The sequence below is a fragment of the Schistocerca piceifrons genome, chromosome X, assembly GCF_021461385.2.
Source record: "Schistocerca piceifrons isolate TAMUIC-IGC-003096 chromosome X, iqSchPice1.1, whole genome shotgun sequence".
Classification (NCBI taxonomy): domain Eukaryota; kingdom Metazoa; phylum Arthropoda; class Insecta; order Orthoptera; family Acrididae; genus Schistocerca; species Schistocerca piceifrons.
Window position 1 is genome coordinate 92,550,212 of NC_060149.1, and position 144,179 is coordinate 92,694,390.

The 144,179-nt window shown below is 41.7% G+C and overlaps 1 long non-coding RNA gene across 1 annotated transcript; it reads right to left on the bottom strand.

The window, feature by feature from the left end:
- Positions 1-5,344: 5,344 nt before the first annotated feature.
- Positions 5,345-63,411, bottom strand: LOC124721477. The gene is made up of 3 exons (XR_007006336.1): positions 62,881-63,411; positions 14,687-14,859; positions 5,345-6,560 (listed from the first exon to the last, which is right to left on the bottom strand). It is a non-coding gene; the product is annotated as an uncharacterized LOC124721477 (long non-coding RNA).
- Positions 63,412-144,179: the final 80,768 nt, after the last annotated feature.

The following is a 144,179-nucleotide window of genomic DNA, read 5'->3' on the forward strand; positions in this document are numbered from 1 at the left end:
TATTCCCCCATTACCGTGTGTATACATTATGGAAACCCTTTTGTTCTTTAAATTAAAGGTAATAGGCAAGGACCAGAGGCTACAAAAAAACTGTGATATACATGAGCACTTTACCAGACAAAACAGGAACTTACATATGACTCAAATCAGCACAGCACTGTGCCAAAAAGGTACTTTTCACATGGGAGTTAAGCTTTATAACAAACTTCCTGAAAACATAAAAGCTATCACTGAGGTCAATACATTTGGAAAATCTCTAAAGTCATATTTACAGCATCACTGCTTTTATTCCAGTGAAGAATATTTAAATTTATGAAATGTGTTATATAAATACTTGTGTGTAAAGTGTATTATTGTAAGCTTAAATATGTATGCCTTGAAATTACTTTCAGCCTGTATATTTATAACTTGACTTGTCCAATGTCTTATGCATAAGCTGCTATGTAGACAACAGTACCAATAAAATACAATCTACAATCTACAATCACTGTGTCTGCTGTTGTTGGGTTTCTGCGTATAGTTTTGTCTAGACTGTTGAGTGTATTTTCTTGTTCTTCTTCCATTGTAAACTTTACATTCTAGTGTGTAGTATCCATATTTTCTAGGTCACTTCTCTTAGGGGCAGGCAGGACTTTTGAATGTTGTATTAACTTATCGGAAGCAACTTGTGGTTAAATATTCTTTTATGATGTGGTTTCAGCGATATTTTATATGCTCTATACAGTCCTTCAGCAAGCACATTGACTCTTCATCTAATACTACAGAGGTTTTATTTTTTGGGTTGTGCATGACATTTTTGACTGCCTCCACAGTAGTGGATACAGTAATATTGACATCAGTATGTAGTCTAATGTTTCAAGGAGTTGTGTTACCTTAAACATCTGTTAAAGCTTAGTTGCTGTGTTGCTGAAGTATTGTTTTACAAAATTTGATAGCTTTGTTTTAGTGTGTATTGTGACTTCATTGTACCTAATTTTTGTGTTTACTTTTTTTGCCTCTGCTTTTGTTTTCTGCAACTCCTGTAATCCTGCTATTTTGCTATTATGCTGGACATGTGGTAGAAGTTTAGACATGCAGGAACACTTAAATTGTGAGGATTTCATAACCCTTCCACCAGCCAGTTGCTTTCGTTTTGTGATTTAATGTAAATTAACACATTTAGGAGTAGTTCTTCACATTCAAATACAAGCAGTGGGAAAGAGTTGGAGAACTCATGATTGAAACTAGTTACTTAAGCACACAGCATCTCAATTTTCATTAACAGTTTGGTAAATTCAAAATTTTGTAAGTTGTAGAAAATCTAGCTGTGGTTGAGTATTTTAGTTGTATTTTCTGCAGGTTTGTTTAATTTTAGAATCTGACTGGACTAATCTGAATGATCAAGGTTATCTACAACAACATCATAGTTGTCTTCTTCTGTTTCAGTTGCGAGTGCTGTGCATGTAAAAAGGTGGCTTGTGGGGTGATGTACCAGCCAATAGAGACAATTTCCTATATCTATCTGTAGCCTGCACTGTCCAGTGTGTGTTGATAAGTTAATGATGATTTTTTTTGTTTACATATGGTGCTGACTCTTTTCCCATTAGTGTGTTCATTAAGGCTGACATAAAGGGAATTAAACAAATATTATGTTAACAGAATGTAACAGTTCTGTTCCAATGTACCCTTTATACAGTTTTTTAAAAAGAGTGTCAAAAGTGGGAGCAGTGTATTCCATTTCCTCCAGTCCCACCTATAGCACATACCCCAACATTTAAAGCTGTCAGAAGAGAAAATAGCTGGGTGTTGTGGTGTGGGGCAGAGGCAGAGATACCTCTGGTGACACAGTACAAGTATTCACTTGCTCTGTCTGTATAGAATGTGTCATGCATCTTACACATAGGTGCAAATTTCTCTTCATATGGCCAATGATGCTTGTTCTTCTGGCTGTTCCCATTTCTCTATGGATTTCGCATTTTTTAATGGGTTTTCACAGATGTTAGTGACAGTTGGTGTCCAGATGCCCTACCTGATACCAGTTACATGATCAATAATTTATGCTGAAAAATTGATTATTTTTGTGACAGTAAGTTTTTAGTGATATTCTATAACTGTATAGAATATCAAGAATTTATCTCAGAATCTGCGTGTATTCACTGTGTTGATTTTTAAATTGCCAAAAATGAGTATTTTGCTTGAAGGTTTAGAAATACTATTCAGGGCTTGTATTAATATATTTACCCTTATGTGACTGATAGAGCCAAGCTTCGAGCCTCCCCGACTGGCTAAAGGGGTGAAGGTATTGTGCATGTGACTGGCAGATGGCTGTCTCAACCATACGACCACTGCAGGCTTTGGCCACTGTTGGTTAACCGCATGTTTCAGTATGCATAGAACTACTCTTTGATAATATTCTTTATAAAATCAGTATCACACTGTACAGTCACAATGGTTTGCAGCTTTTGATAACCACAAAAGATAACTTCAAATCTAATCCAAGATTTCTGCTATAAGTTTATCCTGGGCAGAGAAAAAGTCTGTTTAGAAAAATGGTAAGGACTTTTCTACTTGCGATTGGAAAACTCTGTAACGTGTGACTTACACTAGCAATATATGTGCCTGTAACTTAAACAAAAAAACTCATTAAAATCAGATCCATATGTTTCAAGATATAACATTTTAAACATTTTAAAGTTAACAGTTCCTAGCAAAGACACCCATAACTCTGACATTCTTCTGTTCCATGCAGCAGTGAGTGTTGCTGAGAAATTGGAAGTGTTTTGCTGCACTGCTTAGCTTCTGCAACATCTGATAAGTAAGTTGTGTGGGATGATACATCTTCTTTCACATAATATATTTTTGTATCATGTGTACTTTGTAGATCATGAAATGACCAAAAAAGCTAAATGAGGATGGTGGCACAAGTATTTGAATCACCATCTTTCCACCACGGCACCAACTTGCTCATTTTATAGTTATGATACAATTAATCCTGTCTATAACTGTTATTATGCTGTATATATCAGTACTCTATGTAAGGTTATACTTTTAACTTACATAAACAGTAATGAAGTACAATAGGTGGGCAGAATACTCAAGAAGTTATCATTGGCTTCACCAAAATCTATTTTGTTAATAGTCATCATACCATAATTTTGTATGTCACATCACCACAAGCAATTACATAAAATCATATTATGGGAAATGATTTATACATTATTACTGAAAATTATTTTTGTTTCATCAAAACAATATGTTTCATAAATTTAAATAAAACCAGCATTTCTCTCTTAACATAAAATCAACTACAGAAAAATGTTTGCCAATGAATTTAATGATATGTGTAAATGACAGATTCTGCTGCTATGATTTTCACTTTTGTAGGAAAACTAAAGCTATAAGCTGAGTGAAAGTCAAATTATAGTTTAATGTTTTTCTTTTAGTGATTAACATTATCATCAAAATCTGTTCAAGTTCTCTTCACACTATTGTTGGTGTTACATACAAAGGATATGTAAAATTCTGAAAGGTTTGCAACATGTAAATTTCAAACTACCAGAGCCTTTTCATTAGAATGAAAACAAGCTCTAGCCCTATATTTCTATGGATGCAGATATAAGTGAAAGTCAGATACTATCTGATCTGGCTCTTACAACAACCTATACTACAATTTCCTCAAGTTTCCCATTGCCAAAACACCTTTTTGGGCAGGAATAATGCTCTACTGAAACATAATTTTTTTTAAATATACAAGGAATGTCCAAAGTGTACAATTAATGATCTCAGAAAATAAAGGAAACAAGAGTTTCAAACAAAATACCTTTACTGACCTTCAAAGTAATCACCATTAGCTACAACACACTTCTGACATCAGTTTTAATATTGTTGGAAACTGTTACCAAATGTGTCTGCCCACTTAGCTGAGTGGTAATGGCTTGCCTATCATGCAGTGGGCTCAGGTTTGATTCCTGGCCAGACTGGAGATTTTCTCTGCTTGTGGACTGGGTATTGTGGTGTCTTCATCATCACTGATGTGCAAGTCACTCAGTGTGGTGTCACCTCAAATTGCACCCGACTGCCGAACTTTCCCAAATGGGACCTCCCAGCCATCAATCTCACACGCTCATTTCATTTTTTGTTACCAATTGTTAGCTATCTGCGTGCTGACCTATGTCACCCTGGAAGGTAACTATTTTTCAGCACTCTCCTTATTCTCCAGATCTGGTACCAACAGACTTCTTTTAGTTTCCCTGCCTAAAATTAGCCGTGAAAGGTTTATGCTTTAGAGACATTGCACAAGAGCATAAGCGTTTCAGGGCTAGTTTAAGGTAGAGAAGCAAACAGAAGTCTACTGGCATCAAATATAGAGGATAAAGAAAGTGTTGGTGAACAGTCTAACAACACGTGACCATGATGCTTCGAGCAATTCTGCAAGATGCCACTTGTTGACAGTTTCAAACAGCTTTACAACCAATGTCAGAAGTGTGTTGTAGCTAATGGTGATTACTTTGCAAACCAGAGTAGGTATTTTGTTTGTAAATCTTGTTTTGTTTATTTTCTGAGACCATTTGTGAGATTTTCAGATTTGTTTCATATTTTATACTTTTATTTTACCAGATGATGATGAAATAGATAGAAACTGAAAGCTAATAAAAATTTGCTTGCTAGAATCTCATGGTGATATACAAAAACGACTTTCATTAAACATTTTTTCCTTCTATTTCAGTATAGGACTCTTCTTACATATTTACTTTCTGTTGGCTCAGAATACTTTTATATTGTTTGCCAGTGTTTGTTTTATAATTTTTAGGGCATTCAATGAGAGGAATCTCTTTTGAAATCTAGAAAACTATGTCTGTAAATGTTTGCTGCATAATTTTCATTTTCATGTTTTTAGTCCAGGGCCAGCATGTTGCAATTGATACTACTTCACTTTTCACATGAAGTAGAGGATGATCTATATCCATCCATTATAACAAATTAGTGGACAAACCCAGTCACTAAAAAATTCACTTTCCCAATTTCTCTTTGTCAGCATTCTACAAATTCAGCCCATATCTTATGTAATGTAGATAATTTGTCAAGTAAAATCCGCCACATTCTTCCTTCTGTAATGTCTATTCTGTAATGTCTATGACATGAACTATTTCATGTATCTGTAATTGACAATTGTTCAGTACCATATTGGGCATTTTTCTTTCTGTGGTTGTGGACCATCCTCAGGAGAAGTAGACTAGATTCAAATTCAGCTGCTCATTTCTCAACTGTTGAAAATTAAGAACCAGCCTCCTTCTAAATTTTCACCAATTCTGGATGAATTTCCTTTTGTGATACACTTTCCAAAAATGAATTTTTTTTAAAGACATAACAGTATCCATGTTTATTCACACATAACTTGATTACTTAAAGCACTTTAGTAAAAATCTTTACCACAGATTTAAAATATTGAGCAACATGCAAGAAAATAACATAAACAAATTTTAATTGATTTCAGAGCCATGTCTGTGCCGGCTTGAGAAATTTTCTTCCTGCATTCCTGGAATGTTTTCACTTCATAAAAGAAAACGTACTGGCTGTAAATAGTCAAAGTTTTCTTAGAAATGCCCACAATGTTTATTTATATTAACATAATTAAAATTTAAGTGTCCCCTTTCTAAACAGTTGAAAACAATAGAGTCAGCCATTTCTCAATTAAAACCTATTCTTTTGCCCATGATAGAACATCATTCAGAGCACTTTAATGTGTCAGTCATATCTGTAGCAAATAATTCGAGAATACATAGGGTAATTTCTTAATTTATACATACAGGTTTGTTTTCTGTGGCTTTAGTATACATGCACTTGAAAACAGGTTGCAAACAAATTTACAGCATGTTTTAAGGCAATTATTTTACTGATACAATACAAGATATACAATTTTTAAAAGGGGTCACCAATTCCAATGTCAACGCCACAGATATACCGTTCAAGAACTGGTTCATTTCATTATTTCAGAAATGCAGCTAGAAATCATCAGTAACCTCCTTTTTCATTAAAGTACCACAAATTCAAAATCAGCACAGTTAGATTCTGAAAGTATACTCTGTTTATGTATAAGATTCTGCTGTTGGAATTCTGTTGTGCTTTACCACATTTTCATTGATTTCACATAATAATTGCCACATATAGTGGTTATGATACTTTTTATTACAGTAATCTATTTCTAGTTGTAATTTTGGTGTATCTTCATTTTGTTTCACTTTGTTAATAAAATAGGGTACAGAAATTGATGCAATAAATGAAATTGCAGTAATAAAAAAATAAATCAATTGCCCAATCAAATTTTGCTGAATGATAGCTGTACTACTGTTTTGTTCACCAAGAGGAAACTTAAATGAGAAAAGTGGGACAGTAAAGTCTACTGTTGTGCTGAATTTGGAAGCATGTTTCAGGTACTGGCTGACCAGGGAATGCAATGTATGCAGCTTGTAATGAGTACCTGCAGGTTTTGATCTCATAAGTGAAGTCTCTTCTGTTGAGATATAGCCCAAGCAATTTAGAACCAACACTGTAAATATAACAGTGACTGCATAACTCATTGCCTGGAACAAAAGCAAAAAGACTTGGCAAAGCTTTAAACAAACATATGGCATTAATAAATCCATTCATTTAACATTTATTACAACCCACTTACCATTACTGCTCAGGTCAGTTAGTCTAATTAGCCTATAAAATACATGAATTCTCTTCTTGAGCTAATAATTTTGTAATTATTATATTTAGTGAAAGGCATGTTGGAAAATACACCAACAGTTGTGAAGTTGATGTCTTTAGTGTGCTATTAGTTGAGATCTCAAACTCATCATCAGATTATATTACATTGCCTGAGAATATTTATATATAATCCATCATGATATCTATAATGGTCATTATGCCTAAAGTGTAAAACATGTAATGTCATTGGCCTCAGAGTAGAAGTTAACTATTTAATAAAGAATAGTTATCATGAAAGCAAGGAGGAACAGTGGCATAATTCTACAGCAATGTCCGATATTACATGTGGCTATGTACCATTACGAAAACAGGTAATCAGAATGTAATAGACAGCAAAAGAAAAGACATAACATTAATTTAGATGTTGGGAGAGGAAGTTATGTCTATTCTTAAATTAGATATGTTTCATTGTAAAAATTTGTACTCATAGCCAATTTTAAGAGAAAAATAGACTATTATGAGGATCTTTGGACATCGGATGGCCATCTGAGCTACAGTCTAAACAAGTAATACTTGTATCTTAAAATGTGCAAATATCAGAAGGTAAACCAAAAAGAAAAGGAGAGAAAACAGAAATCATGTCAGTTGGAGGCAAAAATGGTAAAGATAATATGAAACTAGATTTATTTACTTCCTTTGTTTTGCTTAGTTCTTCCCCATTATTTCTTGTTTCCTAACTCAATAGCAAAATTTCTGTCTTTTTTGTGAAGCAAAATCTACTAACTGTACGATTAGTTTTTTAAATGAATTTAAAAATGATGATTTCTCAATTAATTGCACAGTTTCTTTGATAATGAGGCCAGTACTACAACATGCCATGTTATGAAGAGAAACAGACTCATTTATGTATTCAGGACAAATTAAACACTTTTGAGTTCATTCTATTTTCAGAGAAGGATCATGTCAGAATAAGGACCAATGCAACCATTAACTTGGCAAATTTTAAATAGTTCCAAAATGATTGCTGTCCTTCCCTGCAAACAGGCTATTCTTAAATATTTTAACTGATCAGCTAATTAATGCAAACTAACGGAAGTGACACAGCACTTGATGTTACAGCCCTGTTAATACCTACTGCTACATCTGTTTCAAAATGCTGCAAGTAAGTCATGAATTACAAAGTGGTACCTTGTTGTTGTTGTGGTCTTCAGTCCAGAGACTGGTTTGATGCAGCTCTCCATGCTACTCTATCCTGTGCAAGTTTCTTCATCTCCCAGTACCTACTGCAATCTACATCCTTCTGAATCTGTTTAGTGTATTCGTCTCTTGGTCTCCCTCTACAATTTTTACCCCCCTCACACTGCCCTCCAATACTAAATTGGTGACCCCTTGATGTCTCAGAATATGTCCTACCAAGCGATCCCTTCTTCTAGTCAACTTGTGCCACAAATTTCTCTTCGCCCCAACTCTATTCAATACCTCCTCATTAGTTATTTGATCTACCCATCTAACCTTCAGCATTCTTCTGTAGCACCACATTTCAAAAGCTTCTATTCTCTTCTTGTCTAAACTATTTATTGTCCATGTTTCACTTCCATACATGGCTACACTCCATACAAATACTTTCAGAAACGACTTCCTGACACTTAAATCTATACTCGATGTTAACAAATTTCTCTTCTTCAGAAACGCTTTCCTTGCCATTGCCAGTCTACATTTTATAGCCTCTCTACTTCGACCATCAGTTATTTTGCTCCCCAAATAGCAAAACTCATTTACTACTTTAAGTGTCTCATTTCCTAATCTAATTTCCTCAGCATCACCGGATTTAATTCAACTACATTCCATTATCCTCGTTTTTGCTTTTGTTGATGTTCATCTTATATCCCCCTTTCAACACACTGTCCATTCCGTTCAGCTGCTCTTCCAGGTCCTTTGCTGTCTCTGACATAATTACAATGTCATCGGTGAACCCCAAAGTTTTTTCTTCTCCATGGATTTTAATTCCTACTCCAAATTTTTCTTTTGTTTCCTTTACTGCTGGCTCAATATACGGATTGAATAACATCGGGGATTCAGAACATGCTTGTGGTTTTTGAATGTGTACGGGCATCGATGAGGAGACATGCTGAAGGGTGTCTTCCAATGAGCAGTGACCATGTGGAACATTTGTACTTTATTTTCCTCAAGTGTATATCTGCAGTTTGGACCATCACTGACTCTGTTATAAGGTGTTCATTTACTCAGTCATAGTGCATCACACTGGCCGCGGTGGCCGACCGGTTCTAGGCACTGCTACGGTCGCAGGTTCAAATCCTGCCTCGGGCATCTGAACCATAATGCAATACACCAAGGAAACCATTGGCTTCCAGTCCATTGTTTATTGGAATTATTTGCTTGTATCATTGTCCTCTACTCATCCTTTTAGTCTGTACCTATAAAAGTCAAACAATATGTATATGCTGAGAACATTTAAGGAATGCCAGGGTAAAAGTGTATGCCAGATGGGAACTTGAAAGTGGGACCTTAGCTTTTCACAGGAAAGTGATCTACGAACTGCACTATCCATCATGACCCAAGACCCACACTTACATCTTGACTTTCACCTTAAGCTCCTCTCCTACCTTCCAACCTTCTCAGGGGTACTCCTGCATACCTTGCAGGACTAGCACTCCTGGAGGAAAGGATATAGTGGAGACTTGGCTTAGCCACAGCCTGATGGACTATTTCCAGAGTGAATTTTCACTCTGCAGTAGAGTGTGCACTGATCTGAAACTTCCTGCCAGATAAAAACTGTTTAACGTACAAGGAAATTTCAAACCAGTGCACACTCCACTGCAAAGTGAAACCTGATTCTGGATTATCAAATAATTTTGTACTGTATTCAAGATGAATAATTTTAAGAATGAGAGTAAATTGTTATGGGATAAGATAAAAATGATTTCAGGAAAGCATACAACAGCATGATTCAGTTACAACAGGAACTGATAGTACCCACTTTGATTAATGAATTTCTTAACATAATGCAGAAAACTGTTTTTAATTCACCTCACAAACACACAATTAATTTTGTGTAATTGGTGCACTTGCCATATTTCCTAGTACAAAAAAAACAACAAATATTTTAATATAAAATTTACATATTGTTAACAGTATTTTAGCCACAATGTGAAAAATATGACACTTATATAATTTTTATAATAATCACATTAACAAGAAATTTTTCCATGCCTGTACTGTTGTTAACCCCTCTATAAAATGAAGTATTAAATGAAAATTGTTGAATGTGAAAACTAAAACCTTTATTGAAAGTTGCAGAAAAAATTGTAGTGTAAAACATGTGAATGTATCTATGAAAAAAGAAAGTCTAGTTCTGCCAAAATCTGGAACCCATCAGGGCTTTTTCACTGAAAATACTTGCTATAAATTAAACATGCAAAATATCATCAAGCATTCATTTTGTGAAACTGAAATTTTACAGCATTTAAAACAGAATTAAATAATTTCCCCTACACCTGACTGATAGGAAATACAGTACTAGACACATGGATGTACCCAAATTTAAATTCTGCTAACATAAATAAATACATAAATGACAAATTTGAAGCTGATTTACATATTTCTTATTCTTATAAATATAACGTAAATGTAATTATGTTAGTGTAAGAGTTAGCGTCATGTGAAATAAGGTAAAAACTGTTAATACGTGTAATTTTTCTTATTGCACTTACAATCATAAATCTATGTCTAATATTATGCATGAGAATTATACAGACAGAATAACATAAATTTATTTTTCATTTGTAAATGCAAAATTTGAATTTTGACACCTAAAAGGGGAAAGAGACACGGGGTGCTGGGAAAAGGTGGCAAGTAATGGGTGAACAGAGGTAAAGTTAATTAGCAAATTTGAAATTGATTTCAGCAGTAGATTTAATCTGCTATCAGAATCAGAGCAGGCAGAGCCTCATACAGATGTAAAGAAATGTAAGGAGCAGCAAAACAGAAACATACTAATAAGTTGGGTGAAAATCAGAGCAGGGAAAGAAGAGCTCTCCTGTTAGGTAGCAGTCATGGAATGGTGTAGGCCAGCAGCTACAGGAAAAATTAGGTGTGGAGTACCAGGTCACAAGTTTTGTGAAACCGAGTTCATGCCTTTAGCCATGTATCTGAAAACCTGGAACAAATATGCAAGGATTTTAACAAAGAAGGTCAGGTTTTGATAATAGGGTGAACTGGAAACAGACTGGCTAAAAATAAAAAATTATGGCATTATGGGTGACATGTACAAAATAGGAGCAGCTACCAAGTTCACAAATTTGGGTTCTGTGAAGGCTCTGTGGCGTCATGAACGGCCATGGATTAACTCTGCTGTAAAGGAAGTAAATCTGACAGGGTTTCTTCTGATGGATGCCAAATATCATACTGGTTCTGTTCCAGTAGTTGCTATTGGAAGATGGCCTACACTTGAATAGGAAATGTAAGGAGAAGGTAGGAGATCTACTAGCAGAAAACATAAGGGAGGCCACCAGCACACAAAGGAAAATTCCTGCAGTTACTGAGGTCAAGTGAGACACCTGCATTAGGTCAAATTCAGAATTCAGAGAGACAGCATTAAAAAAAATTATAATAGAGGGGAAAGTGAAATCAACTTGTTTCATCAGAATATCAGGGGGCAGAGTCATTAATTTATTTACTGGCCTTAGTAGTAGGAAAGAAATTGTAATTTTTCTGTCCTAACACCATATAACCATAGGTATAAAGATTACAAGTAAGGTGCATATTGAAGTATCCAGTCTGAATAAAGTAGGAGTTATCACATTCATAAAAAGGGGATATAAAAACAGAAATGTAGAACTAAGTAAATTCTGCATAGATCAGGATGTGGAAGTGTCCACATACGAGTTGCTAGTGGGAAAAGTAACATTTTTGATTGCTACAGTATATAGGTCTCCACTGGCTGACAGAAATTTTCATGAAAAATTTTGATGAATTATTGTGCTCTCTGTCAGTCAGAAGGGAGGGATTATTAATTTGTTGTGATTTTACTATAAATTTCTGGAAAGAATCTGACAGGAAAAGTGGTCTAGAGATCCTTTTGCCATTTATTTGTATCAAGCTAGATTTCCCTACCCAAGTTGGTCATAGTAGTAGTACCATACAGATATTGTTAGTGGCGACTTCCTATGTCTTATGAGGAAGAGTCCTAGAATTCTCCACCCAGTAATGGAGGATGAAAATCCATATTCAAGTCATTGCAAAATCATCTGTGTCTTTAGTTTGATCACCACCAGGCCTCAAACTGAGGACTGTGATCAATTCCAAAATCTTATCATTTGTTAATTAAGGTTTTCATCAGTGAAACATTAAAAATACAGGTATCAGTATGTCATAAAAGACTTATTGCACTGCTGTAATCTAAGTACACAAAATATTTGAAAATTTTGTATTTCATGTCTTCATGTGTTTGTGAATAACACTGTATCTTCTAATGTAGGTAATACCTTAAGTAAAACATGCTGTGAGATGGCACTTCATGCATGTTGGTTATGACATACAAAATTTTGGCTGTATAACTGTAATTTGCATTTTGTGAACATCAAAAATTCACCCAGGTAAAATGTGATAAGTCATCACCGCCATGCACGAAGTGCCACCTGGTGGTCTGTTTTGCTTGTATCGCAGTTTCATAAGGTTACACTTACAATAAGTTGACAACATACTGTGCCTATATTGGATGGATTCATTCTGCTTTTTGTTATTCATAACATTGTTATGTTTTAGGTGATTGTTAAATTTTATGCATTTTTCTTGGTCTACATATTATTTTGGTTGTTATCAAATGTCTCTCATTGATATAAATTTTTTGTAGAACCTTTGAAAATGGTGTAATGCCAAAATGCATAAGGGATAGTAAAGTGAATTAATACAATGGTCAAGACAAACAGAATTATCAAAGTGCAGATAGATGAGCGTGATATCTCATAGAGCATTTGTGCAATGTATAGCGAACTTCTAAACACTAATTTATCCAAGTAACAAAGTCACAATAAATTTTGTTTCATAAAAAGCTTGTTGTTTGCAGCTTACTGAGAGAAGCACTGACAACTATAGCGCTAGCAATAATAATAATTTCCACTATTCACAATTTAAATACTTAACTGTTTCATCAGTGAATAAAAGTTGCTGATAGACAACAGAAACAATTTTTTTTAAAAAGGTGTCATTTTTGTTTTGTAGATCTGTACAGATATGTATATATGTGTCAACTGCAGTTAATAATTCAAATCCAAGGTTACTTAATATAATTAGGACAGACTGGAGCATGGATGTCACATTTTCTGTTTTAGAATACTCTGTGGTAAAATTAGATGATACTTATGGATTATTTCATGTAATGTAGGAAGCCTAAGCCATCTAGTTTCTATCTCATGTTATATGTTTGTTCTAATAAAAATTTTAGATACAGCAAAATGATGTGAAATTGCCCACTTTAGCCCTATCATGGTGCACAGTGACCACAGGCATGGGGCACAGTGAGTTAAAAAACAGCAATAGAAGACAGACTGTACACATTTATTTTCCTTAGTAAACATTGTGTGATATGTTGAACTGCTAAATAATAAAATCACTAAATATTGTAAAGTACCCGTGTCAATAAGAAGAGACATTGCTACAATTTGTTTTGTGCAGTCGACTGTGGAAATCTTTGGTAGTCTACAAATGACATGTGTGAAGCTAATTTTATGTGCTTCTGCATCTGCAGCAAGCAAAATATGTCAGTCAAATTTACACAACTTCTGGAGATTAGTCACAGTTGAAGTCCTTTAATTTTTATTAATTGAATTGACATGTGCTATGAAATGGTGAAATGGAATTTCTTTTCTTTTGGTTGACACTTTCTCAATAACACAGTCATTCTCTTTGAGCTCAACTTCTATGCTAAATTCTTCCATGTCATGAAGACTCAAATTATCATGACTGTCACTCATCTGAAGACTAGCAGAGCTGCATTAGCTGCTCTCTGGCTGAAGTTGCCTTCTGACATTTTTACAAATGGAGTTATTGGTTGTTTGAATTTTGATAGTTTGGCCAATTTTTTTTCTTCCCATTTCCACATTCTAGAAGCTGCTGCTTTTCCAGGATGTCAGTAAGAATTCTTGTCCTTTCTCTTTTTCTTCCATGCTAAGCTGTTGTCTTACAAATGGATGCTTTTCAAAAAGGTCGAGTTTCCTTTGGTGATACCAAGTGTCTTGAACTGTTTAAAATGGTACTAGTCACAGGGAGGATTACAGCTGGATAGTGCTTATGGTGTTGTTGTCTGTTATATCTGCCGTGTTTGTATCATTATCAGTATTTTCTGGTACACTTCCAACTACTGCACCTTTTTTACCAGTATATTACCAAGATAACTATTCTTTTTAGAGTCTGTCTAGGGATTTTATGTCATTTTACAGCTGCCAGAACTTTCACACCATCTTGAATTACACTGTTCACAGTTTTCTTCATTTCTTCAGCAGATGTTAGACCAAGACTAGTTTTTATTTCTCTATAGCAAACCATCTTTTGTTTTCTGCACGTATGCTGACTCTGTCCAGAAAACATTTTACACTCTGCCCCATACCGCATCAATACAATTAAATATATTTATTCAGTCATACACAGATGTTATAATTCTGTACTTTATATTGTATGAAGAGACAATACCTATGATAAGTACTTACGTTCTCGACATTTGGTTTCTACAAAATTGAGAAGAGATGGCAAAATTTACAGAGGAGCATGGTAAAACATACAAGTCACAATTCATCTAGTTTTCTCAGGCCTCTAAATGATGAGAGAGTATAGGATAAATTTGCAAAACTATGATGACATCCTAGCAGTCCTATATTTTATATTAACAATTTCTCACTATGCCCCATGACCCACTGTGTTCCAGTCTCTCTTACAACCAAAGTCACTGATATAAGTGGTCAGTATGTGCAGTGTTCTATGAAATATGCAAATAACTTACCCTGGAGTGTTACAAAACTTGCGAGATTCAGAAGTCAACTCTTAAATGTTTTTCGTTACTATCCATTACATCTGCATATCACTTGTTATGGTCAGTTCACGAATTTCTAGTGCACATCGCCAACCCATAAAAATATATGATGAAAAACAAATAGCAGTCCAGTTTTTTTGTATCTGAAAAACAGAATGCATTTTTGTTATTATGAAAATGAGACAGCACAGATTGTTTTTAATTCCAAAATTGGAAAACATATATGAAATTACTCCCTCAATTAACACTTTAATGGATAGTTCAAAATTTTTAATACTTACTAATGATATAAACATGCTAAGCAAGGTCTCAGTCACACCTACATCGGCAACAACTCACATACCTCCAACAAGTTCACAGCAAGCCACTAAATTACTAATCTCACAATGATGCTGTGCAGTATCAATTACAAATGACCTGATGATACCAAAATATACACCATTGTTCATGTGGTTCACAGTTGCTTGATAGAGTCACCCCATAGGCAGTAATCAAGAAGTCCGACTTAGCATAATGTGCACTTAGAATTAGCTCCTATTGGACTGACTTGAACACTAGTGTCATTTTGTTTATGCTTGTTACCTCATGGATTAATCTCATGTGGCAATGTAGTAACTTAAAAGAGATATTCATCAAAAATGAGCAAAATGAAGAATGGACAGTCATCAGCAACCTCAAATAATATCCTGACCTAATCATCCTTCCTGCAGACACCACTGTCATGAATCACAGTGACTACTGACAGAAGGATTCTGCCAACTCTCTGACTTCTCCACCTACATAACTGTCATAGTGATCCTATCCCAGAAGTACAATATAGTGTTCAATCCCTACTGAAATCCTTACACCCATCTCAGAAACTCTCCTGTGATACCATCTCCGTCCTCACTCCAATGATACCCTGCACCTCCGCTTTCTACATGCTACACAAAACCCACAGCTCTGGATGCTGCATTGTAGGTGGTTATTGTGCTCCTACAAAAAGAATTTCTACTCTGGTTGACCAATATCTCCAACCAGTTATCTGAAACCCAGCATCTCACATCAAAGTTACTAACCACTTCCTTCATAGACTCTACATCATGCCCACCCCTTTACCTCCTGGATTCCTACTCATCACTGTTGATGCCATCTCCCCATACATGAACATCCCTCATACCCATGGCCTAGCTGCTATTGAACACTACCTCCTTCAACATCCTTCAGATTCCTGCGGCACAGTCACGAACAGCATCTTCCCATGCCAACCATTTTATGGGCCTTCTAGAGGAAACCTTCCTAACTTCCAAAAACCCTAAACCTCTTGTCTGTTTCAGGTTCACTGATGACGCCTTCATCATCCGAACTTGGGGCCAAGACACCATATCCTCATTCCTCCGAAACCTCAACATCTTCTCTCCCATCTTGTCTCTCACCTAGTCCTACTGTGGCATCACCTCTCTGATGACTCCATCCGTATCTCTGTCCATATTAAATCCAATAACTGCCAACAGTACGTACATTTCAACAGCTGTCACCTGTTGCACACCAAAAAATCACTCCCATACAACCCAGCCACCAGTGGATGGATTACCTGCAGACTCCATTGCCCTGTAAGCTGAAGGTTTCACAAGGGCCTTCAGAGACAGGTACTACTCCAAACCTAGTCCAGAAGCAGATTTCTCTTGCCATATCCTCACACACCTCTAATCCTCTCACTACACCCAAGAACCAGCTACACAGGAGCACCTTCGGTATCTCATTACCCAGTACCAACAAGAACTGGAACAGTTGAACCATATCCTTCATTAGGGCTTTGATAATCCATCATCATGGCTGGAAATCGGGGATGTCCTACCCAAGTTCCTTCCCACCCTTCCTAAAGTGCTATACTGTCACCCATACAACCTGCCTGGAAATGAGGCACAGTATACTGGACCTAACCGTTTTCCCTTCCGCTTTCCTGTCATCCCCTCCCAAACCACATCTCTGCATCAGCTTCACTGTTCATCCTGAATGACACTCTGACCAGCTCTGGTCCCTGTGTATCACATACCTGGCCAAAGTTCTTTCCCATCCCTCCTATAGTGACCGAGCGATATGGCGCAGTGGTTAGCACACTGGACTCGCATTCGAGAGGACAACGGTTCAATCCCGCGTCCAGCCATCCTGATTTAGGTTTCCTGTGATTTCCCTAAATCGCTCCAGGCAAATGCTGGGATGGTTCCTTTGAAAGGGCACGACCAATTTCCTTCCCTGTCCTTCCCTAATCCGATGAGACCGATGACCTCGCAGTTTGGTCTCTTCCCCCAAACAACCCAACCCCTCCTATAGTGGTATTCTCTCATCAATGCAACCTACACCTATGCCACTCCTACTCCCTCCCCTTGCCACAGGGTTCACATCCCTGTGGAAGACCTGTCCAGTCCAACCACCCAGTACTTCCTAATCCAGTCCATGAAACTGTGGCCAGGAAGAAAATTGTCCATCCAGTTGCACAACATGCAGCTGAGCACAACATACTTGAGTTAAATGGCTGTCTCACAACTCAGACCATTTGGATACTTCCCTCTGCCACTATCTTTTCTGAAGTGTGCAGATGGGAGGTATCCTTGCAACATATCTGGCACTCCTGAAACCTCCTGGCCTCAAAGTTCACTAACCTACATCCTCTACCCAACCGTTTCTCCTTCCTCTTTCCTGTCATACCCTCCCAATCCACGTCTCTGCACCAGCTTCACTGTTCATCCTGAATGACACTCTGATCGGCTCTAGTCCCTGTGTATCACTTACCTGGCCCATGCACTTGCCACAGCAAACTCCCACATTCCTAACCAGCAAACCTACTGCCACCTTCCAAGATGCCAGCTACCCGTCCTGAACCTCTCATCCTGCCTCCCATATCTCTCTCCCCTGCCCACGACATCAAACACAATCCACACTCTACTCTAGTCCACCTATCGCAATGCAATCCCAGACGTGTGTTCAGCCAGTACAACATAGCAGAGCATTTGTGAGTTGTCTGGAGTGTGTGTACCTGCACGCTCGTGTATGTGTGCAAAAATGCACATGCGTGCGCGGATGTGTGCGTGTATGCTTGCATGTGTGTGTGCACGCGTGCGCGCATGTGTGTGTGTGTGTGTGTGTGTAGTCTAGCTTGATAACTAGCAAATTTTCTTTGTCTTTTGTGTGTGCTGGTTGACAACTCAGTGCTACAGCTATTCTGTGGATGGTCTCACTCCTAAAATATTTTCAAAAATAGTATTAATTTAGCCTTTCTTTTCCACCAGTTAGTTGCAAAACTTTTATGTGATTAATAGTTACTGGCAAGACCAGCTCCATATATAAAATAAAGTAAAACTGAATCAAAATCTATGTATGAGAGGCTTTCAATAAAAGACACAACGCTTTTTTTCTGACAGCAGGTTGTTTTATCCCTATTTTTCAGTGTAATCTCCGTTCAATGCACCAAGCCGGGCAAAAGGAAGTCCGACACAATATTAGAAGATATCCCATGACATTTGTCATCTCAGTGTGTACTGCAGCGGCGATTTGGTGCTACAAAAGAACAGAATGTTGCTGATGGCTTTAACACATTTTGGATTTGTCACGAAAAATTTAGAATCCATCCTGTAATGCATATTATTTTACAATAAGAGCTGTACTTCACGAAATCAGAGAACTTTGCCAGGTTTCCGTGATCATAATCGTTTGACGGGAGGTGGCACATCTGTTTGATGACATGTATTATTTTTCAGGGGTTTATATGACAGATGCGCATGTAAAATTTTCAGGGTTGTTTGACAAATATGCACGATCCTAAATTTATCTCAGATCGGACATTACAATGCGAGAATGTAGCACATCGATTCCGCCGATTACAAGGCAATTCAGAGGCATGTGGACGTTTATTTCGCGGAACATTTATGCTAAATTTTACAGAATCCACAGTTGAGGCAGGTAGGAGAATGATACAGATTTCATGTAAGGACGCCCCTGAAGTACCGTTACTACATGGACTGATGTGTTTTATGCGATGTATAATGAATGACATCAGATTTTTTCTCTGGATTTCTTAGTCAGACGTCGAAATACCGCGAGCAATGCGGTATCGATTCTACAGTAATCAGAAAATATGTGATATTTACTAACAGTCCTTGAAAAATGGGAACGACTGTTGAATAGCACATCGGTATATATTACAGCGTCGATTCTGTGTTACACAAGAAGAGAAAGCCGTCTTCCAGATGTAGTCTTGTGCTTTACAACAAAGAGATGGTCTCTCCCCCTTCTATTTAACGTGGTCCAGGGGAAAATTGTGAGGACATGGGAAAAGGAAATAAAGGGAATTCAACTCAGGTTTAAAGAATAGCAGAGAATCAATGTGAAGTATCTGGCTTTCGCGGACGATCTTGCCATTCTGACCAACAGTAGAGAAGAAGCCAAACCTGCAAGGGAGAATCTTCACGAAATCTCACAGAATACTGGCCTACAAATCTCTAACAAGATTCAATACATCGAAAGCAAGCATGCATATAATCTCCCCATTACAAATCAGAACAGCAAAGTGGCATGAGACGTGCACTTCAGATATCTAGGAGAGCTAATCCAACCATCAGGACTGAACTACAAAGCCAATCAAGAAAGAATTTCCGACTTACAGAAAGCATATAAGCTCACTTGGAATCACTACAATAAAACATCTATTTCTGTCAATGCAAAACTAAAGCATTACAACACAATGGTTCTACCAGAAGCACTCTACGCTGCTGAAACTACAGTGATTCTTGGTCATACCAAAATTAGACAGACTGAAAAGCAAGAAGGAAAAATTCCGAGGAAAATATATGGGCCAGTATTTCGTGAAGGAAATAGGATAAAGAGGCTAACAAAAGAGATCTACGTAGAGATAGAAATAATAATGGGCACCTTTACAACGAGAAGTATGAAATTTTATGGACACATCAGCAGGATGAAAAAGAACAGCCTCACAAGGCGAATCCTTAACATAGCAAACACTAGCAAGAACAGGACAAAGCCAGACGTGTACACACTTCAACTCTGTCCTCCCTGTCAGCTCCCCCAGGTACTGGTATCCCATCCTGCATTACCCTCCTCTCGACGACAACTGCCTCTTCCCTGACAACCTCAGTAAAGCTAACCATTTGATTCCCACCTCTTCAAGGTCTTCTACATTCCTGAGGATACTCATTTTGATTACTATCTCTTCCCCACTGTCACTGAACAAAATGGCTCTGAGCACTATGCGACTTAACTTCTGAGGTCATCAGTCGCCTAGAACTTAGAACTAATTAAACCTAACTAACCTAAGGACATCGCACACATCCATGCCCGAGGCAGGATTCGAACCTGCGACCATAGCGGCCGCTCGGTTCCAGACTATAGTGCCTAGAACCGCACGGCCACTCTGGCTGGCATCACTGAACACACTAATACCTCTGTCACGCCAGTCTCTCCTAGTTTCCCATACTTAGATCAGTTACCCCCCTCAGACATAAACACTCTCATCACCGTGCATGACATCAAACTCGTCCTCCGATCCAGTCGCAACAGCACCCATAGTCACGACGGTGTCACCTACCGCCCTCTCAAGGAACCCCCCCCCCTCCTTCCTGGGTGCCCTTGGTACCTTGTACAACATCCTTCTCTCCACCAGCTTTTACCATGACCTGAGGAAGATTTCCCATGCCCTGCTGTTCCCTAAACCCAACAAACCCCCTCTGACACCTCTCCCTATCATCCCATCTGCCTCACCTCCGTGTTTAGTAAGGTCTTCAAGTCCATCCTCTCCCGCCATATTCATCATCACATTAACCAGCACCATCTCCTTCCCCTTACCCTGTGTGGCTTCTGACCCTCCTTCTCAACTGACGATCAGCTCCTCAACCTTGCCAATTTCCTTTCCCTCCAACTTAACTTCTGTTGCTCTGCTATCTTTGTTTCTCTCTAGACCTCCAGAATGCGTACAACTGTGTCTGGCATTGTGGGATCCTCTTTAAAATCCAGACCTATGCTCTCCTCTTCAATTTCGTTCATCTCGTTGCTGCCTTCCTATCCCATCATACCTCCTATATCATTATACACAATACCAGCTCCTGTACTTTCTATCCCAATGCCGGCATGCCCAAAGGCTCTGTCTTTCCCCTCACCTCTATCTCCTGTATACAGCTGATAGGCCCAAACCTCCCCTGCCTGTTCACCTCCTCCAATTTTCTGATGACACCGTCTTCCCAGCCCTTTATCCTACCCTTTAACATTCCCAATGTACCCTTCAAACCCACCTCAACCAGTCCACCGCCTGGTGCAACCAGTGGCTCCTTCGCGTCAACCCTTCCAACGCCCAGGCAATCTTCATAGGTCATACCCCCTTCTCCTTCTGGCTCCACGGTATTATCTCACCATTTATGGTCATCCTATCCACCTCACTCCTACCTTTAAATACCTGGGTCTCACCTCTGACCATCACCTCACCTGGACTCCCCATCTCCTTATGATCCAACACAAAGCCCAAAATCGACTCCTCCTCCTGAAACTCCTGTCCATCCAGACATGGGGACTGCATCCTTCCACCATCCTTCACACCTACAGATCCTTGATCTGCGCCATCCTTTGTTATGGCAGTGCCACTTGAATTTCTGCTCCTCCCAAATTTTATAAGGCCCTCCAAATCCTTCAACGCCATGCCTTTTGCCTTGCCCTCCATATCTGCCTTCGGTCCACCACGCAGATCCTCTATGACCCATCTCCTTCCCACATCTTCTCCTTTTCCTCGAACACATCCGTACCCTGTACATCGCCTGTCGACTTGAGCTCCCCCACCCCCCTGGTGTCTTCTATCCTCTCTACCCCCAGTCTGTTACCACACCTTTACCGTTGTGCCCCCCCCCCTCCATCACCACACACTGCACCTCCTTTCCCAATGCAACTTCCAGCACCTACCCCTCCCGCATGATGGGCTTCGCCCTGATCTCTACCCCTCCTACCAAGTCTAACTCCACCTTCCCCCTCCTACTCCTCAGAACTCCTTCCCTCTCCTCTTCCCTTCCTCTGAGCTGTTTTCCACCCTCTTACACTCCCCTCCCTTTCCTGTTCCACCTACTGTGTCTCTGTGCTCCCTCCTGACTTGCCTTCCATCTCCTGCCCCAGCAGTCTCCTGCCTCGTGGTGCACCCCTGAAACATCTTTTTTCTTTTCCTCCCACCCCCTCCAGCCCCCACCCCCACTGCACCTTCCTCTCCCCTCTTTTTCCCTCCTCTCAGGCCTCCTGTCCCTCATCATGCCCCTCCTGGCAGTTTTTATTCTTCACATGTGCTCCATGGGTTACAGTGTTTTCTTGTGTCTCTCGTTCTCTGTGTTTTTATACTGTGGACGTTTTTTAGCATGTGTGTGTGACTCCAGTGTATTTTAAGTGCTCCACAAATCGCCAACTGTGTTCTTTTAACTTTATATCGACTTTTTTAACTGTCCCCCAATGAACGTCCCCATGTCAGTGTATATCTTAAGTTCCGTTGTCTCCATTCACTATGTTTTATATCCCCCTGTTTCCGCCATTTTTTATGTGTAAATATCCTCTTTTTCTTTTTTGTAATGCCACTCAGCTGAAGAGCGGCAGGTTGTGCCGCTGCCAGGCTTCCCTGCCCATGTGTAGCAGGGGAATGAAATGACAGTAAAGAAAGAAAAGATGGCTCTGTGACCATCAGCACTAACTGACAGGAAATGTCTAGCACTAGTTCAGTTATTGCTACTGTTGTTGTTGTGTAGACTGCTAGGCGCCACTCTCCTATGCTCCACATCCATATCTGTGTGTCTGTGTTGTTTGCTTGTGTCATTGAGACTTTCTTCTGTGTGTGCATGTGTGTGTTCATTATCATCTCCTTGTGTATCATCATTCTATTGTGGCCGCCTTTGTCTTACTGCACACTGCCATCATCGTCACTGTTGCTGTCGCCACCGTAGCCTACTATCACTTCATCTACAGTCAACAAGCCGCTGTACCAACTCCAGCCCAATGGAAAGATCTGCTCAGCGACATGTCCCCATATCGTCAATCCCAATCCCATCCCACAACGACAAAAAACCACAGAAGTGCCCTAATGCAGACCCCACTACTAGTACTATAATCAAAAAACCACAAACAACTCTCGATCCTAGCAAACACAGGGACACTGCTCCCTCCCCTGCACCTTCTCCTATGGCTGTTTTCACTTTCATTCTCCCCCATACTGACCCCAAATTCATCAATTTCTCATCGCTCAAATCATCCCCACAAAGATTCTGTCCTCATCAAATCCACGAATCCCAACTTCCACTTCGATTTCCTCCTCAAAATCCTTCGTATTACCTTTGGCCCTCATGTCTCCCTCACTTCTTTCAGCATTACCAGCACATCCAAGCAGCACCAGCCTCCTCACCCCCCCCCCCCCTCCCCTCGCAGATTCACTGCTGTGATGACAAAGATTGGCCCTGATATCCGGGCAGAGGAGGTGGTCTCTGAACTCAATTCCTATCTTGCTTTAGAGATCGACACAGTCAGTTGTATCTACAAAAACGCAGATCCTACCTTCCTCGTGCAAGTCTTCAGAGAGTCTGCCCCCACCTCTAATCACCTCCTTAGTGAGGAAGCCCTGATACACAATAGCTGGCATCAAATTGAACCTTCCAAATCTTTCAACAGTCCTACCATTACCAAAAAGCCTCATTTGCAATGACCTCCTCACTCCTGACTTTTAACATCCTCTCACCTGTTCTCACTGTGATGACTACCACTTCCTCCAACAATGTCCCAACCTCACCTCCCCTCCCACCTGCAACACCTGCAATGATTCCCACCATACCTACTTCACCAAGTGCAAAGCTAAACTCCCAACCGTCAAACTGGAATTAACAGAACCCTTCCATCCTACTGATTATCTTATCCATGCCAATAACTCCCTCCACCAAACTCCTACTAACGAAGACATAATCAAATTCTTCACCATCATCCTCAAAAATATTCACCCCTTCCAACAACTCCATGTACTACAACAAATATGCCTCACTGCCCACTCAGTCTTCCACCTCAATTCCCAAGCAACCTACACCTGAAACCAAATCCACTTCTTCTTTACCCATCTCGGCACTCTCATTTAAGCTTCTTCACTCAGTCACCCACCCCCCAGGCTCTCATCAGGGCTTGACAGCAATATAGCGTCCTATACCAAAGCATCCTCTTCCTACCAAAAAACAAGCCCCTCTTAATGCACGCTCTGTCCCAATACGACGTCTGTACCTTATTGTTCCTTCAAACCTATCACACCATCCGAATCTCTCCCTATATTCTCTACCAGACAGATAATCCCCTTCCCCTGGCCTGAGGTGGAATTGCAATTGGTCACCACAACTCTTATTTGATAATCCCACTGAGCCCCTTATCCTTATATTCTTCTACAAAACCCTGATTGTCACCTCTGCTACTATCTGCATATGACCTAATCATCCCCTCAACAGAGATTTTTTCAGGCACATACACCATACCTTTTCCACCAATATTATTGTCACTGACCTCAGCATCCACAGTAGATCATCTGCAGAACTCAATTGGTGGTGTCAGTTTACAGACTCCCTCCAAGGTCACAATGTCCCCACCCCACACCATACCCATCCTGGAAGCACTACCACCCCAGATGTCATCCTAGCATCCTCCATCCTCCTTGGATGCCTCATTGCAGATATCCTCGATCCAATTAGAAGCAAGCACCTACCTGTTCTCCTCACCATCTCCTACACACTACCTCATCCCCATGTACCCCATCCCAGCCTCCTCCAAATGCTGTCCATGATTACTTCCATGTCAACTGGAATGCCTACTGGGAATCCATTAGGTACCCACACTAAAAGCCACACCATCACCTTCCAGAAATCTGACAAAGTCCCCTATGCCATTATCTTCCTGCAGCAGATATCAGCAGACATTGTTGGATGCTATAACACCCACATCCCTACCAAGACCTCAACCTACCTAGTATAGACTGGGATGTCTATGGATTCATTACAGGTGGTAAAGACAAGCCGTTGTGTGAATTACTTTTGAACACATTATCCGAAAACTGTCTTGAGCAGCTAAATCGACAGCCAATGCATAATGGAAATATTTTACATCTGGTAGCCACGAACAGACCAGACCTCATCGACGGTGTCAGTGTTGAGACAGGGATTAGTGATCATAATGTTGTCATTACGACTATGGTTACAAAAGTTCAAAAGTCGATCAAAAAGGTTAGAAGAGTATTCTTACTAGAAAGAGCATATAAGCAGTTGTTAGCATCCCACTTAGTAAATGAATCGACTTCATTTACTTCCGGTACGATGGACGTGGAAGAATTATGGGCACATTTTAAACACATTGTAAATCACGCATTGGAGAAGTATGTGCCGAAAAAGTGGGTTACGGACGGAAAAGACCCACCGTGGTTTAACAGCGCAAATCGGAGAATGCTCAGGAAGCAAAGGCAGTTGCACTCGCGGTACAAGAAAGATCGGGATAATGAGGACAGGCAAAAGTTAGTAGAGATTCGTGCTGCTGTAAAAAGAGCGATGCGCGAAGCATTCAACCACTACCACCGTCATACCTTATCAAAAGATCTTGCTGAAAACCCAAGGAAATTCTCGTCTTACGTAAAAGCGGTTCAGAATGGGTCAAATGGCTCTGAGCACTATGGGACTTTACTTCTGAGGTCATCAGTCCCCTAGAACTTAGAACTACTTAAACCTAACTAACCTAAGGACATCACAAACATCCATGCCCGAGGCAGGATTAGAACCTGCGACCGTAGAGGTCGCGCGGTTCCAGACTGTAGCGCCTAGAACCGCTCGTAAAATCGGTAAGCGGGTCAAAGGCTTCCATCCAGTCACTCACTGATCAGTCTGGCCTGGCAACGGAAGACAGCAAAACGAAAGCTGAAATTTTAAATTTAGCATTTGAGAAATCTTTCACGCAGGAGGATCGTACAAACATGCCGCCGTTTGAGTCTCGTACAGATTCCCGTATGGAGGACATAGTGATAGACATCCTTGGGGTTGTGAAGCAGCTGAATGAGTTGAAAATAAATAAATCGCCGGGTCCTGATGGGATTCCAATTCGGTTTTACAGAGAGTACTCTACTGCATTGGCTCCTTACTTAGCTTGCATTTATCGCAAATCTCTTGCCCAACGTAAAGTCCCGAGGGACTGGAATAAAGCGCAGGTGACGCCTGTATATAAGAAGGGTAGAAGGACGGATCCTCAAAATTACAGACTAATATCCTTAACATCGGTTTGTTGCAGGATTCTCGAACATATTCTCAGTTAGAATATAATGAATTTCCTTGAGACAGAGAAGCTGCTGTCCACGCATCAGCATGGCTTTAGAAAGCATCGCTCCTGCGAAACGCAACTCGCCCTTTTTTCACATGATATCTTGCGAACCATGGATGAAGGGTATCAGGCGGATTCCATATTCCTTGACTTCCGGAAAGTGTTTGACTCGGTGCCCCACTGCAGACTCCTAACTAAGGTACGAGCATATGGGATTGGTTCCCAAGTATGTGAGTGGCTCGAAGACTTCTTAAGTAATAGAACCCAGTACGTTGTCCTCGATGGTGAGTGTTCATCGGAGGTGAGGGTATCATCTGGAATGCCCCAGGGAAGTGTGGTAGGTCCGCTGTTGTTTTCTATCTACATAAATGATCTTTTGGATAGGATGGATAGCAATGTGCGGCTGTTTGCTGATGATGCCGTGGCGTACGGGAAGGTGTCGTCGTTGAGCGACTGTAGGAGGATACAAGATAACTTGGGCAGGATTTATGATCGATGTACAGAATGGCAGCTAACTCTAAATATAGATAAATGAAAATTAATGCAGATGAATAGGTAAAAGAATCCTGTAATGTTTGAATACTCCATTAGTAGTGTAGCGCTTGATACAGTCATGTCGATTAAATATTTTGGCGTTGCAGAGCGATATGAAGTGGGACAAACATGTAATGGAAGTTGTGGGGAAGGCGGATAGTCGTCTTCGGTTCATTGGTAGAATTTTGGGAAGATGTGGTTCATCTGCAAAGGAGACCGCTTATAAAACACTAATATGACCTATTCTTGAGTACTGCTCGAGTGTTTGGGATCCCTATCTGGTCGGATTGAGGGAGGACATAGAAGCAATTGAGAGGCGGGCTGCTAGATTTGTTACTGGTAGGTTTGATCATCACGCGAGTGTTACGGAAATGGTTCAGGAACTCGGGTGGGAGTCTCTAGCTAGAGGAAAGGAGGCGTTCTTTTGGTGAATCGCTACTGAGGAAATTTAGAGAACCAGCATTTGAGGCTGACTGCAGTACAATTTTACTGCCGCCAACTTACATTTCGCAGAAAGATCACAAAGATAAGATAAGAGAGATTAGGGCTCGTACAGAGGCATATAGGCAGTCATTTTTGCCTCGTTTTGTATGGGAGCGGAACAGGGAGAGAAGATGCTAGTTGTGGTACGAGGTACCTTCCACCACGCACCGTATGTTGGATTGCGCATTATGTATGTAGATGTAGATATCCACATAATCCTACTCTCCTCCCACAAGCCCCTGAGCGTCTTGTCGCTTATATCAGGCTTCCTAAGGACTGCAGTCCAGGATACACTTACATGCCACTGGCAAATACAGAGACACATCAGAAATTTACTCAACGCTAAAAAACTCTGAGACTGGCGTCAGGCATGCACCAGACTCAACACTACAATCACCATTAATTCTTCCAAGTACTGGAGAGCATTCCACTGACTCACTGCAACCATTCCATCCCTCATTACCTGCTCCTTCACTACAACCATCCATTACCTGACAACCAGGGCAAAACTGGCCGCTTTACATCCTATCTCTCTGAAATCTTCTCAATCTCGGACGACTCTCATTTTGATTACTCCCTCTTCCCTACCATCCATGTATGCACAAATACCACTGTCCCAGCCCTAAGTCCCTGCTACCAGTACTTGGACAACATACCTCTAATGGAATTAAACAACCCAATTACAGCATATGACATAAAACAAGCACTTCACAGAAAATGCCACACATCCTCTGGTCATGACCACATAACCTATCGACACCTTAACCCCTCTCTCTTTTTAGCCAGCTTCGCAACCCTTTCTTTATACCTCTATCCTCTCCACTATCCTGAACTGTGGAAAACCTCCAAAATCCTACTTTTCCTCAAACTGTATAAGCCCCCTACTGATCCCTCCTCCTACCACCCTATCTCCCTCATCTCAGTATTCAGCAAGGTCTTAAAATCTATTCTCTCCCAAGATATCCATCGACACCTGAACCAACACTGCCTCCTTCGCTTTAACCAGTGTGGCTTCTGCACCAACTTCTCCTCTAATGACCAGCTCCTGCACCACATCCACCTCTTATACCATCATCTCAACACCTGTCTTCCTCGACCTGGAAACAGCCTATAACTGTGTACGGCATTGTGGTCTTCTCTTCAAACTCGAGACCTACGCATTTTCAATTAATTATGTCCCCTTACTGCATCTTTCCTCTCTAATCACTCATTCTTTGTCACAATTAACAAAGCCAGTTCCCATATGCTCCAGTCCACTGCAGGCGTGCCTCAATGAGCTGTCCTCTCTCCTCTCCTTTACACCGTTGATATTCTCAAACCACCTCCACCAGTCCTTCAGTATGCTGATGATTCTGCTTTCCTCGCCCTTTATTCTACACTCCAGAAATCTCAATGAACCCTCCGAAACTACCTCAATCAGTTTACCTCCTGGTGTAACTCCAATGGCTCTTGAAGACCAACCCATCCAAAACTCAGGTAATAAGTTTAGGACACCCCACCCACACCTTACATCTCCATGACTTCTACCTCACCATTTACAACTGCAATACGCAGTTAATTAACACACTAAAATCTTGGACTAACCAATGACTGGCAGCTAATGTGTAACCCTCATCTATTAACCATCCAACAAAAGGTCCACAGTAGACTCAAACTACTAACTGGCCGAACTTGGGTATTACATACCTCCACTATCTTCCACATTTACAAAACCTTGATCCAACCCATCCCTTACTTTGCAAATGCGTAAGTTCTATAAGTCCACCCAAATCCTTTAATGCATGCAGTCCACTTTGCCTTCTGCATCCGACAACCTTCCACCACATGGATCCTTTACCAACTCATCACTTTACCACCTCTCCTCCCTCACACTGAACACCTCTGAACAACCTACATCATCCACAAACTCGACTCCAATAATTCTGTAGCTCCCTCTCTACTTTACGACCCCTGTGAGTTGCTGTGCCTCTACCAACACATCCCACTAGACCTACACCTATGCACCCTCCACACACTCTTCCAAAGGAACTTCAACCTTCTCCCCTCTCAGACCATGAACTGCATCCTGATATTCACCCCTCCTATCAACTTAACACCATCTTCACCTATTCCATCTCATCAAGGCTCCCTATCCCTCCCCTCTCCATATTTTCTTCACCCCCTTTTCCCCTTGCACGCTTCTATCCCTAACTGCTTTTCCTCCTAAAAATTTTAGCCTCACCCTCCGCCACACACCGTCAGGTGGCTTGCGGAGTATGGATGTAGATGTAGATGTAGATGTAGAACCCCTCTTGCATCCCAAAAGCCACTCCTACCCGACTTATACATACACACCAGTCCTACATCCATACAACATTTACCTTCTACCCTCCTCAACGATCAACCTACCCCCTTCAACAGCCTTAGTTTCAGTAAAATGCTTCTTTTTAACATCAGTGTTCTGCATAAAGATTTTTTTAAATGTCCTTTTTTTACCTTTTATTACAACTTTTTTTAACTAAAAATGAAAGAAGTCATATCTCACATATAAAAACTTCTGTTTTATTTCCACTTTTAAAAAGTTTTAAATTCATTGTTAATATCTCTCCTTTCTGTTTATTATTATTTCATCTGATTTAAATTTTCTTGTCAGTTGGCTGAATAACAGGTTGACTGAACCGATGACATCCTCCCCCCACCTCCCTCACCCATTCATATGGGGTGAGGGGGTATGAAATATCAGTAATGGAGAAAAAGAATGGCTCTATCATGTTGAGTATGTTACTGATGGTAAATAGCCACCATCCATTCAACACAAAAATTCTTTTTTGGCAAATTTTACAAGCTTAGCTTCTTAGAATCCATCTTTTTGGCTTCAGAGCCACCACGCAAATGTCTACCATAGCGTTTGAAATCGGACTTTCTATATTCCATTTGCCGTTAGGTTATCGAATTGGTAGTATGTGTAAGGTGTACCTCTCTGAGTGGAGCTGTCACTGACAGACGGTGTGCTAACTGTCAGCAACCAGACTCTTATGTCTTAGTGAGCCCAGTGGTTGACAGTTCTGCCTACCTTCTGGAAGTGTTAGTGCTGCGGAGTGGAGGACTTCTTGACTGTGGAAAGGGAGCTCCCCCTATAAAGGCATTTGTTTAAATAAAGATGAAAGTGCTTCCTCCATATGGTGTACAGTTTGAACTTTAACTTATGGGAATAAGTCAAGAGGTGGTGTACCCAGAAGGTCTGTCGCTCCTGGTGGTCGTTTAGATAAAGGCACTTGTAGAGAGACTCAAACCTAGAGTTATGAGAAGCAGTGACAATACACCTCTGTGTGAACAGTTGGCAAGGAAACAGACGTCGTAGTGCCAGTATTCTGGAACTTGGATTGTGACATCATAGAACCCATTCTAGTATCTCAAGTCTGGGCCAATAGGTCAGAAACCACAATGATAAAAATAGCCCAACAGGTGAGAGCAGGACTGTGATGTCACAGAGCCAGTGTCAGTACTCCAGTTGTGGGGCAGTATACCAGAATTCTACACTGCTGCAAATAGCCCAACAGGTCTCAACTGGATTGTGATGTTGCAGAGCCTATCTCACTAATCCAAGTCACCCAACATGATGATGCATAATACTGAATTTCCCAGCATTACATTCTTAGGACCACAACCTTACTTCCATAGGAAACACACTAACGCAATTGGGGTATTTTTTAATTTCACACCAAAATTTGAATTCCCCGCCGTTTTACCGTTTTATACATAGGGCGATAGGCATTTGTCAGACTGGGGAGGGAAGGGGGGCAGTGGGTGAATCCCACGCTCATCGATTACATTATCCATGACGTCATCAGTGTATTTGTCCATGAACTGGCCCAGCTATGCTACTCCCTGATACTACATCACTCCGTTGTGACCTTTTAGTTCTAATCATTACTCACTGTTGGTGGGATGTAAGGTATAAGAGGAAACATTGTACAGCACTTGAAGACAAATTTTGACTCATGAGTTTAGCAAGTAGAATATAATGTCAAAAGCGCCAAAAGCTTTGCAATCCAAAAAGCACATAATAGTCACATGTTATTTGTCCACAGCTTGTTTCAGTTGGTCAGTCACTTTTATAAGAGCTGTCGTCGTTCTGCGATTTTGCCAGGAACCCGACTTACATGCATGTAAAAGATTATCTGATGTTAAATAATTGGTAAGACGTTCGTAGACTATGTATTCAAAAGCCAAGGATAATGCTGGTAGAATGAAAACGGGCCTGTAGTGGGAAGGTCGTTTGGAAGATTTCTTCTTGGGTAACTGTTTTATGAATTTGATGCTGATTGTGAGTTATTTTGGACCGTAGAGGCTCGACGAGAATATCGATCATTTGCACTGTTGTTTTATTATGTACTGCGGCTGCCGAACGTGTAAGCACAACGGGCTTCCTGACCGTGTTAGGGCTTATGGGTTGCAGAAAATAAATTTCGTTTCTTCCAACCACTGATACTTTGTGGGAGTCGATGATTTGTGGCCATATGAGTTCTTCAATTATAGATATCGGCGTTGCGAAATAGTCATTTCATCCTCAATAGGAACTCTTGGTTCAGCTGTAGATTTAGGTTTGTCTATTCCTAGGCCTCGTAGATTTTACCATGGGACAGTGAGTGGAAATACCTAAGTTTTGCATTGCTCACAGATTGATTAATTCGGTTGCATAGTTGCTTGTAGCTGAGATGCTTACCAAAGGTCGGGTGCCGTTTGAATGTCCTGTGTATTGCGTCTCTGACACACATAAGGTGATTCAGATGTCTGTAAGCCATGGTGCAGGTTTTTCTTCTTACTCTTAATGTTTTTAGATGAGCGTGTTTATCGTATAAATTATTAAGGCTCTCGGTAAAATTAAATACTTCATTATTTATGCCGAAGTTATTTCTTACCATTGTCCGCAAAAAATATCGTAGGCGTCACCTATTAAGTTCAGACATGTTTATGCGTTGAAAATCTCTAAAACTCGCCACTTGTTGTTTGTTCTTCGGGAATCGCAACGAGTATGTTACGAATGTTACGTCATGGGTGGACCAGCCTGGTGGAGAGATCTTATCTGCGCGAATTACTCTATTTTGACATATGCTTATGAAAATACCGACAAACATATGAGAGTCAGCTGTATGGTGAGTAGGCCCAAGTGGACTCAGTGTAAGGTTTGAGCAGGAATGCACGAGTGTGAATTTTGCTACAGAAGATATATTGTTTAGAAAATTTTTATTCATTTCTCAGCCTACAATTATGTGTTCATATGAAGATTCACTATTCGAGAGTGCAGATTTAAAGCTAGAGAGCTGGACTATATTACACAGGTGAGACACTTTCTGTTGAGAGGTTCAATTTCAATGGACATGTATTCGGTCTGTTTGTCTTCGGTCTTGGACATGAGCACGACTTTGTGGAACAAATTTGCGCGTATATACACTCCTGGAAATTGAAATAAGAACACCGTGAATTCATTGTCCCAGGAAGGGGAAACTTTATTGACGCATTCCTGGGGTCAGATACATCACATGATCACACTGACAGAACCACAGGCACATAGACACAGGCAACAGAGCATGCACAATGTCGGCACTAGTACAGTGTATATCCACCTTTCGCAGCAATGCAGGCTGCTATTCTCCCATGGAGACGATCGTAGAGATGCTGGATGTAGTCCTGTGGAACGGCTTGCCATGCCATTTCCACCTGGCGCCTCAGTTGGACCAGCGTTCGTGCTGGACGTGCAGACCGCGTGAGACGACGCTTCATCCAGTCCCAAACATGTTCAATGGGGGACAGATCCGGAGATCTTGCTGGCCAGGGTAGTTGACTTACACCTTCTAGGGCACATTGGGTGGCACGGGATACATGCGGACGTGCATTGTCCTGTTGGAACAGCAAGTTCCCTTGCCGGTCTAGGAATGGTAGAACGATGGGTTCGATGACGGTTTGGATGTACCGTGCACTATTCAGTGTCCCCTCGACGATCACCAGTGGTGTACGGCCAGTGTAGGAGATCGCTCCCCACATCATGATGCCGGGTGTTGGCCCTGTGTGCCTCGGTCGTATGCAGTCCTGATTGTGGCGCTCACCTGCACGGCGCCAAACACGCATACGACCATCATTGGCACCAAGGCAGAAGCGACTCTCATCGCTGAAGACGACACGTCTCCATTCGTCCCTCCATTCACGCCTGTCGCGACACCACTGGAGGCGGGCTGCACGATGTTGGGGTGTGAGCGGAAGACGGCCTAACGGTGTGCGGGACCGTAGCCCAGCTTCATGGAGACGGTTGCGAATGGTCCTCGCCGATACCCCAGGAGCAACAGTGTCCCTAATTTGCTGGGAAGTGGCGGTGCGGTCCCCTACGGCACTGCGTAGGATCCTACGGTCTTGGCGTGCATCCGTGCGTCGCTGCGGTCCGGTCCCAGGTCGACGGGCACGTGCACCTTCCGCCGACCACTGGCGACAACATCGATGTACTTTGGAGACCTCACGCCCCACGTGTTGAGCAATTCGGCGGTACGTCCACCCGGCCTCCCGCATGCCCACTATACGCCCTCGCTCAAAGTCCGTCAACTGCACATACGGTTCACGTCCACGCTGTCGCGGCATGCTACCAGTGTTAAAGACTGCGATGGAGCTCCGTATGCCACGGCAAACTGGCTGACACTGACGGCGGCGGTGCACAAATGCTGCGCAGCTAGCGCCATTCGACGGCCAACACCACGGTTCCTGGTGTGTCCGCTGTGCCGTGCGTGTGATCATTGCTTGTACAGCCCTCTCGCAGTGTCCGGAGCAAGTATGGTGGGTCTGACACACCGGTGTCAATGTGTTCTTTTTTCCATTTCCAGGAGTGTATGTTGCCACACCGTCCCCTCTTCAATTACATCTCTCACGTCTCAGAAAAATGTAACCATCAAGACATACAGAAGTAGAAGGGATATTCAGCTTCAGCTATGTCTCAGACAGGAGTATGACACGAAGACTGAGCTACTGAAATATGCAGCAGATCTGAGTAAGGTGGGGAGGCAAGGACTGAACATTTGCGTGAGCTGCAGGGTGGAGCTGTCACGAGTCATTTCCGCTATAATCTGGCATGACCCAGAACCCAGGTTCTGGTCTTACGTTAAATCAGTAAGTGGCTCGAAACAGCATATCCAGACACTCCGGGATGATGATGGCATTGAAACAGAGGATGACACGCGTAAAGCTGAAATACGAAACACCTTTTTCCAAAGTTGTTTCACAGAGGAAGACCTCACTGCAGTTTCTTCTCTAAATCCTCGCACAAACGAAAAAAATGACTGACATCGAATCAAGTGTCCAAGGAATAGAAAAGCAACTGGAATCACTCAACAGAGGAAAGTCCACTGGACCTGACGGGATACCAATTCGATTCTACACAGAGTACGAGAAAGAACTTGCCCCCCCCCCCCCTTCTAACAGCTGTGTACCGCAAGTCTCTAGAGAAACGGAAGGTTCCAAATGATTGGAAAAGAGCACAGGTACTTCCAGTCTTCAAGAAGGGTCGTTGAGCAGATGCGCAAAACTATAGACCTAAAACTCTGACGTCGATCTGTTGTGGAATTTTAGAACATATTTTTCGCTCGCGTATCATGTCGTTTCTGGAAACCCAGAATCTACTCTGTAGGAATCAACATGGATTCCGGAAACAGCGATCGTGTGAGACCCAACTCGCTTTATTTGTTCATGAGACCCAGAAAATATTAGATACAGGCTCCCAGGTATATGCTATTTTCCTTGACTTCCGGAAGGCGTTCGATACAGTTCCGCACTGTCGCCTGATAAACAAAGTAAGAGCCTACGGAATATCAGACCAGCTCTGTGGCTGGATAGAAGAGTTTTTAGCAAACAGAACACAGCATGTTGTTCTCAATGGAGAGACGTCTACAAACGTTAAAGTAACCTCTGGCGAGCCACATGGGAGTGTTATGGGACCATTGCTTTTCACAATATATATAAATGACCTAGTAGATAGTGTCGGAAGTTCCATGCGGCTTTTCGCGGATGATGCTGTAGTATACAGAGAAGTTGCAGCATTAGAAAATTGTAGCGAAATGCAGGAAGATCTGCAGCGGATAGGCACTTGGTGCAGGGAGTGGCAACTGACCCTTAACATAGACAAATGTAATGTATTGCGAATACATAGAAAGAAGGATCCCTTATTGTATGATTATATGATAGCGGAACAAACAGTGGTAGCAGTTACTTCTGTAAAATATCTGGGAGTATGCGTGCGGAACGATTTGAAGTGGAATGATCATATAAAATTAATTGTTGGTAAGGAGGGTACCAGGTTGAGATGCATTGGAAGAGTCCTTAGAAAATGTAGTCCATCAACAAAGGAGGTGGCTTACAAAACACTCGTTCGACCTATACTTGAGTATTGCTCATCAGAGTGGATCCTTACCAGATCGGGTTGACGGAGGAGATAGAGAAGATCCAAAGAAGAGCGGCGCGTTTCGTCACAGGGTTATTTGGTAAGCGTGATAGCGTTACGGAGATGTTTAACAAACTCAAGTGGCAGACTCTGCAAGACAGGCGCTCTGCATCGCGGTGTAGCTTGCTGTCCAGGTTTCGAGAGGGTGCGTTTCTGGATGAGGTATCGAACATTTTGCTTCCCCCTACTTATACCTCCCGAGGAGATCACGAATGAAAATTAGAGAGATTCGAGCGCGCACGGAGGCTTTCCGGGAGTCGTTCTTCCCGCGAACCATACGCAAGTGGAACAGAAAAGGGAGGTAACGACAGTGGCACGTAAAGTGCCCTCCGCCACACACCGATGGGTAGCTTGCGGAGTATAAATGTAGATGTAGATGTAGGTACACTTTCCCGACACAGTACGTGAAAACCGAAGCTGCTTGAGTTTTCCAGTGATTGATAAAACACAGCGACAAAGTGAGCTGTGTATAAAACTATGAGATAATTTAATAAAAGCGTAATCATACTGAAAATAATAATGTGGAAGGAAACAGTAAGAACAACAGAAAACAAGATTATACTGAAACAGGAATCAAATAATAGTGTAAAAAAGAAAACAGTAAGAGCAGCAGGGAAGCAGTATATCTAAGATTGTGCTACGAAAGAATAAAATGATAATTAGACAGTAAATTAATCGTCTGAATCAAAGCCCCTGTCAGAATAACGAAGTAAGAGTGAAATAAGGAACTATATAGGTATTGAAAGTATGAACATTGAATAGAAAGTCTACAATTGGTACTAAAAGTATACATAAATGAACAAATGATAATAACAGGAAACTGTTCTAAGGAAAATTGAAAGGTGACAGGCACTTCTGGCCCCTACACTCTCGTTATAAGGCCCATCATGTCCTTTCCCATTCATTTGCTTTTTTTCTCTTAATAATGTAAAATGCGAATATGACACAATTTACATGTGTCATTTTATTTCTGTTATGGAATACGAGGCACGAATCGGTGATTGAGCTGACAGTATCTGCATGTCTGGGGAATTTCATCCGTGGGGCTATGGATTTCTTTTTTTTTTTTAATACTACCTTTCGCCCGCTGTAATCGGGGGTTGCATTCGGTCGAGGCAAGGTGGCCATGAGTTGCGTCAGTGTGGCAAACTGGCGATCTTCCCGGAAGGAAGCGAGGGCAACACGTGAAAGCGGTGTAGGGCCTCACAGTCAATCTTTGAAGCTGCATCCAGGTTGCCTCGGCTCTGCGCCGGTCAAATCGCTCTTCTGCTCGCTCTCTGCGTTGCTATAAGCCTTTTTTTGTGGCCATATGGCAGAATGCTGGGCTCCGGCGTTCACAAACGCCCACCGCAGAGGCACCGCATGTACACCAGCAAATTTACATGTCCGGTCATTGCACCCCATGCTTGAGTTGTCCAGCGCGCGGACTTGGCAGGGCCTGTGATTGGTGGGCGTACTGTGTACGTCTGCCGCGTTCAAAGTAGCCTTTTGGGTTTCGCGGGACGCTTTGAGATTGGTGCAAGGGGTTTTTCTGTTGTGGTGGGAGCAGAGAGCGCCTGTTTCGAGGTCATGATTGGTGTCGGTTTCATTGCTATACGAGGATTGGCAGTTTTCGAGTTGTGGTGCAAAAGAGAGAGGTCAAGGGACTTGCTTCTGAATGGTCGAAGAGTAAAGTCGCTTTATCTCTTTCGTATCCACGGAGAGACTCTTGCAGAGTTGTGCTCTTCCGGACACCCGGACGAAAATTAACTTTTCACGTGACCGCAAATTAATCGTGTTCCTCCCCGGAGTACGGCAGACGGGGCGCTGTGTAGCTAACAACTCTTGCAGTTTCGAATCGTCAGTATACACCTGTCGGTCTGTGGTTTTGATACCGTGTCAAATAGAGAATTCGAAGCTACATTACCACCACTTGCTGCCTTGTTGCCATGTGCAGTAGCCGCAGTCAGCGCTTCTCTGTTTGCATGCAAACCCACGTCTTTTCTAAGTGTGGTCAATCACCTTCTGAGTTAGGTAAATTCCACGTTAGTATTAACGGTCCTCCACTCACAGTAGCGTCCACAGCACGCTTTCTGTAGTCAAATTAGGAACACAGGTGTGTATTGTTAGCAAACCAGCAGCAAATCTTATTCATGTTCGTGATTTTTGTACAGCCTGCCACTCTAATATTCTGTGTCAAGATCCAAGTACCATTTTTATCCTTACGGAAATAAATCTACACTACTGGCCATTAAAATTGCAACACCACGAAGATGACGTGCTACAGACGCGAAATTTAACCGACAGGAAGAACATGCTGTAATATGCAAATCATTAGCTTTTCAGAGCATTCACACAAGGTTGGCACCGGTGGCGACACCTACAACGTGCTGACATGAGGAAAGTTTCCAACTGATTCCTCATACACAAACAGCAGTTGACCGGCGTTGCCTGGTGAAACGTTGTTGTGATGCCTCGTGTAAAGAGAAGAAATGCATACCATCACGTTTTCGACTGAGATAAAGGTCGGATTGTAGCCTATCGCGATTACGGTTTATCGTGTCGCGAAATTGCTGCTCGCGTTGGTCGAGAGCCAGTGACTGTTAGCAGAATATGGAATCGGTGGGTTCAGGAGGGTAATACGGAACGCCGTGTTGGATCCCAACGGCCTCGTATCACTGGCAGTCGAGATGACAGGCATCTTATCAGCATGGCTGTAACGGATCGTGCAGCCACGTCTCGATCCCTGAGTCAACAGATGGGGACGTTTGCAAGACAACAACCATCTGCACGAACAGTTCGACGACGTTTGCAGCAGCATGGACTATCAACTCGGAGACTATGGCTGCGGTTACCCTTGACGCTGCATCACAGACAGGAGCGCCTGCGAAGGTGTACTCAAAGACAAACCTGGGTGCCCGAATGGCAAAACGTCATTTTTTCGGATGAATCCAGGTTCTGTTTACAGCATCATGATGGTCGCATCCGTGTTTGGCGACATCGCGGTGAACGCACATTGGAAGCGTGTATTCGTCATCGCCATACTGGCGTATCACCCGGCGTGATGGTATGGGGTGCCATTGGTTACACGTCTCGGTCACCTTTTATTCGCATTGACAGCACTTTGAACAGTGGACGTTACATTTCAAATGTGTTACGACCCGTGGCTCTACCCTACATCCGATCCCTGCAAAACCCTACATTTCAGCAGGATAATGCACGACGGCATGTTGCAGGTCCTGTACGAGCCTTTCTGGATACAGAAAATGTTCGACTGCTGCCCTGGCCAGCATATTCTCCAGATCTCTCACCAATTGATAACGTCTGGTCAATGGTGGACGAGCAACTGGCTCGTCACAATACGCCAGTCACTACTCCTGATGAACTGTGGTATCGTGCTGAAGCTGCATGGACAGCTGTACCTGTACACGCCATCCAAGCTCTGTTTGAGTCAATGCCCAGGCGTATCAATGCCGTTATTACGGCCAGAGGTGGTTATTCTGGGTACTGATTTCTCAAGATCTGTTGTTGTTGTGGTCTTCAGTCCTGAGACTGGTTTGATGCAGCTCTCCATGCTACTCTATCCTGTGCAAGCTTTTTCATCTCCCAGTACCTACTGCAACCTACATCCTTCTGAATCTGCTTAGTGTATTCATCTCTTGGTCTCCCTCTACGATTTTTACCCTCCACTCTGCCCTCCAATACTAAATTGGTGATCCCTTGATGCCTCAGAACATGTCCTACCAACCGATCCCTTCTTCTGGTCAAGTTGTGCCACAAACTTCTCTTCTCCCCAATCCTATTCAATACTTCCTCATTAGTTATGTGATCTACCCATCTAATCTTCAGCATTCTTCTGTAGCACCACATTTCGAAAGCTTCTATTCTCTTCTTGTCCAAACTATTTATCGTCCATGTTTCACTTCCATACATGGCTACACTCCATACGAATACTTTCAGAAATGACTTCCTGACACTTAAATCAATACTGGATGTTAACAAATTTCTCTTCTTCAGAAACGCTTTCCTTGCCATTGCCAGCCTACATTTTATATCCTCTCTACTTCGACCATCATCAGTTATTTTGCTCCCCAAATAGCAAAACTCCTTTACTACTTTAAGTGCCTCATTTCCTAATCTAATTCCCTCAGCATCACCCGACTTAATTAGACTACATTCCATTATCCTTGTTTTGCTTTTGTTGATGTTCATCTTATATCCTCCTTTCAAGACACTGTCCATTCCATTCAACTGCTCTTCCAAGTCCTTTGCTGTCTCTGACAGAATTACAATGTCATCGGCGAACCTCAAAGTTTTTATTTCTTCTCCATGAATTTTAATACCTACTCCGAATTTTTCTTTTGTTTCCTTTACTGCTTGCTCAATATACAGATTGAACAACATCGGGGAGAGGCTACAACCCTGTCTTACTCCCTTCCCAACAACTGCTTCCCTTTCATGTCCCTCGACTCTTATAACTGCCATCTGGTTTCTGTACAAATTGTAAATAGCCTTTCGCTCCCTGTATTTTACCCCTGCCACCTTTAGAATTTGAAAGAGAGTATTCCAGTCAACATTGTCAAAAGCTTTCTCTAAGTCTACAAATGCTAGAAACGTAGGTTTGCCTTTCCTTAATCTTTCTTCTAAGATAAGTCGTAAGGTCAGTATTGCCTCACGTGTTCCAGTGTTTCTACGGAATCCAAACTGATCTTCCCCGAGGTTGGCTTCTACTAGTTTTTCCATTCGTCTGTAAAGAATTCGTGTTAGTATTTTGCAGCTGTGACTTATCAAGCTGATAGTTCGGTAATTTTCACATCTGTCAACACCTGCTTTCTTTGGGATTGGAATTATTATATTCTTCTTGAAGTCTGAGGGTATTTCGCCTGTTTCATACATCTTGCTCACCAGATGGTAGAGTTTTGTCAGGACTGGCTCTCCCACGGCCGTCAGTAGTTCCAATGGAATATTGTCTACTCCGGAGGCCTTGTTTCGACTCAGGTCTTTCAGTGCTCTGTCAAACTCTTCACGCAGTATCGTATCTCCCATTTCATCTTCATCTACATCCTCTTCCATTTCCATAATATTGTCCTCAAGTACATCGCCCTTGTATAGACCCTCTATATACTCCTTCCACCTTTCTGCTTTCTCTTCTTTGCTTAGAACTGGGTTTCCATCTGAGCTCTTGATATTCATACAAGTGTTTCTCCTTTCTCCAAAGGTCTCTTTAATTTTCCTGTAGGCGGTATCTATCTTACCCCTAGTGAGATAGGCCTCTACATCCTTACATTTGTCCTCTAGCCATCGCTGCTTAGCCATTTTGCACTTCCTGTCGATCTCATTTTTGAGACGTTTGTATTCCATTTTGCCTGTTTCACTTACTGCATTTTTATATTTTCTCCTTGCATCAATCAAATTCAATATTTCTTCTGTTACCCAAGGATTTCTACTAGCCCTCGTCTTTTTACCTACTTGATCCTCTGCTGCCTTCACTACTTCATCCCTCAAAGCTACCCATTCTTCTTCTACTGTATTTATTTCCCCCATTCCTGTCAATTGCTCCCTTATGCTCTCCCTGAATCTCTGTACAACCTCTGGTTCTTTTAGTTTATCCAGGTCCCATCTCCTTAAATTCCCACCTTTTTGCAGTTTCTTCAGTTTTAATCTACAGGTCATAACCAATAGATTGTGGTCAGAGTCCACATCTGCCCCTGGAAATGTCTTACAATTTAAAACCTGGTTCCTAAATCTCTGTCTTACCATTATATAATCTATCTGATACCTTTTAGTATCTCCAGGGTTCTTCCATGTATACAACCTTCTTTCATGATTCTTAAACCAAGTGTTAGCTATGATTATGTTGTGCTCTGTGCAAAATTCTACCAGGCGGCTTCCTCTTTCATTTCTGTCCCCCAATCCATATTCACCTACTATGTTTCCTTCTCTCCCTTTTCCTACACTCGAATTCCAGTCACCCATGACTATTAAATTTTCGTCTCCCTTCACAATCTGAATAATTTCTTTTATTTCATCATACATTTCTTCAATTTCTTCGTCATCTGCAGAGCTAGTTGGCATATAAACTTGTACTACTGTAGTAGGTGTGGGCTTCGTATCTATCTTGGCCACAATAATGCGTTCACTATGCTGTTTGTAGTAGCTTACCCGCATTCCTATTTTCCTATTCATTATTAAATCTACTCCTGCATTACCCCTATTTGATTTTGTGTTTATAACCCTGTAGTCACCTGACCAGAAGTCTTGTTCCTCCTGCCACCGAACTTCACTAATTCCCACTATATCTAACTTCAACCTATCCATTTCCCTTTTTAAATTTTCTAACCTACCTGCCCGATTAAGGGATCTGACATTCCACGCTCCGATCCGTAGAACGCCAGCTTTCTTTCTCCTGATAACGACATCCTCTTGAGTAGTCCCCGCCCGGAGATCCGAATGGGGGACTATTTTACCTCCGGAATATTTTACCCAAGAGGACGCCATCATCATGTAATCATACAGTAAAGCTGCATGCCCTCGGGAAAAATTACGGCTGTAGTTTCCCCTTGCTTTCAGCCGTTCGCAGTACCAGCACAGCAAGGCCGTTTTGGTTATTGTTACAAGGCCAGATCAGTCAATCATCCAGACTGTTGCCCTTGCAACTGCTGAAAAGGCTGCTGCTCCTCTTCAGGAACCACACGTTTGTCTGGCCTCTCAACAGATACCCCTCCGTTGTGGTTGCACCTACGGTACGGCAATCTGTATCGCTGAGGCACGCAAGCCTCCCCACCAACGGCAAGGTCCATGGTTCATGGGGGGGGTCTCAAGATCTATGCATCTCGAGATCTATGCACCCAAATTGCGTGAAAATGTAATCACATGTCAGTTCTAGTGTAATATATTTGTCCAATGAATACTCGTTTATCATCTGCACTTCTTCTTGGTGTAGCAATTTTAATGGTCAGTAGTGTACAAAACAGCGTGACTGTTTAATAACAGCTCCAAAATTGTGGTAAACTTGCGAGCCAAACTAACGCGCGTCACTCACTCGTCGCTATCTTGTCTATACGTATACGGTATGCGTATAGGCGTTTAATTTTTGACCAACACAGGTGTCTCAAAATGAACAGTTCAGCAACTACAACGTTGGGAATCCTTTCTCACCTCCTATTACTACCAGATACACCATATATAAATTTTACATAGACCAATTCATATACTGAGGTGTTGGACCTCCTTTTGCCCAGGGTAATGCAGCAACTCGGCGTGGCATGGACTCAACTAGTCACTGGAAGTCCCTGCAGAAATACTGGGCCAGTTATAGCCGTCTATTATTGCAAAATTGTTGCCAGTGAAGGATTTTGTGGAAGATCTGACCTCTCGATTTAGTCCAATAAATGTTCGATAGGATTCATGTTGGGCGATCTGGCTGGCCAAGTCTTTCGCTCGAATTATCCAGAATGTACATCAAACCAATCGTGAATAATTGTGGCCCAGTGAAATGGGGCATTGTCATCCATTTAAAATTTCATCGTTGTCTGGGAACATGAAGTCCATGAGTAGCTGCATATGCCCTCCAAGTAGCTGAGCATAACCGTTTCCAGTCAGGGACCGGTTCAGTCGGACCAGAGGACCCAGTTCATTCCATCTAAACACAGCCCACACATTGTGGAGCCACCACCAGCTCTCATAGTGCCTTGAGGACAACTTGGGTCAATTGCTTTGTGGGGTCTGCGCCACACTCGAACCATACTATCAGCTCTTACCGACTGGACTCATCTGACCACGGTTTTCTAGTTGTCAGTTGCATATCGCTAACCCAAGTCTTTTGTCACCTCAGTGTATATGATTTCCACTCATAGTGCAAGCCATTGTCGAGGTCACGTCATGCAGCCCATTAGTAATAACATTCGCATCATACAAAAGGGATAGAAGTACATTCAAAATGAAATCACCATAGACGCCCTCTTTTCTGAACTATATGTACTATTAATAATAAAAGGGGTTGTTATTATAAGTACATGGGCACGCCAGGTAATTCTCCCAGTTACTAATAATAATAATAATGTCGTGTGACGAGGGCCTCCCGCTGGGTAGACCGTTCGCCTGGTGCAAGTTTTTCAATTTGACGCCACTTCGGCGACTTGCGCGTCGATGGGGATGAAATAATGATGATCAGGACAACACAACACCCTATCCCCGAGAGGAAAAAGTCTCCGACCCAACCGGGATTCGAACCCGGGCCTTTTGGATTGACATGACGTTGCGCCGCGCTGGTCACTCAGCTACCGGGGACGGACTCCATGCTACCAACAAGGAAACCTCCCCATCGCACCCCCTCAGATTTAGTAATAAATTGACACAGTGGATAGGCCTTGAAAAACTGAACACAGATCAATGGAGAAAACAGGAAGAAGTTGTGTGGAACTATGAAAAAATAAGCAAAATATACAAACTGAGTGGTCCATGTGTATGATAGGCAACATAAAGGACACTGTAAGTTGATGAGTGCCGTGGTCTCGTGGCTAGAGTGAGCAACTACGGACCGGAAGGTCCTAGGTTCGAGTCACTCCCTCGAGTGAAAAGTTTGCTTTCTTTATTTTCGCAAAGTTACGATCTGTCCGTTCATTCATTGACGTCTCTGTTCACTGTAATAAGTGTAGTGTCTGTGTTTTGCGACCGCACCGCAAAACCGTGCGATTAGTAGACGAAAGGACGTGCTCTCCAATAGGAACCGAAAACATTTGATCGCAAGGTCATAGGTCAACCGATTCCTCCACAGGAAAACACGTCTGATATATTCTTTACGACACTGGTGACGGCATGTGCGTCACATGACAGGAATATGTTGTCGACCCACCTAACTTGCACACTTGGCGAATGGGTAAAAAGATTATTCTACCTTGTCCGATTTAGGTTTTCTTGTGGATGTGATAATCACTCCAAAAAAAGTGATGAAAACATAAGAGTTTGTCACATAAACTGCATCAAATGAATGCAACAGTTTCAGAGTCGCACAGTTTTCCCTGTGCTCTGTCAAAACATATATTTTTTACGTTTTCAAATGTTTCCGTGCGTAGACCGTCAAATTCTGTATATGTCCAAGCAAATCTGAACATGTCCTGGAATTTTGGAAAGCGAAGTTGATTATGTGTGAGTGCCTGAACTTTGATAATTATCCGAAAATAAAAATTAAAATTTTCATCCGAGAGAAGATTTGAACAAGGACCGGTTGTTCCACAGCTGCTCACGCTAACCACGGGACCACGGCGCTCGTAAGCTCGCACACTCCTTGATGTTGCATACGTTGCGCATGAACTACTCAGTTTGTATATTTTGCTTATTTTTTTCATAGTTCCACACAACTTCTTCCTGTTTTCTCGATTGATCTGTGTTCAGTTTTTCAAGGCCTATCCCTGTGCCAACTTATAACTAAATCTGAGGGGGGTGCGATGGGGAGGTTCCCTTGTAAGATCTCAGGTTCTCCCACTTTTGCACTAGGCGTTCTGGAAAAAAACCAGACAAAATTCTAACTCACTGTCATTTACACTTTCCAGGGTAATCGAGGGCATTTAAAAGATAACACACTCGTGTCAGCTTTGCACTGAAAATCATTCAGTTCTGCACTTAGTTTTTGTCCTTACTACCTACACCAGCACACCAGTGAGAATGACTATATGCACACTATGATGGCCCATAATGGCGTTCATGTATTTACTTATCATCTATCCAATACCTTAAGTTTTATGGCATCAATATAAAGTCTAACATTACTGTCAAAAAGTTAAACAAAATTTTCGCTACGGAAGTATTGTCACATGACTTATTTTGGATAATGGATTTCAATTTTCTTTCACCAGTTTTGAAAGGTTTGTAAACAAAGTAGTGTCTCTTACATCACTTTCATTCTCAAAAGAAGAGGGTGCCAGAGGTTTTGTTCAAATGCCCAAAGCTCAAATGACCAACCTTATTACAGAATTTCATCAGAAACCGGTAAAACTCTGACTTTGTTCCGGAGCACATTCAGAAGCACATTGATGAATAACAGCAGTGTGGCAGACATCCTGCACTATCATCAACTGTGGATGCTTCTGGGCTGAAACTTTTGATGGATCTCACTGTTGGACAGCTAGACTATTCTATTTGTTGGCCATCAGATAAGGCACTTTATCTCACCACCAGAACTGGCTGCACTCTCCGTGGACAGATCCAACATTTTCCACCACTACCACCATAATCACTGCCATTACCCTCGTAAATGCTGCCAACTCCATCATTAACATCGCCGACCTTGCCAGTACTCTTGTGCCCTCGAAGTGCATCATCAACTTCATTATCTTTACCATTGTTGACAGCCATACCATACCTTATTTGACTCTGCTATTTTGAATTACATTTGCAGCTCCTACTACATATGCCCACTGCAACTAGAGTTAACAAATGTCCCGTCAAACTGTTTATGGGTTGATGAGGGTGTTAGATTTCACTGGCCATCGGAGGTCCGATAAACCATCTCATCTCTGAATGTAACCCTGCTGATGGAAACCTGAAACTAGAGTGATTGAGCCAACGGGTTCCCTCCTACTGTGTCAGACCATCTAGGTGAACATGTGCCTCCAGTATCGCTTCCTTCCTCTATTTCTCAGAAGAGAAATCCTCTAAACTGCAGGGTATGCGTGCCTATTTGAGGTGTTAGGGCGGCTATATTTCTGGAAACAGATAAGATCTATAAAGACGAGTCCATGGAAAGTACATAGCTCCAGAGGGTGCAACGTTAGCTTGTTTATCTGTGCTATATTCGTTGCTCTCTTGCTAGGAACTCTATACGACTAATTTCACTCTCCACAGCCTTGGACATTCTTCAGTATCATACTAGCTCTTCTGTTGGCTGCGCATCTATGATGGTCCATTGTAACGTTGATGTATTTAGGCATCATTTATGCAATACCCAAAGTTTTTGTGTTATCAATATAAACTCCAACGTTACTGTCAAAAAGTTACGCAAAATTTTCCTTATCGAAATATTACCACAAGACTTGTTTCAGATAATGAAGTTCAATTTGTTTTCACAGGTTTTGAACGTTTTGTAAACAAAATGAAGTCTCTTACATCACTTTCATTCTCAAAAGAAGAGGGAGCCAGAGTGTTTGGTTCAAATGTTCGAAAGTCAAATAATCAAACTTATTATGGAATTTTATCAGACACTGATACAACTCTGTGTATTCTGGAGCCCATACCGAAGCACATCGATGAATAGCTCTGGAGCACATACAGATGCACATCGAAGAATAACCTCAGTCTGGCAGACATCCCACACTACCACTGGTCATTCGAGGTTCGATAAACCTGGTCACCTCTGAATGCAGCCCTTCTGATGACAACCTCATGCTAGAGAGCGTGAGCCAACAGGTTCCTGCCTACAGTGTCAGTCCAGCTGGATGAACAGGTGCCTCCAGCATTACATCCTACTCCATCTCGTAGAAGGTTCAAATGGCTCTAACCACTATGGGACTTAGCGTCTGAGGTTATCAGCCCCCTAGACTTAGAACTACTGAATCCTAACTAACCTAAGGACATCACACACATCCGTGCCTGAGGCAGAATTCGACCGTAGCAGCCCCGTGGTTCCGGACTGAAGCGCCTAGAACCGCTCGGCCACAGCGGCCGGCCTCGCAGAATGGAAATCCTGTAAACTTCACAGTATGTGTGCCCATTTGAGCGGTCAGGATAGCCACATTTCGGGAGACTGATAAAATCTCTGAAGAGGATCCCCTGGAAACTACATAGTTCCAGAAGGTGTATCATTATCTTGCGCATCTGCGCAAGATTAATTGCTTTGTTGGTTGGAACTCTGTTATCCTCCACAGCCTTTGTGTGTGCTGTTGGTTTTGTATTTATAAAATCAATACAGCACATCAGTCGTTGTTTGGATTCACTTATTGTGCTCTTTACCACTAATTTTAATTGAGAACATGTAAAGATATATGATAATACTAGAAGCATCATAATTTAGTGTTCCAACTTAACAGCAGAAGATACAATAGAAAATAGCTTGGCACTCATTTAAAAATAATAGTGTGAAGTTCCATACAGTAAACAATAACCTGCAAGTGTCTAAAATTTAGATAAATTGACAAAACTTTGATAAATATTCACATGTGAAGCTTCAAGACAGGTATCGAATGTTCAGTTGAGATGGAATGAACGTAGTATAAATAACCTGCTACAGAAATTGAGATTTGTATTTTTTGCCATAGTATATATTTCCATATGTGTTGTTATCATACTATCACAAGATGTACAGATCAGGGTTATTGCTGTGGTCTTCTTACAGGATGGTGTTGCTTGGGTTTAAAAAGTCAGCAAATGATGAAACAATAGCTAACGCTGAAAGTAAAAGCAAAGAAGTCTGGGAAGGCGTAAAACAAGAATCAGGAAAACAGCAACAGAACCACAATAACTTTCAGAAAATGGACAGGGGTAGGTCGATAAACGATACGCAGAAATTAACAAATTTTGTAAATGAATATTTTTGAGGTTCTCTATAGGAGAGAAATTAGAACAAAAATCCTCAAAATCAATGTTGTTCTAGTAAAACCTTATGTAGTAAGTACAATGCTGTCGTTAGAGACCACAGAGTACGGCGCGAGGAAAATAGTACCGGTGCAAAAATTAAAAAAATAAGAAGTCAGCAGATGTAAATGAAATGCCAATCTTTGTGTGTACTTAAGCAACAGAATGACGGTGTATCATAATTGTGATATTATATATGACTCTTTCAGCTGAGGTAACTTTTCAGATAATTTTAAATAGGCAATAGTTGTCTTTCTGCTAATGAAAAGTGACAATCCTATTTCTCTGTTGTCATCATTCTCAAAAATAATACAGTCTGTTATAAAACACAGACTAATAATAATAGTAGAAATACAGAATTAGTCACAGAAGAGTTTACAAAAGTTGCATTTGATGCACTAAACAAGGATGGTAGTGTCACAGTTATATTTTTAGACGTGTCAAAGGCCTTCTTTCTCACTGACCATAAACTTATACTAAAGATCTACAATCACAAGAAGTAAGAGGGAATTGTCAAACACTGGTTCCAATTATACCCAGAGACAGGGTGCAAAGAGTTGAGTAGCACAGGCTTCCGGTAAACCAAAAGTTTTAGTGTAAAATTTATCAGGTTCCAAGTAAATTAACACAGGTGTTGGAATGTCACAGTTCTCGGCTGGAATCCATGGTTACTATCATGAATTACGTCAGGGACAGATAGGGAATTGTTTTCTGGGGGAGTGGGGGGGGGGGGGCGTCACAAGGTTTAGAAGTGTAAACATGCCCTTATAGGCTTTTTGAGTCTAATCACTGCACCAAAAAATGATTAATGTGGAGTAATGAAATTTCGGGAATACATTTGTGTACATAACATATGTATGTGATCCACATTGCAAGACCAGAGGTTAATGTAAGTGCGAGATAAGTCATTGCAAATGTGACATGCTGTGTACATCAGTAACCGGGTTAAGTGTGCCAGAATGCTGAATGTAAGCATGCACGCATGCATGCATTGTGTTGTACAGGTACTGGATGTCATTTTTGGTGCTGGAGCTCCAGGCTGTTTCACTTGGTCGCTCAATACAGGGACATTTAAAGCTGTTTCTGAATAATGATGGAGGTGTCGTCTGATGATGTGCCATATATGATCGACTGGACATAGATCTGGCGATCGAGCAGACGAAGGCAACATGTCGGCACTCTGCATACTGGTTTACAACAGCGGTACGTGGGGAAGTGTTATCGTGTTGGAAAACACCTCCTCATTGCCGTTCACAAATGGCAGCACAACAGGTCGAAACACCAGACTGACGCACAAATTTGCAGTCAGGGTGCGTAGGATAACCAAGACAGTGTTCCTGTTGTCACACGAAATCGCACCCCAAACCCTAACTCTATGTGTAGAGGTAGTGTGTCTAGCACACAGACAGGTTGATTGCAGGCCCTCATTTGGCCTCCTTCTAACCAACACAAGGCCATCATTGGCACCGAGACAGAACCAGCCTTCATTAGAAAACGCAACAAACCTCCAACGAACTACCTCTTGACACCACTGAAGTCGCAAATTGTTTGCGGTCAGTGGAATGTACTCCACAGGGTGCCTGGATCGGGTATGACCTTGACTCCTTAAAGGCGTTCTTGACTATCTGCAAGTCACCACGTCCAATCTCAAAGGTTACTAACGGTCACAACTGCTGCAATGTGTATTTAAAGCAAAACTAATTTGCATTCTCATAGTAACGCTAGTAGCACCACTCTTATGCGACTGGGGCGAAATTGGAGCAGACATCATCTTTCATTTATGTCGCACAGCTCCTTCTTGGTGTTTGTATCTTTTGTCGTCAGTATATATATATATATATATATATATATATATATATATATATATATATATATATATATATATAGGATGGACCATTTTAATCCATAACGGGTACTAGCTCGGGATGGAGATGAGATACAGCAAAATGCTTTGATAAAAGTTGTGGGTAGCAAAGAGGGTGACGCATTGCTACTAATGGCTGTGACCCTGAACATGTTTTTCAATGTTATTTAGTGGGTTAAAGTGAGTTTTTGAAATGGGAACACTAATATTTGATTCAAGATTTGAAAAGAGAGACAAATTTTACTTATAAAATGATACATTATTCAAGATCATGTCTAGCTCAATGGCGGTCAAAAAAGCAAATATATTTTTAGTTCTAGCAGTGATTAACTTAGAATAAAGGAGGAATACAGCACAATACAATGCTGGGTACAAATTGGAAGGAGCATCCCGAGGAATGAGAGGCGAGGCAGCTAATTCAACGACTTGTAAATCAGTGAGCTACCTTTTATTTATGTTTGTTCTGTTTTGCAAATTCCACAATAACATTTATACGCTGTGATGTATTATTTTTGCCAATAAACACGTTAATTTAAACTTAAAGTTCAAATCACTGCTTGCTCCTTCCAAATCCGACGCCACAAATAGAAGTTTTCACGAAACAAATCTCAACCTTCGATAATTATCTTTAAAATCATGGGTAAGCATATGTGACCACTTATACCCCTTCCAATCTGCATCTAACATTATATTTTGCTGTATCCCTCCTATATTTCAAGTTAATCCCTACTGGCACTGAAAATATATTTGATTGTTTGACCTCAACTGAACGTTGCCATGATCTTGAATAATGCACCATTTCATACGCAAAATTTGCCGCTAATTTCAAATATTGAATGAAATATTAGGGTCTCCATTTTTAAAAAATAACTTTAACCTTCAAATCACCTTGTAAGTCATGTTCAAGGTCATGGCCACCGGTAGCAAGGTGTGACCATCTTTGCCACTTACAACTTTTATCGAAAACATATTCCTGTGTTTCATCTCCATCCCGATTTGTTCCCCATTACGGAAATTTGTGGTAAGTCCCTATGGGACCAAACTGCTGAGGTCATCGATCCCTAGGCTTATACACTACTTAACCTAACTCAAACTAACTTACGCTAAGGACAACACACACACCCATGCCCGAGGCAGGACTCGAACCTTCGACGGAGGAGCCGCGCGAACCGTGGCAAGGCGCCTGAGACCGCAAGACTACCCCCCGCAGCTACCCCAGTTTGGATTAAAATGGTCTACAGTGTATATTAGAAATTAATTTTATTACAGTCATTATCATGTATGATACACATATTAAAAAATTAATTTTATTTGAGGCATAATTTTATCACAGTAATGTCATGCAATGAAGGTTTCCTCTTGTGTTTCCTGCAGTAACATCCAACACTTCCTCTGCTTTCATTGTTGATGCAATACCTTTGATGGATATGCTTCAGTGTCAATCCATTTAAACGATCTCATGTCATCCTGATGATTACATGTGACTTCAGACGGCGCAAAGTTAAGAAACATATCTCCATAGCGCTGGTTGTTACAGGAAGTGTGTAAAATTGACACAAGACTCTAATATTTGGCACCACCATTGTCTTTTTTTTTAAATATATCCCTACGGGAGACTTTTCCTTATTTTCATCCATTTGTTGCCAAATTTGTAGCTCTTCCTTTAAAGCTGCAAAACAAGGGATATCGTCTTCGTAGGGTTCAGCAAACACTTCTCTATCACTAAAGTTTTGATACAGCAGTTTTTGTAGATGTCCGATACTTTGCATCTGAGTTGTGGGGAGTTTTAATGACATTTGATTTAACACTTGATCGAGAAAAGATATGAACTGTGACAGACGGTAATAACCCTTTACAGACTGTGTCTGAAAATGAGGTCTGTTCAAAGCATAGCTGTGCACTGCTACGTAAAGAGAGTGCTACCTGTAAGAATTTCCGAAAGCTCTCCATCAGTCAGTAGTAGTGTCTATATATTTATATATTCAGTTAACTTTTACCCCCGGCTTCGTTCGCGTATCAGTAGTATTGACGTACCGGTACTGTTGTGATGAGTAAGTATCGGACCAGCACAGCTGGCGATGTGCCCCGTCCCCTCCGCTTCCATATCGTACGAAGTCAGGTGTTATTAAGTCTTTGTATGTCTATGGCATCACACTTCCGACACGAATGCATCGATTTTAATGCAGATTTTTTATTTATTTGAAGGCTAGCCAGAACTGTGATGATATAGGTTTGATGAAATTTTGTTCAGCCGTTAAAAAGTAATCTGCTATATAAAGTAAAACGTTTGCCGGCAGCAACACGCTGCCTAATCAATATGTTGTACATAATTTGAGGTCATACTTCAACATAGATCTTAAATATCTCTACAAAAAATTCCGCGAGAACATATAATTGTCTTTGAGTTTTCATCCACAGTCACCATTTTTATGTCTTTCGGATTCGCTGCGCCAGTTGCAGTCAAAAATTATTGTGGGTGAACCGAAAACCATAAGCATGTGCTCTCAGAGACTTTTGTGTAGATCTTTTTGAAATCTTCTGTTTCGTACTCTACAATTTGACGTAGCGCTTGTTGCCTGCGCAACTGCTTTCGCATTTATAATATTGGTAACTTGTGGATTACTCACTGTGCCTTTCAACAAGAAGTGAGGTGCTGCATCATGACTGAAACACGCTGGTTCCTGATAGAAACGCCAAACAGGACACAAGGTACTATTTGCCAACACGAGGACTTTGACGAAATGTCAAAGCGCACGGAACAACAAATGTACTGCCAAGAAAAAGCCTGATACTGATGGAAAATCGAAACGTGTAGCTTTAAATAAAGCTGTTTATGGTAGTAACTCGTGGTAGTACTACTTCTTACGAACTAGGAAACGAATCCAGAGAGATCAATTATTTACCAAAAATATCCGAATGTGTGAGCCTGATGGCAGCCCTAGAAATTTAGAAAATTTTCACAAAGATAACTTCACTTGCATAGCGAGTAAAACCTACACAATAGCACATTTATCTGCTACGTAATCATGAAACGATAAACGACGTCATGTTTTGTTGTACTTTTATCTTAAATTATGACAAAGAAACAAGAAGGCATTACATAACAAGTCACACTTCCTCTTATTCCAGGCCGTCTGCATTTTTTAAACTCACAATTATATGCTGCCCGTAAGTGTGATTATGCCGAGATTTTCTCTCTCTCTCTCTGACTGTCCGGGAGGGGGGGGGGGGGATGAGACAATAATGATTTTCAGGACCGAATTCCATATTTTTGTAGTGGGCGCTATTTATGAAATTGGGATTTATACTGTTTGCATTTAACAGTACAGGTAATTTGAGCAAGAAACTTATTTTGAAACACGCTCGACAAATACGCATTTTAAAGTTAGTTATCTTAAAAACATGAGTTTTTCAGTCTTGTTTACTAAAATAACGGTGTAAAAATCTAAATAGAATTCTGGTGTTAGCAAGAATCAAATGCATTTTGAAGTTGTGAATTAAAATGTAAATTACGAAGCAGTTTAAATTTTCCAGATTTCAACAAAACTTCAGTTCAGCAAGTTTGGTAAGGAATGAAATGCATTCTGGATTCTCCATCTCCTAAGCTTCCTGGTGGGCTATATCTTTTGGAAAGGTATTTACTTTTTTCAAATGAGCATATTTGCAGATTGCATATATCATTAATTTATGTTTCTTTGATATCCTGTAGGACCTAAGATGGCTTTTTTGTTTCTCACAAACTTAGCGGTCGTTGTAAAACTAGACTGAGTGATATCCTTATTTAGATTGTTTCATAATATATTGGCTTTGGATTATTGTGTATTCCAAATGTTGTTGTAATTATGACTTGTCAACAAACTTTGTACTCTTTACTAAACATCGGAACATTCGACGAATATTGTGACCTTGAATAACTATAGGTATTTTAAACAGTATTTCGAAGTTTGACATTTCAATTACAAACATATTCGCTGCAAACAGATTGCGAAAACTTAAAATGAAACTTTCAGTACCCAGTAAAATGTGGTGCAAGGTTCGATACCTAACTGCATTAATTAGTGAATTACCCGATACCGTGCCTAAACCGTTACAGCGTCCTTCATGGTAGTATTTTAGGACCAATACTGTGTTTAAATGCATCAGTGACTTTACAGACAATTTTAGACACGGGGAACATTATTTTTCCTGATAATAACATTGTGTTCGTATATAAAGCCAGAACTTCTACTAGAGAAAGCAAAACGTAATCCCAAAGGATGTATATAACTGGCCGTCCTGCAATAAACTTACACTGAACCGTAACGTAACTAAAGAGCATGAATTTCTGTTTAAAGAGGGAAAATAATCCTGTAAAATTAAACATGGATGAGAATGTCATAAATTGTGGAGCAAATTCCAAATTTTTAGGGATTAATATTGAGTATATACCTGAAGCGGAACGAACACGCAAATACAGTAGCAAAGAAAATGTCATTAGCTTGCTATATCCTTAAGAGCCCTATCATCACTATGTTACAAACAATGCCTTAAAGTAACATATTCTTCCTATAAGCATTCCATCGTTAGCTACAAAATCATTTTTGGGGCCCGATACACAAAAGATGGACACAGTCTTCAAAACGTAGAAAGAGCCTTTATAATCACCACTAACAACAGTAGCCCTGTAAAGACATTTTTTTAAAACAGCTGGTGATTCTAATTGTGCGGTACATCTGCCTGTCTGTTATGCACATCAAAAAGAACATCAGTGACTATCTCACAAACAGTTGCCTTCACTATCATGTAACAACAGTCAACATAACAGTTACCAAGAGTAAACAAACGAAAAACACAAAGCAGCATTTTCTATGAAGTGATAAAACTGTACAATAAATTTTTCAAGGAATTTAAAGAGATAACTAAAATCTAAATACACTGCTAGAAAAAAATTAGTACATTTGGAAAGACGAAGTCGATTTTTATCCGGTAACGGTGTATGCCACCTGGGGGATATCAGATGTACTGATTATGCTTTCAATGTCGTCCACCAAGATAGCGTAGTAGCATAGCTACCAGGGCGCCATCTGTGTCTACCTTTTAATAGGGAATGCTCAAGGCCAGAAGGCTATGTGTGGTGCAAACGCGTGAAGCAAGCAGGCAACCACGCCATGAAGATGCACTCGTGCTTGCTGCATCCAAGTGAGTGAGAATGAAAGGTGTCAAATTGTGGCATTCCGGGTCACAGGGGGGTCCTTTAGGAGGATAGTCACACACGTTGGACATGTTGCGTCAGTTCTGCAGTGACGCTTTTATCAGTGGTCTCGTGAACATTCGCACACCTGTAGACGAGGTGCTGGATATCCATGCAACACAGACGCCCGCCAGGATCGTTGTATTTTAAGGCCAGCAGTGGCAAATCGCAGCACCAGCATCGACGTTCACTGCTCGACTGGAGCTGTCGGAGGATCACTTGGAAGATGAAATGGCTTGCCGTGGTCTTCAGCGATGGAAGCAGATTCTGCCTGCATGCAAGTGAAGTTCGTCTGCACACTTAATGTAGACCTGGTGTCCGCTGTCTCGTAGAGTGCACACTAGCCCCAGCCCAGACCGTATGGCCTGGTGTGCAATAAGCTACAACTTTCGTTCACCTATGGTGTTTCTGGAGGGGACGCTAAACAGCTCTCGGTACGTGCAGAATGTTGTTAGACCCGTTATTTTTACGTTCTTGCAAAAGGGAAGCGATGTGTTGTTCCAAGAGGATAACGCTGGCCCACACACTGCCCATGCAACTCAACATGCTGTGCAGATAACATACAGTAGAGAATGATAAAAAGTTAACTATATTTACTAATAAACAGTTGTCATTCTACAGTGAACCGTCATACTTTAATGAATTTTACTGTATAATCCTATACCCATGTGATGGATAATTCTATCCTCTTTCCATATTTGTGAGCTCAACTTGTAATTCATCGTGGTGAGATGTTGAGCAAGCATTTTCAGACAGATATGAAGAATTCAATAGAATGGCAAAAGTATTTTCAGGATCCTAAAGACAGTAGGAAGAGAGGGGAGGGAGAGAGAGAGAGATAGAGAGAGAGGGAGAGGGGGGGGGAGGGGGTGGAGGGAGACAGTGTGTGTGTGTGTGTGTGTGTGTGTGTACAACACCATATGTAGTGTAGTGTAGTGTGTGTTTGTGTGTAGCGTGAGCAGTGAGCAGTGACCAGTGATGTGATACAAATGAACAGTGTAAAAAAGTTGTTTTGATAAATAGTATGTTTGTTTGCAAATATGTATAAAAAGTACCATACACAAGATATCAAAATTAACACCATATGTTAATCCGGGTTTACTTGAGGAATAATTATTCTATGCATGAATTAGTTACTTATTTAAAAAAATCTACTAACAAGACTGAAAGTTACCCATTAAACTTTCGTTGTATTCCTTTCACCTGTTTCAATCAGCGATTGTACAATGCTACCTTTGAAACTTTCAAAAAGGTCTGGTTCTTTCGATTTATTCATTTTCTAACTTTATGGAGTTTTTCTCTCTTTGAACCGCAGTTCGTTACCAATAAATGATGGCCGTCAGAGTCCACGTCTGCCCCTGGAAATGTTTTGCAGTTTAAAATCTGATCTCGAAATATGTCTTACCAATATACACTCATGGAAAAAGTATAGGAACATCAAATATGAGTTGTGCAACATAAATGAAAGTTGGTAGACGTGTTTCTACATCTGAAAGATTGTGTCTATTCGAGTTTTGCTCCAGTCACATACGAGTGGTACTACTAGCGTTACTACGAGAAGGCAGATCAGGCTTGCATAATCGTGAGCATTAGTTAATTTTGAGACTGGACGCGGTGAGTTGGAGTTAGTCAAGAATGCCTTTAAGGCGTCAAAGATGCCATTGTCAGCACCTCACTGAGTTTGAAAGAGTTCATGTAATAGGGCTACTAGGAGCAGGATGTTCCTTCTTAGATATTGCAGAAGGACTGGGTAGGAATGTATCCACTATACGTGACTGCTAGCAGCGGTGGTCACGGGACGGTACGGTAGCAAGGAGACTGGGCTCCAGACGGTCACATGGAGTTACCAAAAGGGAAGACCATCGCTTTCGTCGCATGGCTCTGGCGCATCTTACTGCATCTGCAGCAACAGTTTGAGTACCAATTGACACCACAGTGACAGAATGAACTGCTAGAAATTTGTTACTTTGAGTACAGTCCCGATCCGGACGTTCTGTAGCGTCCATTCCACTGACCGCAAACCATTTGTGAATCCAGTGGTGTCAAGTGAGAGCTCATTGGAGGGCAGCGTGCAGGTCTGTTGTGTTTTTTGATCAAAACTGATTCTGCCTCGGTGCCAGTGATGACCATGTGTTGGGTAGAAGGAGGCCAGTTGAGAGCACTCTCTGGGTGCTAAACACACTGGACCTACACCTGGAGTTACGATCTGGAGTGCGATTTAATATGACAGCAGCAGCACTCTCATGGCTATCCCCCACTCCCTGACTGGAAAATTGTACGCCAGTCTGGTGATTCGATCTGTTGTGGGGTTTTTCCAACAGGACAACACTCGCCCACATACTGCTGTTGTAACCCAGTATGCTCTGCAGAGTGCCAACATGTTGCATTGGACTGCTCGATCACCAGATCCGTCTCCAGTCGATTGCATATGGGACACCATTAGACGACACCTCCAGCATCATCCACAAACAGCATTAACCGTCCCTGTGTTGAGTGACCAAGTGCAACAGCCCTGGAACACCATCTCACACACTAACATCCAGCACCTGTACAACACAATGCATGCACGTTTGCCTACTTACATTCAACATTCTGGCGGCTACACTGGTGATTAATGTACCAGCTCTTCATATTTGCAATGGCTTATCTTGCAACCTGTGGTCTTGCAATGTTAGTTACTTACCTAGACAAATATATTACCGAAATTTCTTTACCGTACACTTATTACATTTTAGTGTTGCCATTTTTTCCAGCAGTGTATAATATATCTGAAACTAGGTCTCTTCCACATATACAAACATCTTTCATGATCCTTAAATCAAGTATTATCAGCGACTGAATTATGCTCTGTCCAAAATTCTATGAGGCAGCTTCACCTTTAATTCCTTTCCCTGATTCATGTTCAAATATTTTCCCTTTTCTTCCCTTTCCTACTATGTAATCCAAGTCTCCCATCACAATTAATTTTTCGTCTCTGTTAGCTATCTCAATAATTTCTTTTATCTTATCACATCTTGTTTCAGTCTCTTCATCATCTGCTCAACTAGTAGTCTCCTGCTGTGGTCAGTGTTGGTTTCATGTTTATCTTGGCTATAACAATACTTCACTATGCTGCTCTTAGTACCTTACCCAAATACCAGTTTTTCTTATTCATTATTAGATCTACTCCTGTATTATCCCTATTTGCTTCTGCATTTGTAACTCTGTATTCACTCTACTAGAATTACTGTTCGCCCTGGTGCCACACTTGACTAATTCCCATTATATCTTAAGTTCAACGTATCCATTTCGCATTTTAAATTTTCTAACCCGTCTACCTAATTACGGTTCTAATATTCCACTTGCCTGTACATAGAAGACCTGTTTTGTTTTCTGGGACAAGGACATCCTCTTGAGTAGTCTCTGCCTAGAGATCAGAATGGGACTATTTTAACTTCAAAATATTTTATTCAAGAGGATGTCATCATCATTAAGCCATATAGTAAAGCTGCACACTCTCAAGAAAAATGACAGCTATAGTTTCCTATTGCTTTCAGCTATTCATAGTGCCCACATAGCAAGGCCATATATTCCACTGTTACAGGGCCAGATCAGGAAATCATCCTGACTGTTGCCCCTGTAGCTACTGAAAAGATTTCTGCACCTCTCCAGGAACCACAGGTCTTGCAGCATCAGAGATACCTCTCTGTTGTGACTGACCCTTGAGTATCGCTATTTGTATCGTTAATGCACTCAAGTCACCCTATGTCAGCAAGGTCCATGCTTCAGGGTGGATACCTTATATTAATAAAAACTGAACTCCGTTTAATCCACGAATGCAATACAGGAAGTACAGAAGCCCATATACTTCTGATCTTACTCTAAGCAGTAATTTTGTCAGTATAAGCTTTGAATATTACACATGGAGATGTTAATATCTCTTCCCATATGCTACATGATACCTTTTGTATTGATTTTACTGTTGTAATTTACTGAGCATCTGCGTAACATTATTGTGTTCATAAATAAACACCTCATAAATAATAATATGGTGTATCTGTTGAATGTGGGGTATTTCTAATGGATCTATATGCAATGAGGTGTTAGTTCTGTGTTGTGTGATAATGAGTGAAGGGAGAGAAAGGGTGAAACTCAGTGTCAACACACAGCCTAGCCTTCTTGAACAGTACCCAGATGGACACTGAGCTTAACATCCCAGCCAGACAGATGTGAGGAAGGAAGTTTAGAGTCTAATTTCCCATCGACATTGAGGTCATAGAAATGGAGCGCAAGTTAGGATTTTTTCAGGAATGGGGAAGGAAATCAGCAGTGTAATTTAAAATGAAGCATTCTGGCATTTGCCTTAGTGATAAAGGGAAGTCATGGTAAACCTAAATCTTGATGGTCGGGCCCACATATAAAGCATCATCCTCTCAAATGTGGGTCAAGTGTGCAAACCACTGCATCAGCTTACTTGGTCCAACTGGTGGTTCACTACCCCTTAGAGTTAATCCAAGACATTCCAAGTTCCACCACCAGGATATGAACTGGCTATGTCCAAGACAAACATGGGCATAAGCATGCATTAGCTATCTCGGCTTAAGAGGTGGATAAAATCAGTTGATAGACATCGTACAGGCCACTACCACTGCTTCAAGAATGGGATGTATCTGTGGTCATATATCTGTGCATTACTCATTCATGATATTTGTTGCTAGCATCAAGAATCTTGTCAAAAAAACCTGAGATATCAACGTACAATATACAAGTCATAAATCTAATTATCATTAAAAATCTGTATAACCAATTTGTTCAAATGCTAGAATCTTCACATAGTTCATTACGACAGGAAAAAGTTTCAGAAAATTAAGGGGAAGAAAACTGGCCAGTTTTAAACAGGCTAGAAAATACTGTTCAAAATATTCGTGCTCAGTTTGAGCTACTACACAAAAAAGCTGTGCCAATGCATATGAAAAAATATACATACGGGTTGAAATAATAAACCAGTCATATAATGTGCCTTGAAAATAAGGGAGGAACTTAAAATATTATGTGAAAGTACTCTAATAAAGTAATGAATAATTAAAGATTGTATTACAGGGAATAGAGGAGAGTGCGCAGCAGACTTATGAGAGAAGCTAAATAGTTTTTAATGAAATGAAACTGTTGCTTTGATTAATATATATATATATATATATATAAGACAGTGTGGTTCCATATAAATTCAAACAGAAATGGCTCAAATTGAGAATAATGTGGAAACAGAATTTTAAAGAACGAAGAAATACTGTTGAGAGGTCAAAATGAAGTCATAACTGTTTGAAATCATCATTATCTTGAGGAAGTAAATAAAATCATTAATCATGTTACTGGCAGTTTAAAAGTGTACTTCTCAAACTCTGTCCCCAGTGCAACAACTGCATATTCTTCTAGGCAACAAATGACTTAGAAATATGAAAAAAAATGTTGTAAAAAGAGTACACACAGAGGAAATATATGATACATATGCTAGAGTAATTAAAAATCATCCTTGTCGGTTGCTGAGTGCAATGGCTATTCCTGTTATTCACTGCCTAAAGAGAGTGGGATAACATCTATAAATAAATAAAGATGGGAGCTGGATATATATTGGGAATTATTCTGTTACAATTATTTCTTCTATCTTAGCTAAAACAACAACAAATGTAACAAAAATGGAAGAATACATTCTACAGAAAAGAGTGGAAACCACAAAAACAGTAACAACAAATCTGAAGCCAGTATGGCAGAGAAATTAGAAGGATAAAGGAAAATTAGTAGTTAATGTTTGGCTATATCTAAGGTATCTCACATGATATGCCGTATACATCTATTCCACAAAATTTGTTGCTAAGGAATAATCAATAAAGTTGCTGATGCTCTAAAACAATGTGTGAAAGCCAGAGATCAGTGCATGTAGGAAAAGCATAATATCAGTAGTAAACATGCTAATGTTTACTCTGATTTCTAAACTAGTAAAGCATGGTGTACCATAAGGATCATTTCTGTGGTTACTTGTACTCACACCGTATGTAAATAATATGCCTTCAACAGTTCGTGACCAATGTAATCATGTGTGCTGATAACTGTAAATGAAACAGACATTTGTGAGCAGTTGGTGGCTGTTGTTGATAGGTACTTTAGACACACACACACACACCCACACGCACACACACACGCAAGTTCCACTGCCACTAATTTGATAAGTCTTCTATGATGATATTATAGCAATACATTTCATTAACTAGGCCGACATGTTGTACAGCAGTACAAAAATATGTTTGTTCAACAAGTTATCAAGTGACAACTCTGCCAGTTTGTACATTTATCAAAAAAACTTACAAAAGATCACAAGATTCAAATATATGGACTCTTAGAAGGTGGAAATATACTAGGATGAAGAAGATGGATCAAATGGGAAATCAACATGAATTCGAAAATTAATTGAACTGCTTTGTTGGACAGAAATAAACCTAAGTAAAATAAACATGTACAATGTAATATGAATCATGGTTCCAGTGCAGTCCTGCATAAGCATTATGAGACAGACATTAGAAATTTCCAGGAAGCGAAATATATTTGTGAATTCATAAACAGTATTAAGCTACTCTACACATTATGTGTAGCTGTTTTGCCTGACAGCATTAATATTTTTCGTCCTTTGAACTGTTCCCAATATGTGAGGAAACTAACATCCTGCTAATGGTGAAAATTCAGATCATGAAATTACAGTTTGAGAAAAAAAGTTACGTTTTAGTGCTATGTATTATGGCTAACCTGTCTAATATATGTGAAATTAGCTTTTGTGTTTCGGTGTTGTGGTTAATCTTTGTAATTTACTTACTTAATGATGTTAATACATTATTGCGTTGTATTTAGGTGAATAATGAAACGAAATGCAAATGAATTGCATAAGTTGCTCATATCGACATGAACAGCAGCAGCTTATGAGACTAGATGTGACAGCTTTTGCATAGACAACATTTTATTTATACAGGAAAGGTACACTACAGTGTGACGATTACTGTTTGCCACTAATCTTGCAAAGATTGAAAGCAACTAGAAGCACTCCAGATTATCGCCATTCTCTTATTACCTTTGAGTATTGACGATGTTTATACTTGCTGCTACATGTCTGTGTGCATGAATCTGTCTTTTCAGTACACTGTAAAACATAATTGGTGCACTAACGTAAAGTTTTGTGCATATTCTCTGGAAGGTACTCAAGAAATTACCAACAGAGCCACCAAATCTGACCACTGATTAAATAACTACCGGTAGTATCTACGGTAGCATTCACTTTCCTGACTGACGAAAAGTTCAACAGCGATTGATTTACTGTATCTAGCTGCTGAGAGTTTATGCTAAACAGAGATAAATATCGTGGACAACTTACAAGCACATGAAGAATTATGGCAGCTTACATCGGTAGGAAATCTCACGAAAAGAACTAGTGCGGTAAGTTTATTTCAGTATTTTTAAAGGTATTGCAGTACTTTAAAAATAAAATATATTTTGTGTTTCGCATGATTAAAATACCAGTACCATGAAGAACTTCGACTACAGTTAATGCAGCTCTTTGTTATGTATACTGGTACATAACTGTACATAACTGTAACAGATTCGTTGACATTTCATAAACAGATTTCAGAATATAGATAAGTTTGTATTCCAAATGAAATACTGACGTATATAAGGAAATTGTAATAAAAATCACTTACACCAGTCCAGAAAGGGAACCAGCGATCCACATGTAGCAGCAAGAAGTTCTCACACTTGTTGTGCACCTTGGGCTTCGTTCGGACTGTGGTCCCGAAAGATCATTGAAATTCTTTTCAACACTGAGACTCAAATACGAAGCACAAAGCGATGCGAAATAGAATATGTATGATGCGCCGCCTTGGCATACTAATGCTGCAGTGAACGTCGCCACAAGACGTTGCGGGTAGCGGAATGTGGCAAACGCCTATTCATAATGCCTTTTACGGCAGCGCCTTCAAATACCACCATGAGTTCTTTCCTTTTAGACATAAATCACGCAAAATGTATTTCTGAAATAAGAACAGCACATATTCGAACTGGTCTTTGAGTGTTGATCTGTACAGCCTACTGTACGCAATCACAACTCCTTGAACGCAATATAACAAACTACAAAGAAGTAAGAATTTTTAGTATTACTATGTCTTCAATGAATTAATTTCCTCGTTGCTTTCACTAATCTCAAGACGCCTTTGTTATTTGTACGTTTGTATTCCTTCTCCGAAAGGGAATCTAAAATTACGCTGACTTTGTAGTGTAGCCTCTTAGCCACCTCCCTCTCTATCGTACACATGGGCGTCTCACAATGGGATACGCTTGCCTCCCCGCCCCACGCCCCCTCCCCCCCCCCCCTCCCCAGGGAACCTGGACTAACGATCAGTTCTCTGCGATATAGTAAGTTTCTTGTGTCACCTTTTAAATTTAAGCCGGCCACTGTGACCGAGCGGTCCTAGGCGCTTCATTCCGGAACCGCTCTGCTGCTACGATCGCAGGTTCGAATGCTGCCTCGGGTGTGGATGTGTGTGATGTCTTTAGATTAGTTAGGTTTAAGTAGTTCTAAGTTTAGGGGACTGATAACCTCAGATGTTAAGTCCCGTAGTGCTTAGAGATATTTGAACTTTTAAATTTACTTCTCGTGACATAAAACGTCTCAAAACTAACCAAATTATTTATGAAAAAACGGCAATTTTAGATTCCCCTCCCCTCTGGATAAATTTCTACGGACACCCACGCTCATACACCCCACCAGAAGGCAGCCTGCTGTTCACATCGCAATGTACATATTTGACTGGACACCGCTATGTGTGCTGACATGTTTTCTTGGGTTCTTAGACTATTGAGGAACATAAGGGACCCATAAAAGAGCAACAACCCTGAGTAACTAATCTGTGTTTTAAAATAATAATTATTATCAGCTCATAGTATCGAAATGTAGAATGGCGATAGGGTTCATCACTCCATTTGTTTCAATAAAAAAAAAAGGTTCAAATGGTTCTGAGCACTATGCGACTTAACTTCTGAGGTCATCAGTTGCCTGGAACTTGGAACTAATTAAACCTAACTAACCTAAGGACATCAACACATCCATGCCCGAGGCAGGATTCGAACCTGCGACCGTAGCGGTCGCTCGGCTCCAGACTGTAGCGCCTAGAACCGCACGGCCACTACGGCCGCCTTCAATCAAATAAAGCTGATATGCACGTTAAAATGAAAGAAGTCAGGAAGGGTAATGTAACCCACAAAACTATAACGCTAGAGAGCGATGGCACTTGATGTGAGAATGAGAGAACTCTGCAGGTATAGACAAATGGTCGAGAGGTGCAGAGACATCAGTTTTCGGATGAATAGGCGTGGAGACCCAATCAGCAAATTTAAGGAAGGTAATGTCAACAGTTGTCACTACATTAAATGTTCTCGCTTTTGTTCATGTTCAGTGGCAAGCAGAATTTATCAAGTTAAACATATTCTACATATTAGACAAATATAAATTAAAAATTACTCTGCAAATGGTGAATGTGAGACTTTTTTTAAATTGGTCAACATATTCAACATCATAGTGAAACATTTAAGATCATAACATATGGACAAGGAATGTAACTAACTACTTTGGCGAAGGCAGCTCTGCCAGTGACCAGTACTAGCTGTTTACCCATTGTGAGGAATATGACTCGCACCCTGTTCTATGCTTTATCCTTGCTGCAATCACAAGAATGCCGATGCCTTTGTGTACAGTAAGTACAAAACTTCATGAAAATATTGTGTATCTGAAATGACCACCTTTCGTGTACTCCTCAATACTCGTAACTGCAGGCAACATTTGCCCTGGGCTCTACAACATGTGTACTAGACTGTAGACCAAAAGATATGCTTTGATTTGGCGAGAAGCCCTTAGCCTCTATCAAACAACGGTGGAAGAGATGTCTCAGGACGAGGCAGTGTATATATTTGGGGCGAACATTTTAGGTGGCTCTACAGATCTCTGCGTGTTATCACGTTGAACTACGACTTCGCATATCTAAATACCATTTATGCCTACATACATCTTACTTCTATCTCAATCGACACTGGTTTCATCCTACAAGGCTGCAAAGCTCAATCACATAGGGCTGGTCTCTCAGATGATTATTTTCAACAACGTACAATCCTGGGAATGGAGTAACTAATTGATCTCTTGGCATGAACCCTATATAGAACGTTACAAGAAAGTAAAGGAAAATTGGGGTTTGATGGCTTGTCCACCATGTGTGCCTCTAAGTGGAGCACGAATTCGGATTGGAGAAGGAAGCTGGCATGCCCTTTGCAAAGCAACTATCCTGGCATTTCTCTTGAGCAATATAGGGAAACCATGAAAAACATGCATGTTCATCGCCAGACCAGTATTTGAATCGTTGTTGTTTCTAATGAGAGTGTATTGTCTTAACGACTCCGCCAGTCCACTAGCAGGGCATGTGTGAAGACCTTCAAGAAGACGTGTTGCCACTGGCACTCATTCCCTGATCGCTTCCATGCCGATAAAAATTTTGCATCCAATTAAAAATGAGATCTAGAAACCTCATCAAAGACTTAAAATTTTGAAATGGTGTCACCATTCTAACTTTGAAATGTTCAACACTCTGTTGTCTCAGGACTTCCATATCATCTTGCAAAGTCCCACTCTCTGTTGAGCCCAGAGTCTAGCACCGTGGAGTGCACAAGAGAAATCATGTGATGTGTTGTCCCGTAGGCTTCCTCTGAAATGTAAGCTAATACTGTGATCTGCCACACTACCTAATACGGGTCATCAGCCTTGCTTTGTCTCGCAAGAGACAAGTGGATACACAGTGGTGTTCTGGGACAAAGTAGGTCACCAATGATGTCATTGATGATGTCATCAACAAGTCATCAGATTTTCCCCACCCCTCGCCCCTCCACACCTCTGATAAAGGCCAATTGTCCTATGTAGAAAATGGTGGGAAATTCGAATTTTGGTTGGAAATTCAAGAATAGCCAGCATTTTTCCCACTCCTATGACACCACTGTGGAAGTAAGACTGTTGTTTAAGTATTGATTAGCGGAAAATTCAAACAACCAAGATGGTGGATTGCCGCACTGGAGGAAGTAAGTTATTTCTGCTATATATAGAATTCAAGATGGCCTCTAGGCTTTCCCCTGACATCATTGTGAAAGTAGGGCAGTTGTCTTAAGTGTAGAAATCCCTTGGGATACTGTCACATTCTCTATGATATCAGAATCCAAGATGCTCGGACATAGAGAAATAGCCAGTCTGCTGACTTACTTAACATGCTTTCCCCAAGCTATTATTCACTCTGACAAATATGGCAATTTATAGAAGTCAGTTCACTTACAGAATTCCTGACAGGTCCCCTCTGATATCAGCATTTAAAGAGTTGTTGAAGTATGGCTAATGCATATAAGTCATACAGTACTGTAAACCCAATTTTTCCAAAGTTTAAACAACTGCATTTCGCCTGTCACAGTTGAAACATGTTCTTTTGGAACAAATTGCATCTTTATTTTAATAAATGTAAGGGAGGCTCTGTGGTCTCTAGATGTGCCACCTCCATGTGCAGTAGCTGACCATGTCAATGTGCACCTGGAGTAGTGGCACAAAGTGGTTTCTGCCGCACATTCCATTGTTGTCAGATACATCCAAGATGATGTCGCCAACGTCATTCAAGATGGCGGCGTGTAGACTTGGTAACAGCGCATGATGTCATCCAAGATAGCAGCCATGACATCATCCAAGATGGCGAATCTTAGCAGGAAGATAGGACAATTGGGCTACCTCCACTAACCTAAACCCCCTCCCCTCCCTTCCCCCAGAAAAGTGGCGGTAAGTTCAAATTCCAACAGGATAATGCATCACACCACGGTTACCTCTACTAAGCTAAGAAAATCGCTGGAAGATAGGCACCCTAGGCTACCCCCACTAACCTTAGTCATCCAACTGCCATGTTTACCTAGGAACTGGAGCCAGGTTTGAATTTTGACGGTAAAGAAAGGTCACTTGGGCTATCTCTACTAACCTAAGAAAATTGTGGGAAACAAAGGACTCTTGGACTATCTCCACTAACCTATGTCATCCGACTGCCACCTCTTCCTAGGGATTGGTGGGAAAAGGACTCAGCCTGCACTGGGCTGCTGGAGAGAGGAAGGAGTGTACTTTATTTATCTTAGAACAATTTATTTAAGGATGGAGTATATTTATTACACTGATGTGCAGACACGAAATCAACTCATAAAATGTCCAAATAACGATAGTGCAGCCTACAGACCTGCTCACAAAATAATGCAAAACACACGCAAACAATGTACGCAGACACAGTCAGCCACCCCCTGTCCAGTAGATTGCACAGCAGGCTACCTGCAGCCCCATGAAGTGACTCAGCCGTCAGCTGTTAAACCACCCACAGATGCCCCCATGCATGAGGCAGTGACATCCCTTTCATACTTGATACCTGAAAAAAATTTCCTCTCGAAATACATGCTCACCTAGGCACTGTAGCTGATGCAATTGGGTTGGAGCGCATACGTTTCAGGGGCATGCGCGCCATCACAGCCGCAAGCCGCCGCCAGACACAGGTGAAAGTTGTTTCTATTTTCGAGTGTACAGTAAGTGTTATACTGATGTCACAGAACTCCAAGGTAACCTCATGCCAGTCTCATATGCGAGACACCACTGGACAGCACATGTCATTACCATTGATGACAGAGTAGCACAGGGTGCATTGTTCCTAGCATGGCATGAGAGATGCGTCTAACCCTGCTTAACTGCCCAGAGTGACTGACGCAACGCCCCATAGCTACAAACCTTCGCAATCCCATTTATCAAGGTTCTCAATCTTATACTGATGTCACATGACTATGTAAAAAATAAGAACTGAGTCTACCTCACAGAAATTGTGTAGCGTTCCAGAAACAATTAATGCTCACTTTCTTGATGTCTCAGCTTGTATGCACGGAAATTCTTGCCCTAACTGAACCTGTTTACGAAAATAGCGCAGAATAACGTCGCATGCAGTCTTCCTCGCAGACCTAATGTGGTACCCAATCCATCACGTGTTACCCTTCCCGCTTTCAACACACACAAACGTTCCCTCCGCTATGTAGAGGCTCCTATATCCCAACACAAAGGATGAGAATGAATCAAGCATTGTTATTGGCTCTTATCGAATTTACCCGCCGAATTACTGTTGCCACTGGTATCGAAGCATCTTCCACCTTTTTTCCTTCTGCAGATGAGACTTTCAGCAGTTATTTTGCACAAATCGGCATATTGCACTGGCAATTAAATCTTACACACTGCCATATATATTGTCAAATATGGAAAGACTTTTATTCAATTTCACTGCTCTCCCACCGAGGAGAGGAGCATGAATATTAGTGTGCAAAACTGATCTCCAATCCAGCAATATATCACCACATTACATGTCGATGTAGTAAACATACAATTCGTATCCTATGCCAAACAAAATCATCCCTCTTACATCATTTGTACACATACCACGAAGACGGACAGTACTGTATATACTCCTCACAGCACTAGACATTTTCCTGCAGCCAATGATCACAAGTCATCCACCCCCAACGCGCGACCAGAACACACTCAGCGGACTGAAGTCGCTCTCAGAACTGTTCTACAAGTTCGGGCTCGTTTCCCCTTGGCACAAACACATTACTGTTTCCGGTTCCAACCTGCTTCCTTATTTACTCACTTTTTTACACACATCTCCAGCTTTGGGATTACAAAAACACTCCTATTTTCACACGGTTCACCATAATATTATACCATTTTCGCTGTAATTCTCGATATCAAGTACTGGGTAGCATCCTACCGATCGCTAGCACAACATAATTCCCAGGATATAAACTGGAAATTATTTCTCTACAAACCCGAAACTTAAGCCAGGTGGGGCACACTGTAAACCACTGACTAACTAGAAACTTGTCACATATATGACGACATTTACTCGGCAACTCGTAACGAATAGAGGAAACTGATATTTCCACTCTCGAATACCGATGTCGGTGATGTAGTAGATTCCATATCATCTCTATAATGTACGAAGTCAACTAAAGTGTTTGTCATGTCTAGAGAACCAGCAAACATGTCTTCCACTCACCACAATCGATCTTCTCTCAACTAAATAAAGGCACGAAATGTGCAGAAGCGGTCAACTGAACAAATTACATGGGAGGGAATAACGATCCAGCGCAAGCACGCCTACATATTCAATCTCAGATTTCCACGCAATCACGAAAGCTATCCCACACATACTAAGTATTAGTTCGCTATTCGGTCGTCTAGAGGACAACACAGTTAATTCATCTACATTCCCACACTCCAACACGGATCTCCAGTCTGACAACTCCTACCGTTAACAGGAAATGTGAATCATCCCTGCACAGGTCACCGGTGCTGCAGGCCGAGCATACACAGATAGAGCGTTTATCCTATGAAATCGGTCACATACACATTTTACCTCTGTACTTACAACTAAATGTTACGATCGCAGTCACAGTTGAACGACATTCGACAATGAGCGAAGTATCGGAAACACACTCTGTTGACGGCTGTGGCTCTGGAAATAGAAATACCAGTACAACTCTTATGACTTGACATACTCTTCCCATGCTATGACAGTACTCCACGTCAAATCCATACATTCCTTACGACAAGACATAGTCATTTCCTTTGCACAAACACATACTTTATAGGCATGATGCTCAATGCGAACGTATCATGCACCCCCTACTACTAAATATAATACCTCGTAAATAACTAATTGCTGGCGATACGAAATAATACTGAGTGAAAATCAACTATGGGTGGACATGTCTCATAAGTTTTTCTTGCGAGTTATACCAGCGTGTCGTATAAAGAGAGACGTAATCGACCAGATGTTAAAAGAACTCGATCCCAATGTTACTGTCACAAGCGGTCATGGCTCTACAGGTGCACACAAGTATCCATGTTAAAAGCTATACTGGCTTTATAAATCGAGGTACGACATTACCTCTGAATGAGGTGATTTTTCTATACGGACAAATACCGAGATGGTGATAGCTGGAGTGTACATTATCAGACCAGCAGCACGCTTACATGTAGCCCACGGCGCAACCTTGTGATAAAAGGACTGAATTTTGGAAGTTATTCAGCTAAGGAACATGGTATGAAACAGGTATTTGCGACGCTCTCACGCTGCTAGATATCTATCCAGTTAGTGTAATAATACCTTGTCAGAAGCTCTGCTATATATCCACTGAGTTATAGGCGATGAATGATTAAGAAGGATCACAAACAGTAGTAAATCATATGCTTATTGAGGTCGTAAGAAATGTACACTAGCTTTTCAGATCTCTGGTGTTACGTTGTCCACTAGAAATGGTGTCTGCGATTTGGAATCAAGTCCTCCCATTCAACCACATACCTGCGCTGGATCACAGCCACAAGTGAATCATATTTATGGCAATCTCGCAACGAGTCACCTTCCTCGAACCTGTCTGCTACAGTGAAATCACAACCTGGTTTTATTCAGTCCCTACGCATCTTGCAACTGCTGCCATTTCTACAGCTTTGCACATGTGATCGTTCCATTTTAAGTCGGAACTGAGCAGAATTCGGAGAAAACCATATGCAACACCTTCTGCAACCTGCGTAGAAACAGAGCGATCTGAGTTAGTGCGACAGGAGAATGTTTTGACCATTCGGTGGAAACGCGCACATTGTGGTGCGTTCCCAAACTAGAGCCGGCCGGGGTGACCGAGTGGTTCTAGGCGTTACAGTCTGGAACCGCTCGACCGTTACGGTCGCGGGTTCGAATCCTGCCTCGGGCATGGATGTGTGTGATGTCCTTAGGTTACTTAAGTTTAATTAGTTCTAAGTTCTAGGGGACTGATGACCTTAGAAGTAGATACAAGTACTGCAGATCTGCGTCCATTCAAATCTATCAGCCCAACATGCTATCATTTCGATGTCGACGTTTTCTCGGATTCCTCTTGTTGCTACATACTTGTTCCCATATACAAATTATTCGGCGCGAACCAGAAGATATGCAAGTACTTTCCCAATTTCCCCGCATTTTGGTGTATATTCGGTCAATTTATGCCTATTCCCTCGTCATTTTTCGCAAGTCTATAGATTCTATGTCAGATCTATCCATGCAATCATGACATAACCTCTCGTTCAGTGTTCTAAAATTGCTTGTAAATGTAGCACAACTGCCAACACCTAGCCCAAGTGAACTGATCAGCAGGTTTAATTTATCACTGTACTCCGCTGTATCCAGTCACCTCCACATTTGGAGAGCTTTTGCTCTGTTTTCTGTATGTCTGTGTATGTGCATGCCTCGCGTATCTGTGGGATACGATCATTCACCTGGATATAGTTGATCAAACTTTAAAGGGGCTTCTGCAGTGCCTGTATATTTAATAGGATCGTGCCACACAGGCAGCAGTAGCAGCAGCAGTTTGAGGTGTAAATTCGGTGAGGGTCGGGGTATACCGTTAGGAATGCTTGGAGGGATGCACGCTGCACTATCCTGTGAAGCATTGTGAAATCTCCCTCTCCGTTCTGGAACCCCACCACAGCTTTGCGTCATCGTGCGAGCAATGGTGCCTAGGTGAGTTCTATATCGGATGAAGTTAGTGGAGCTTCTATTGTTCTTAAATTTTGTCTGTTTGGGGGTAGAGAATAATGATGATAGCATGTTGGGCTGATAGATTTCAATGGACGTGGATTTGTAGTACTTGTATCTAGTTTGGGGACGCACCACAATGCGCACATTTCCATGCTCCTGTCGCACTAACTCAGGTCGCTCTGTTTTCTTTTTGTGGGGTTTTAGGGCGCAAAACATCTAAGGTCACAAGCGTCCAGTATAGAACCATGGAATGCTGGGACCGTGAGAGTAAAAAACCGTTGCGAGGTCCAATACAAAAAGGAAGAAAAAACCAAATCTAAAACATCAAGACATTACAGAAGAGTATCTAAAAGACGTTGACAAGACACCAGAGTCACCAGGTAGAAATCAAATCTCTTTTGTCATATTACTGCTTTTTAAAAAACTTAAAACGCAGCCACAGTTCGCACTTCATCCGCAAAGATGTCTGGCAAACCGGGCGGCAGCCCGACACTGAGATGTAAGTGGCTAAAATAGGGACCGAGGATCATGAAATATCTGACTGTTAATGGCTGGCTACAGAAAGGACAGCTGGGTGCAGGGTCGCCACTCAACAAGTGGCAGTGACTAAAGCAGCAGTGCCCTATTCGCAACCTAGCTAACATTACTTCCTCACGGCGAAACGGCCGGGAGGAAGTCGACCAGGCTGTTGGGAGAGGTTTGACTTCTCTGAGTTTGTTCCCATGAAGGGAGCACCAATGGTCATGCCAAAGTGACGTGATACGCCGATAGAGAAAAGTACAAATATCTTGCGAGGGAACAGAGTAAGAGGCTGGCCGACAAAGATGGACTGCGGCCATGGCTGCAGCATCAGCAGCGTCATTCCCTGGCACACCAACAGGGTCAGGAACCCACATGAACATCACTTGGGCTCTCCCATCTGGGAACAAATGGAGGCGGTCCTGGATCCATTGAACGATGGGGTGGACTGGATCGGGAACATCTAGACTTTGAAGGGCACTGAGGGAGTCAGAGCAGATCACACAGTGAGTGAGCTGGTGCCTCCAGACGTAGTGAACAGCCTGATAGAGGGCAAAAAGCTCTGCTGTAAAAATTGTGCACTGGTCGAGAAGCCAGTATTAAAACTTATCAGCCCGAATGACAAAAACACAGCCAACACCTTGGGCCGACTTGGAACCATCAGTGTACAAAAATATGCTATTGGCAAGTTGTGAGCACGGTTCGAGAAATTTGCAGTGATAGGTTGGCTGGGGAGTCGAATCCTTCGGGAACAAGCTGAGGTCAAATCGAACACAAACCTGTGTCTGAAGGGCTCTCCCTCATTCAGAAAGTGGCAAGAAGTGTGAACTGCACCTGCTGAAGCAGGTGACGAAAACGGACGCCAGGAGGCCACAGAGAAGAAACGTACATCTCGTACTGGCAATCAAGAATGTCATCGAAAAAAGGGTCAAAGGTTGGGTGGCCTGGCATGGAAGAAAGCCAACACACATACCTACTGAGTAGGATGTCGCGCCGGTATGACAGTGGTAGTTCACCGGCTTCTGCATAGAGACTCTCAAAAGGGCTAGTAAGGAAGGCACCAGTGGCGGGACGGATCCCCAAATGGTGTATTGTATTTAGACAGCGTAAGATAGAAGGCCATGCAGAGGAGTAGACACTGCATCCATAACCCAACTTGGAGCGGACAAGAGATCGATATGGGCTGAGGGGAACAGTTCAGTCAGCTCCCCAAGAGGTACCACTCCATACACAAACGACATTTAGGGACCGGGTGCAGCGTGCAGCCAGGTAGGACACATGGGGAGATCAACTGAGTTTCCTAACGAACGTAATCCTAAGAACTTAGTTGCATCCATGAATGGGAGAGTGATTTGGCCCAGTCGCAAGGATGGTGGAAGAAACGCCTTGTACCACCAGACGTTGACGCAAACGGATTTGGTAGCAGAAAAGTGGAAACCATTTGTGACACTCCACGAATAGAGACGATCCAGACAACGCTGAAGACAGCGTTGCAGGAAATACGTCCTTTGCGAGCTGCAATAAATAGCAAAGTCGTCAACGAAAAGAGAGCCGGAAATGCCAACTGGAAGGCAGTCAATAATGGGGTTGATGGCTATGGTGAAGAGGACGACACTCAGTATGGAGCCCTGAGGCACCCCATTCTCCTGTGAAAAGGTGCGGGATGAGGAGGAACCCTCACGTACCCGGAAAACTCGGTCTGTTAAAAATTCCCGGATGAAAGTGGGAAGACGACCGGGAAGGCCCCATGTATTCATAGTACATAGAATGCCTATCCGTCAACAGGTATCATAGGATTTCTCCAAATCAAAGAAAACGGCCACTGTTTGTCGCTTCTGCAGAAAATTATTCATGATGAACATCGACAGAGTGACGAGGTGAACAACCGCTGAGCGACGCTTTCGGAACCCACACTGAACATTAGTGAGAAGATGGTGTGGCTCCAGCCACCACACTAATCGACCACTGATCATGCGTTCCATCACCTTACAAACGCGTCTGGTAAGGGAAATTGGACGACAGCTGGAAGGAAGAGATCCATCTTTACCAGGCTTAGGTAGGGGAACAATAGTAACTTCACGCCAAAGCGTGGGAAATACACCTTCAGTCCAAATACAGTTGTAGGTATCGAGGAGAAAGCGTTTTCCCGCATGAGGAAGATTCTGCAGCATGAGGACGTGGATTGTATCGGACCCAGGAGCAGAAGACCTGGATGAGGAGAGTGCTCACTCGAGCTCCCTCATAGTAAAATGAGTATTGTAGCATTCTCGATTCAAAGAGAGAAAAGAGATTGCACGAGCCTCCTCCGCCTGTTTCCGAGAAAGGAAGGCAGGTTGGTAGTGGGTGGAGCTTGAAACCTCCGCAAAGTACCGGCCCAAAGCTTTGGAAACATCGACAGGGTCGAATATGACGTTTCCCGCCACAGTCAGACCAGGAATCGGGGAGTGGGTGGTAGTCCTGGAAAGGCGGAGCAGGCCACCCCAAACGAGAGAGGACGGAGTAAATCTGTTGAACGAGCTGGTGAAGGGAACCCAGCATGCTTTCTTGCTTTCCTTGATAGTGCAATGGCACTGCATACGTAGTTGCTTGTAGCGGATGCAGTTCGTTAACTTAGGATGATGGTGAAAGACATAAAGCACAAGTCGTCGGGCACGAATTGCATTGCTGCACTCCACAGTCCACCAAGGGACTGGGAGCCGACGGGGAGAGGTAGTAGTACGAGGGATTGAGGATTCGGCAGCCGAGAGAATAACGTCCACTATGTGCTCGACCTGATCATCACAGCTGGGAAACGGCCGTTCGTTAAATACTGCTAAGGAGGAATATAGCTTCCAGTTAGCAGGAGAGAATTTCCAATGAGCGGGCCACTGTAGTGGGGTATGATTGTACAGGCGAGTCACACAAGGGAAGTGGTCACTCGAGTAAGTATCGGAAAGAGCACACCACTCGAGACGTCGAGCGAGCTAGCCAGAGCAGACTGAGAGGACTAAGTGGGAATAAGTGTGCGTGGAATCAGAGAGAAACGTAGCTTCGCCAGTGTTGAGGCACACAAGGTTAAGATGATTAAGAAGATCCGCCAAAAGAGAACCTCTCGGGCAAGCGACAGACGAGCCCCAAAGAGGATGATGGCTATTGGTGCAGAAAGGGTGAAGGAAGCTGAGCTACAAGCTGCATCAGGTCCGCCCTAGTGACAGCAGAAGACGAAGGGATATAAATGCTGCAGAGGGAAAAGGTAAATTCGGGAAGGAAAACACGTGAAGCAACTGCTTGCAGGTGGGTGTGCAAGGGGATAGGACAACGACAAACATCATGTCGTAGAAGCAGCATGACCCCACCATGAGCAGGAATCCCCACCATAAGGGGAAGGTCCATGTGTAGCGAAGTAAAATGGGAAAGAGCAAAATGGTCTTTAGGACATAGCTTGGTTTCTTGGAGATAGACTACAATGGGACATTGCGATCGCAGGAGCAGGTGGAGGTCCACCCTGTTAGACCGAAGGCCATGGATATTCCATTGTAAAAGGGCTATAAAGTTGAGGAACACCGGAGAATGAAGAAGAAACACTCACCTCGACAGCCGCTTAGGGCGAGCCGTCGAGGGAGGACGTTCACTGGAATCCAGAGGTGGAGGATCTTCGTCCATCAACTGAGCGGGATTAACGGAGCTTCCCCGGTGTCGATCAGTTGAAAAGGACCCACGAGTCGAAGAGGACCAACGAGTCGGAAAGAGGGAAGACTGTTTGCCTTTGGATGACTGTTTTGGCTTTTGACGATTGGCAGAAGAGCCAGACGGCTGCGAACTCGAGGTATGCAAGAAATCTTCCCAGGAATAATCCTTTTCGAAAGGACAGTTCGCTGGCTGCTTTGCAACCGTCTTCGCCGGTGAGGGCGAAGAACGGGTAGCAGAATCTACAGCCGGGGAAGCGGGAGACGGAGTGTCAGCTTGAAGGAGAGGCGACTTTGCCACCGTCAAACTGAACTATAAGTCACAAGTTTGCGTAACCATGTTTTTCGTGGGATGAGGAGAGGCTAACACGGTGCTGTAGCTTTCAGACGAAGGGACAGCCGGTTTACAGCTGGCCAACAGTTTCTGGGCAACAGGAAAAGGTACCTTCTCCTTCACGCTTATCTCCTGAACAGCCCACTCATCTCTATAGATGGGACAAGAACGAGAAGAAGCAGCATGTTCTTCATGACAATTAACGCAGCGGGGGGAAGGAGGTGGACAGGTGCCCTCATGTGCATCCCTGATACAAGTGACACATTTGGCTGCGTTTTTACATGACGTGCTGGTATGATTGAACTGGTGGCATTTATTACTCAGCAACGGATTGGGAAAGTAAGGGCGCACAGAGATGAATTCATAGCCTGCCTTTATCTTGGTAGGAAGCGTTAACTGATGGAAAGTCCAGAACAATGTGCGAGTGGGCACCAAATCAGCAGCTTCCTTCTTCATAACTCGATGAACAGCAGTAACGCCCTGATCCGATAGATAATTACTTATTTCGTCCTCCGTCAAACCATCCAACAGCCGGGTGTAGAAAATACAGCAGGACGAGTTAAGTGTCCTGTGAGCCTCCACTTTTATAGGATATTCGGGGAGGATTTGGGCCTTGAGTAGTTTCTGGGCCTGAAGAGCACTATTAATTTCCAAAAGCAGAGTAACGGTATGGAGACGAGAGCATGACTTCACAGGGCCGGCGATGCCATCCACGTCTTTCTGTATAACAAAGGGGTTAACAGTAGCGAAAGTTTGGTTTTCATCTAAACGTGAGACAACTAGATATCGAGGCGCAACAGAAAGAGACATTGAGGCAGGAGCCTCATTCCACTTTCTTTTATGGGAAACACTCGGAGAAAGAGAAGGAAAGTCAGTCATTGGGAAGAAGTCTCCCATGATCGCCAGCATCTCGAATCGCACGTTCCTTCCAGCGAGGGGCCCTCCAAAGGGGAGCCCCGGCCTTAGGTGATTGTCCTCACCTTAGGCCACACCTCCCGAACGACAGACGGAGGGACCAATCGGCAGTGGAGAAAGGTAACAGCTCAGGCAATCACCTCTCTCTGGGCCTGACCTGTACCAGGGGTAAGTGTGGGCCATACATGCCTACCTGGGGCTTGGAATTACCAGTTACCCAGTCTCCAGCTATGAGTCAAATGCGTGGGTGGCCATCAGGCAGACACAGGGAGGGGAAGAAAAGATAAGAAGGAAAGAGGGAAAGAAAGAATAGCCTCAAACGCTGCAGTGGAGGAAAAAGAGAGCAGAACAAGGAAAGAGCAAAGTAAGGAAAGAAATGAACAAGGAAAGAAAGGAACAAGGAAAGTGCAAAACAAGGAAAGAAAGAAACAAGGAAAGAAAAGAACAAGGAAAGAAAGGAACAAGGAAAGAAAGGAACAGGGAAAGAGCTAAACAGGGAAAGAGCTAAACAGGGAAAGAGCAAAATGAGGAAAAAGTGGTGCAGGGAAAGGACAGTGCAGGGTAAGAGCAGTGCAGGGAAAGAGCAGTACAGAGAAAGGGCAGAACAAGGAAAGAGCAGAACAGGGAAAGAGCAAAACAGGGAAAGAGCTAAACATGGAAAGGGCAAAATGAGGAAAAAGTAGTACAGGGAAAGGACAGTACAGGGTAAAAGCAGTGCAGGAAAACAACAGTACAGGGAAAGGGCAGAGCAGGGAAAGAGCAGAACAGGGAGAGAGCAGAACAGGGAAAGAGCAGTATGGGGAAAGAGCAGTACCGGGAAAGAGCAGTACAGGGAAAAAGCAGTATAGGGAAAGAGCCACACAAAAGAGAATATTCCTACAAGCAAACCAACGCAAATGAGCTTCAAGAGTCCATGGAGGCACGAGACATCTCCTGAAGAGAGGGGAAAAGGACAGGAGAAGAGGAGACAAGCAGGACAGAAATATAAGCGGTGCTGCAAGGGCTGGGGCCCCGTGGTTGCCAAGCACGTACTCACCAAAGAGTGGTGAGCCCCCTGGAGGGGGTGGGGGGGTGGGGGGGTCGCTCTTTTCGACACAGGTTGCAGAAGGTGGTGGATATGGTTTTCTCTGACTTATGCTGAGTTCCGACTTAAAATGGAACGATCACATGCGCAAAGCTGTAGAAATGGGAGCAGTTGCAAGATGCGCAGGGACTGACTAAAACCAGGTTGTAATTTTACTGTAGCAGACAGGTTCGAGGAAGGTGACTCGTTGCGAGATATGAGAGCACCCGAAATATGATTCACTTGTGGCTGTGATCCAGCGCAGGTATGTTCTGGTACCGCACGCTGCGGAATTTGAATCCCCGCCATACGTCATGGACGTCGAAGTCCCCTAGAGATCTCTGCACCATCGCACCTCAAGCTGTGGCGGTGCGCGCCTCCTGACCCGCATTTAGTGTGAGGGCGCCACAGTGGAACACGTGGTTCCAGCGGCCGATAGCGGCGCCCCCGATAGAGTATTTAAGCTCCTGCCTCTCGCTCAGCCAGCGAGTCTAATCGTTGCGTGAGTCTCGACACATCGCCTCGACAACAGACAGCGTGTTTATCGTTCTTTGTTTTCATTCCTAGTGGACGTCTTGGATTAGTTTGGTTGTCTCTGTCACTCCGTTGCTGCTTTCGTGTTTTCGTCGTAACGTCTCTCTTCATTGTCCATCGTTGTTTCTTGTCCGTCCTTTCCATTCGTTCGTTTGTTCGTGGGCTGCTCTCTGTTTGGTCCGGCCGCGCTTTCTCGGCCACCCTGCGACCATTCCAGTCGCGGTCAGAACAGGTTAAAACATATGTGGTTGAATGGGAGGACTTGATTCCAAATCGCAGATAGCATTCCTAGCGGATAGCGTAACACTAGAGATCTGAAAAGCTGTTGTACATTTCTTACGACCTCAATAAGCATAGGTTTACTACTGTTTGTGATCCTTCTCAATCAGTCATCGCTTATAACTCAGTGTATATGTAGCAGAACTTCTGACATGGTACCAAGACAGAATACGTTGCACATACTGGATAAATATCTAGCAGTGTGAGGGCGTCGCGAATACCTGTTTCATACAACGTTCCTTAGCCCAATAACTTTCAAAATTCAGTGGTTTTATCACGATGTTGCATTGTGGGCTACGTGTAAGCGCACTGTTGGTCTGATAATGTACACTCCAGCGATCACTATCTCGGTATTTGTCCATATAGAAAAATCACCTCATTCAGAGGTAATGTCTTACCTCGATTTATAAAGCCAATATAACTTTCAACATGGATACTTGTGTTCACCTGTAGAACCATGACCGCTTGTGACAGTAACATACGGTAGTTGTTGGGATCGAGTTTTTTTAACATTTGGCCGATTACGTCTCTCTTTCTACAACACACTGGTATAACTCGCAAGAAAAACTTATGAGACATGTCCATCCATAGTTGATTTTCTCTCAGTATTATTTCGAATCGCTAGCGATCAGTTATTGACGAAGTATTATACTTAGTAGCAGGGGGTGCATGATAGCTTCGCATTGAGCGTCATGCTTATAAAATATGTGTTTGTGCAAAGGAAATGACTATGTTCAGTCTAAGGAATGTATGGATTTGACGTGGAGTCTGTGATAGCATGGGGAGAAGTCATAAGAGTGGTACTGATATTTTTATTTCCAGAGCCACAACCGTCAACAGAGCGTAATTCCAATACTTCGCTCATTGTCGAATGTCATTCAACTGAGACTGCAATCGTAACATTTAGTTGTAAGTACAGGGGCAAAATATATATGTGACCGATTTCTTAGTATAAACATTCTACCTGTGCATGCTTGGTAATTCAGCAGGTAAATTCGATAAGAGACAATAATAATGCTCGATTCATTCACATCCTTTGTGCTGGGATATAGGAGCCCCTACATAGCAGAGGCAATGTTTGTGTGTGTTGAAAGCAGGAAGGGTAAAACTTGATGGACTGGGAACCACGTTAGGTCCACCAGGAAGACTGCATTCGACATTGTTCTGCGCTATTTTCGTAAATAGGTTCCGTTAGGGCAAGAATTTAAGTGCAAACAAGCCGAGACATCAAGAAAGCAAGCATTAACTATTTCTGGGATGCTATACAATTTCTCCAAGGTCGACTCGGTTCTTATTTTTTACATAGTCAGGTGACATCAGTATAAGATTGAGAACCTTGTTACATGGGCTTGTGTATGTTTGTAGCTACGTATGCGTACTTCGCAGCATTGCGTCAGTCACGCTGGGCAGTTAACCATGGTTAGACATGTCTCTCATGTCGCGCTAGGTATAATGCGCCTTGTGCTACTCTGACATCAATAGTAAAGACACGTGCTGCCCAGAGGTGTCCCGCATATGAGACCGGCGTGAGGGTGCCTTGGAGTTCCGTGACGTCAGTATAACACTGACTGTACACTCGAAAATAAAAACAACTTTCACCAGCATCTGGTGGCGGCTCGTGGCTGTGACGTTGCGTGCACCCCTGGAGCATCTGCACTCCTGCCCAGTCGTGTCAGCCTAGGCACCTAGGTGAACACATATTTCGAGAGGAATTTCTCAGGTATCAAGTATGAAAGGGATGTCGCTGCCTCACGAATGGGGGCACCTGTGTGTAGTTTGACAGCTGACGATCATGTCACTTTGCAGGGCTGCAGGTAGCCTCCTGTGCAATCTACTGGACAGGGAGTGGCGGACAGTGTCTGCATATGTGGTTTGTGTGTCTGTTGCATTGTTTTGTGAACAGGTCTGTAGGCTGTGCTATGTGTTATTTGGACATTTTATGAGTTGATTTCTTGTCTGCACATAAGGGTAATAAATATACTCAGTCCTTAAATACATTGTTCCAAAATAAATAAAGTACACTCCCTCCTTACTCTGTCCAGCAGCCCAGTGCAGGCTGAGTCATTTTTGCGCCATTTCCCCCCTCCAGACCACCGTCATGGATTATGTCACAGGAGGGATGACAGCACCCTCTGGTGACTGTATTTTGTACTAGGTCAGTTGGAGTTTAGGATCTCATGGTGGAGACACTGTCTGCAAAATAAAGACTTATGTCCAGCACAGGTACAGTCGTTTTCCCGCCATTTCCCCCGCCATCTTGGATTACATCACGAAACGGACGACAGAGCCCTCTGGTGGTGGTACTGTGTACTAGGTCCATACCTCATGGTGAACACACTGTTTACCACCATCTTGGATAATGGTACTTGCATCATCAGTTGACATCAAGGCTGCCATCTTGGATTACATCACAGTACAGATGAGAGTGCCCTCTGCTGGTGGTATTGTGTACGAGGTCAGTTGGGCCCTGGACCTCATGGGGAACAAACTGGATGGTGGTGCTTCCTCTAATTGTTTAAATAAAGACTGGTGCATGATTTTGACTGTTGACAATTAGCAAGCATGTTTGCATAGTCTTTTAGTTATTATTTTGACAATTGGCGAGTTGTTTGGCTCTCTGGACATAAACAGAAGAAAGAGGAATTTGGATAGAGGGATTGGATTTGTAATACACGGCTATAAAGTGCCACCACACATAGGCTGATACATTTTCCTATTAGTGCTATGGTTATCTGTTACCAGGCACATAACATCATATCCTAGCTCATGCACTAACTTTAATACATCAATTGTCATTTTCAGTAGTGTATCAGAATTAACATTTTTACAGGAAAGAGAGTTATTACTTCTATATAATCAGAATATAAAGAGGATGCCATGAAAACCTGCATTGTACCTGCTGTTGTAGTATCTGAAGTATTCTCAGCAACACCAAGTATCTTTCCTGCCTTATAAGAGAGTTTTGAGTTAACATAAACTTCATCTAGCATCACTGAAATTACCTTGTCACTTTCCTGAAGAATTTTTTTCCCTCAAAAAAGCTACCTGTGATGGGCAAGGTTTATTTGGACCCATTTTGCATAGAAACTGCCTTAAATAGACAGGATGAGGTAATGTTAACACATTTGTTTTTCTCAAGTGAAGGTAGGCACCAGGAAATGAAAAGCAAATGGTTGCTGCCATATCAAAAGCTCAGGAGAATATCTACTTTGCTTTGTTATTGCAAGTTGTAATTGCTCCAAAACAAATTCTATTTTAGGTGCTATTTCAGTGTCAAAATCACTACCAGCTTTCAGTGCTTGTTTGAGAACATTGACTAAAATTATAATCTTGTCAATGGTGCCAATAGAGTTATCTGTGAAACCATTTAGGTGACTCACCAGTTTGTCAAATTTTGTCCACTTGTCGTATTTCAAGTTCCTTTCCTCCCCAGGCTGTAATATCCATTTCAAGGTTTCTGTAGGCAAACACCCATTTTTGTGAAACACTTTTACTTCCAAGAAACTTGATACCTTGAAGCACACTGAAACTAATGGCACATCACTGACTGAATCATTCTTTAATTTAATGAAAGATACGTAGTCATCCTCTACTAAAAGTGTAAATGGACAAACATTCCGTTTTTGCACTTCACTTTTAAAATGCTGAAAGTCAGTTATATTGCCATTTTCGCACCACTTACTGAAACTACATTAATCACGTTCCAATAGCTGTTGAACACATTCTTCAGAATTCTTTCTTTCCTTAGGAACTGGTACTGTGTGAAAAGAAGGTTGATTACGAAAGAAAGTTGGAATTCCATCATTTGTTAGTTTTGGTATTTTTCGTGGCACACATATTGGTTCACTATTTTCCACAGGAAAAATGTCTTCCCTAACCACAAACTTAGGTTCAAAATGCTTCATGCATACCACAGTTTTATCGTTCACTTCAAAATTATCTCTATGAATTAGTTTAATCCATTTGTTCCTCGATGCTGTTTCTTTTGGAAACTTAAATGTTGAGGTATCGTATGTTTTGCCATAATTGGATTTACATCGTGGTACACAACAGCTATGACCCATCGCAAGAACAGTTTACACTTTAAATTATGCCGAACTTACTACAGAATCTAGAAAATAAATACTAGCGTAGCACTTGTGACGACATTCACAGCATATAGCATAAATAACAGATAGTAATAAATGCTTTCGCTTCTCTTGAACGTCATGTATACAATGTTAAACACACACGTTATGGAAACGCAAGCACGCTGGTTTGTTTCCCCCACGATTGCCGCCATATTGTTATGTATCGATATCTGCCTTAAGGTCTGATTTATTGTAGGTGGTATTGCTGTAAGGCTGCCATAGCATAAGCCACCAGGCTATGGACACTGCAGCCACCAGCTGCAGGTAGCACAAAGTGCATCTGATGTTCAGGTGGGGCTTTTCATATTTCAACACGTATTTAATAAAGTACAAATGCATCACTTCTCATAGAAAGGATGCATGCAGTGCAGATGACTCTACCTGTTGTAAAAAAAGCGAATACCACAAGCAGATGTACACGTATGCTGATAGTGTAAATTCGCCCATTCCTATGAAAAGTGTAACCACATGTTGTAGACAGTATATATATATATATATATATATGTATATATATATATATATATATATGACAGGGTAGAACGAATGAAAACGAATGACTAGGGATTAACAGCTGGATTTATTTGTTTCTGAAAATAAACTGCAGATGATGTTTTCTTACCAAAAAAATATGTACCATGTATTACAATATTTCATTTTTCATGTAATGCATGTGTATGTTTCAACACAGAAAAAATAATTTGCCTCACATTTTCGATTTTTCCTTAATATATTGCATTGTTATGTAATTCTGAGCTATGTTGAAAGTTTCAAGTCTCTAAGTCATTCGGAAATGATAGCCATACACCAGACAAGAAAGTGAGTTATTATTGCATGATTATGCACTTCTAAGATATTTTAGAAGTTTCAATTCTCTAGCTCATCAGGAAGTTAGTTTACAATCAACTGCAAAATATATACTGAACAAACAGACAAGAAAGTGACCTAATGAAAACTTGTTAAAAACAAGGTATATGTTCAGTATGCACATAAACAGGTTTTGTTAACTCTACTGAAACCTTAGCCATCTCTAAAACAAAAAAAACATCTTTGTTGAAGATTGTGGCCTATTTAAAATTTGGTCTGACAATATGATCAGCTTCCAATGGGCAGCGAAGTGGGTTTCATGATGTTCTCTGACATTATGCATAGTTTTTCTGGACATCGCATTATTAATATGTTTGTAAAGATCTTTCTCAAATATACATGCCACGAGATACATAGCTTCAGAGTTTAAACCAATATATTCCTTCAATTAGGGATGATGCTTAAAGGAATCTCTCTATCTAATTTCAACCCTATCTGGAGACATAGTTGAAGATTACGATAATGTAGTATGTATCTTGTTTTGCCCTTCAGTGTTGTCATCAGCTTGGGGTGGGAACCATTTTCTGGAACTCAGATCTCTGGACACAGGAGCAAATTACAGTGCACATCACAGAAGCTAATAGGGCACGTTACTTCTATCTCTGAAATATACCCCATTTCAGAATCTGTTGGTAAACGTTTATTTTTTTCTAATTTTTTTCGCTTATCTGGTGCTTTACTTATCAGACAGTCGCTGAAACCCTTCAACAGTTAGAGGTTGTTGCATGGCATACCCACATAAGCTGCTTGCATCCAATTAAATGATGTAACTTAAATCACCAGAAGCACTTAACTGTTCTCCCAATCACTGGTTGTTTGCCTTGGTGTGCCTACGGACACTTTGACGAAGTCCACCGCAAATCGCTCTTTTGGAAAGCAACAATATGTCAACATTAGTCAAAATTTCAATGTTGGCAAGTGACTTTTCAACATAGCATCCCAGGAAAACAATGGCGCAGTGTAGTAGTGGGCAGGATCAAGATCAGTGGCTCCCAACCTTTATGAAACCATACCCCTGACTGTATCCTGATATTAGCGATTCCCACCCCCTCTCCTCTCACCATTATCAACATCAGCGTCTAACTAAACTTTAGAATGAAAAAGAATTTTCTTTGAACATTCCCGTTTTTAAAATTTTAAAATAAAAAAAGACGAATGAAATTTAGTTTCTAGGAGTTTTATGAAACCACGAATTAATGAGTTACTGATATAATTAGTAATACTTGTTTCTAAAATCCATTTTTACAGAGTGATGAAGTAATTTTCAATGCATCACAAGAGCTTCCTACAACTCCTTCTCAGAAAGCAACGTTGACTATCTACATTGAGAGTAGACAATTGTATGTATGTATAGTACGTAAGTATGTATGTATTTAACCGGGGACCTAGAAACGACGAGGAGTCTTCCTCCCACCATGGCCCTCAGTGGTTCACGACCCCACAACAGGCCACAGCAGTCCACCCACCACACCATCGCCCCACACCGAACCCAGGGTGATTGTGTAACCCCAAATGTTTGTGTGGTAGAATAATTACGGTGTGCGTGTGTGTGGAAACGGTGTTTGAGCAGCAATTGTTGATACAGAGTAACTGAGGCAGAATAAGGGGAACCAGCCCACACTCGCCGAGGTAGATGGAAAACCGCCTTAATAACCATCCACAGGCTGGTCGGCACACTAGACTTCGACACTAATCCGCCGGGCAGATTCGTGCTGGAGACCAGCATGCCTTCCTGCTCGGGTAGCAGCACGTTAGACCACACTGCTAGCCGGGTGGGCACAGGGTAGACAGTTGTTATAAAGCGCAGTTCTTTTGCACTGCTCACCTCCCTAGCGGCACTTGCTTCACACACATGCTGCACACTCATTTAAAATCGACAAACTGAGAATATATGCACTGTGCTTAGGCATACTGTGTATAAATCATTTAACTGTTGGACCCTTACTTCTGAGCTAAAAGAAAGTACAACTGGCATTAATATTTAGAGTAACAATATTAATTATACTACTAATAAAAAACAATAATAACAGTAATTCATAGGCGATTCGAAGTTGTAAATTGTAAAGAGTATTAAGTCTAGTGTTATCCTTGAATTTCCAAAATAAGACCAGTTTACTAGCCTGGGATGTTACTGATTCAGACGCCACTGATATCTGGAACAGGCGATATTGGGGTACCGCCACCAACATATGGATACATCATTTCCTCTGTCCACTTTAGCCTTAGACAAGAGGCTGCCTCTTTGGCCAGCTGCACCATACTGAAGGACATTTTCTCCGTCTTCACTGCTGTTGAGATCTTCACGGTAACCATAGCAAGGGTCCCTTACGGGGTACTATCAGCCTGGCCAGCTGAACCAAGGTTTTTATAGAGGTGTTACTCCTCTATCCTCATCCTTTATCGTGGCTTGTGACAGGCAACCTTGAAACTTTTAGGACCCAGGGTGATGGTGTTCTACAAACAAACAACATCAAAGAATCGGAAATACCAGACAGAAATCTTTTTAAGAATACAATACTAACTGTACAATGCTTTCAGTGGAGAAGAAATAATAAATCAGGAACAACATGGACAGAAGAAAAGAAAAGACAACATGGGGAGAAGATGAAGAAATACTGGAAAAATAGAAAATAACAAGGAAAGAAGAGAAACTGAAGTTGTTACGTGAACCTAGTTGGTTAATACGAAAACTAAAAATAAGTGTATGCTCTTTAGCCTTGCAGTCGTCATCGAGTTGTTACTGATGTGTTGTACTGTTAGTTAGTTCCTTTGATGGTACAAAGTGAATAACGAAACAGTTGTGGCAACTAAAGTTCGGAGAGGGCATTTTCATTAGATATTTAAGGACATGTGACGTATATGTCTCATTTTTACTGTCATAGGTGAATGGTGTCAAGGGCAAAGTATGTGTGTATTGCGTTGACTACATGAGGAAGATGTTCATACATCTGTTTCACGAGCTGTAATCTCAACCACATTCTGTCACACATTGAAAAAAATGTAATTATTAGTAAGTTATGTAATCAGTATTTCAGTCTTACGAAATAGTGATAACAGTAAAGATCTTTTAAAAATTTAGATTCTTGATCCAAAGACAATCGAAACCTTTTGTTTTTACTCCTCAGAAAATTTCATTTTACGCCTCAGGGGGTAATTACCTCAGGCTGGGAACCACTGATGTACACTCATGCTCATAAATTAAGGATAACTGCAAAATGTGGTGCCACACAACGTTGCACTACACAAAACTGGCGCTAATAGCATAGGAACATAGGGGACACACAAGACATGCAGCGATACCTCCACTGAGAACATCCCAGACGTGCTCGACGGGCTTTAGGTCTGGAGAACAGACAGACCACTCCAATCGCCCGATATCTTCTGTTAGAAGGTACTCCTCCACGATGGCACCTCGGTGGGGCTGTGTGTTATCATCCATTAAGAGGAAGGTGGGACCCACTGCACCCCTTTAAAGGCGGACATACTGGTGCAAAATGACATCCCGATACACCTGACCTGTTACAGTTCCTCTGTCAAAGACATGCAGGGGTGTGCGTGCACCAATCATTATCCCACCCCACACCATCAAACCACGACCTCCATACAGGTCCCATTCAAGGACATTAAGGGGTTGGTATCTAGTTCCTGGATCACACCAGATGAAAACCCGGCGAGAATCAGTGTTCAGACTATACCTGGACTCGTCTGTGAACATAACCTGGGACTACTGTACCAATGACCATGTACTGTGTTCTTAACACCAGGCTTTACGGGCTCTCCCGTGACCAGGGGTCAGTGGAATGTACCTTGCAGGTCTCTGGGCAAGTAAACCACCACTGATGGTGAGATATCAGTCTTCTTGTGGAGTTTTACTCTGTGGATGTCCCGTACTGTAGCGCCTGTCTGCTGGAATCGTTGCCATAATCTTGAGATCACACTCTATGGCACACGGAGGGCCTGTACTATGACCTGCTGTGTTAGACCAGCCCCCAGTCGCCCTAGTATTCTACCCCTCATAACGTCATCAGTATATGTTCTTTGAGCCATTTTCAACACACAGTCACCATTACCATGTCTGAAAACATCTGCACACTTACTTGCTGCAACGTACACTGACATGCACCAACACACCTCTGTGTATGTGTATTGCTGCCACCGCCACCGTGCGACGACTGCAGGTCAAATGCACTGCATGGTCATACCACGAGGTGATTTAAACCCGCAAACTGCCCACGAGAACGTTGTTTCACCATGTATCAGCATTATCCTTAATTTATGAGCATGAGTGTAGATAGTATACACTCTGGAATCGTTCAGAAATATCTGCAAGTAAGCACACATCTGTGTCCATATAAAGTTTCACACATTCCTTTAAATTATAAATGCCGAACTCCTGCTACAAACTCACTGCATGCCCATCCTCTGCATCTGATATGGCAGTGCCTAAAAGTTTGATGGAGAATGTGGTTATGTTATGCAGTGTTGTTTAGTTTCTCCTTTGAGTCCAGATATTTATATGGGCAAAACATGGTGAAACTTAGCATTATCAGAAAATGCAGCTTGATAGAGATTTAAGTCCTCCTGACGTATTTTTTGATCGATTTCTGTGGTGGTGCCTGCATGGATCTCAGTAAGTCAAGGAACCTCGATATAACTTTCTTGATGATTATCTTCAGAAACGAAATGTATCTGCCAGTGGTATTGGGTAGAACACTAACCTGATCTTCACTCGTTTTGTAATTAGCCAAGGGCTTGACTAGGAACTGAACGGAATATTCACTTAAATTGTGCATGAAAATTGGTTTTTGTCCTGGGAGTTGGTAATTCAAGCTGCACACATTGTACACAGCACCGCGAAATTTGTCGGCTAGATGGCAGTGATCCCTACGTGGAGTTTCAGCTTCTTTACCCAATGGCTCCCACAAATATAACAATCAACTGCATTCATGTAGAGTAATTATTTACACTCCTGCATTTCGGCCATAGGAACGATGTTTAAAATATCATAAACATTCCTTGTAAGGTTTTCATCCTCAAAGAGCAACCAATCCAAAGAATTATCGCCATTGTAGGAATAAAAATGATTAACTTTAATCATGTAAGACTTAAAATGCGGCTGCGAAAAGTACATGCTGTTCTGCGAGAGTGGTATGTGAGGCAGTATGATTGCTCTTACAGCCTGTAACAAGAAAAGAGGAGACATTCGAAGTTGTTGCATACAGCAAAGTGTACTCGCATCTTGCAGAGAAAATTCTTGAACTTCAAGATTTTGTACTCCTCAGAAGGCATCACAACCCATACCAGGTTAGAGTAATCCAAAAAATGCTTCGTTAATAGCTCACTTGTAGGAAATGAGTTCATACAGCCAGGGGAAAAATGTCAGTTATCATGATATTTTGACACTTAAGAGGAGAGAAGGCGAGACATATTTTTGATCCAGTTTCTCACCTCAAGAGATCAACGAAAAATCTGCATATATCACACACCAACTGGAGAGTTCATAAAAGGAAAGGGGTCCAACGACTATGTGTATAACAACAGCATCATCTGATTTGAATTTCCTCTGAAATATATATATATATATATATATATATATATATATATATATATATATATATATATATGAGGGTTCTGCCTCTCAAATTCACCAATGTTCTGAGGGCTCATGAGAAATTTTACCGTCATGTTTATAACCACCACTAATATCTTTCACTCTGTATTGTTCTGGATGTTCAAGATGTGTCTTTTAAATTTTTTACAAGCCTCAAGTTACACAGAAAGCTGTAATGGTCTTCGTTTTGGACAATATCAACGGTGTTTCATCAGCTATATGTGAGGACCCCCCTCCCCATGTAGTGAATCATACACATATACATGAACGTCCAGATATAGGATGCTATGGAGAGCTTTACCATCATCTCTTTGTTGGAATTCAGAGAGCTGTGTTTTTATCAGCTTCAGCATCAAATCTTCAAACCGTATATGAACTGAGGTGTCCCACACTATCTCGCCACTATCACCTTGCTTATGTATGAACACATTCCTTGAGACATCCTCCGTATGTGGAAGTATGAACACACAACATATCGTAGTGCTGAATTAATGGTGGGATACCATGAATCGTTTAAAATCTCGGAAAGTTACTTTTCCAGAATGAACTAACACTTATTGATGAAAAGAATTGGATCTTGTTACCCAACCATATCACAAACTGTATGAGTGTGTGGTGTCTCTTCTTTCGTACATGTCCAGAAGAAAGGACACCTAGCAGAAAACGCAGATGTGATACATTATATGTAATTTGAAGGTGGAGAGGGGGAGAAAGGAAAGGAAAGGGAGGGGATCACTGTTGCCAGCTGCACTGGGATATTACGCAGAATGAGCAGCGATAAGTGAAAATGTATATCAGACCGGTATTCAAAGCCGGGATCTCCTGCTTACTAGGCAGGTGCGGTAGCCACTGCACTATCTGGGACACAGAGTTTTTTCTTTATTTTATTTATTTAGTCCTTCTAATCCTACATGTGTAGATATATACAAGCATATTGGAGATGGTTAAGTCTTTACAACATAAAATACAGTTTGTATTTCATTACTAGGGACAAGATTTAAAGTAATTTAGCAAAGAATCATATATACAATAAACATTAGACAACATACAAAGCAGATTATTCATAATGCATATTTAGTTTTTTGTTTGGTTTCTAGATACCCTGTAGGACTTTGAAAGCAATGGTCAATTAAATATGCCTCTAGTTCAACCTTAAAACTACTGAGTTTACATACTAATTTAATATGGTTAGGCAGATTATTGTAAATTTTATTCCAATATGTAAAGTGCCTTTTTCGCACAGTGATGTTCTCACTGGCTTCATATGAGGATCAAATTTTTGTCTTGTATTGTATGCATCTATTTCTTCATTTTTAATAGCATATCTGGGCGTCTGTCAGTATATTGTTTTATGAAAACTGATGTTTCGTATATAAAAATGCAAGGAAGAGGAAGAACTGGCATTTCTTTGAATATGAGTCTGCATGGTTTCCTATTGTTTACCCTTTCAATAATTCAATTGCCCAGAAGATTATGCCACATTTAATTACAGAATGCACATAGGAGTAGTATATATTTAACAGGCTGGTTTTGCTGCAACAACTTTTTAAGATCCTCATCATGTAGCAGGGTTTGCTTAGTTTTCTTTGCAGATATTCAATGTATACCTCCCATTTTGTGTCATTCTGGAGCCAGAGGCCCAGAAATTTTGTGCTGTCAGCACTTTCAAGAACTCTGTCTCTTAGTTCTATTTGTATGTTTGGGTGGTGCCTTCCTTTTATATTGCAGAAGTTCATTGCTACTGACTTTCCTTTGTTTGTAATGAGCTTGTTATAGCTGAACCACTGTTCTACATTGTTCATTGTTCGGATAGCAGAGTCTTTTAGTTTTGCTTCTGTTTTCCCACTAATAAGGAAGCTTGTATCTTCTGCAAATTGGAGGGTAGTTTGGCAACACTTGTTGTATAGAAGGTCATTGATAGAGGAGAAACAGAATGGATCATAATACTGATCCCTGAGGGACGCCGTATTTCACATTTTCATATCCTGAATAGTAGTAACTGATTTTGTTATGGTCAGTATATTGCACTTTAACCACCTGTTTGTGTCCATACAAGTATGTCCTGAACCACTCATTGGATATACTTCTAATTCCTAATTGATAAAGCTTCTGCAGTAGGGCATTATGGTCAATGACGTCGAAATCTTTGGATAGATGAAGACATATGCCTGTCACAAACTCACTCTCATCCAGTATAGCATAGATTTCACTAAGAAATTCAAATATTGCTCTTCCGTGTTTTGTGAAAAGTTTTTAAAGGTTTCAAATTCTGTAAAACGTCAATAGTAGCGCTCTTCACTGACTGATTCTGTTTGGAAAAATCTACATCGACAATTCGAGGTAACCCTTTAAATTCGATTGGCTGAACAGACATCCCTCGTTCTCTTCACTCTCATAGTACGTAGGACGAAGTCTAGTTCACATATAAAATAGCAGACAGTGTACATTATTAGCCCAATATTACTGTAAGTTGTCATATGGGTCAAATTCGGAATTTAAATAAAGTTTAGCATTTGTTAAATTACAGTTGTCATATTCACTCAAATCACATTCGAGGTTTGCTTTCATATGGGACTGAAATGCGAAGATAATAAAACAATATCTTTCTAATTCAGTGGGCATCTTAGCGGTCCATGACTGTTTAGATCACCTTGGAAGTGGAAGATATTTAAACACCTTTCATGATCTGAAATTTAGAATAGCTGAATCTCAAATACAAGGTTTTTTTTTAAGTTTCCAACGTTCTTCATCGCTTACAGAGAAATAAGACACCTTGCAAATTAATTTCTCATGCACCGTCTTTTTCTCTTGTCTACTGGCACCTTGGTGATATGGATTACCGTCTATTCCACCTATTACCAATATAAGGTCCTGCTTCATGTTAACTAGATGCTCCTCATATCCTCAAAATATTCCTTAAGGATTAGGGAACATACGTATGCACTAATTCACTTGCACACGTTAGCTCATAGTGGTTTATTGATAACTCATACTGCACTTTCTAAACTGTTCAAGTCTCGTTTTGACCATGAAATTTATCTTTTTAAGGTTGACGTGATACCTACTGTCCTCATCTTCGCTATCAGAACAAGGCAGAGGGGCTGCTGCTGGCTGATAGTTGATCGCCACTAATACTACAGCCAAGATCTAGGTGTTGGAGATGGTGGTGCTGCTGCTCATGACGGTAATGATGTTGATGTTAATGGCGCTGCTACTGCTGCTGCTCACAACGTCCAGCCGCATGCTGTGTAACGGCTGCAGTCGCTGCTCACACTCATCCTGGTGTTGGTGACATGGGTGGCAACTCCAATATGTTTTGCATTTCTGAAACACCACAGCGGTCTGTCAGTATCAGAAAATTTGCACACACACACACACACACACACACAAGTACGGAGAGGGGTAGAGAGACACTTACACAGAGCTTGTGCCATGCCTGAATGAGTCATGGTTGTGTATCCTTCATCGAGGCCCTATTCCAGTTTCTTCAAGAGCAGAAGAGTCCCTCAGCAGTGGCATTACAATGGGGCTGATATGGAGGAACCTCTAATACGGTCCATAGTTCTGAAAGAAAGAAAAAAAACACAACAGCCCATGACTATCGAAAAATTTACACATAAACACACACACACACACACACATACACACACACATAAGTAGGACAGATACATAAAAATTCTATGACATTGTCGTCATTATTAGGCTCCTGTGACGGTATGGTGGGCATCTGAATACATGGGGGGATGTTTACCTGCCAACCCTCAGATGCTGATGACACTGGAAACGAAGTAGGAGCCAGGACATTACGCAATTCTGAAACACCATGAACGATACTGGCTAAATAAAAATACAAGAAAAATATAGACACTCGTATATGTGTTGAGAGAGACACACCATGATCATCATCATCATCATCATCATCATCAGAATCTTGGGATGGTATAGCTACACCAGGGATTCATGACATTGTACCCAGACGAGTTTCCCTTTATGTGTACTTATTCATCAACCCTAAAATAACAACATAAAAGTTAGAAAGTGTCGAAAATACGGGCAGACCCATACGTTCATATAGTAAATAAATGGGACTTACATTTTAGTTTCTTGTCCTTCTCAACACACCTCACTAAATCAGCAATCATCTCATCATTGAAGAGTTTCGATGGAACAGTGTTCTCATCGACATCCACCTCAAAGCGAAGACGCTTGGAGTTGCTGCCACCAATGTCACTATTTGATCGCTTCATGATGATGATGGATACTAGGTACAAACGCCACCTGTGAGCAGACTGAGTGGAACTAGGCCTGCTGAGCTGCCGTACATAGGCGTGGCTGTCGTAGTGGGGGGTAGATTTCAGCCAGTACCGTTCCAGCGTCCACCAGTAGTGAGTACATGTCACAGTAGCTCTTAGGGTGGTGTGCTATGGTCACGTTTGTGAAATAAGAAGACATGAGAGTTTTACAATCATTTATTTACAATCCAATTAAAAAGTACTTTCACATTATCTAATGCACATACAAAAGAGTTATTCTTATTTATCTTCAGACTAAGCTGGTGCAGTAGAGGACATCCGTATATTTGTAGATCTGCAACAGAAGTATTCTTGTTAATATCGCGTATCCATAAAGATTTCGCCCTATCTTTCACATAAACAGTAGAGTCTGTAAGAACAAAATTTCAAAGTTAAGCAGTTAGATCTTCAAAAATCATTACGTCTTCTTCCCAGGTGATGCTATGATAATATCAAATCAACCATGTCACACTTCTGCTCGTTTTGTAGCAGTTGATGGCTCTGAAACGCTTGGTTGTAGATATGAGAGTTGAAGATGTTGTGGTAACTCACCCATCGTACGTGAAGGCGAGAAATGCAGAGTCTTTCAATACGAAATGTCCACGTCCATCAAGAAAGCCTTGCACATCGATTATAATGTTAGCAGTTTTCATGTGTCAGCGTAAAATGATTTAGTTGTTATGTTACACGTATTAATCTATATTATTCTGAGTATAATCCCGGTAATTGGGCTGCAGCCGATGTTCACACTTTGCAGTATTAATGCAAATGCTACTGTGTTTTCTGGCAAGTTTTTAGAGGCTTAAAATTCAGTATGAACGTAAATTTGACCACTCTTAACTGACTCCACCTGTTTGGAACAGTCTGTAATAGCAAATGGGGCTAACTCCTTCCCTTGGTTGAGCAGACATCCCTCATTCTCTTCACTCTCATAGTATGCAGGACGAAATTTAGTTTACATATCAAAAAGCAGACTGCATACATTATTAGGCCAATCTTGCTGTACATTGTTATATGTTTCAGATTCGGAATTTAAACAAACTTTAGAATTTGTTAAATTACACACACATCAAAAAAAGTTTTGCGTCACCCCAGTTCCCAGAACTCCTGAAGATAGACGTTGACTGTGGATATTGTGTCACAGACACAGTCCCTTTGTAAGGAAGAGCCCCTAGATAGCATAAATCAGTTTGTTGTTGAGAAATGAACACGTTACAATATTGCACTTGAGTCGACTTGTGCTAACCAGTAGTATATCCACTGAATGAGCTGACTCATCAAATTTATTTGGATCTTTTCACAGGATTTGATCCTATGAGAAACCTAGTAGCGATCATGTTGAATTTTTCTTTGTAAAGTTTATTATATTGTTAGTCATTCTTATTTCAGTTTTAAGTGCATTGACATCTGCCCGTAACTCGAAACCTGGCACTGCCAGTTTTAAAAATTGGTTTAAATCTTCAATGTCTTATGCATCATGAGATACTTGCGCCACTTTATATCACTTCCCAGACGCAGATTTCAATTTGATACTATGATATTAGGAACGGTATTGTACCTTCTAAGCCTATTAGCGCAATACTGCAATCTCCTTTGCTAAGCTCGATCAGTGGGAAGTAGCGCGCGGTTAGTACTGATGGTCAAAGTGTATGACATCACTTCTCATCAGGATGAACATGAGACATATGTGACCACAGAGGACGTACAAAATTTTTGGGAGTTTTGAAAATTGTACAGTATGTGGTTACCGGCAAATTAGAGGCATAATTCTTCTGGAGGCTGTAAAAAACCGAACGAGTCAAACTAACAGACACTATTTCGGGTTCTTCTTCTAAAGTACGCCACGCAGTGAGTTCCAGGTCCTTCCGCAGTGTCTAAATATAGAATTCCACATTCATTATAATGTGGAACTCCGCTTGAACTCTCCACGAAATCTTGGACTGTAAAATTTGTTGAAGAACTTTAGCACATCAGTATTTGTAAGTGGTCTGTCAGGCATTATAGTTAATAATCTTTTAAATGAACGCTCCAAGACCTTTCCTGTGTGCTTTTAAATAGCCAATAACCACAAATTCAATGACTCTATATATTGCCTTTTGGCTTCTTTAAGCCGCTGTTGTGCTTTTTCGTAATTCTTCACTGTTTCAGCGATAGTTTCCACGCAGCCGGCTAGGGAACCAATCTCTGCAAGCCCCACCAAGGCTGGAATTAAGAACCTGATGAGCTTGACAGTGGTAGGACTCTAGATACTTTAATCAGTTTTCTCTCTGTGAAAGAGCTACCAGTAATTTCACTGTTGCTGCCATTCTTTAAGATGTAATTATAGGGTTTGTTCATTGAAACTTGGAAGCTGTAAATATCCTTGTTGATTAGTTTGGCAGGTACGATATCTCAACTTGTGTTTTGAAATACATACAAAATAGCCTATATTAAATTTCTGTTAGCATGGATATATCATTTTAATACGACTGCAAACGGTATTTAGAAGCTCATTTTTATCGATTATACATGTCAGAGCTTTGTTTATAAGTATCGCAAAGGTTAAAACGCAACCACATTTGTGCTGGTTCAAACGCTCTGTAATATACCCTGTCATCTGAGAGAAAGCCAAGAAATGATGAATTCCATTTTTGTTCTGAAATATTTACCATAGAACTCGCCATCGTGATCAGTTTGTAGATTGTGTGGGATGCGTCTGTCTCCTGTCCGCAGCAATTTTTCAAACACGTTAGTAGCTGCGTTCTCCATCTTCATTTTCACGTGTAGAACCCCGGCAAATTTCGAGTATGCATCAATGATCACTAATATGTATTTGAAACCTTTATTTTCCCACAAATATTGTCTCATAATGGAATTCCTGAACAACTTTTTCCATAATTATTAGATGATACGTCTTTCTCTAAGCTCTGAAATTATGGAAATAATATCATTCGAATGTGCTTTATTTCAAGCTGCAGATGATGTTATGAGCAGCAGTAATCATTCAACTATTTCATTGGGGTCATCAAAATAGATATATTGGGAGATCTGTTGTTAATTTTCTTATTCAGAATGACGATAATGCCACTGCCAGATAGCCTGTTAACATTGTCCGATGGTAGTGGAGAGGAACTGAGCATTCTGGCCTGAATCGTTGACTCTGCATTCGTCAGCACGTTTTTGGCCAGTGTCAATTACAGCTTTGTGTGTCGTATTAAAGGTCACTGCCAACATCCAGGAAGAGAGGGCAGAGGAGGGAATGGGGAATGAGGCGCAAGTTGTCCAATGTGAGCTGAGCTCCCACTCTCGCCCAGTTTTATTCTCATGCAGAAGGGATCAGTCGAGATCTGTGCTCTGCAGTAAGAACACCCTTTGATCAATATTTTAAATGTTGTTTCAAATTATTCCAGCGACACGATGCCAGCATTATCGACGTGACACCAGCGTCATGGACATCGCACTAATTTGACGCCTGAATCGTCAACACATCACTGGCATGCCGATTTTGCTAATGCACTGAGACGATTCACTGTGCATGTCTGTGCTGTATCACGATTGTGACATTTCCCTGGCCTTGCAGCATACACGTGTAACGATTTTTCTGCAAGTATAGTGCCACGCAGTGCTCCTTTAACATGTTGGCAATGGGTGACTTTGTGGACGTACTGAGGCGACGCACTGTGCGTGTGATCGGCCTGTCCTTGGAATTTGTAAACGCCATGCGCTGGAGACACTGATGGTGCACACTTAGATTAGATTATATTTACTTTCATTCCAATTGATCCGTAGTGAGGAGGTCCTCCAGGATGTAGAACATGTTAGAAAAACAACATTACATGACAAATATTTACAACTCAAACAAATAAGCTAATGTACCATTCCACAGGTCCCAAGTGGCATGGTCGTCATTTTTTAATGAACGCTATATGAAAGAATCATGTTACAAATACTAATGCACTGAACCTAAAATAAAAAAAAAGTTTTTTATTTATTTATAAGGTAATAAACGTGTAATACAACTACTAAATACTTTTTTACAATGAACACATTACTGAACTGAACTGGTGCAGAAGTTGGATTGTACTTACACACACACACACACACACACACACACACACACACAAACACTTATTTACAATGAACACATTACTGCACTGAAATTGTGCAGAAGTTATATATATATATATATATATATATATATATATATATATATATGTGTGTGTGTGTGTGTCAGCAATCGTTGGTTAATATACACTCCTGGAAATGGAAAAAAGAACACATTGACACCGGTGTGTCAGACCCACCATACTTGCTCCGGACACTGCGAGAGGGCTGTACAAGCAATGATCACACGCACGGCACAGTGGACACACCAGGAACCGCGGTGTTGGCCGTCGAATGGCGCTAGCTGCGCAGCATTTGTGCACCGCCGCCGTCAGTGTCAGCCAGTTTGCCGTGTCATACGGAGCTCCATCGCAGTCTTTAACACTGGTAGCATGCCGCGACAGCGTGGACGTGAACCGTATGTGCAGTTGACGGACTTTGAGCGAGGGCGTATAGTGGGCATGCGGGAGGCCGGGTGGACGTACCGCCGAATTGCTCAACACGTGGGGCGTGAGGTCTCCACAGTACATCGATGTTGTCGCCAGTGGTCGGCGGAAGGTGCACGTGTCCGTCGACCTGGGACCGGACTGCAGCGACGCACGGATGCACGCCAAGACCGTAGGATCCTACGCAGTGCCATAGGGGACCGCACCGCCACTTCCCAGAAAATTAGGGACACTGTTGCTCCTGGGGTATCAGCGAGGACCATTCGCAACCGTCTCCATGAAGCTGGGCTACAGTCCCGCACACCGTTAGGCCGTCTTCCGCTCACGCCCCAACATCGTGCAGCCCGCCTCCAGTGGTGTCGTGACAGGCGTGAATGGAGGGACGAATGGAGACGTGTCGTCTTCAGCGATGAGAGTCGCTTCTGCCTTGGTGCCAATGATGGTCGTATGCGTGTTTGGCGCCGTGCAGGTGAGCGCCACAATCAGGACTGCATACGACCGAGGCACACAGGGCCAACACCCGGCATCATGGTGTGGGGAGCGATCTCCTACACTGGCCGTACACCACTGGTGATCGTCGAGGGGACACTGAATAGTGCACGGTACATCCAAACCGTCATCGAACCCATCGTTCTACCATTCCTAGACCGGCAAGGGAACTTGCTGTTCCAACAGGACAATGCATGTCCGCATGTATCCCGTGCCACCCAACGTGCTCTAGAAGGTGTAAGTCAACTACCTTGGCCAGCAAGATCTCCGGATCTGTCCCCCATTGAGCATGTTTGGGACTGGATGAAGCGTCGTCTCACGCGGTCTGCACGTCCAGCACGAACGCTGGTCCAACTGAGGCGCCAGGTGGAAATGGCATGGCAAGCCGTTCCACAGGACTACATCCAGCATCTCTACGATCGTCTCCATGGGAGAATAGCAGCCTGCATTGCTGCGAAAGGTGGATATACACTGTACTAGTGCCGACATTGTGCATGCTCTGTTGCCTGTGTCTATGTGCCTGTGGGTCTGTCAGTGTGATCATGTGATGTATCTGACCCCAGGAATGTGTCAATAAAGTTTCCCCTTCCTGGGACAATGAATTCACGGTGTTCTTATTTCAATTTCCAGGAGTGTATTAAAAAACTAAAAACCCGCTTCGATTGCGAAAAAAGCACCTAGTGTTAAGTGTTAACCCAGGTTTCGGCGTAGATAACTACACCTTCTACAGAACAACAATAAAACCCACAAGTGCTTAAGATGACCTTTGTCAATGATTAAAAGAACACCATAGCTATACATTTATAAACGAAAAAGAAAAGGAAAACACAAACAGTACATCTGTACAAAGTCAAAACCACTACTTAGTGGATCAGCCTTGTAAGTGAGCGACTCTTTGTAGCTGCAGTTTATGGCGGCTCATGGCCCCTCGAACATAGGCCGGTGTGAGGTGGAGTGTACACCATTAAGTTAAGTAGTGGTTTTGACTTTGTACAGATGTACTGTTTGTGTTTTCCTTGGGAGGGTATGGACACCAAAATAGAACAGATGACGTCACAGTGTCACGCATCTGCGGAAAATCAGTCTGCTCTGCCACAAAAAATCTCTGCTTGTCCTAAGTTGCAATCACCATGGCAACGTGTGCACGTAGACTTTGCAGGACCTTTTTGGAACACTCGTTGGTTGATTGCGGTAGACTCTTATAGCAAGTTTCCTTTTGCTGTGTCATTGAACTCGAAAACGGCACGTAGCACAATTCAGGCGTTATCCTCCATTTTTTGCCTCGAAGGTTTGCCTGAAGTCGAAGTGTCGGACAACGGCTCTCAGTTCACCTCCAATGAATCTGAATCATCTGTGAACGCAATGGCATCTAACTACTGCATTCACGGCCACCGCCATCGGACACTGACTGTCCCCACCTGCTCCACCTTCCTCAGCATCCGGCGCCGAAGGAAGGCCGCAAATATCACTTCGCGCCGCATGATATTGTGTTAATCAGAGGTTTTAGCGGTAGCAGGCTGTGGGTGCGAGGTGAGATCCTTCGTCGACTTGGCGCATGCATGTATCTCATTTCAGGCCCAGACGGATTGCAGCGCCGACATCACAACCAAATTCGACACAGTCATGTGCACGGTGATCATTCTGTGTCTCTTCCCCCACATTCACGGATCCCGAGGACAGCGCGGCCACAGCAGCCGCCAGGTGGTGCTACCCGTATTACCTGGCCGTATCATAAAACGCCCAAAGGACTAAGTGGAAGAACTGGACCTTAGGGCAGGGGAGCATTCACCATTTTTTCCACAATATTTATTCAAGTCAATCAACAGAAATAACGATTATCATAAACTTCAAGTGAGAGAACATTTGTATATGAAGCAAATCTGTTAGCTTTAATTGCCAATGAATCTATGACAACTTTTCAAATGAGAAAGGTAACACCCTTTTTATAGAAAACAGAATACACTGAATCCCTAAAGAGCTATCTTAAGTTCACTTACAGACAGTTTTAAAACATTCGTTTAAAAGAAACAGTAACTTTACATACGGACTCCCAACTAGACAGGCAATTTTATACATTAGTCACTTGTCTTACAGCCGGCCGGAGTGGCCGAGCGGTTAAAGGCGCTACAGTCTGGAACCGCACGACTGCTACGGTCGCAGGTTCGAATCCTGCCTCGGGCATGGCTGTGTGTGATGTCCTTAGGTTAGTTAGGTTTAAGTAGTTCTAAGTTCTAGGGGACTTATGACCACAGCAGTTGAGTCCCATAGTGCTCAGAGCCATTTGAACCATTTGAACTTGTCTTACAAATAGTTCCCAGCTCACGGCATCGGCCAAGTGCGGACATGAACGTCCTACGGAGCAGCCAACACGGGCCACCCTGGTTGTGTCAGGGCGCGAAGTACAGTAGGTGCGTCCGACTTCACTTCCCGGGTGCCACTCCCCCCCCCCCCCCTCTCAAATGGTTAACTCAGAGGGATGTCGCTGGGTGCACCTGGGCATTGACGGAACGTTCAATTCCGTCAGGTGCAAGAACAAGCGAGAATCCGAAGGTGTAGCCCAGATCCACCACCTAGGTACAGATGTAGAACAAATTGTCAACAATTATAGTCCAACAAATCGCGTGTGCTTACGCAGCAACAACACGCTACAATCAGTCTCAAGCAGTGCTATGTTAATAAAACCAAAACGAACCACTTAAAACAGCTTTATATAAAAAGGCATAATAGCAGTATCGCAAGAGTTACAACAAATGGCGAATGCTAAATTTAGCTTACAAATAACAATTAAACAAGACTCAGGGTTGAGATATTTTAACAAACCGATTGAGCTCACCTCCACACGTGATGCCCCAAAATAAACCAAATGGTATCTTATCCTTAAGATAATCGAGCCGTTGGTGGATGCCGACATTCAAACCTCCGAACAAGTGTCTCACGGAGTTAGCGTACTTTGGTACATCATACTGTTCAAGATCCACGATATTGTCTCGAACAAACTAAACACTCAGTTTTACAACATTATACACAATAAACCCCACGGCTTGAATGGTAAGGCAGACTGCAGACGCTACTAGACACCAAGCAACAACAGTTCGATCAGAATGGTGCAACAAATTGCGTAGCGTCCGACCACAACATTCATTACTAACAGATTTTCATAACTGAGCACTCGCTAATAGTTTGTCTCAGGTGAGGTACACCTGCAATACGGAAGACAGAAAGTGCATTGGTCATTGTTGGCAACCGGAATGAAAAAATAATTGGATCCTTTTACCGACATCCCAATTCAGATTGCTGAAAGGTTCGAAGAAAACTTGAGTTTGATTTCAAACACGTACCCGACTCATACGATAATAGTTGGTGGTGACTTCAATTTACCTTCGATAAGTTGGCGAAAATACATGTTTAATTCTTGAGGTACACATAAAATATCATCCGAAATTGTGCTAAACGCATTCTCTGAAAATTATTTCGAGCAGTTAGTTCATGAGCCCACCCGAATACTAAACGGTTGTGAAAACACACTTGACCTCTTAGCAACAAATAATCCTGAGTTAATAACGGCTATCAAAACCGATTCAGGGATTAGCGAACACAGGGCTGTCGTAGCGAGATTGAATATTGTAATCCCCAAATCCTCCAAAAATAAGCGAAAACTATACCTATTCAAAAAAGCAGATAAAAATTCACTTGACGCCTTCCTGAGAGATAATCTCCACTTATTCCAAATTAATCATGTAAGTGTAGACCAGATGTGGCTTAAATTCGAAGAAATAGTATCGGCAGAAATTGAGAGATTTATACCAAATAAATTAACAAACGGCGGAGCTGATCCTCCTTGATACACAAAACGGGTTAGAACACTGTTGCAGAAACAACGAAACAAACATGCCAAATTTAAACAGATGCAAAATCCCCAAGATCGGCGATCTTTTACAGAAGCTCGAAATTTGGCGCGGACTTCTATGAGAGATGCTTATAACAGTTTCCACAACGAAACTTTGTCTCGAAACCTGGCAGAAAATCGAACGGGATTCTGGTCGTACGTGAAGTATGTTAGCGGCAAGAAACAATCAATGCCTTCTTCTCTGCGCGATAGCAATTGAGATACTATCGAAGACAGTGCTGCCAAAGCAGTTACTAAACACAGCCTTCCGAAATGCCTTCACAAAAGAAGACGAAGTAAATATTCCAGAATTCGAATCGAGAACAGCTCCCAACGTAACGTAGAAGTAAATATCCTCGGAGTAGTGAAGCAACTTAAATCACTTAATAAAAGCAAGTCCTCTGGTCCAGACTCTATACCAATTAGGTTACTTTCGGATTATGCTGATGCATTAGCTCCATACTTAACAATCATATAAAATCGGTCGCTCGACGAAAGATCCGTACCCAAAGACTGGAACGTTGCACAGGTCACACCGATATTCAAGAAAGGTAGTAGGAGTAATCCACTAAATTACAGGCCCATATCGTTAACGTCGATACGCAGCAGGATTTTGGAACATATATTGTGTTCGAACATTATGAATTACCTCGAAGAAAACTATTGACACACAGTCGGCAGGCCGATGTGGCCTAGCGGTTCTAGGCGCTTCAGTCTGGAACCGCGAGACGGCTACGGTCGTAGGTTCGAATCCTGCCTCGGGCATGGATGTGTGTGATGTCCTTAGGTTATTTAGGTTTAAGTAATTCTAAGTTATAGTGGACTGATGACCTCAGATGTTAAGTCCCATAGTGCTCAGAGCCATATGAACCATGACAAGGGATTTCAGATCGATTCCGTATATCTGGATTTTCGGAAGGCTTTTGACACTGTACCACACAAGCGGCTTTTAGTGAAATTGCGTGCTTATGGAATATCGTCTCAGTTATGTGACTGGATTTGTGATTTCCTGTCAGAGAGGTCACAGTTCGTAGTAATTGACGGAAAGACATCGAGTGAAACAGAACTGATTTCTGGCGTTCCCCAAGGTAGTGTTATAGGCCCTTTGCTGTTCCTTATCTATATAAACGATTTGGGAGGCAATCTGAGCAGCCGTCTTCGGTTGGTTGCAGATGACGCTGTCGTTTATCGACTAATAAAGGCCTCAGAAGATCAAAACCAATTGCAAAACGATTTAGAAAAGATATCTGAATGGTGGCAGTTGACCCTAAATTACGAAAAGTGTGAGGTCATCCACATGAGTGCTAAAAGGAACTCAAACTTCGGTTACACGATAATCAGTCTAATCTAAAAGCCGTAAATTCAACTAAATACCTAGGTATTCCAATTACGAACAACTTAAATTGGAAATAACACATAAAAAATGTTGTGGGGAAGGCTAACCAAAGACTGCGTTTTATTGGCAGGACACTTAGAAAATGTAACAGATCTACTAAGGCGACTGCGTACACTACGCTTGTCCGTCCTCTTTTACAATACTGCTGCGTGGTGTGCGATCCTTACCAGATAGGACTGTCGGACTACATCAAAAAAGTTCAAAGAGAGGCAGCACGATTTGTATTATCGCGAAATATGGGAGAGAGTGTCACAGAAATGGTACAGGATTTGGGCTGGACATTATTAAAAGATAGGCGATTTTCGCTGCGACGGAATCTTGTCACGAAATTCCAATCACCAATTTTCTCCTCCGAATGCGAAAATATTTTGTTGACACTGACCTACATGGGGAGCAACGATCACCACGATAAAATAAGGGAAATCAGAGCTCGTACCGAAAGATATAGGTGTTCATTCTTTCCGCGCGCTATACAAGATTGGAATAATAGAGAACTGTTAAGGTGGTTCGATGAACCCCCTGCCAGGCACTTGAATGTGATTTGCAGAGTATCCATGTAGATGTAGATGCATGGCCAGTGAAAGACAGAAATAGAATGATGTCACCTTATCAGGTCAGCAAAATAATCGTCCTACAGCATTAGAGACGTAGGTCACCAGTACAATCTCCCAATAAAATGTAATTGGTTAACGGCCACCAACTGCTTGGCTGCGCAGACCGTCTCAAGACACAGCAGTTACAACTGCCGCCTGTACAATGCCTTCTCAAAACACCTCTTCACCGACCGGGTTACCTCCGCTCCTCAGGCAATCGCACCGTCTTCTCTCCTCCCAACATCTCGCGCTCGCCCGTCGATCCGCTCACCGCCGCGCCACCTAAGGACCGACTAACAAGCGCTGAAAAGTTAGCATCTCTGAACGAATATCGATAGCTGCAAAGCTGGCATCGCTCAGAGGGTGTCATCACGCCACCACGGGAAGACCCCATGAAGACGGAGCTTTCGCTTCCTCCGCCTCCTCTCGTCCTACCGATGGAGCTGGACCCACCCACGCCGCAGCAGCCGACGCCTTCTAAATCCTGTTATGGGCCTCAGGAGCCGGACGTGTACCCTTACAGGCGTTTTCTGGGGGACGTTTCCACCAGAGCGCAAGCCGGATCGCTGGGATTGACTGGAAGTTTGGCGTGCCCTGCAACGACAGCTTCCGGTCCATCGCACTCCTGCACTCTCTAGGACGACAACACAACAGCAGTGGCGCCTATGTGAAGTGGACATAAGCGCCGCGCCCGACTGGTCGCACGCCTGTCGGACAGCAGCTTCAAGACGACTGACTTGCATAGAAGCGTCAAAGTTCGTTACATCGTTTGACACTCTATGTAACACAAACTTGGAATTGTCTATACTGAAGAAACTTGATTATTTCGTATGTCACCCTTTGCTTAGACCAAAGTTTAAGTATGGTATTTTTGCATTTTGTAATAAAACTCATTAATCAAATTTCTTAGAATGTTGTCAAGCGATCCAAGAAAACAGGTTTCCTAGACGCGCCACATTTGATGACTAGGCAAGACTTAACAGTACTTACTACCACTGATTAGCTTCTGGTCATAGTTACTACCGCCATTTCTTCTCTATTCATAGTTAAAACTGCCAGTGATCTGCCAGTCATAGATACTACCGCTTTTTACCCTCCAGTCAGAAGTACTACTGCCAGCTATCTGTGAGATATAGCTATTACCCCTAGTCATAGTTACTACTGCCGGTTACCTGTCATTATTACATACTACTAAGAGTTACCTACCAGTGATAGTTACTACCACCAGCTACTCACTAGTCACAGTTACTACTGCCTGTCACCTGAGAGGTATAGTACTACCTCTGGTTACCCACCAATCATATTTACCAGTGGTGATTACATGCTGTCGTATTTATTACCGCTATTTACTTCATTCTCATAGTTACTGTTTACAGTTAGCCACACATGGTTACTTCTGCCAGTTGCCCTTCAGTTGTAGCTATTATCGCTTTTTACTCCCTAGTCATAGTTACTACTTACTGGTGGTTGGCCACCAGTCATATTTACTACCACCAATGACCTGCCACTCATAGTCACTACCGCCAGTTACTCCTTAGTCATAGAGACTACTGCTGGTTACCTGCCAGGAATAGTTAATACTAGCAGTCACCCAACAGTCACAGTTACCACAACAAATTTTCATCTGTCATGGTTACTACCAGGGGTTATGCACCAGTCATAGTCATTACCACCAGCTACTCCCTAGCCATAGTCACCACTGCCTGTTACCTACGATAAATAATGACTACTGCCTGTTATTGTTTAATCATAATTACTATCATTAGTTACCCACCAGTCTTAGTTGCTTCTGCTGATTACTCCCTAGTCATAGTTACTACTGTTGGTTACTTCCTACTGATGGTTCCAACTGCTGCTTGGATGCCATTCATAGTTACTTCCGCTAATTAGCCTCTAGTCGTAGTTACTACCTCCAGTTACTCCCTAGTCATCGTTAATAGTGACAGTTACCCAGTTGTGATAGTTACTACTGACCATTACCTGCCAGTGACAGTAACTACAGATGGTTACCTGCCAATCATAGTAACTACTGGTCTCTACTTGTCAGTCATTGTTATTCCCCCTGGCCACTCCCTAGTCACAAATAGTATTGGCAGTTACCCACCATACATAGTTACTTCTGTCAGTTACTCACCAGTCATTGTTAGCATCGCCAGTTACTCGCTAGTCATAGTTACTACTGGTGGTTACCCACCAGTCACAGTTACTACTGCCTGTTACACACCAGGCGTTGTTTCTACCACTGGTAACTCCCTAGTCATAATTACTACTGCTAGTTACTTCATGCTCCTGGTTACTACTGCTGGTTACATGACAGTCATATTTACTAATGTCAGTTACCTGCAGGTCCTAGTTATTATTGCCAGTTACCCACCTGTCACTGTTACTAATGCCGAAACGTGCCAGACATTGTTACTACTACGTTACTCACCTATCATAGTTACTAGCACTGGTTGCACACCTGTTATATTAATAACCGTCAGTTACTGTCTAGTCATAGTCACCACCGCCTGTTACCCACCATACATAGTTACTACTGTCTGTTACTCATCAATCATAGTTCCTATTGCTGGTTACCCACCAGTCTTAGATGCTACCACTGATTAAATGAAATGCGTGTGAAATCTTATGAGACTTAACTGCTAAGGTCATCAGTCCCTAAGCTTACACTCTACTTGACCTAAATTATCCTAAGGACAAACACACACACCCATGCCCGAGGGAGGACTCGAACCTCCGCCGGGACCAGCCGCACAGACCACTGATTACTCCCTAGTCACAGTTACTACCGCCATCTACCCTCCAGTCACAGTTACTACTTGTGGTTATTCTATAGTCGTGATTACTATTCCCACTTACCTACCACTTATAGTTACTACTGCTGGTTACCCACCAGGCGTGGTTACTATTGCCCATTACCTACCAGGCATAGTTACTGCCACTGGTTACTCCCTAGTCATATTTACTACTGCTGGTTACCCACCAGTCACAGTTACTGCCACCAGGTATCCCCAAGTCATAGTTATTGCTGCCAGTTACTTCCTATTCTTAGTTCCTACTGCTTATTACCAACCAGTCATAGTCGCTACTCCTGGTTAGCCGCTAGTCGTAGTTATTTCAGCCAGTTGCTCCCTAGTCATGGTTGCTACAGACAGTTACTTGCCAGTCATAGTTACTACTGCTACTTACCTGCCAGTCATAGTCGCTACCATCCATTACATGCCAGGCACAGTTACTACCACTTGTGACGTTGTGAGTTAATGTGCGATAACAATTATTGCATTAAGCTACATTGCAGTACAGCCTGCAGTATTGGAGCCAGAGGCTGTGAAGGAGACCGCAAGTTGTGCCCTATCTATGAGTTATACAGGGTGTTACAAAAAGGTACGGCCAAACTTTTAGGAAACATTCCTCACACACAAAGAAAGAAAATATGTTATGTGGACATGTGTTCGGAAACGCTTACTTTCCATGTTAGAGCTCATTTTATTACTTCTCTTTAAATCACATTAATCATGGAATGGAAACACACAGCAACAGAACGTACCGGAGTGACTTCAAACACTTTGCTACAGGAAATGTTCAAAATGTCCTCCGTTAGCGAGGTTACATGCATTCACCCTCCGTCGCATGGAATCCCTGATACGCTGATGCAGCCCTGGAGAATGGCATATTGTATCACAGCCGTCCACAATACGAGCACGAAGAGACTCTGTTGCGTAGACAAGAGCTTTCAAATGCCCCCATAAATGAAAGTCAAGAGGGTTGAGGTCAGGAGAGTGTGGAGGCCATGGAATTGGTCCGCCTCTACCAATCCATCGGTCACCGAATCTGTTGTTGAGAAGCGTACGAACACTTCGACTGAAATGTGCAGGAGCTCCATCGTGCATGAACCACATGTTGTGTCGTACTTGTAAAGGCACATGTTCTAGCAGCACAGGTAGAGCATCCCGTATGAAATCATAACGTGCTCCATTCAGAGTAGGTGGAAGAACATGGGGCCCAATCAAGACATCACCAACAATGCCTGCCCAAACGTTCACAGAAAATCTGTGTTGGTGACGTGATTGCACAATTGCGTGCGGATTCTCGTCAGCCCACGCATGTTGATTGTGAAAATTTACAATTTGATCACGTTGGAATGAAGCCTCATCCGTAAAGAGAACATTTGCACTGAAATGAGGATTGACACATTGTTGGATGAACCATTCGCAGAAGTGTACCCGTGGAGGCCAATCAGCTGCTGATAGTGCCTGCACACGCTGTACATGGTACGGAAACAACTGGTTCTCCCGTAGCACTCTCCATACAGTGACGCAGTCAACGTTACCTTGTGCAGCAGCAACTTCTCTGTTGCTGACTTTAGGGTTATCGTCAACTGCACGAAGAATTGCCTCGTCCATTGCAGGTGTCCTCGTCGTTCTAGGTCTTCCCCAGTCGCGAGTCATAGGCTGGAATGTTCCGTGCTCCCTAAGACGCCGATCAATTGCTTCGAACGTCTTCCTGTCGGGACACCTTCGTTCAGGAAACCTGTCTCGATACAAACGTACCGCACCACGGCTATTGCCCCGTGCTAATCCATACATCAAATGGGCAGCTGCCAACTCCGCATTTGTAAACATTGCACTGACTGCAAAACCACGATCGTGATGAACACTAACCTGTTGATGCTACGTACTGATGTGCTTGATGCCAGTACTGTAGAGCAATGAGTCGCATGTCAACACAAACACCGAGGTCAACATTACCTTCCTTCAATTGGGCCAACTGGCGGTGAATCGAGGAAGTACAGTACATACTGACGAAACTAAAATGAGCTCTAACATGGAAATTAAGCGTTTACGGACACTTGCCCACGTAACATCTTTTCTTTATTTGTGTGCGAGGAATGTTTCCTGAAAGTTTGGCCGTACCTTTTTGTAACACCCTGTATACACCTGCTGGTACTGCAGCGTGAGAATGGCACCTGTGTCACTTTGAGCGACTGCACATTCATGTTACCTATGAACTTAAATAAATGATATTAAATATTAATTCAATCATTTTCAAAATCGGTACATAACTTTTGTTATTCAGGAGAACATTGTATAAAAATTTCAACATTGTAACTACCATAATTACAGAGATAGAAAAAGTTGCTAAAAAAGTCAAAAACACACATTTCACTCGCACAGCAGTTCCCTGAACTAAATTCATTTAGGAACTATAATAGATTATTTTTTGGTATAATTGGAAAACATAGCCGGCCGGAGTGGCCGAGCGGTTAAAGGCGCTACAGTCTGGAACCGCACGACCGCTACGGTCGCGGGTTCGAATCCTGCCTCGGGCATGGATGTGTGTGATGTCCTTAGGTTAGTTAGGGTTAAGTAGTTCTAAGTTCTAGGGGACTTATGACCACAGCAGTTGAGACCCATAGTGCTCAGAGCCATTTGAACCATTTTTTTGGAAAACATAAACAGAACTCTCAGAGGGCGGAATTAAATAATTGATATTTTCATGTTAAAACTTTAATTCTTTTTCGTTTTCGTAAAAAATAAAAATCAGACAAAATTATAATTTGTGTCTAATATTGTTGTGGGAATAAATGTGAGTAAATGATTGTGTGCATATGGGACATTCGTGAGATTTACATGTAGCATTATATACTGTTTTAAGTAACCTGCAAGAGTTACACAAGCCTGTCGTGGGAAAATGATCCAAGGAAATTTACCCACTTTACTGATGACGTATGTCGAGGGGTGATTGCTATTGTAACAGAGCAGCCAGAAAGTCAGCTGGAGAAAAATCTGTATCTAAAGAATATTTCCAGAATTATTGCCTTTTCGTTTTCATTTATTAAACATTACTTTAATAGTTGTGCTGGACGCTTTGGCCGAGAGGTTCTAGGCGCTACAGTCTGGAACCGCGCGACCGCTACGGTCGAAGGTTCGAATCCTGCCTCGGGCATGGATGTGTGTGATGTCCTTAGGTGAGTTAGGTTTAAGTAGTTCTAAGTTCTAGGGGACTGATGACCTCAGAAAGTCCCATACTGCTCAGAACCATTTGAACCATTTTTTTTAATATTTGTTTGTCAGAATGACGTAAATGTGTCTGTGTATATGAATTGCTGCAGGTCAGTTTTGGCGCGAGTATGATCATGAGCGAGCATTCAGATTGGCAGCGAGTATGATCAGCCAATCAGAATTGAGACGGTTCCCGCTCGCTACCTGATAGTTATACTGAGTGAGAGGGTGCAAGATGAGGAGTCGCTCGCCATCTTCGGTCGCGGAAGGACATGTTAAATGTGATGTTTCTCATTATGTGTAAAATGAAGGAATATTGAGTTCCTTGCGTTTGATATGTGTCGCGACTAATGCTTATGTAGTTATGGACAGTTTTGTGAAGTTTGGAAGTTTTGGAATTGTTTTGTTGGAATGATATTCACGTGTGAAAATTTGGCCTTCATAGTATCCGTGTGGCATGTTCCTGTATTCAGCAAATGAGCATTTTTGGCGAGCAGTTTCTTTTTTAGAAATCCACAAGAAGGACCGAATGTAATAATTCAAGTTAGTGGTGAAATTAATGACTGTGAAAACGTTGTTTAATTCGGGTCGGGCTGGACAGATTTCTATGAATTGTGAACTGTAAGAAAGTAGCCAATAGTTTAAATGTGGACTGAATAGTACCACTTCTTTGGTTATCAAGGACAAAATAAACATTATTGTGTGGAAATATCGGACGTTACTTTCCAGAAGCAAATCCATTTTCTAACTGCCCGATAAAATTGAATAATAGATTTTCTACAGAGCTTTATTTCATAACTAGAGTTGCGCGGCCTCAGTAACTGTAGATATTAGGTGGAGTTTTTTTTCTCAACGCTGTTTTTACACCATCTTGTAAGTATCTAGGTTGCCGAGTGAAGGGTCATCGAGGAGATGCCGTTCTGAGGTAGGTGAATTTTAATTTTCCGCCTACACAAACAAAACTCGCCCCGCCGCACACTGGCTACTCCCTCGTCATAGTTACTACTTCTCATTAACTGCCATTTATAGTTACTACCACGGGTTACTCCCTAGTCACAGTTACTACTGCTGATTACATGACAGTCATAGTTACTTCCACAGGTTACCTACCAGTCACAGTTACTTCCACTGGCTACTCCCCAATTATAGTTACTACTGACAGTTACTGATAGTACCAACGGTTTCCCATCAGCCAGAGTTTTTCTCCACTGGCTACTCCCTAGTGATAGATACTACAGCCAGTTACTCTGTAGTCATAGTTACTATTGCAGGTACCCGCCAGTCATAGGTACTCCAGCCTCCTCATCTTCAAGCCCCTCTCCCAGTATGACTATCAGGTAACGAGCGGGAACCGTCTCAATTTTGATTGGCTGATCATACTCGCTGCCAATCTGAATGCTCGCTCATGATCATACTCGCGTCAAAACTGACCTGCAGCAATCCATATACACAGACGCATTTACGTCATTCTGACAAACAAATATTTTAAAAAAATGGTTCAAATGGCTCTTGCTGCCGCTGAGTAGCCACCAGTCCTAGTTATTCCTGCCTGTTGCCCATTAGTCTTAGTTACTCCTGCCTGTTACCAGTGGCGAAATCCCCTTCCCTAGCATTTCTAACGAACACCACCAACACCACCGCCTCTACTACTTCTAATACTACTACTACTAAGACGATGACAATGTTTACCACTACTACTACTGCTACTGCTCATAAAAATAGTAATAATAATAATAATAATAACACCGATAACAATAATTATCACACTCACTTTTATTTGCAAAGGAGAGATACAGAGGGCGACTTTCGTTGTGACTTATGAAACAAGCTAACTCTATGACCCTTCTTCTTCCTGAATCTTTCACCGACAGCGTCATTTCGTCTGCCTCAGCTTTCAAGTATTCACATTACTGGTTTTTCAGTTGAGGTACAAGCAAGAGCTGATATGTGACCCTGGGCGACAGTGTTACTCAAATGCGTTTTTACACGTTTTGGACAAGAAAAACTCCTTTCAGATGAAGAACTTGTAGTAAGCCGGTAGCAATTAGACAAAATATTTTGAAAGCTTCTAGAAAAATTTGGTCCATTTCTTGTCAATCGTTCACTTGATAACGTCTTTCAAATTGACAGAGTGAAATGTTTATTTATGTTTGGAAGAAAATAGTCTCCTGCTCTACACGCAATTGAGAACGACTAAAGGACGTAACATACGTTTGTAATTATGAATCCACACCGCCTACATGGAAACGCTGAGCATAACTGGTGAACAGAGTATTATCGTCCAATTGAAAATGTTGTTTCCAGTTGTGTTACAATATTATCCAATACCTCGAAGTTAACCTGTTTGTATTTTGACGTCACCTGGTTGCCAATGTATTCATCCATCATTTCAGCTCTATTCATGGACGCTTCAGCTTGCGAATCAGTCAAGCGTTTCTTGGAATTTAAAAGATGACAAACCTATCTTCATTTCTTAAGTTTTTCATGTAAACTATACATTGGAAGATAGCATTGTTGCACAACTGTAAAAAACTAAAACTGTTCCTCCCGAAGAGGCCATGACATGATGGCCCAACGGTACCTACTGGGCGCCGTGTCATCCTCAAGCCATAGGCGTCACTGGATGCGGATATGGAGGGGCATGTGGTCAAACCACCGCTCTGCCTGCCGTATGTCAGTTTCCGAGACCGGAGCCGCTACTTCTCAATCAAGTAGCTCCTCAGTTTGCCTCACAAGGGCTGAGTGCAACCCGCTTGCCAACAGCACTTGGCAGACCGGATGGTCACCCATCCGAGTGCTAACCCAGCCCGACAGCGCTTAACTTCAGTGATCTGACGGGAACGGTGTTACCACAGCGGCAAGGCCGTGCAAAACTGAAGAATGTTGAATAAGGCGCTTTGAAAAAGCCAGAGGAAAAAGAAAACCGAAGCCAAAGTTCAAATGGTTCAAATGGCCCTGAGCACTATGGGACTTAACATCTAAGGTCATCAGTCCCCTAGAACTTAGAACTACTTAAACCTAACTAACCTAAGGACATCACACACATCCATGCCCGAGGCAGGATTCGAAGGCAAAGTGTAGGAGGCTATTTCTGAGGCCGTGTGTTTCTCTTGTAGTCGTTGCACTAGACCCTGGATTATCGATTATTTCATTTAAAACCTCAGTTATTCCAGGAGGATTTTCGTGACTGGCAGATATTATTCTGAAGTTAGACTTTCATCTCGTTTCACTGTTAGAAGGAATGCGTTTGCCTACAGTACTGTCGAAAGTTGCTGTGCGTTTGGAAGACCCGTGAAATAGCGTGGAGAAAAATAATCCTTACTGGTTTTCTACAAGAACAGTTCTGCTGCAAAACTAAATTTAAAGAATGTGCAAAACAATGAGTAAAAGGAGCTTTGGGAGGCGTTTTAAGGGATCTTAGCTTGCTGGTCATTTAATTCTCCTGCCAGACTAGAAGTACGATCAGAAGTTTGGACCCCAATTTATTCTTCTTATCATAGTTTCGAAACATACCACTCAGCACCGTGAATAAAACAGCAGTTCTAGTTTCGCTAACATAGTAAAAACCAAGAAAATGTTCTTGTATTTTGCCATTGCAGTCCACAAGTCTCACAATAATAGAATATAGTTATTTCTATGAAACGTCTACTGCTCCCACAGTGCAGGCATAAAATGAAGTTCGGTCCAAACTTGAATGTACACACATCAAAAAAAGTTTTGCATCACCTCGGTTCCAAAAGTTCCGGAAACTGTGCAGAAAATTGGAATAGAGATCAGCATAAGCATAATTTCCACCCTTGCTCATGAAAACCACAAATTGCATGTTGTACCACCATACAGCGAGACCTTCAGAGGTGGTGGTCCAGATTGCTCAACACACCGATACCTCTAATTCCCAGTAGCACAACTTCTTGCATTGATGCATGCCTGTATTCGTCGTGGCATACTATCCACAACTTCATCAAGGCACTCTTGGTCCAGATTGTCTCACTCCTGAACAGCGTTTCGGCGTAGATCCTTCAGAGTCGTTAGTGGGTCACATCGTCCATAAATAGCCCTTTTCAATCTATCCCAGGCATGTTCGATAAGGTTCAGTCTGTGGAACATGCTGGCCACCTTAGTCGAGCAATGTCGTTATCCTGAAGGAAGTCATTCACAAGATGTGCACGATGGGGGCGCGAATTGTCGTCCATGAGGACGAATGCCTCGTCAATATGCTGCCGATATGATCGCACTATCGGTCGGAGGATGGCATTCACGTTCGGTACAGCCGTTACGGCGCCTTCCATGACCACCAGCGGCATACGCCGGTCCCACATAATGCCACCCCAAAACAGCAGGGAACCTCCACGTTGCTGCACTTTCTGGACAGTGTGCCTAACCAAACACGTCTCCAATGTTTGTCTGGTTGAAGGCATATGCGACACTCATCTGTGAAGAGACCGAGATGCCAATCCTGAGCGGTCCATTCGGCATATTGTTGGGCCCAACTGTACCGAGCTGCATGGTGTTGTGGTTGCAAAGATGGGCCTCGTCATGGACGTCGGGAGTGAAGTTGCCCATCATGCAGCCTATTACTCACAGTTTGAGTCGTAACACGACGTCCTGTGGCTGCACGAAAAGCATTATTCAACATGGTGGCGTAGCTGTCAGGGTTCCTCCAAGCCATAATCCGTAGGTAGCGGTCATCCATTGCAGTAATAGACCTTGGGCGGCCTGAGCGAGGTATGTCATTGACAGTTCCTGGCATGGTTGAACTACAGACAAAACGAGCCGTGTACCTCCTTCCTGGTGAAACGATTGGAAGTGATCGGCTGCCGTACCCCCTCGGTCTAATAGGCGCTTTCCATGCATTGTTGTTTACATCTTTGGGCGGGTTTAGTGACTGACATCTCTGAACAGTCAAAAGGGTGTGTCTGTGATACAATATCCACAATATCCAGAGTCAACATCTATCTTCAGGAGTTCTGGGAACCGGGGTGAAGCAAAACTTTTTTTATGTGTGAGTATATATTCAAAAATCTCATCGTTTATATGTGCCGAGTGGCGTGTTTCGGAATTATGATATGGAGAACAACTGGTGGTCCGAACCTATGATGGTACTTCCGTTGTGGCAGGAGAATTAAATGGCCTGCAAGTTAAGTTCAAAATGGCTCTGAGCATTATGGGACTTAACATCCGTGGTCATCAGTCCCCTAGAACTTAGAACTACTTAAACCTAACTAACCTAAGGACATCACACACATCCATGCCCGAGGCAGGATTCGAACCTGCGACCGTAGCAGTCGCGCGGTTCCGGACTGCGCGCCTAGAACCGCTAGACCACCGCGGCCGGCTGCAAGTTAAGTACCATCAGCTCCCCCTCAGAGCTCTTTTTATTCACTGTTTTGCACATCGTTTCGATTTAGGTTTACAGCAGAACGGTTCTTGTATAAAACCAGTGAGGCTTTTTTTTCTCCACACTTCACGGTATTCCAGCTTTCTTCCACCCGTCTTTCAAACGCACAGCAACTTTCGACAGTAGTGTAGGTAAACGCTTTCCTTCAGATAGTGAGACGAGATGAAACCATAAAGCCATAATATTATGTGCTAATAACGAAAACCGTCCGGGAATAATTGAAGTTTTAAATGAAATAATTGACAGTCCAGACTCTAGTGCAACGGCTACAAGAGAAGCATGTGGTTCCAAATATAGCCTCGTACACTTTGACTTTGTTTTCATTTTCCTCTTTGTTTTTCAAAGAGTATTATTAAAGACAGAATTGCTTTTCAACATTCTTCAGAAAAAAAGGATGCACAGTTTTGTAACAATGCTGTCTCACAATGTGTAGTTTACATGTAAATCTTAAGAAATGAAGATGAAATGGTCGACTTTTAAACCTCAGGAAACGCTCAACTAATTCGCAAGCTGAAGCATCCGTGAATAAAGCTAAAATGATCGATGAATAAATTTGCTACTCCATTGACGTCGAAATAAAAACAAGTGTACTTCGAGGTATTGGATAATATTGTAACACAACTGGAAGCAAGATCTTCAAATTGTGATAAACTGCTCTTCCTTAAATTAGGCTCCACGCGGGGCAGCCGCGCGGTTTAAGGCGCCTTGCGTGGTTCGCGCAGCTTCTCCCGTCGGAAGTTCGAGTCCTCCCTCGGACATGGGTGTGTGTGTTGTCCTTAGCGTAAGTTAGATTAAGTAGTATGTAAGCCTAGGGACCGATGACCTCATCAGTTTGTTCCCATAGGGACTTACCACCACCTTAAATTAGGTGATAGTACTCAGTTCGCCAATTGTGCTCAGTAACGGAGAATACCTCTTACAGGGAAACAGATAATCACATAGCAGCGGCGTCCGACATGTGAAATAACACGTCATGCCGCCACTAACTCTGTAAACAGCACATCTGTCAAGCACATGTATACATGGGGATTGAAGTGTCTCACAAAAACACCTGTCGCTAACTTAGAATCATCTTAGTTATGAAACTGAAGTCTCGATTTTATACCCAAGATACTACAGGGAATGAAGTACATCGCATAAATCTTCGTTCTTTTTGAGGAATATGTCGAAGCAGGTTGGTCACGTTTCGTCATACATGAGATGAAAGTCCTTTGATGACCGAGGGGTTTGCTGTTAAAGATCGCAAGTAGAGAGTGCTCTTAAGTCACATACAGAAAATGTGGTTGTATACGAGTCGAACGCAGTCTATGTCACATGACTGATGCATCCTGACAGAACAGCGGAAACAATGATCAAATGACCTGCAGCAACTTCTCCCTATCTAGAATGCATCATCAGTGCCCCATTAAATCGTATCTCGTTACAGCTCCATCTCAATCGATCACTCCGTCCACTCTCTGTTATCCTTTAACTAACATGCATGTAAGTTTAGAGGCAGATGTTTCCCTGTTTTCCTGAAAAGCGTCAAATACAGTAGTAAACTCGCGTGTATTGCTGTTTCCTCAATGGGCATACAGTAGAATGCTGCCTCGACAGAAAAAAAAGTAACTCACAGTAAATATCCAGTGCTGCGAGGACTATATATGGTGCATGTGCTCATGCTGTCTGACTTCGCTGTATATGTACGAGTGTCTTGCAGTCGATAGCTATATGCATGATGCCAAAGGGGCGAAAAGTGACTGTTTGCCCGTTTCCCTTCGCTACCATGTCGATGTTTTCTCGGATTACTCTTGCTGTCGCATACTTGTTCCCTGTAGAAACTGTTCTGCGCCAATCCGAAGCCACGAAAGTAATTCCTCTATTTTCCCGCATTTCAATGTATATTCCCTCAATTTATACGTATTTTCCAGTCATTTTTCACAATTCTATCGATTTTATGTCAGTTATAGCCATGCAATCATGACATAACCTCTCGTTCTGTGTTCTAAAATTGCTAGTAAATGTAGTACAGCTTCCAACACTTAGCGCAAATGCGCTGTTTTCTGATTAAGAGGCATAGCACGGGGGTGGGGGATAACGATGATACTGAAATTGGGAAACATGCTGTAGCATCATTGGCTGGTGTTGAAATTACTGTAAAAAATGGTTCAAATGGCTCTGAGCACTATGGGACTCAACTGCTGAGGTCATTAGTCCCCTAGAACTTAGAACTAGTTAAACCTAACTAACCTAAGGACATCACAAACATCCATGCCCGAGGCAGGATTCGAACCTGCGACCGTAGCGGTCTTGCGATTCCAGACTGCAGCGCCTTTAACCGCACGGCCACTTCGGCCGGCGAAATTACTGTAAAAATGCTAAAATTGTTCGCTCTGTCAACTGTGATGCCCATCGACGGTGTCTTTTCCATCCCATCCGTCCAGTGGTATGCTGTTGGTTACCATATAATGATTGACTGACATCGCTTGTTTGAGATGGAGAAAGAGTTTTTGTGGTGGGGCAACACCTTCTGGGGATGACTTGCACCGAAACAGTGATTACGTACATGACTGCAGTGTGAGGAATCAGTCGAAACGGAATGCAGAGCCATCAGCTATTCCGTCACTGTGACAGAGGATTTCAAATTTAGAGGTCGTCAGTTACCTTCGGACAGCAATTTGAAAACGCTCCACAACGCCGCCAAACTTTCCGAGATTCCTTATGTTGTAACTGTCTTTTATTTAAAATCATCCAGTGTGTGTGATGTGTTATAGTAGCAGCAGTAAGAACATGATTTACACCATGCGACATCTAGTTTTCTGTGAGAAGCAATGGATCAGAATGTATTAATGTCAGTTTAGAACCTGACACAGAGCTCGAAGTCGTGGCGGAGAAAACAGAATGTATGACAGCGTACAAAGCATGTTACAGGGGGAAAAACCGTGTTTCAAACACGACACAGGGTCACAGGGAGAGTCTCTTGCGACTTATAGTATAGTTTGTGGGATACGGTCATCCTCCTACAGTACAGGCAATGCAAACTTACACTATTCTGCTCAATGGATCAATACCCGTATATTTAATTGGATCGTCACATGTGCTCAATGCCAGCACGCAGATGGTATTTATTGTCTTTCGATATATGGGAGGAGGGAGCTGCAGGAAAAGTCTTATGGGGTTCTCTATCGGATAAAGTTAGTGGAGCTTATATAGTTCGTAATTTTTCTCTGTTGGATGGTACAGAATAAGGATGATAGCATGTTGGAGTGATAGACGTGCAACCGCACTGTTGGTGTTATAATATACACTCCAGAAATCACCGTTTCTATTTCCAGAGCCACAGCCCTCAGCAGGATAGATTTCTGATGCTTCGCTCATTGTCGAATGTCATTCAGCTGACACCGCAATCGTAACATTTAATTGTAAGTATAGCGATCAAATATGTATGTGGCTGGTTTCCTAGGACAATTCTACCTAGGGGTGCGTGGCGTGCTGATGGTGGAGTGTGGCAGGAATGATTCACGTTTCCTGTTAACGGCAGGAGCCGTCTAAATAGAAAAGCCTGTTGGGATGCAGGAATGTAGCTGACTTAACCGTGTCGTCCTCTAGACCACCGAATAGCAAACTAATACTTAGCATGTGTTCAACCGCTTTTGTGATCGCGTGGAAATTTGAGAAGATTCAATATGGACATGTGTTTGCACTTAACCATTATTCCCTTCCATGTAAAGTGTCCAGTTGACTGCTTCTTCACATTTCCCGTCTGTATTTGGTTGAGAGAACATCGATTGTGGTGTGTGTTGAGTGCATCTAGCAGGTGAAAAACTGGTGGAGGACACGTTTGCTTGTTCTCTAGACATGAGAAACACCTTAGTTGACTTTGTAAATTATAAGGATGATTTGGAATCTGTTGTATCACCGAGATTAGTATTCGTGAGTGGAAATATCAGTTTCCTCCAATTTTTTCGAGGTTTCACGTATGGTCTTCGCAGACGGGAGAAGTTTCTTCTTACTCAGTGGTTTACAGCATGCTCCACCTTGCTAAAGTTTCGAGTTTCTTGAGAAATAATTTCGAGTCTATATCTTCGAAATTTTACCGTGCAAGCGATACTGCTATCCAAGCAATATTGCTGTGTGCTTGATATCGAGAAGTATCGTGTAAATGGTATAATATTCTGGCAAACCATGTGAAAATACATGTGTTCTTGTAATCCCAGAGTCTGGAGATGTGTGTAGAAAGCAAGCAAGCAAGCAGGTCGGGGCCAGAACATTAAAGCCTTTGTGGCAAGGGAAAGTGAGCCCGACTTTGTACAACAGTTCCGAGAGTGACTTCGGTCCACTGAGGGTGCTCTGATCACGCGTTGGGAGCAGGTACCTTGTGACTGTCGGCTGCAGTGGACGACCACCCGACCTCATGGGAAATATTTAGGGCTGCGAGGAGTCTACAACGTGCAAGTGCTTATGCTGTCTGTCTTTGCGATATATGTATAAGTGTTTGGAGGTCGATAGGTCTTTGCATGATGCAAAAGGTGCGATTTTGTATGGCACAGGATACGAATTGTATGTTTACCACATCGACACGGTATGTGGTGATATATTGCTGGGCTGGAGATTAGTTTCACACTATAATATTCAAGCTTCCATCTTCAGTGGCAGAGCAGTGTAATTGGGCAAGTGTCTTTCCATATTTGACGATCTGTAGACCACTTTTGCAGGGTTAACTGTCAGTGCAATATTGCGATCTGTAAAAAATAGTTTCGCTGCTGAAAGTCTCGTCTGCAGAAAAAAAATGGCGGACAGTACTCGTGCATGTGTAGCAGCAGCAATTTAGCAGGTAAATTCAGTAAGAGCCAGTCAGAATGCTCCATTCATTCATAAGATATCCTTTGTGCTGGGACGTAGGAACCTCTACATAGTGGTGAGAATATTTACCATTTCTGAAACGTATGTTGAAAGCAGGACGTCGCGATTTCCAGGAAGAGTTACATGTGACGGACAGGGTGCCTTGTTATGACTATCAGGAAGAATGCAATCGTTGTTATTTTGGGCTATTTTCCTAACTCTGTCTAGGACATGAATTTCCACGCATACAAGCTGAAACATCACGAAAGCTTCTACCAAAGTGACCGTCAACTATTTCTTTGACAAATTACGATTTCTGTGAGGGGCTGATATGTGATGTCAGTATAACAATGAGAACCTTTTATCTGTGTCTGTGAGGGTGAGCTGCTATGCAAAGATCTCTCTCGGTGCTGGACTGGTAGGTACGCCTTAGCCAAGGTAGTTAGGTGAACATGTTTGCATCCAGATAGTGTCTTGGCTCATATTTACATAGACATGTGATGTCAGTATAACACTCGAAGAATTCTAACTGTATACCCGTAAATATAGGCGACTTTCACCTGCTGGCTGTAAGCGGCAAAAGCATGAGAACAATGGCTCGCATCCTGGCGCTGGTTTGCGTCCAGCTGGCTTTGCAAAGCGCATGTGTGGGATCGGTGGTGTCAGCGTGTGCACACGTTGGAGCCTCTGATATGTTGCAGTTGACGATAGTTGAAAAGCGTTTTTTATGTGCAATAAGTGTTTGTGCACTGCATTATTTCTGGCTGTTTAAATGTTGTGAGCATCTTTGCATAGCGTTACACATGCATTATTTTTTGACAATTTACGAGTTGTTTTCGTATCTGTTTCATTATTTTGTGAACAGGTGTGTGGGCTGTGCAATGCATAATTTCGACTGCAAACATGTTTGCAGAGCCTTTTACATGCATTATTTTGACGATTTACGAGTTGTTTGCATGTCTGCACATCAGTGTACTTCATTAGTCTTGTGATTTACGAGTAGTTTGCAGGTCTGTAGGCCATTTACTGTGACCCCAAGCACGTCAGGGTGAGTGTTTTTTATCAGTTTAATAAATAAACTATGTGAAATCCGTCCCTAAATAAGATGTATGCATTTTTTCGACAGTTTTTAATTAGTGAGCGCGTCTGCAGAGCGTTTTAGATGCATTATTTCGGCGATTTACGAGTAGTTTGCTGGTCTGTGGGCTATGTAGTGCGATCCCAAGCATGTCAGAGCAAGTGTTTTTGTCAGTGTAATAAATGAGGTATGTGAAATCCATCTCTAAATAAATTGTTCCATAATAAATGAAGTATGCTCCTTCCTCTCTCCAGCGGCCCAGAATAGGCTGAGTTTTTTCCCACCATTTTTCCACAGATAGCCATCTTGGATTACATCATAGAAGGGGTGACAGCGTCCTCTGGTGGCAGTACTGTGTACTTGCTCAGTTGGACTCTGGACCTTATGGTGAACACATTTTATGAAGCTACTACCCCAAATTGTTTAAATAAATACTGCATGCAAAATAAAGACTTATGTCCTTTCTATCCAGCAGCCTAGCACAGGGTGGCTTCTTTTCCCGCCAATTCCAAGGAAGAGCTGGCTGTTGGATGACTTAGGTTAGTGGAGGTAGCCCAAGTGACCTTTTCTCCTGCCATTTTCTTAGGTTAGTGGAGGTAGCCCAAGTGACCTTTCTTCTGCCAAAATTTGAAATTCCCGCCAATTTCTGGGTGGTGTAGGGGGAATTGGTGAGGGGAGAGGGGGTTAGGTTAGTGGAGGCAGCCCAACTGACCTACTTTCCCGCTAAAGTTTGAACCATGATGTCATTGCGACATTGCCATATCCATCACTGCCATCTTGGATCCACAGTTTTGAATGAATTTGGTCACAATGCAAGGTAGGCGGTGCTCTCTTTGTCCCACTACTTGCGTTACCTGCAGAGGCATCAAATGGTCCAACTACTTCTTTTAAATCCACACTAACCATTGAGGCATTGTGTGATCTCTAAGATTGTCATCGATGGGTCAAAATCAGAGTCACTGAATATTTGGGAATTAAGTGGAACTAATCCAGCTGCTGGCAAGTCGTTTACAGCGTTACATATTGTAGTAACCTTGCTGTATGCTACTGTTGTGGCACCACCGTTTAAGATAGGGAGAGTTAGTTTTGTGCATTATTCTGAGCACAAGCTACAGCCAGGTGTGGGCTGGATTGCAGTGAGTTATGCATACCCACGGTTGCGAAGTAGAATGGAGGTCACAGGGCCGTTGAACCACTGAAAAGTGTAAATGAAGCGGTTTGCATGGCACTTGTTACAGGCAGAAGGGGCCCACTGGCGCAACCCAGGTGTTGGGCGTACGTGACTCGGAGTGGCGTGTTAGCAAAACAGAGGCGAACAGCTGAGTATAAATAGGTGCCGTATTCTAACAAGATTCAGTCAAGTGTGGCAGCTCTCCTGGATGGCGAGGCATGTCACACCACTGGCTACACGCAGCAACACATTGGGTGCCAGCATCCCAGTCCACGGCGGGTCATTGTTTCGACCCTCTGAGACCGATGTTGGATCTGCAGCCAGCCAGCGGCGGGCTACTCCATGGCTCGCTACCACAGGCAGTCGTCCTGGCTTCCAACACACGCCAGAGGCATCCTGGGGCGAGGGCGCAGATTCGGATGCCGGATCGCAGGCGCTCATTGTCACCGCGTTCTCAGCCACGCCGGCGGAAAGAAGCAGCAGCTGGCTGCCTGTGGCTCACACCGAGCAACGCTTAGTCGGCAGGCATGCAGACTGCTGAGCTAACTCCTGGCATCTTGACAGTGTTGCACTCCGCTGGTGTGCAAGGCCGACACACAGCGCGTTGCACTGAGTCGCTGGGGCGGTGTCCTCAGCATTGCGAGACCCTGTGATGCAGATCGAGGTGAATGGAGAACTGTAGTGGAAGCAAATAAATCATTTGAAGAGCTCGGGTGAGTTTTAATACGGCACATCCTGGCTCCATGCACTACATTTGGTGTCTTGCCACTACATTTGGTCATCCTGATACATTCGGTGGCAGAAGTCGCCACAACATTTGGTGTCAGAATAGCGGAAGCCGTCTGTACAGTACGACGTTCGAGCCCACTGCCTGCATTATGGTCACAAGATGTGGTGAGTTTTGACCAGTTTTCTTTTGTGTATTTCACGTTTTCTTGCCTTTTTTGTTTTGTTTTTTCGAGTATGGCTCCTGGCAAGCCACGTTTTTAGACGTTTTCCGTGGGTATAGTATTTTTTGCTGTCAGAGTAAGTGTTTGTGTATTTGGGGCAGTAATATTTATTATTTTTCTTTCATGGAATTTAATTACTTTTGTGTTGCTTTGAGTATGATTTTTCCGAGTATGATGATTACTGAGCTGCAGGAAGTCAGGTTGTTCTTGTACTTAAATCTTTTGTTTTGGGGCTAACTGGGAACGAAAGCAACACAATGGCAGAGTCAAGGACGCAAGGTGTGTCGGAACAAGAAGCGGTGCGAATTTTGATGGGAAAGATAGCACAACTGAAGCAGACAATACGCAGTTGAGAAGTGAATTAACATCTGGAAGTGAGCGGGAAACCGCATCTGATCAGTCGTTGTTGCCTAGGGTGCAGGAGATTGATCCAGCGGCCGTGAATTTGATTATTCCGTTTTCTGGCAAGGCATCTAAGGATGTGCGTTCGTTTGGGGAGGACTTGGAAATTTCAGCTGTGATGAATGGTTGGTCTGATGAACAGATGTTACATACAGCCAAGATTAGATTAACGGGTGAAGTGAAGACATGTGTAAGATGTTCTGAGGCCTTAAGGAAGGCAGGACAGTTTAAGCAGTTAAAGGAAGGGCTTTTACAAAGGTACAAGAAACAGAATAGCGCTCGGTACTTTAGAGAGAGGTTAAGTACAATGTCAAAGAGACAGGGGGAGATGGTGGAGAAATTTGCGGACAGGATAAGAGAAATTAATGAGTATACTTACGAGTTGGGTAAGAGCGATGAAGCGAATAGTGTTCTGTTGCAGGAGGCCGAGCAAAGGGCACTTGATGTATTTTTGAAGGGGTTACCGGCGCATAGGTCGTGGAAAGTGGGTGAAGGGATTCCGAAAGACTTGTATTCGGTCATTCAGCTGGCAATTCAACATGAGGAAATAGACATGGCAACAGGGGTACGCAAGAAGCAAACAGTGGGTGTGAAATATTCTATGTGTGGTCATATGGGACATGTGCAGAGGCAGTGTACCCAGTCACCGAGGAATAGAGAAAGGGGTGGAAATCAGCAGTGTGGAGGATGGAGAACTGGAGATAGAAGAGGTGGACAAGCGTTAAACGACAGAGGGGGCCCAAGACCCACCTAAGGGAGCTCCCGTTTAATTTCAATGATACGAATACGTATGCAGAGGTGGAATGTTTAGTGATAGGATATGTAGGAACTAAAAAGTTTAAGATTTTGTTGGACACAGGGGCGCAAGTGGCAGTGGCTGCTAGGAATATAATGGGATTAAAGAAGCTAGACCCACCACGTTATAGGTTGCGTGGAGTGGGGGATAAGGAGGTCACGCCTTTGGGGTCGGTGACGGTTAACTTTCGAATAGAGAAAGTCCGATTTAATGCATGCATGGAGGTAATACCATAGGTAAGCGAGGGCTACGACATGATCCTAGGAGAAGATTTCTTGCATCGGCATCATGCCAAAATTGACCTTGGACAACGAACTGTGGAGTTTGGTGAAATGTTATTTCAGCTAGGGGAAATTGTTGTCAATGCAGAGCTGTCGCGAGGGGCGTTCAACGTAATGAACAAACCAACTGAACAGAGTACATTAGCATTAAGGCTTAATTCGCATGAGAGTGTGTCTAGTGGTACCGGGAAGTCGCTTTGGGTAAGTGTGGAGTCGAATCTATCTGTGGGTACGGTATGTGTTATTGAACCATTGGAGGATAATGAAGTTTTGGGTTCATTGGGTTGTTTTGTGAAACGTAGTGTTGTACGCGTACAGGAGGGGAACGACGGGCGAGTAGTTCCCGTGAACGTGAATAATTTTAGTGCTGTAGACGCGAATTTGAGGAAAGGAGTTTTAGTAGCAAATGTGAATGTGCCAGATGACGAAGACTGGTGTTCGAGAGGTAGGCGAAGCGATCAGCTACTAACTGCCGATAGAACTGCATTGCGTGACAAAATTAACATTTGAAAGGAGGAGAAAGAGAGTATATGGAAGAATTATTGTGGGAATTTAAGGATTTGTTTTTTTCCACAAGGGCCGTTACCAGCAACTCCATTAGTTAAATATAGGATACCAACAGAGAATGAAGCACCTGTTCACCGTAAACCATACAGAATACCGAGGTACTTGCAGCCGACTGTGGAGGATTTCATTGATCAGCAGCTTGCGGACGGTATTATAGAGCACAGTAATAGTTGCTGGGAAGCGGGCATCGTCGTTGTGCCTAAAAATCTACAGATGGAACTAAGAAATACAGGTTCTGTTGTGACTACCGATACCTCTATAATAAAACAGTAACGGACGCATACCCCATTCCAAACATATCGGAGGCTTTGGATCACTTAGGACAGTGCCAGTACTTTTCTACGATAGATTTGACAAGTGGTTATCATCAGTTAGAGGTGGCTCTAGAGGATCGTCCATAAACTGCGTTCTCTACTCCTGGAGGCCATTACCAGTGCATCAGAATGCCATTCAGTTTGAAAACCGCTCCGGCAACGTTTCAGAGGTGGAGAAGTGTCATTTTGCATTAGCAGAAGTAAAATATTTGGGTCATATTATCAGTAAGGACGGAGTGCGAACAGATTCGAGGTTAGTACAGGCTGTACAGGTTAGTACAGGAACCGAGAACAGTTAAGGAAGTGCAGTCATTCATCGGAATTTGCAATTTCTATTGAAAGTTCTTGAAGGGTTTTGCAGATTTAGCACTGTCATTGACGCGATTGTTATGGAAGGGTGTGAAATTTGAGTGGAGAGAAGAGTGTCAGAAAGCGTTTGACAAACTGAAAAAGTATTAACATCAAGTCCAGTTCTCGTGTTTCCAGATTTTGAAAAGGAGTTTATACTAGAATGCGATGCATCGAGTCAAGCATTAGGGTGTGTTCTTAGTTAGGAAATTGATGGGAACGAACATCCTGTAGCCTATGCGTCTAGGCAGTTGAATGCAGCACAGAATAATTACTCAACAAATGAGAGGGAGTTGCTTAGCGTAATCTATGGAATCACATATTTTAAGTGTTATTTATATGGGAGAAGATTTCGGGTAGTGACAAATCATGCTGCTTTGAAGTGGTTGTTGGGGCTGAAGGATCCGTCCACTGGACTCACTAGATGGGCTGTGAGGCTTCGTGAATTCGACTACGAGGTGGTGCACAAGTCTGGGAAGAAGGACAGTAATGTGGATGCACTAAGTAGGAAGGTGGCAAAAGTAGACGTCATAGGTTATGACCTGGAGGTATGACAAGAATTACAGGATGCTGACGACGATTGTAAATTGTATCGGACACAGCCACAATTTAATATGTGCGATGGTCACTTGTGCAGGGAAACGAAGTTAGGGCCAAGGGTTGTAGTGCCAGCGAAGCTGAGGGATGAGGTTTTAAAGGAAACACATGATCACGAGTTATCTGTCATGGAGGGTGTAGAGCGACGAGAAGGAGAATGGCGGAGAGGTATTGGTGGAGAGGTAGGAAAGGAGATGTGGATCAGTATGTCAAGAATTGTATACCACGTGTGCAGCGAGCAGATTTGAGTCGGAAAAAGATACAGCTACAACGATTATATGTCCATTTTCTTTGTTAGGGATCGATGTCTTAGGGCCTTTTAAGTGAACACCATCGGCGAACAGATTTGTTCTCACAATAATAGACCATTTTTCGAGGTATGTGGAGATGGTGACTATGCCAAATCAACAGGCAGCAATGGTCTTGCAAGCGTTTGTAAACAACTGGATTTGGAAGTTTGGTGTACCGGAGACAATAATTACTGACCAAGGGACCAACTTCATGTTGGATTTAATGAAGGAACTGTGTAAATTGTTGAATGTAAAGAAGTTGAGGACGAGCGCGTTGCATCCACAGGCCAATGGAAGGACAGAATGGGTACACAGAACAATCGGGAAGATGCTGAGTTTTTATGTGGATTCTCATCACCATTAGTGGGACGAGTATTTGAAGCATATTGTATGCGCTTACAATGCAGAAGTCCATTCAAATACTGGTTTGTCTCCATATGAGATAGTGTACGGGCGAAAAATGCCGTCACCGTTTGATTTAGTGAAGCTACAGAAAGGAAGGACCGGTGAATCTGTACGTCAATTCGCGAGAACAATTCGGCATGTTTGGAAACGGGTACAAAAGGCGAAAACAAAGGCTTTGGAAAGGCAGAAAGACGCAGTGAAGCGGAAAGGAAGTTTACCACAGTATAGGGTGGTGCAATGGGTAATGCTGTCCAGCCCCTATAAGCAGAAAGGGAAAACGAAGAAGTTCCTCACAAGGTATTAAGGATCATACCAAGTTGTTGAAACCACATCCCCCGTTAATGTTAAGCTTCAGCTGCCAACTAGGACAACGATTGTACACATTGGGTGGTTACGGCCATTTAAGGGTTGCCCGGATATGATTCCAGGCATGTCACAGGAAAGAAAGAGGAAGAAAGAGAGAGCAAAGAGAGGTGCTAGGCACAGAGAAAGCCAGGAAGATGGAGTACAGCATAAAGTACTGTATGCTTTGCGATCCAGAAAGTAGTAGAGTATTTGTAGTTTCTTTTTGTTTTCGTGTCGTGTATCATTGGGTTTGTGTAGAGTAATTAGGCATTATATTTTATATGTGTTTTCGAGTAGCGTCTGACGTATGTGGAATGTTGCGTTTGTGGAAAGTAATTAGGATTTGTATTTTATATGTGTTTTCGAGTAGCATCTGACGTATGTGAAGTGTTGTTGGAGGCGAAATCAAACGCAGTTCTGGAGAAATAAATGCTTCAGAGTAAATTTTGCAGCAAAGCCGTAATAAATATATGTTGAACGATGTCAGAGTCGTGCGATTTCCTGTTTAAATTTTTAGTTATCGACAGAGGTGGGTCAAGAAAGTCATGTTTATTGCACCAGTTCATATGATATAAATTTAAGGATGAAAGTAGTCACACAATCGGTGTTGAGTTTGGATCAAAACTAGTGAATGTTGGAGGAAAATCTGTGAAGCTACAGATATGGGACATATGCACGGTGCAGTTATTTTTGGCTAGGGGGAAAGGAACAGAATGTTCAAGGGACAATGTGGAGCTAAAATTGAGCTTGCAACGGGTCGGGATGCATTGGATCTTCTCCACCTACGAGAATTTGGTAGTAGTAGCAGCAAGTTGTTTTGAGCGAGGAGTATTTGCAGAAGAAAAACTTACAGAGCTCGAGGGGGGCGGAATTTTAATCAGTGGAACTAAGTTTAACATAATAGGACCAACCTTCTATCTGCCAGTGTCAATTTCAAGAATCACGCTATTGAATGTTAAGCAGCCACAGCTGTACTGGCCAGAAGCCACTTTAAAGTTTTTGCAAAGGCAGAATCTGACCTTGTTAAATTAACTCTGAAGCCAGGTCTGTTGAGATCCGTAAACCAGTTCATTTCAGAGCAAAAGGGGCACATATCAGCCGAACAGCTTGTTCAACATGTCGCGCAGTATAGGGAAAGGCTACGACAAATAATGATCATATTGAGCACCTCTGTGCCAAGTGTCATCGCAACCTTAACTTTATTATGTGTTGTTTTCTTTCTGATCAGGCAGAGAGCTAATTCCAAGAGGGAACCAAGGGTAGTCAAAGTCCCAGTGGATTGGATATCGAGGGCGTGAGACAAGTAGGTAAGGGGTTGATCGAGCAGTGGTCGTCCAGTAAGGAATTTTTACGTTTTGTTTCATATCATTGTTTTAAGAGGGCGTTAGACCACATTTAAGTTTTCTAGTAGTAAGGAAACATGCCATAGGTGCTGACCCAAACAAGTTAAGAGCAAGTTAAAGGTCGACCCGAGGACTGGGTCTTTCCGAAGAGGGGAATAATGTAGCGGCACCATCGTTTAGGATAGGGAGAGTTAGTTTTGTGCGATATTCCGAGCACAAGTTACAGCCAGGTGTGGGCCAGATTGCAGTGAGTTATGCGTTTGCATGGCGCAAGCTACAGGCAACAGCCGAGTATAAATAGGTGCTATTTTCTAACGAGATTCATTTAAGTGTGGCAGCTCTCCTGAACGGCGAGGCATACCCCAACACCGGCTACACGCAGCAACACATGGGGTGCCAGTGTCCCAGTCCACGATGGGTCATTGGTTCGACCCTCTGAGGCTGACGCGGGGTCCACAGCCAGCCAGCGGCAGGCCATTCCACGGCTCGTTACAGCGGGCAGTCATCCTGGCTTCCAACACACGCCAGAGGCATCCTGGGGCGAGGGCGCAGATTCGGACGCCGGGACGCAGGTGCTCGTTGTCACCGCGTTCTCAGCCATGCTGGCAGGAAGAACCAGCAGCTGGCTGCCCGTGGCTCACACCGAGGAGCACTGAGTTGGCAGGGACACAGACTGCTGAGCCAACTCCTGGCATCCTGATGTCGCCGCACTCTGCTGGTGTACAAGACTGACACACAGCACGTTGCACTGAGTCGCTGGCGCGGTGGCCTCAGTATTGCAGGACCCTTTGACGTGGACTGAGGTGAACAGAGCACTGTAGTGGAAACAAACAAATCATTTGAAAAGTTCGGACAAGTTTTAATACGGCATCTCCTGGCTCCACCCACTACAGTTGGTGTCTTCCCGCTGCATTTAGTCATCCTGATACATTCGGTGGCAGAAGTCGCCACAACATTACATTATATAACCTAGCAACATTTTTAATAGTTATCACTTGTCCTGGATGTCCAATTAAGTAATAATCACGAGACCAGCTGTAGACAGTTTTAAAAGGGCCATAGAAATCCGTGTACAGTGGTCTTAAATTGTTTATGAAATGTTCTAACCATAGAATAAAGGTTTCAGCATTCATCCAATCATATTCATTATACACACCTACAGAACCGTGCACTGAATTGTTCATAAAGTGCTGCTGCACCCACATCCTGGGGAATATGAAGAAAGGTGGGACACATTAACCAACAGCACTGAAACTGCATGCTACAATAACATTCACGCACCTTTCAGAAGAACATAATTTGATAGCCCTACGATTTCATTTTGGGCTTAAGACACTCAAATTTTTAGTGGGACCAGTTGAGCAGGCAGTCTCATCTACATTATAAATTTGATGAGGCCCATACTTTTTCTCAGCTAGAATCTGTGGGTACATATTAAAGAACGTTTCAACTGCTGGCTGGAGATGTAGCTTCTGGTTTTCAGAGAGAAGAGTGGAATGTGTCCTTGAAACTCTGGATGAAGTCTTAACCCACTTTTTTTTTTCTTTGTTGGAGCAGTGTGGAATCCGCAGTGTTTCATCATAGTCGAAATGCATGAACTAAAGACCATTATATTTAGCTCCTGTGGTGCCTTCACCTTAAAACTGAGGTATTACATTTAGATATACTTACTTCTTTCGTGCATATCTTGGCGTAACGGCGCAATGTAGCTTCTGGAAGATGGTACTTTTTCACAGTTGCATACACTACTGCACCATTCTATAGCTCTTCTGCAGCTAGGATCATAGATTCCTGCGGCCACTGCTGTCTATTTTTCTTTCTTTTATATTTATTACCCTTGTATGCAAATTAAATTGAAAATATTATTAAAATAATTTACGAAATGATCGTATAGGAAGACGAATGCGTCATCTTGTCCGCCGAGTACGTTCCTCAGCTTACCCAAAGCGCCCATTTGTAATCCAAACCTAAAAACAAGAGTTCACTAAATTCTGTCCGGAGACTGCAATTTACATTAAAGAAACAGCACAGTTCATAGTTTACGAAAAATACTGAAACCATGATGGAAAAACTTTCCACGTGTAATTCAGATCTTATTTCTATGCACTGAAATATTACAACAAACATGCGCGTAAGCACAAACGATGGTGTCTTGTGGTTAAATGGTGGCGGTTAGCTTTAGATCCTATTGTAGCACACGTGAGCGCTACCATCTAGCAAGGCAAGTCTTTCAAGTACTGCTGCGCTCTCTCGGCAATCGCATTAAATTAACGACTCGTCATCATAGACTCCTCGTCATCTTACCCTCCTTTCCCCTATTCGCATTTGATTATTAATCACTCCTCACGATATTTTACTTCAATAAAAGGCAAAGAAAAGTACTCCGGTTATCAGAATATTATCAGATATGCAGGAAAAAATGGCTAATAAATGAGGGCAAGAACCACAAAGCAAACACGGACCTGCAGTCTTGTAATCTAACACCTCGACCGGTTTTTTTTTTTCTAGTTGATCGTTGACTATTTCACTCAGTTTTTTTTTTTTTATTTTCAACTACCGAACACGCTGAGCTACCTTGGTGGCATCACTCGACGGCTGGTCTAGTGTTCCCATACGCTAAGAATTACGAGTAACAAAGCTGCAGAATGTTAGTTAATTAGTTACTTGTTAGATTGATCAATCTCACGGTAACTGCTATGATGCAGAACGTGTCAACCTACACATGAATCAAGGTTTTTTGTTTTTTTTTAAAAAAAAAAAGAAGCTTAAACATTTTTGCATAAAATGCATATATTTTACCTACAGATTTATTTATTCCTATTCAAGAATTCATTTATTTTATCTGTTAGTTTGTCAAAAAGTTTTACAGCAGCATATTTTACCCCTTTCTGTGCCAAAGATAGGTTAAGTAGAGGATAGTGTAAGTCTTTCTTTCTTCTGTCGCTGTAGTCATGAATGTCGCTGTTGTTTTTAAACTAGTCCATGTTGTTCAGTCAACTTTTATTACTGAGTAGATGTACTGTGCGGCTGTTGTAAGAATTCTTAACCTTTTAAACATATGCCGACAGAAAGTGCTGCTCTGAGCCCCACACATTATTCTAACAACTTTCTCTTGAATAATGAATACTTTTTTCCTATGTGTTGAGTTACCCCAAAATATTATTCTGTATGACATCAGAGAGTGAAAGTATGCAAAGTATGTTAGCTAATTAGTTTTTGTATCCTCAAAATTGGCAATTATTCTGATTGTAAAAGTTGAACCGAGTTGCTTTAGGAGATCCAAAATATTAATTATCCATTTAAGATTCTCATCTGAAACTTCCTGGCAGATTAAAACTGTGTGCCCGACCGAGACTCGAACTCAGGACCTTTGCCTTTCGCGGGCAAGTGCTCTACCAACTGAGCTACCGAAGCACAACTCACCCCCAGTACTCACAGCTTTACTTCTGCCAGTACCTCGTCTCCTGCCTTCCAAACTTTACAGAAGCTCTCCTGCGAACCTTGCAGAGCTAGCACTCCTGAAAGAAAAGATATTGCGGAGACATGGCTTAGCCACAGCCTGGGGGATGTTTCCAGAATGAGATTTTCACTCTGCAGCGGAGTGTGCGCTGATATGAAACTTCCTGGCAGATTAAAACTGTGTGCCCGTCTGAGACTCGAACTCGGGACCTTTGCCTTTCGCGGGCAAGTGCTCTACCAACTGAGCTACCGAAGCACGGCTGATGCCCGGTACTCACAGCTTTACTTCTGCCAGTACCTCGTCTCCTGCCTTCGGGCAAACAGTTTTAATCTGCCAGGAAGTTTCATATCAGCGCACACTCCGCTGCAGAGTGAAAATCTCATTCTGGAAACATCCCCCAGGCTGTGGCTAAGCCATGTCTCCGCAATATCCTTTCTTTCAGGAGTGCTAGTTCTGCAAGGTTCGCAGGAGAGCTTCTGTAAAGTTTGGAAGGCAGGAGACGAGGTACTGGCAGAAGTAAAGCTGTGAGTACGGGCCGTGAGTCGTGCTTCGGTAGCTCAGTTGGTAGAGCACTTGCCTGTGAAAGGCAAAGGTCCCGAGTTCGAGTCTCGGTCGGGCACACAGTTTTAATCTGCCAGGAAGTTTCATATCAGCGCACACTCCGCTGCAGAGTGAAAATCTCATTCTGGAAACATCCCCCAGGCTGTGGCTAAGCCATGTCTCCGCAATATCCTTTCGTTCAGGAGTGCTAGTTCTGCAAGGTTCGCAGGAGAGCTTCTGTAAAGTTTGGAAGGCAGGAGATGAGGTACTGGCAGAAGTAAAGCTGTGAGTACCGGCAGTGAGTCGTGCTTCGGTAGCTCAGTTGGTAGAGCACTTGCCCGCGAAAGGCAAAGATCCCGATTTCGGGTCTTGGTCGGGCACACAGTTTTAATCTGCCAGGAACTTTCATATCAGCGCACACTCCGCTGCAGAGTGAAAATCTCATTCTGGAAGATTCTCATCTATATGTTAGACGAAGGAAACTTCCTTTAATCACTTAAACCATATAAACAAACTTTTTGCTTCCTGTTGCAGCATGTGTTAGTTTTACAATCTCTTCCTGTACACATACATTATCTATTAGAGTGCTACTGTCTTGAGATATATCTGTAGGGAAACTGATCATTGATTCTAAGTTATATGTCATTAATAAAACTTCTAGTTCACTTTTTCTATCAGAATTGCTTAGAAAGTTTACATTGAAATCACCACAGATTAATAACTTCTTCTTGTCTGACAGACAGCATAGTAGGGAGTCAAACTTTTTTATGAATAGTCCCCAGTCTCCAAATGGGGACGTGTACACTGTTGCTGTTATCAACATTACATTATATAGCTGTAATTCACATGCACAAACTTCAATATGCTAATCTACACAAAATTTGCTTACTTCTAAGTTTTGTATTTATACCCTTTATCCATGCTAGATCTTTAAGTTAAGATGCTATGATGCTGACACTTTCCATCCGCACAGTTACATGGTGTTCTGACAGAGAAAGTATATCAACCTCATTCTTATTTTTGATATCATATAAAAAAACTAACAGCTCATCTACTTTATTTTTTATTCCCACCATATTTTGATGATGTAAATTGATACTACCCTTAGCTTTATCCCTATTTACCCTACATGAAGCGCCTTTTATTCTATTTTTCTTGATTTTTGTCTGCCTGGACTTTGGCTTTAACTTAAAAAACCTGTCTACCTGTCTCATTAATCACAGGGATCATCCCTTGTGTGACTGTGGTCCGCGTTATAGAATCTACCAAAAGAGAAGCTAACTTATCTTTCTACTTCCTATTTAGGTGCGGCCATTTGTAGTGTATCACCACATACCAATAGCATCAACTGGAACAATACTCAGGTGAGATTTTGCCGGTGTTTGGAGCATCGTGGTAGAGCATTCTGTTCAGTCCAGTGTTAACATGCCTTACACCAGTGTTTACCCAGAGCTGATCATGGCTCTGAACGACCTCCACAAACTCGACATTTGTGTGCCCAGTTTCTGCTCCTATTTTATCCAGGTCACTCCTAATACTATAACTTGGATTCATAGCCAGGCTTTTTGCTGCTCCTCCAACAATAATTGCCTGATATCCCTTCTCAAAGTCCCTGCATAGCTGACCTAAGTATTCTGTCACCTGGCTATGGCTAGCACTTGGTTTCACAAACTTGTGACTTGTATGAAAATAAGACCTTCGGTCATTAACTTTGAGCTCAATGTTTTCAATACCTAGGGAGTGTCTAACAAAGATACGAAACACCTGTCTCATTATTTTCAATATGGAATGTCCTTGCGAAACTTTATCAAAATCATTCACCCATATGTAAACTCAGTGGAAATATAGAGTCATTCGTGTAGAACATCTGTGATGAGGTTGAAGCTGTCTGGAGCTGTCATCTTTCCCTGCTTCATGAAATATTGAATCTTGTATACAGAAGTCTTAAATTTAGTAGAGAGTTCCATGTATATAGTACAAAGTATGAGACTTGGTGGCCACAGTCAACACAGATCAACCTGACGAAAAGCAAACAAAAAGATTCAATCAATATAAAATTTTTTGTACCAAACAGTATGTTGGTACTAGTGAGACTAGTCTCATGCCATCTCTGTTATGGAGCATTATCAATGGAAACAAACAGTGATTTTTTTGTGAAATCTTATGGGACTTAACTGCTAAGGTCATCAGTCCCTAAGCTTACACACTACGTAACCTAAATTATCCTAAGGACAAACACACACACCCATGCCCGAGTGAGGACTCGAACCTCTGCCGGGACCAGCCCAAACAGTGATTAAGTTAGCAGTCTTACGTGAGAATTCTTCTGTGGGATGGAGTTAGTCGATAGCCCACACTATCATGCTTGTCTTAATTGGTTGGATAGTGGGTCTACTTCAAAGTTTTATTCCTCATCTCACAACAACCAAGTATTGCTTACATCTCATTTGTAACAGCATAAGTGAGCCAGTGAAAAGCCCTTTCATGTGGTGCAAAAATCTTGAGTGAATGCAATGAAAACAAATTAGTATTCATATATCACCAGAGCGTTTTTCTCACTTCCTTCAAGGAACTTCTGAATTTTTATTGAGTAACATATAAAACTTGCGTTTGTGTTGAATACTAGCACTCTCATATTGTCTTCACCTAGTAAATTATTACTATAAAGCAATTGCAAAAGCTTCTTATTATACTCTTATTCATTGGACAATTAATTGCTTTCCACTAAGCACTTTAAATACTTATATCAGCACTTTCAAGTCTCTGCTCTTATTGTATTGGTCTTAATATACCGTAACTTATAACACAGCATTGCATACTTAGATATTACAGCTTTATACACAGCAAAACCATAACTTTCACAGAAAGGGGAACAGCAAACTGACCTCATCCAAAAACGGTTATAATAACCTAAACAAATTCCCTTACATAAAAAATCCAAAATACATAATGGCTAACTGAATCACAAAATCATTCACCATAATAACACCAATGAAACACATCACATCCTAAAATGAAATCACTTCCCAACATTGTCACATCTCAAACAAAGTAAACAGCATCACTATACACACCAAATAAACACTACATAAATTTCATTTGTCAAGTAATATCTTAATCTCTTTATATCAATGCATAAGGATGCTTACTTCTTAAAGTATATCTAGGACATGCTGGTGGCAACTTAATTTTTTTTCTTCCTGATTTTATTCACAACAGTACCTCTATCTTGTGTGAACTATATTGAGATGGGCTGGATGGTACCACAGGAGGCAGTATTGTTTGACTGTGGTACAGCTTTAACCAGTCAAAATGAACTACCACAGGGTGATCAGACAGTTGAATTTCTGTTTCAATGGGAAAGGTTAGTTATACGATGGAATAAAAGTCTTCATTTTGAGGCATTCATTTCTTAATCCTTTCTTTCTTAACCATGGGATTACAAAGCTAAACTAGAGCTGCAGGTTTATACTGAGGAAGTACAGTTCCATTATTACTTTGTCAGATCTGTTTCTCAGTAGCTTTAGATTTATTTTGTTTTTCTTGCTTGTTGATAGGCTTGAGATGATGTGGTAATACTTTTACTTTGGCCTTTCCAGGTGGTAGTTTGTCAAGTTCAGACAGTGAGCTCATAGGCCTTTCATGCCATATACCCCATTGACTCATGGTAGCAAGTGGGCAAATTGAGCACAATTGGAGGAGAAAAAAATGAGCATTCTTCGGAGGTAAAGGTAATGGGGAAGGGGGGGGGGGGGCGTTGGCAGTAGCTCACTGGCAAGTAAGAGCTATAATGATAAAAAATTGAAGGTAAAATTTCAATTAACATAGAAATTCTAGGTCACAAAATTCAGTACCATTATTTTTAAGTTTCCTCAGTCCCTCATAGCTCAGATTAATATTTCTATCTTCAAAGAAAATTGAAGACCCCAGCCAGTAATTAATTTATAATATCAGTTTCACAAAATTATTTTAAAACCGTTATTGGGCTCCTTAAAATTTTTTTTCACCAAATGCAGTATTTATTTATTCACATCCAGTAATGTAATATACAATATTGAGTTGTTGCTCACTAATTTTTTTAAAAAACAAATTAGAATTGCTAGTGCTGTTGAGTTCCTTGAGTAGAGGCTTCATTAATGCAGAGAAAATTTTTATGACTAAAATTTAAATTTAGCTTAAAATAGCAAAACTCCAGGCCACTTTCGAGAACCTAGGGTTTTTATGTTCTTGCTTGTTTCTTGCATTCATAAACCAGATTTTTTTCAGGTGCTGCTAATGTGTCACTTTTTTTCTGTGACACTGTCACTGTTGGTCTGCGACACTGCTGCTGTCCTCAGTCCATTCATCGTCTTCTGGCTGCTCTTGCCATATGCTTTTGGTGTAGACAGAACTGTTGATGGCTGATGTCCTCATCAGGTGGGATGATGGGCTGGAGCAATGGATTAGGAAAATAAATCATTTAGTAATGTCCAGCCAAACCATTAACTAGAGCACCAGCTTTATACGGGTTAGCAAAAACAATTTAAAAATTGTGTACGTAGTTGGTATTTCAAGTGACAAGGTTCGTTCGAGAACAGCAAAAGAGACATCTGTTAGCAGTTTCCAAGTTTATCTTTTGTGGAACAGATACAGAGGAAACTGTGGTTTGATAGCGAGAAGTGGTACAGATAATTACTGGGAAATGTGGCCAGTTAGCTTAGACAGCCATGAGGCCTTCTTGCATAATCTGCATGAAAAGTGTTATCCAGGGAAACAATAATAAATAAAATCGGATGTCATCTTCTAACTGATACAATAAATTTTTATGTTTATTCTCTCTATCTTTCTTAAAATGGCTCCAGAGGAAATGTAATCATGAAGTTAACAATTCCACAATGTTTATAATTTTTTATTCATGTATACAGTTAAGACTTTTCGCTCAAAATTCTATGCTGAACATCTTATATTAAACTTCTTTTACCATATAAGATTATCTAAGCATTATTTTCATTCAGAATTTTATCATTAGCAATGGTACACATCTTCTTTGTCATTTCCTGTGTGGAAAATACATTCGTGTTTCTTGATATATTTATGAAACAGATGAAATAACATGTTAGAAAATTGTATGGACTTACATTAACATCAGCATTCAATTGTCTAACTTGCTTAAAATCTCATCATATGCCTTCAGATAATTGTTTGGTGGTTCTAGATTCCACATGTCTTGAGGCAAAACCTCTTTTCTTCCATTCTTTATATAGATATTCTGTAGTTTGATGTGATCGAACAGAGATGAGACAGTCAAATGATTGTTTTTTCGATTAATTTGAAACACAACAAAAATAAAATAAGGCATATCAACATCTGTAGAATTATAGTAATTGATTATATCTAGCTCAAAATTTCTCGTACCATTCAGTCTAAAAATCTCTATGGTTTGTTGTTAAAAAAAGATATGAAAATCTTCAAAACTTTTAGCCTTTCTTACTTTATCTCAAGCGAAAATTCTGGCTCATATCTAACCACAAGAACACGATTTGTATTGAGTCCACAACAGTTTTGCCCTTCTGTGGACACATCTTCAACACCAGTTTGATTATGGTCAGCCCATTGAAGGATAGCATCGTTTGCACTAGAACTAAAGGTAAAAATTACAGATAAATTTTCTTCCCACATCACTTCTTTGTAATCTTTAAAAACCCACCAAACAAATCTAGTGGAAAAGTACTACAGTTTTCTTACTTTTTGTCTTACCATGATTAACTCTTTAGCTAGAGACAAAGTCAATCCCATAAGGACAAATGACGAAATAAAGGTATGTCCCATTCTAGACAAAATATTGTTAACTTTCTTCATGGTGATAACCTTGACCAACTTTGTCACATAGTTATCAATCAATTTTTGTTGGATTTTCCATCATACATTTGATAATCTGTACCATCACCTCCAATAATACTGAAGATCATATCCAATTGATCTTGATTAGGATTAATCCAATCATCTCCAACGTTTATATTAATATCTGTGTCCTCGTTGGGAAGATATGGGTTACTTTTAGTATTCTCATCCACACAGAATAAGTAAACCTGATAGCTCTCAATCTTATTCCTTTATAAAGGATGAAAATTTATTAATTTATTTCTAAACTAAATGTTGCAGTACCACTGCTGAAGTGAATCAAATTATCGTTTTCATGACTTATAGTTATTTCCAACTCCTAAATGTTATTGTGCACTGAAATAAGCACAGGATAATGTGGTTCATTAGTGGTCCACCAAATTCAGTATTAGACTTAAATGAATTGATTAGTTTCTCAATGACAGTATACTAATGCCGTGAGGCTAGGGCCTCCCGTCAGGTAGGCCGGTTGCTTGTTGCAAGTCTTTCTAGTTTTCGCCACTTCGCGACTTGCATGTCGATTGGCATGAAATGATGATGATAAGGACAACACAACACCCAGTTCTTGAGTGGAGAGAATCTCTGACCCAGCCAGGAATCCAAACCTGAGCCGTTAGGTATGACATTCCGTCACACTGACCACTCAGCTACCAGGGGCGAACTCAATGACAATGATCAGTATGCTTAACAAACGTTCCATCAGCTACATTAAAATTTATGTAATAATTTTAGAATCATCGTCAGCAATGGATCTTTCATTAGCAAGAATACATTTACTACTAAATCCAAGCACACTCCAGATACTATCATACATATACATATACACTTCCACATCTTTTGCAACTGTAACTGTATTTAAAATTTCAACTGCCTAAATGTGAATATTTGACTTTTCTGAATGACTAAATTTTTCCAAGCTTTTGAAAGTATATTCATCAACAGGAATTTCTGTTGTCTCTGAATCACAATACAATTTATTATTTTTCGATGTGATATTTGAAGCTCAAATTGTTGTATGAAAACCAACTAGTGCAACATTACCATAGCTGTCTCATATAGGTAGAGTCGATGGCTTAATGAAAGAAAAACAGACTGAGAATCAAAAATAAGAATTCCAGGGAAAAATATGCATGGCAAGCTCTTGCCTAGTTCTATTTGATGTGCAATAATAGCGCCAGGTGGTATGGAGAAAAACATTATTGACAGACAATTATATTCTAGCCCTTGCATGGTTGTAATGGAATAAAATCAATCGTACATGTTTACTCTAAAAATTTAGATCAACCAAAATATCTAGAACTTACAAAAATGTGTAAAAAATGGAAGACAAAAATAATAGAAAGAGTACTACTTTTATTGAAAATAATGCTGAAATAATACCGCAGGATCAATCTCGAGATAATTTCCTTGTTGTATTCGATGATTTCATTGTTGAAAATCAGGATGTGATTAGCAAATAATTTAATAAAGGGAGACATAAAGGAATAGAGTGTTTTTATTTAGCTCAGACATACTTGAAGATTCAAAACCTATTAATCAGAGATAACCTTAATTTTTTAATTATTTTTGAAGAAGATGACAGATTTAAACCATTTGTATACCAGAAATTTGTTGGCGGTGATTTACAGTTTGATGGTTTTAAAGAAATGTGTAGTTAATGGTGGAATTATCAGTTGGACTTTTTACAATAGATGTCACTAAGTAACCCAATTAAAGTAAATACAGACATCAAATTTAAGATTTTTAGAGCACCATTATAAACGTAAACACAAAAATTAAAAATAATTTGGTAATATTTTCCAACACTATTAAATGTTTGCAAAATATGACCCAGAAATCGTTAAAAAAGCTAGATAATATAGAAATAAAAAGAGAAATTAAAAGAAGAATTTAAGGAACTGTAAAACAACCATAACAGAATATGACAAATATAAAAAATAAGAGCAACCAGTTATTGATGCAATCGAACAAGTAAAACACGGAGTTGGAGGGTTATGTGACAAGGTACTGCAAGCTATTGACGAAAACAGGGAAGTTGAAAAACAAACGGTTCCTTAACACTATTAATTAGAGGCATTTAATGACATGCCACTAATTAAATAATATGATTAATGATGAAGTGAATCTAAAATACAGGACATACTGAACAAGTATGAAGAGATATGAAAGAACATAGTGTTTAAAAAATAAAAGATAAAGAACAAAAGATCAAAAAACTAAATATAAGTGAAAGAATGATGCAGAATATTAATCATAGTGAAGACACAATTTTGGTCTAGGACCAGTTGGTACATTTAATTACAGTCGTAATTCACCAGTAAAATTTGACAGAGATAAATTAGTTATTGGTGAAAGAGAATATGGAGAAAGAAATGGCCTAACAAAACTTTGAACAAAAAGACAGAGTACTATAGATGATATGAGCAAAAAATTTGATGATATTGATTTACAAACTGTATTATTTCAATAAGGAGCATTATATTCTGATAATAACCCAAACAAAATAAAATGATGCAAGGACAACAAATTTGAATATTTGATGAAAGAAATTAGGGATCTCTATTTTGCAAAAAAATTAAAACATTCAACAACAGATTTACAAGCAAGTTCACCTGAGGAAAGAGGTGAAGGTTTAATAAAAAAATAAAGAAAATCCACTTTAATATTATATCTGGATGTATGAGCTGCTTGAATTAATCAATAGATTAGCAATAATTCAAGAAGAATAATTAGTTGAAAATAAATATTACCACATTGAAAAAGATGGAATAACACAAATGTTAAAAATTGAATTTAAGCATTTCATCATCAACAAACCAAAGGCAGTGTCATACTTGATCAGATTTATCAACAACTTTCCCCAGATATTTTGGATGAGTGAAAAGCATGGTAAAGAATTAGTATACACGTTAGTCAATAAACTAGAATTCGAAATTCACTTACCAGGCTATAGATTTTGGGGCCCAGAAACCAAACTAGATGAAAGATTAGCTAGAGAAGATCAAGGTATTAATCCATTCAATGAAGCTTGCAAAAACATGATACTACATACAGAAGTAATAAAGATTTAGAGAACAGGCATCAAGCAGATAAAGAACTTCAATTAGCTGCAAAAGGGGAATACTTAGCTCTGGTGCTTTGTTGGTGAAAAAGTTGCAGCAACTGCAGTTGGAGCAATACCGTATGGAAAACGAAAATTGGGAATGGAATTGAGTGTAGATGAAAATGGTTGAGGATTGAAAAAATATTCATCCTCATAAATTTTTTATCTATATAAAAGTATACTTTCAGCATCAATTATTCTGTTTTACCTAGTGGCAAGGCTAAAGCTAAATCAATTAAAATTAAGTTCAATAATGAACAATCAAATAGTATTTATAATTTTTAACACATGGTCAAAAAAGAAAGAGAGATGGGAGAAAGCTTCATCTAAAGCTGTCTTAGGACAGCAATCAAATTTCAAGAGCTCTTCAGAGCGATTAAAAATAAATTGGTGGATATTTGTTCAATACACTAGACATACCTACTATGAAATAAAATGATTGAATATCCAATAAAAATAAAGAAGGTTCTGACCAAACAAAACATGAAGGTTGATCCGGCTGCTTTACCATTTTTGTCTGCAGCTGGCTTGATGGCTGGAGGAGCAGCTGCAACAGCAAATGTGGTCATAAATCAGAAGAAAGGTTATAAAGAATTGAAAGAACAAAAAAAGACACAATCTTGCAATGAAGAAGAAGGGAAGTGAAACAAAAAAAATTCCAAAAAATAATCGATATGTATCCTAATGGATTAAGTACTTTTGACACAAGAAAATCTTGTGAAACAGTTGAAAATCAAATATGTTTGTGGTATTTGTATGAATGATGAATTACATAATAAACCTAAGAATTTTGTATCTGGAATGGTTAATTTAGATAGTTCTGATAATTTTGGCACTCATTTGATATGCTTTTACAAGAACAATGATAAAAGATTTGTATTTGATTCATTTGGAGGATATATTCCCGAGGAATTGGTTAAACATATTAGTTCAAGTGCGTTGTTCTATAATGGACAGCGAATACAAAATTTTGATGATGTAATATGTCGTCATTTGTTCCTATTTCTTTTGAAATTCTTGTCTTATAATTACAAGCATAATGAAATTTTGAACTTAGTAAATAGAAGTTACTAGAAGAAGCATTCGTGTGACGAGGGTCTCCCGTCTGGTAGGCCGTCCACGTGGTGCAAGTCTTTCGATTTGACGCCACG